Raw genomic sequence first — 123,672 nt, forward strand, 5'->3', positions numbered from 1 at the left:
GGCCCACTGCAGCATCAGGAGAAAGGGACACAAATACCTGTAACTGGGAGGGAAGTTCTCTGTCAGATGGATTTTTTCCCATCTGAGCCTCCAGGGAAGCCACAGAGTGACCCTTGAACATGCCTTTGCATCTGGCTGACCCTCCTCCAGTGTTTGGGGTTCCCAGCCACATCTCATGGCCACACAGACCAACTGGGTTTAACACATTCCTTTCTATGGAATGTAGTAAATTGTTTTTCTTCATAAAGTCTATGTGGGCAGCTAGCAGCTGAAACCAGATATATCAAAATGTCCATCTCCCCATCATGGCTGAAAGCCACCTATTCTTGCAAAGGGTTCTGGTTTCAGACCACCTGCCCTCCCAGTTCATGCTGAGTGTGCCCATCTCCCCATGTAGGAAGAGAGAGGCTGTGGGGTCACGCCCCTTGTCTCACGGGTGCCTCAGGCAGGCAGGGTCACTGCAGGCTGGGTGGGGGGTGGCAAGTGAGGGGGTGGAAGGGACTGGGCGCCTGTCAGCACTGTCACTGAGAGTTGTTTGCCATCGATGGCTCCCTGCTCCCACCACTGGCAGAAAGCTCAGTCTTGTCACTTCAGCAAGAGTCAGGCCGTGACCTCTGCCAGCAGTCCAGTGTGCCATGGGCGTGGCCCTGTCGGTGCTCCCCGCCCCGCTGCCTAGAGACATGTGGAAGTCGGGGTGCCTGTGGAGTTGGGGCCACAGGCTCCCCTGCTGGAAGGTTCCCAGGGAGGGAAAGCATCAGCACGGCTCTGCTCAGATTCCCGCTGACTCGCGCCCGCTGCCTCCCCAGTGCGCAGGCGGGGGGAGGCACACCTTCCACCCTGGCTTTCAGGTCTCCTCCGGTCCCCCTGCCACCACCTTCAGGAACGGATGCTGCCCTGTGAGCCAGGCTGGGGTTCCCCTGGTTCCTGTGAGGCAGAGAGAGGGCCTGAGCCCTGTGACCTGGGCCCAGCTTCCTACCCCTGCCTACCAGGCCACCGAGGGAACTTAGGATTCATGCTTCTGGGGTACATGGGTTAAGGAAAGTGTCTGATCCTAAAGGCCTGAGTGATGCTTAATGGTGAAACCTCCCACTCTGGCCCCACCTGAGAAACGGAGAAGGGGCCCCATGAATTTGGAATCCGTTAGCCACAGACCTTCGCTTAAATACACCAAGCACCAAAGACGTAAACCTGGATGCTTCTGGTAGACTTTCTTTTTTTCTCTCACCACCTGTAAAAAGAGCATCTCCTTCAAAACACACATTCCAGGAAGCTAATAGAAAAGGCTGAGGATTAAACATTCTGGGCAAACCATAGCAATGCGGCCTCAGTGACTGGCAGCCTGCCCTCATGGAGACCGGGCTCGTCACTGGCTGTCATCTGAGTGAATGGCTGAGGCGCTTGATGAATAACACGTGTTTTCCATTAAAATCCATTTCTAAGGTTTATTTCACTTTATTTGTTTTGAAGTCAGAGAAAACCCCAACTCGTACGGAGAATGAGCTGGGAGGTTCAGACATTCGACACAGGCACAGGTCACACTCACTCAGCTTGCGCTCCATGACGGTCCTGCCCACAGGCTGTAGACGGGCCTGCACTCGAGAAACTGCAGGACGTATGTGGGCAGCTCTTGTCGCCGCCACGGACCCCACTGCTGGACACGGTGCGGGATGCCATGAGGGGACATCCTGAAGGGAATCACGAGGGGACCCAAAGAGGAGTCACTATGAAGGGATAATCATGAGAGGATGCCACAAGGAGACACCATGAGGGAAACATCATGAGGGGATGTCATGAGAGGACACCATGAGGGCAGCCGTGAAGGGAACATCATGAGGAGCCGCCATGGGGGAAACCGTTGGGTACACTATGAGGGGAACAGGATCAGGGACGCCACGAGGGGATAATAAGGAGGAGACCCTGCGAGGAAGAAACATCATCCGGGGAAGCCAGGAAGGAACAACCTGAGGAGATGCCATGAGGAGAATTTCAAGGGGAACAGCCATGTGGGGAACTTGAGGGGAACTGTGAGAGGATTCTCTGAGGGGATATCAGGGGAGTGTGCCATGAGGGGACATTGACAGGTACACAAACTGCCCCACGGAGGCATAGCCACGCCTCCTACTTTATGCCCCTGTTCCTGCTGTGCGTTGCACTTTTATTTAAAGACCCACGACTAGACAAAACCAGCATGTAAACACAAGACTGAATCACACCCATACATCTTTGGGTAGTGAAAGGATTATGGAATCTGAGGGCTTCCAGGAACCCTTGGCCTGCCCCACTGGCCTGTGGCAGGCCCCTCAAGTTCCTGGGGATCCCAAAGACATGGAGAAGCAGCCCTGGGGCGGCAGCATCTGCTCCCAGGCCTGGGACTCTGCTGCTGACTTAGTGTTTGCCAATGGCATCCCCTGCTGGTGACTTCAGGCTGCATGGACTGGTGTGTCCCCACCCCAAACCCCAGCCTCCAGAAAGGAGCCCCAGCCCAATGCCGGCCTGGCTCTCATCAGAACCAAAACTAAGAGCCTGTCCTTGGAAACGCTGAGAACTCCCGACTCTGATCTGTCTGGCCTATGTTTTCTGATCTGTGGAATCAGGATGCTGCGTCCTCAGCGTCCATTGTTCTCTCCCGGCAGAGCCCTGTCTGGTGGGTTGGGAACATGTGGAAGCCATCCCCAGGCCAGCTCTGCTGCATCAGCAGCCCCACAGACCTGCTGTGAGTGTGCAGGTGTGTCACATCTGTGAGTGCAGGTGTGCAGTGTCTAGGTGTGCATGCATGTGCCCCTGGTGTCAGGTGTGTTTCCAGGGCCCTTGGAGCAGATACCATGGTTCCTGGATCCCTCGTGCCTCGGCCAGGTCTAGTGACTGCAAGTCAATAGAACACCTGATTAATAACCACAGGACCTTGAGATGTAGAGGGCTGGACCCCAAAGGCAGGAACCACACACTTAGAGGACTGAGAACCCGATGTTGGCCAAGGCCACTTTTGGGAAGGATTTTCTGCTTATCTGTGTTTTCCTAGGCTTCCAAAATGAACATGAAATCTGTGGAAATAAGAAAACACACCACGGTAACATTCTCACCCAGTCTGTAGCCTATGTCCACAGTCTGGGTGAAGCAGAGACACGGAGAAGCATCAAGAAGGGCAAAGGGGCGACCCATCCAGCCTTCCCCTGCAGATGGAAACCCCAGGCTATGCAGAAGCCTGTGAGTGGGATGCGGGTGTGTGGGTGCTATGTCTCTGTGCTGGGTTCGACAGCAAAGGGGCGGGGGGAGGTGTTAGGAAAATTACAACGGAGGAAGGCTTGTTCCGGTTTCAGAGGCCGGAGAACAGGCCTCTGACTGACTTCTGATCTTGCCTGGACTATGTGCCTGCTTGCAAACACACAAATTGTTACAGCAAGTCAAGGGGCACTTTGGATAAGAAAGGGAACGGGGCTTGGATTTTCTTGAGCCCCTGGAGTTCTGGCCAACTCCCTGGGGTCTGGAAAATCTCCTGACTCACAAGGTGAAACAAACAACAATGTAAAAGGTGAAGGAAAACCAGAGCTGCATTGTTGCACACCCATGGATGATGGTGTCAGCTGCACCCTGGGATTCCAAGCAGGAGCCTCCAAAACTGCAATTTGAAGTCTCACCTGCGTGATGCGGACCTTTTCCCAACTGGGACTCCATATGCTGTTACCAAGGGACCTTCCAGCTCTGTTTACGTCTGGATGTGGGTCGGCCCCATGTGGTGATGTATGTGCTGTTACTTTTCTCTATTGTTTCTATTTCTCTTTTTTTAAGGACTGTATATTGAAATTAAGCCAAATACTCTTCTAGTAAATACTGAAATTGTTTATTGTGTGACAAGTGGTTTCTTTTGTTGATGAATCTTCGATCCAAAAACAAAAATTTCAGCAAAATGGTGAGGTGGGGTGGCTCCGAGGTCACCCAAACAGATGTGATGCGGCACCATCCTTGAGGACTGTTTTACCTCTTTCCGTGACAACTGAGATTCTCTGCAATCTCAACAGACTGAGCTGGCAGCATAGGTGCCCACGAACACTCCCTGCGATGCCGGGAAAAGTGATACTGCGACAGGGGATGGTTTCCAAACTGGGTCCTGGAGCTCATCTTTGTACTAAGACTCCAGGAACAGTCATGCTTGTCAGGGGTTCATCCCGTGCCAGGCCGCATAGGACATGTGTGTGCTTACCACAGGGCATCCAACCCCGAGACACAGCGAGGCCAGTGCCAAGAAACTTCAAAACAGCCGAGTTCATGCCAGACTGGTGGGGCTCAGGGCCCCCACAGCTGGGTGTGGCCTCTCAGTGGACTCCAACCTGGGTCAGGCCCCCTGAGAACTGGAGAAACAGAAGGTGTCGTGTCAGAGTCCAAGGCCCCGAATCCTCAGCCAAAGGTCACTCTCATGTGGAGAAACCTCTGCAGCCTGTTCAGGGTCTGGTGTTGACTGGTTCACACCCTGGGCATCTTGCCCTGAAAAAGACACTCTCTGCCCTAGCTTTCCAGTCACCACCAGAAACATCCACGACTGAGCGTCATTTCTGTTTGGCCCAGTCTCTTCATTCTTTCTGGAGCTGTTAGTAATTGCCCTCTGCTCGTCCTGCTCTTGCCCAGTATCATGTTGGACACATTCTGATCTGGGGCTGGGGTGCGGTGGGGCGCTCATGGGGTATCATATCTTTTTGCCTTTGCATACTGTTCATGGGGTTCTCATGGCAAGAATACTGGGAGGAGTTTCCATTTCCTCCTCCAGTGGATCAATTTTGTCAGAACCCTTCACTATGTCCTGTCTCTCTTGGGTGGCCCCATGTGGCATGACTCACAGCTTCACTGAGTTACACAAGCCCCTTAACCACAACAGGGCTGGGATCTATGAAGGGGTTAAGAAGGTGTATGTGCCATAATCATGATGCTGGAGATTCTTAAAGGTGCTTTCTCAAACCCCTCAGCAGAGGTAGTGGCTGGTGTGCGCTCTTTTGGTGGACTTTGCTTCTTGGGATTTGGTGGCAATTCCTTTTCATTCTTTCCTGAATCTGCAGAAAGAGAAATTGTAGGAGCAAGTCCTTGGAACACTCCAGCTTCTAGAAGCACAGTCTTCAGTACCCCGGCTCGTCTTTGCCACAGTAGAAAGGAGGTCACCATAGCAGTGACTCAGGAGTGGGCTGGGTAATCGGCCTGGTAGATGGAGGTCACACCCTAAAACACAATCTCTTCCCATCCAAGCCTTTCGAACAGACTGAGTAATGGGGCAGAGTGACACGCTTCCCTGTGGAGGGATGGGGCCTGCCTGGAGAGGAGGAAATGTGCCTTTTGCCAGCCACCCCCACCCACGGCCCTTGGTTAAAGCTGCACATTCTGCTCCTTTTTGGAAAGCAAGACTGTGGATGTTGGACTCTCAGGACATTTGGGCTAAAATGTACTCACATACTCAGACCCAGACGATGCAGGAATTCTCTGTCAATTTAAATGCCATTCTCTCAGGAATCGAAGTTTAAAATTCATTTATATAAATAACTTAGGGAAATAGGATTTGTGGGTCGTCGAAGATGTTCCCCTTTTGCAACAGTTTTATAATTAGGAAAAGCGCTAAGAAGAAGCTATTAAACCATGTACGTGGTTTCCAATCTAAGCTGCAGGCAAACGAGACAAGGAAGCTCATTGCCCAGGTGTTAGGAAACCAATACCGAGAGGGCCAGGAATGCGGTGCAGGAGGTAATAGAATCACTCACTAATTAAAGCCATTGCTGCCCCCTGCCCTCCAGGCTTGGCTTCCAAGCCACTGCTGGAGGAAACAGGAGAGACAGGGTGGAAATGGCAAAAGGGGCCAGGCTAGTTGCTGACCTGATTCTGGTCACTTGTGTTTGAAGGAGGAGGAGGAACTTGCTGCTTTTGCAATAGATTGCCAAGCTCCACATTTCTTCCCTGTGATCTTGACTTTCCAATGTATCCTGATCCCAATGTATAGTGGATCACGATGGATTTTTTTAGACCCTCATCCTAAGGCCTCCCATTCTCTGGAAACCCTTCCACACCTGTGCCGTTGGCGCCCTCTGCAGGGTGGCTCAGTGACTTACAGGTTCATCATGCCCTCGCCCTGGGGGACAGATGTGCTTTCCATGCTTCCCTATGGAAACTGGTCAAAGGAATGTCTCAAAATAAAACTTGTCAGGGAAAGTGCATCAGATGTTGGGTGGGTGAGTTGGAGCAGGAGAGAGAGACGAAGAAAGGTTGTGGGGGTGATAGCCAAGGCAGGACGTTGGCAGCAGCCAGCCCGAGGAATCGCAGGAGACCTTATGGAGGAGCCTCAGCCTTGATGACACCTTTTCCCTGGCCAGCAGGTGGGGGCCCATTCCTCCAGCTCTGGTTTCCTTTTTGTGTGTCCTGAGGCTCTAGTGTCTTCCATCCCTCCAACCACTGGGACTCAGAACTGAAATAGAAACCCAAATCTCACTTTTCCACAATGAGGACAGGTTAACCTGAAGCTCCTCAAAGGAAACACAAATCAGAAAGTCAGAAGGCTTTAACTCTAATGAAAGAGAAACGTTGAGTCCTCTGGGCGTCTCTGGCCTTGATTCCCGAGTGCTGTGCTGTGATCTGCCTTGACTGTGTGTCCTGCAGGGTGATAGAGAGAGCTCTGGCCACTGATCAGCCCTTGAAGCCGGGGGCCCCTCTCCCTCTGGGCTCCAGCCACAGGGGAAGGTTTTGCCTCTCGGAGGGCCGGCCACAGTGCCTGCCTGTGGAACAGGGTTGGATCCATCTGAAACAAGTCTGTGGCCACCAGGTTTGTGAGGTGTGGGCCAGCATGCGGCATGGCTCCTGGACACCTCCCCCCGTGCGGTCCAGGAGCAGCAGCAGCTGGTGAGCAGCACACAGCATCGCCGCTGTCCAGACCTGAAGAACAAAGCCACATGTGACCAGGTGCTCCAGGGATGCACAGGCAGGAGACAGGGTCGATCACACCAGCACTGTCCTCAGATCTGATGTGGTCTCCTGTGTTTATGAGCGGTGGACTGCCCTCTCCTCTTCAGCAGTGCTTAATTCTAAAATTAAATTCTACAATACTCCTGACAATTTTAACCCCAAACCTGTCTTGGAGCTTTATTCTTTGTCTGACTCCAGCAGCAGAGATCGCTCCCAGCCCCGTGGCTCCATGGCATACACCATGTGAGCCTACATGAGCCCGTGTCTGTGAGAGCGCCCGGCTGTGGGTCAAGTCGAGCCCGAGGGCAGTGGCCACCGTCATGGGCCAGGTGGGCTAACGGAAGTGCACGGTGAGCCCAGCAGGACACCTCCTGTGACATGAGGGGCTGCGGTCACACTGAGCTCCAAGGTCAAGTCGCTCTGCAGAGTCTCAATGCTGTCTAAGTAAAGATTGAACATAAGACAAAAAAGAAAAAGATACACGCAAGTTGTGGCGAAGTCTGTTTTGAGAAAAAGGTGTAGATCTGGGTTGGAAGAGACACGGGGCAAAAGTGACCCAGGGCGCTCCCTATCTTCCGTGACCTGCCCTGCAACACTGACAGTGACACACCCAGCCGGGGCATGCCCACGTGCGATGCTGACGACGACAGTGTCACCAGCTGGGGGGGCCTCTGGCTGCCTGGACCCCTGAATGACCGTGTGGCACCGGCCCCCTGCACAGGCTCCCAGGGTAGGGCTGCTGCTGCTAAGTCACTTCAGTTGTGTCCGACTCTGTGTAACCCCATAGACAGCAGCCCTCCAGGCTCCCCCGTCCCTGGGATTCTCCAGGCAGGAACACAGGATAGGGCTGGCGGCCCCTGTTTCCACAGATCCCCCACTGCAGACCGTCACCAGGAGGCCACTCTTCCAACAGAGGGCACGGGCAGCCACGGGGAGACCAGGTCAGGTGCATATGTGCGCAGGGGATCACCCACACATGACTCTCCCTCACCGTGAGCAGACCCTCAGACCAGGCCCCCCAGGCGTGCTGACTCAGACCTGCCAACAAGGGGCCAAGTTCAGAATCGTATTCCACCCCTCCTCCACCCAACAGCAGCTTCCTCCAAGGCCTGTCCAGTTAGAGCCAGACATGACACAACGGACTGGTTCCTTATTGGGAAAGGAGTACGTCAAGGCTGCATATTGTCATCCTGCTTATTTAACTTATATGCAGAGTACATTGTGCAAAATGCTGGGCTGGTTGAAGCACAAGCCAGAATCAAGATTGCTAGGATTAACATCCATAATCTCAGCTATGCAGATGACACCACCGTTATGGCACAAAGCGAACGGGAACTAAAGAGCCTCTTGATGAAAGTGAAAGAAGAGAGTGAAAAAGCTGGCTTAAAACATGACATCAAAAGACTAAGATCATGGCATCCGGAACCATCAGTCCAGTTCAGTTCAGTTGCTCAGTCGTGTCTGGCTCTTTGCGACCCCATGGACGGCAGCATTCCAGGACTTCCTGTCATTCACCAACTCCCAGAGTTAACTCAAACTCATGTCATTTGAGTCGGTAATGCCATCCAACCATCTCATCCTCTGTCATCGCCTTCTCCTCCTGCCTTCAATTTTTCCCAGGTTGAGGGTCTTTCAAATGAGTCAGCTCTTTGCATCAGGTGGCCAAAGTATTGGACTTTCAGCTTCCACATCAGTCCTCCCAATGAATATTCAGGACTGATTTCCTTTAGGATGGTCTGGTTGGATCTCCTTACAGTCCAAGGGACTTTCAAGAGTCTTCTCCAACACCACAGTTCAAAAGCATCAATTCTTCTGCACTCAGCTTTCTTTATGATCCAACCCTCCCATCTATACATGACTACTGGAAAAACCATAACCTTGACTTTGTTGGCAAAGTAGTGTCTCTGCTTTTTCATATGCTGTCTAGCTTAGTCATAACTTTTCTTCCAAGGAGTAAACATCTTTTAATTTCCAGGCTGCAGTCACTGGTCCCATCACTCATGGCAAATCGATGGGGAAACAATGGAAACGGTGACAGACTTTATTTCTTGGGCTTTACAATCACTGTAGATGGTGACTGCAGCTGTGAAATTAAAAGACATTTGCTCCTTGAAAGAAAAGCTATGACCAACCTAGACAGCATATGAAAAAGCAGAGACATTACTTTGCCAACAAAGGTCCATCTAGTCAAAGCTATAGTTTTTCTAGCAGTCATGTATGGATGTGAGAATCGGATCATAAAGAAAGCTGAGCACCAAAGAATTCATGCTTTTGAAGTGTGATGATGAGAAGACTCTTGAGAGTCCCTTGAACTGCAAGGACATCCAACCAGTCCATCCTAAAGGAAATCAGTCCTGAATATTCATTGGAATAACTGATTCTGAGGTTGAAGCTCCAACACTTTAGCCCCTTGATGCTAAGAGTTAGTTCTTTTCTGGGAAAGATTGAAGTCAGGAGGAGAAAGAGACAACAGAGGATGAGATGGTTGGATGGCATCACCGACTCCATGGAAATGAGTTTGAGCAAGCTCTGGGATTTGGTGATGGACAGGGAAGCCTGGCACACTGCAGTCCGTGGGGTCACAAAGAGTCAGACACGACTGAGTGACTGATCTGATCCTGAGAAGGCCTGCCTGGGTGGTAGGGGCCTCCCCCAGTGAACCTGGTCCCCATCTGGGCTCACAGCCTGAACACCCAGCACCTGCATCCTCGAGCAGGTGCCCACATTTCCAGCTTCTTCTGATTTTAGGCGTGAGGACACAGACAGCCTGTCAGACGAGAACTGTTTCCCAGAACAGTGGGCACAGTTCAGGGCAGCATGGTGAGCCTGGGGGAGGCAGGAAGAGGCTGTCCGGCTGACTCAGCTCTTCTGTGCAGATGCTGCTGAGGCTCGGCTCTACAAGGAAACATGGACCAGTTGTAAACAGTGAGGGAGGAACTCACCAGCACCCCACCCTGACAGGTCTCCTCACCTGCCTCCCAGTCCTCTCAGCTTTCTGGCAGGATAGCCCTCACGGGCACACGGAGGCAGGAGGCTGGGCTGCTCCGCGGGCTGGCCATTCTGTCAAGGCCCTTGTCTAGTCCCTAGTCTGGCTTCTGAGACAGGATGACCTCCCGCTCCCGACAAGTGCCTTCCCCACCCACCTCCCCTCCCCCTCAGATCAGATCATATCAGATCAGTCGCTCAGTCGTGTCCGACTCTTTGCGACCCCATGAATTGCAGCATGGCCTCCCTGTCCATCACCAACTCCCAGAGTTCACTCAGACTCACGTCCATCAAGTCAGTGATGCCATCTAGCCATCTCATCCTCTGTCTTCCCCTTCTCCTCTTGCCCCCAATCCCTCCCAGCATCAGAGTCTTTTCCAATGAGTCAACTCTTCCCATGAGATGGCCAAAGTACTGGAGTTTCAGCTTTAGCATCCTTCCTTCCAAAGAAATCCCAGGGCTGATCTCCTTCAGAATGGACTAGTTGGATCTCCTTGCAGTCCAAGGGACTCTCAAGAGTCTTCTCCAAGACCACAGTTCAAAAGCATCAATTCTTCGGCTCTCAGCCTTCTTCACAGTCCAACTCTCACATCCATACATGACCACAGGAAATACAGAATGAAGCAGGGCAAAGACTAATAGAGTTTTGCCAAGAAAATGCACTGGTCATAACAAACACCCTCTTCCAACAACACAAGAGAAGACTCTATACATGGACATCACCAGATGGTCAACACCAAAATCAGATTGATTATATTCTTTGCAGCCAAAGATGGAGAAGTTCTATACAGTCAGCAAAAACAAGACCAGGAGCTGACTGTGGCTCAGACCATGAACTCCTTATTGCCAAATTCAGACTTAAATTGAAGAAAGTAGGGAAAACCACTAGGCCATTCAGGTATGACTTAAATCAAATCCCTTATGATTATACAGTGGAAGTGAGAAATAGATTTAAGGGACTAGATCTGATAGATGGAGTGCCTGATGAACTATGGAATGAGGTTCATGACATTGTACAGGAGACAGGGATCAAGACCATTCCCTCCCCCTAGCAGAGTGCAAGCCAGAGACCTGCAGGAGTGATGAGTATTCCAGGCCCAAGGCCACGTCATTGGTTCCAGGTCCACGTGTTCCTCTGTGTGTGTGTGAGTCGCTCAGTCATGTCCAACTCTTAGTGACCCCATGAAATATCGCCCACCAGGCTTCTCTGCCTACGGAGTCCTCCAGGCAAGAATACTGGAGTGGGTTGCCATTCCCTCTTCCAGGGGTTCTTCCCGACCCAAGGATGGAAACTGGGTCTCCTACATTGCAGGCAGATTCTTTACCATCTGAGCCACCAGGGAATCCCATCTGCTCCTTTAGTAGCAAACAATCCCCACATTTTTTTAGCTTCTGAATGCTTTTTTGAACCCTTTATCAGCTGAGCCAGTGAAAATCAAACAGCAAAATGGCAGGAGGGTGGCCGATACTCCATGCGCGAAAATGATGGAGTGAAGGAGTGTGGGGCCTCCATTCACATGCCACCAGTCAAGTCCCGAGATTTTGTGCCAAATGGCAACAAACTGGGATTTATGACTAGTGTGCATATTTTATAAGGCAGGTGGGACTCAGTGCTCTCCGAAAACCATACTCACCTCCTTAATTTAGCAGTCTGCCTCTAAAAGCTTCCCAGGTGACTCAGAGATAAAGAATCTGTCTACCCAGCAGGAGAGGCAAGTTTGGTCCCTGGGTGGAGAAGACCCCTGGAGAAGGGAATGGCAACATACTCCAGGATTCTGCCTGGGAAATCTCAGGGACGGAGGAGCCTGATGGTCTACCGTCCATGACATCGTAAAACAGTTGGACTCAACTCAGCAAATAAAACAGCAGCAGCCACCGCCAAAGTGGGGAGGGGCTGGGGAGCCGGCTCTGTAAACACTTGTTCCTCTGTCGCAGGGACACCCAGGGCTGTTGAGCAACATTTACGGAGAACCCACTGTGTTAGGAATGGCTGGCCTTCACACCATGGAAGAGCAGGGACCTCGTCAGAACAAAACACCCTTGTTTACTCACCCCTCGAAGAAGGGAACTGAACGCTCTCTCCCTCCCTCACCCCCACCCCAGGGGGCCCAGCCTCAGTGTGGACAGTCTCCTGGTGTTCCCATGAAGCCTGAGTAGCTGGCTGGGCTCTGTTCTCAGCCTGTGGACTCCCCCTCAGGCTGACTCTGGCACATTCCGGAAGGTGGGGACCTGAACCTTCAGGTGTGTGCTGACCAGCTGACGCCCAGGCTTCTGGACCTCTCCCCAGGGCACCTGCCCTCAGCCTCCTGCTCACAGCCCTCCTTGGGGTCCCTTGTGGGAAAACACCCTGTTTTAAACTTTGACCCTCAGTCACTCTCAGACCTGGTGGCCTCTGGCCTGTATTCTAGCCCTGGGCCTGGAAGCCTCTACCAGGAGAGGAGGTCAGAGTTCAGATGAGGATGCAGAGGAAGAAAGCACTGCCCCAGGGTTGGGGTGAGGAGGGGGAGGACAGGAGGGGCATCTGTGCTCCTGGAGTGTCCTGGTGCTGGGGGCCAATCTTCTCAGGCCAGGAGGATGGGAAGACCCTTGAACCTTCTGACCCCTACTCAAGGCTGAGTGAGCCTCTGAACAGGGTGGCGTTGGAGGAGTGTTCTGGGGGGATGCAGTTGACTAAAAGAAAACCACACAGTGAGAGAGCTATGATGGAGTGAGAGAATCCATCCCAAGACACAGGGGAGGCCAGTTCGTGGGGCTTCTGGCCAGGAGTACATGTGGGCTTTCCTGGTGCTCTAGTGGTAAAGAACCCGCCTACCAATGCAGGAACCGTAAGAGATCTGGGTTCGATCTCTGGGTTAGGAAGATGCCCTGGAGGAGGGCATGGCAACCCACCCCAGTATTCTTGCCTGGAGAATCCCATGGACAGAGGAGCCTGGCGGGGTACAGGTCATAGGGTCACAGAGTCGGACACGACTGAAATGACTTGGCACATACAGATGGTCAAGGATACATCTGGGTGAAGGTGACTCTACTGCTTGCCACAGAGAACAGATATATCACAAGTTAAGGGTGAGGGTGCTTTTCTTTTGTGGGAAACGCAAGCAGGTGGGGTCAGTGAAATTCTTCCTGAGTCACGCACCTAATCATCTGACAGGCTGCTTGTCCAGATACACAGAGTCCGTTAACGTCTCTAATTCCTGTCTGAGCACAGAAGTACACGGTGAGTCCTCGGCTGCAGCAGATCAACCTTTGCAGAACAGGGCAGTGAGCAAGACACTCTGTGCTCCTCTTTTGTGTGCAGGGTCAAGCCCAGCAGGCTGCAGCCCTCAGCTGAGTCACTCAGGGATGGCCCCTCAGCCTTGGTGACCATCCAGGAGCCCCTGGGAGCTCCCTCTCTTCTCCAGATGGTCTTAAGATAACCTTCCACCCAGGAAAGGCAGCATGGTGGTGCCAGGGTTCCACAGCCCCTCTCTTGCAAAAGGCCAGGGATGGGTCAGAAGGGGGAGATGATGGCCTTCAAAGGACCCAGGGTTTTGCACTTAGAGCCCGTGGGCATTTCAGCCTGGTCCCAGCCCTTCCACCCACCACCTCGGGGCCTTGGGGAAGCCCGAGATAGCCAAGGAGGGGTCATTCTACTGTCCCTTCTCCTCCCATCAACTCTGCTCTCTCTAACCCAATAAAAATTGCTGTTTATTCTTAAAGAACACGGTATTCTCTGATTACTTGAGCACAGGACTTTTGTAGAAATTCTGCAGGAAAAAAAGTTGAAGAAACTGTAAAAACCTTTAGTTCCCAGACTCAGACTTACTTCCTGATGACATTCTATGTTCGTCTAGCTTTTCTGGAAGTATTTGTTTCTATGGATTCAAAAGGAAGGGGCTTCCCAGGTGGCACTAGAACCTGCTGCCAATTCAGGAGCTATAAGCATATGCAGGCTCGATCCCCAGATCGGGAAGATCTCCTGGAGGATCGCATGGCAACCCACTTCAGAATTCATGCCTGGGAAATCCAAAGGACAGAGGAGCCTGGCAGGCTACACGCCAGTGGATCCCAAAGAGTCAGACACCATTGAAACGAGTTAGCATGCAGGCAGGTACGCATTCAAAGGGAAATTGGGACGATGCTGTCTGCACAGTTGGGGGTTTGGGCTGCCTGGTTCTGCTGATGCCCCAACTACTGTCAGGCATGCCCAGCCTCACCACAGCCCCTCAGTCCACACCAGACATGTCCACACACAGGAGCTGTGTATGGAACCTGTAACTGATGCAGCTGCAGTCACAGGAGCACCCCAACCAGATCCTCTGCTTCCTCGCAGACCCTCAGGTGGTCCCAGGAGTACTGGCTCCTCCAGGCTCAGTGGCACTTCCAGGACCAGGGCCCCTCTCTGCCACACGACAGACCCCAGGGGCCCTCCCCCTCGACGACCATTTCAAGCAGCCCCTGAAGAAGGTCTTTCCCAGCTCCTGCCTCCCCCAGGAACAGCTGAGAAGTCCCCGTCTGTCCCAAGCGCTCTTTCTGAGGTGTCTCTTGGAAACTCCCGTGGAGGAAAGGTGTCTCTGAGGATCAGAAGGAGCCGCATCGTGGGCCCTGGCCTGCCCTCTCTTTGGTCTGGGGTTAGAGTCTTCCCAGAGAAGGGTCTGGATTCTCGGGTAATTCTGGGAATGGAGGCAGAAAATTGAAAGGAGAGAGCAGACTCTGTGTGTGAAGGTTCCTCTACCACCTTCTCTGGGGGTCACATGGGGTGACTGGGCCAAGAGAGACCCAGAAGCTGGGGCATGTGGGCCACTCTCAGGCTCAGTGGGATGAAGGGAAGCCTCTTTGAAGGGCTCTAACTTTTATGTATGTTTTTGTAACTGCATGTCCCTCTCGGGCCTGCTGGTCCAGGGACTTCCCAGGATTGGGGCATTAGCCTTACCCTTCCGGGCACTGATTCCCACTCAGTCCTCCACAAATGTTTGTTGAATAAACAAGAGTTGATTTGGGAAAGAATTCACATTGTTAGAACAGAGTACTGTAAACAAATCAATAAATAACAACACAAAATGAACCAACCAACACAAAAATGGACTTATCCTACGCCCAAAATTCCCTTGCTAGGGAAGCCTCTCACCTTACAGGTGAGGATTCTGTGGGGAGCAGGTTTGAACACCCCAAGTCATCTGGCACCCTGGCAGTTTTCAAGGATGCTCCCCCAGGGCCCAGAGTAGCCAGTCCAGTCCTCCAGGAAGGTCTGAGTCAGCTCAGGGACTCATGTCCGGTGTCCCCAGCTCCTGTGCCTGCAGCCCCACCGGTGACCTTCCTGCCACAACCCTGGGTGATGCCAGGGAGCTCGTCACGCTTGCACAGGACTTGCCTTTCAAGGTAAACACCCGACTGGGCCCCACCGGGGGAAGGACACCCACTCTGCGCTCAGAGGCACTAGAACAAGAGGGAACTTGCTCTTTGGGGACCAGGGGGAAGCGCAGGCTGGTAAGCCTGTTTGGAGGCAGGGGGACAGCAGCAGGATGGGTGCTTAACTGAGGAAAGCGGGCAGGCGGTGCCTCAGTCAGGGACAGATGTGAGAGTTGGACCATAAAAAGCTGAGTGCTGAAGAATTGATGCTTTTGAATGGTGGTGCTGGAGAAGACTCTTGAGAGTCCCTTGGACAGCAAGGAGATCAAACCAGCCAATCCTAAAGGAAATCAACCCTGAATATTCACTGGAAGGACTAATGCTGAGCTGAAGCTCTATTATATCGGCCACTTGATGAGAAGAGGTGACTCACTGGAAAAGACCCTGATGCTGGGAAAGATTGAAGTCAAAAGGAGGAGGCAGCAGAGGATGGGGTGGTTGGACAGCATCACTGACTCAATGGACACAAATCTGAGCAAACTCTGGGAGACAATGAAGGACAGGGGAGCCTGGCATGCTGCTGCCCATGGGGTCACAGTCAGGCACAACTTAGCAACCCAACAACAACAGCTTTTGTAAATGCTGGGCAATGAACAGGTTGTCAGGATAAGGGGGAAACAGTGCTCTAATGTTTAAATCACCTAGTGAGCCCTTCCCCTTCCAGGCAGAGCTGCCTCCCCCTGGCTACTGTGGCCACTGAATCTCCATTCCTGTTGCCCCATCAGCAAGGTGACCTAAGGTACACTGACAGGGCTCGTCCCCAGAGGGGAGAGGAGAGCGTCCAGTCGGCGGTGGCCTGCGTGCCAGGGTCTGGGCAGCCCGGAAGCATCAGGGACCCTGGAGGGAGCTGTGGGGACCACGTGGCTCAGCCAGACTGGCGGAGCCCACCTCCTCCCTGACTCTGAGGGGCCACTGCAGGAGTTAGACCCTCAGGACCGAGTTACTCAATGCACGTCGGGGTTGGGTACCCAGACCAACCTCCCGTTCCCTGAAGCAGCAACAAGCACCCCAGTTATAAGCACTTCCATAAGTAAAATGTTATACTATGTTGAAGAAAATAAAAGAACGTTCAGATAAAGGGAAAGGCATATCTGGGTGTTGGTTGAGGAAGGATGAATACTGAAAATGTGATTCTTTCAAAAAATGAAGTGTAAAGACAAATAATTCCCAAGAGCACTGAAGGCTGGGGCAGCTGGGGACAAAATAACCCAATGTTGGAGGAATGCAGCCATTTCAGAAAGCAAACATCATGCTTCCGGGTGACTCCATCAGAAAGAAAAATACTAACGGGTCAAGAATTTTAGTCTTACATTTTAAAACTTAGAAATGTCTAAAACAAGAAAGTTCCCTGGTCTCTAGTGATAAGGATTTGACACTTTCACTGCCGTGGCCTGGGTCCAATCGCTACTTGAGGAATTGAGATCCCACAAGCCACATGGCACGGCCAGCTTGGCTGAAAACATTCTGGACCTGAGACTGAAAAGACTGTGACGTGAATGCTGACATCTGGACTGCAGGAGCCCTAGGGAGATCACTGAAAAGGAAGAGGAAGGATGTGCATTTCTTGGAGTTTAGAAAAAGAAGAAAAGGAAATGCAAGATTTTGGTTGGAAGGGGGATATAGGCACTAGGGTGAGGAAGTAAGTAAAACACTCCCCTCCCCTAACCAAGGGCTTCCCAGGTGGCTCAGTGGTAGAGAAGCTGGCTGACAAAGCAGGAGATGCAGGAGGCACGGGCTCAATGCCTGGATCAGGAAGATCCTCTGGCCGAGGACATGGCAACGCCCTCCAGTATTCTTGCCTGGAGAATCCCATGGACAGAAGAGCCTGGTGGGCTGCAGTCCATGGGGTCACAAAACACCAGACACGACTCAGCAACTGAGCCCAGCACAGCACTCCTCACCAGAGACAAGAGGAAAATTTTAAATCTTCCCCACAAGGATGATGTACGTAGGAATGAGCACAAGCGGATTCTTCCTCAGCTGCTCTGGAAATAAGGCGACACTGGACCAGGGCTTTCGAAATATTGAGGAAACGAGAAGCCAGGATTCTGGGGCTGTGAACCCAGCCTCAAAGCTCACAAACACAAAGCCCTGTTTAAACACACTCTTAGGCCCATGAGCCCTTGGAGGGTCTGCACTCCGAGACCTGCCCTTCAGTGGGGGTGCCGAGTGTCTGAGATGCCAGCAGACATGTGTTCATGAACATGGCCACATGCCTCGGGGAAGCTGCTCAACCAGAATGAGAGAATACAAGTCTACACATGTCAGCATAGGATGGGTGAGGGCTGGTCCACGAGGATCCCACCCACACCAGCACTGTCTCTGCCCACCTGCCGAGGATTTGCCCAGCCTGGGTCCACAGCCTATGGGACCTCTCCCCTAGTGGCCACAGATACCTCTTTGCCCCTTACTCTACTCTACACCCTGCCAGCAGGTCACTTTAGGTTCTAGTGGAAGGGGACAGTCCACATGGCACTCAGTTGGCACTGCGGACCTCTGGGCTTCCTCACCCCACCTCCAAACCACCAATAACCATGGGGTCTCCCTTCTCCATACACCTTCAAGGCTTCTGCTCCCCCATGGAAGGACCTTCAGACGCACTGCCCCCACCCCACTCCTGCCTTCCAGGGGGCTTTATTGGAAGTGCAGGTCTGATGAGGGGCGTCCTACACTGAACAGAAACAAACTCTTTCTCCTGCCCCTAACCCCTGCCACAGCATCCCTGCTGGGTCTCTCTTTCCAAGCCTCTCTTCTCCGGGGAATGGGAACAGAGCCAGGCCCAGGCCTGCATGTGCCCCTTTGTCTCTGGTCACCCTTGACTCATGACTCGCTCCCCTTGGTGTGAGCTCCCAGGACACATGCTGCCCGCAGCTGAGGCTGCACACCTGGCCCTCTGCCACAAGGAAGATGGAGCTGGGAGGGTGTACGCAGGCAGGCTAGGCAACGGGATGACGACAGCAGCCTTCCTCCTGGTCTGCAGGAAATTTGGGTGCTGCTGGCGAGAGCCTGGAAGCTAGTGAGGCTGGACATGGACCAAGGACTCCGGGTTCAACTCAACAACAGCCGCTTGCCTCCAGCAATTTGAAAAAAACGGAGCCTGGAGTCAAACAAAGAACAAAGAGTTGAAACACCTCTGTCCTTCCCCGCCCTTGTGACTCTCACACATTGCCCTTATTCCCCACTTTCAGAGTCTCAAAGAGAGACTTCTATCTTAGTGATTTTTATAAGCACCAAAACCATTTGTACAAGAGAAACATACATACCCCTGCAAGGACACTCCCGGGTTCCAGCACTTCTCTGAGGTCAGCACCTATTGGACTCTACCCTCTGGGAATGAGGGCACTCAGGTATGCCCCAGGGACACCTGTTTTGACCACAGAGTGTCTCTATACCCAGCCTGCTAGGACTCTCCGTGGGGAGGGAGCCGGGAAGAGGGGCTCCTTCTGCTCAAGGCCTAATGAAGGACAATTTATAGTTTAAACTCTTTACCACTTGCTCCTACTCACTCTCGCTCCTTATCCCTGCCTGTGTCCCCAGCATGACTTCTATCTAGGTGGACCCAACTTGCATTTCTGAAAGCTGGAATCAGGCTCTGAGGATTCTCAATGGGCAGAGCTCGGCCCAGTGTCTGTGTGGGGGTGATGCATACTGCAGGGGACTGGCAGGTCCCCAGATCCACGCAACGGGGTGAACACACATGGCTCCCCAAAGGAGATCTGTTCAGACGGAGCTTGAAAGGGGAGAACTCAGGAACTTGGTCTCCTGGAAAACTGCCACCTACCGTTTTCTTTACAATGATCATCTAATGCCCTGAGCCTAATAAAAATATAATAAGGAATGCACTGTCAAGAAACTCATCTTTTCCCCTGAACTCAGGGCTGTTCCTGAAATTCAAGTTCAGTTCAGTTCAGTTCACTCACTCAGTCGTGTCTGACTCTTTGGGACCCCATGAACCGCAGTTCGCCAGGCCTCTGTGTCCATCTCCAAGTCCCGGAGTCCACCCAAACCCATGTTCACTGTGTCGGTGATGACATCCAAGCATCTCATCCTCTGTCGTCCCCTTTTCCTCCTGCCTTCAATCTATCCCAGTATCAGGGTCTTTTCAAATGAGTCAGCTCTCTACATCAGGTGGCCAAAGTATTGGAGTTTCAGCTTCAACATCAGTCCCTCCAATGAACACCCAGGACTGATTTCCTTTAGGATGGACTGGTTGGATTTGCTTGACGTCCAAGGGACTTTCAAGAGTCTACTCCAACACCACAGTTCAAAAGTATCAATTCTTCTGCACTCAGCTTTCTTTATAGTCCAACTCTCACATCCATACATGACTACTGGAAAAACCATAGCGTTGACTAGTCAGACCTTTCTTGACAAAGTAATGTCTCTGCTTTTATGCGAAACTCGAGTGACTTCCCATAACTTGAGGTTTCTTTCCTGAATACAGGACCTGGGTATCAGACCTGAGGTGCATGGATTCTGAATCCTTCCCGCCTCCTCCTTTCCTGGCTCCGCCCTGGAATCATCATTAGGGTTTAATACAGGAGCTCGGACCTGTACACAGACAGCCTGCAGCTTCAGGCGTGGAGGAGCCGGTTACCCGGTCCAGGTGAGAGCTGGAGGGGTGGTGGCTGGGGCTCCTGGTGTAGGATCGCACTCAAATAGGGGCTGGGTTGATGGAGATGGGGCGCTGAGCTCTCAGGCCCTGCGCTCTGCATCTCCACTGAAGGAGGGAAAAAGACGAAGGCTTCCTGACCTGGTGGGGAACTGCATCTCTGAGGGGCAGCTCCAGGCTTAATTCTGCCCTTGTCAGGAGGGGCAGAGAGTTGGCTTCTTGAGCTCCCAGACGTCCACCCATCTGCACAAAACCTACGTCCCGGACCACACCTGGGAACACCGGGACACCTGCTGTCCCTGACCACATCTGGCGTGAAACATTTTCACGTCCAGGCCAACGCTGCCACTCTCATACTTGTGCACACACACTCACTTTCATGCACATACACACTTGTGTGCACTGACAAGGGGCACACACGCACACTCAGCCCATTCTCTCACAAACACTCATTAAAACAGAGGAAACCTGGAGAGGGGCACTCCACTGACTCGTTCTACGCTCTCCTTTCATTTTGGTTAGGCTGCAGCAGCAATCTAAATTCAATTCACCTCCCACTACTGGTGAGTGATCTGCCATTTGAAAGCCAGTTTCCCCTCCCAGTGCCTGGGGAGCCAGAGCCCCTGGGAGGCCCTCATCCCCGGGACTAAATAGTGAAGGTGGTGGGGAGGTACAGGCCCCCACCTGCCCGCGGAGGGTGCAACCAGCTGGTGCTTCTCAGACGAAGTGCCTTGTGAAAGAGAGTGAGAAGTAGCCCAGCTGATGGGCTGGCAGGTACTGATGGCCCGAGGGAGCCGCAACAGTTTACAGAGTCAGCCCTCAGGCCTGCAGGAACTTATTACTGCCCAGTAGGGATCCCTCCAGAGAAGGCAATGACAACCCAGTCCAGTAATCTTGCCTGGAAAATCCCATGGATGGAGGAGGCTGGTGGGCTGCAGTCTATGGGGTCGCACAGAGTCGTACACGACTGAAGTGACTTAGCAGCAGGGGCAGCAGCAGCACCAGGGACACTCCCTTCTGGCCATAGCAGCAGGGACAGGACACAGCAAAGCCTCCCTGGACTGGGGCATCCCTTCCCTCTGAGCCAGGGTTGGGGCTCCGTTTCAGTGTCTCCTGAAGGTGGTTGGTCGCCTCCCTGCACACTGTTGGTCAAAGGCCTGCCTGGACAGCAGGGTGCTCACCCTCCCATGTAAATATCCAGGTACATACACGTTACCACTGAGCCTTTACGTGGGAAACCTGGTCCAGCTTCTCCTAGGTGCTGCAGGAATGGAGATCCCTGCTGACCGAGAACCCCTGTGCCCCTGGTCAGCTGATAAGCCTCAAAGCCACATACCTGCTGCTTCAGTTTCCCCAAGGTCCTGTGGCAGGACAAAGTGCTGGCAATGGTATGCACTTTCCAAGGTGTTCCACTGATTCCCAAATGTGATCATGTCCCCATTGACAGCACAAATCCCAGCTGTGTGCCCCAGCTTAATACATGGAGATACCAGCAGCTGTGACAGTGATATGAGAGAATGATGAATTGTTGCCTCACTTTTCCCAACTCCAGAAACCTCAGGGCCCCTCCAGGTCTTGCCCCATCATGCAGTCTTCCTGTACCACTCCCGACCCTCTGCCTTCTCATCCCTCTCTTCCCCTGTTCTGCCCTGGCCTCTCTCTCTCCCATTTTCCTGTCCTTTGCAGCATGAGAGAAAAGAGGAGGGACTCAGGCAGAGGAGTGGAAATGCCAAACTTAAAAACCCATCTGAATTTCAGATAACGAATCACTTTGAAATGTAAATATGTGGCAAATACTGCACAAAATACGCCTAAATTTAAAAATAAGACAGCAGTGGAACCCCAGACTGATAAGGCCGGCCAAGGTGCCTGAGGACAAGGGGAGCTCCTCCCATCCCCAGTCCAGCTCCTCCAGCCCAGACCAGCTCCCACCATGCCCATTCCAGCTCATCCATGCTCAGACCAGCCCTTCTGCACTCAATAAGGTGGAAAAGTCTGTGTCTCCGATGTACAGATTTGGTTTAGTTGAGACTGGTCTATGGTTTCAAGGATCTACCCCAACCTGGAGTTCTTCCCAGCTCCTAGGCTGTATCATCTGACAATGAGGAGCCAGGCCCAAGGTGGTTGGAGTTTGGGGGCAGAGACTGGTGGGAAGGGACCCTGGCATCCCTGTCCAGATTCTAGAACCCTCCAGAGCCCTTCCTGGTGAGAACCTCAGTGAGCTCATGAAGTTGGACTGAGAGGTTCGTGTCGTGTGTGTGAGGGCAGAGCCCCGCCATGGCCTGGGGAAGGATAAGGGAAGACTGGAGGTTTGGGGGCAGCGGGAAGAGTGGCAGGGAGTCCCCACCAGTGCCCGTCTGGGAGCCCACACTTTCAGCAACCTTGGATAACATGACAAAAGATGGCCAGGGGTCACCTGTGCACAGGCCATACTCCCTCAGGAGGACTCCAAGTGGTGGTAGAAAGTCTGTGAGTCTCAGCACTGCTGCAGGGAAATATCCTTCCTTATCTCTTCCAGCTTCTGGCGGCTCTGGCATCCCTTGGCTTGTGGCTACATCCCTTCAGTCTGTGCCTCTGTCAGCTCCGGGCCTCTCCCTTATCTGTTTCTGAAAATTTTCTCTCTTCTTACAAGAAAGCCTGACACATTACATTGGGGCCCACACTTCTCTAATACAACTTCCTCTTTATTTATGGCTGCAAAGGCTCTATTTCCAAGTAAGGTCACCTTCACAGATTCTGGGTGGACATGTGTTTTGGGGCCACCTTTCACCCTTCCCTGATGGATCAGTGGTAAAGAAAGTGCCTGCCAACAACGGAGAGGTGAGTTTGATCCCTGAGTCGGGAAGATCCCCTAGAGAAGGAAATGGCAACCCACTCCAATATTCTTGCAAGGGAAATCCCATGGACAGCAGAGCCTGGTGGGCTCCAGTACATGGGGTGGCAAAGAGTCAGATACGGCTTAGTGACTAAAGATTAGCATTCAGCCTAGTACATACAGTACAGAGGGTGAGAAGAGAGAGACAGTAGTGGGCTGTCTAACCTGATTCCACGTATGTAAAATCACATACATGTGTGTGCACAGAACACGTGTCTCTCAGGTGACGTCTTTCTTCCTCAACTACAAATGTTGTACTTATGTGAGAAAAGAAGGCTGTCCTTCTGACCGTAAATTAGGAATAGAAGCAAGTTTAGAAAATCAAGGGAAGCCAGAGACAGCAGCACTGTCACAGGGGTCTGGGGGCTGAGACTGTCCTTCGTCATGTCATTCTCCTTGTTTGACCCAGAGTCTCCTGGAGTCAGGACTGGGGCTGGTCACCAATGGCCCTCAGCTCCTGGAAGCGATTACATCCACACTTTCCTTTGCTCCTGGCCCTTCTGCCCAGTACCCAGCAAAGTGGAAAAGGAAAATCAGACACTGAATTCAAAACCAAAGGGTACCAAGTCCATGGCATTCTGGAAAAGGCAAAACTCTGGACACAGTAAAAAGATCGATGGTTGTCAGGAGTTGGGAGGAAGGATGGATGAATGGATGGAACACAGAGGATTTTCCAGCAGTGAAGCTACTTTTTGTTGTTGTTGAGTCGCTAAGTCACATCCCATTCTTTGTAACTCCATGGATTGTAACCTGCCAGGCTCCTCTGTCCTCCACTATCTCCTGAGTTTGCTCAAATTCATGTCCATTGAGTTGGTGATACTATCTAACCATCTCATCCTCTGTGTAGTACCTAATGGTAGCTACCTGTCATTATGAAAAGTGAAAGTGTTAGTCACTCAGTCGTGTCTGAGTCTGTCCATGGAATTTGCCAGGAAAGGCTACTGGAGTTAGTTGCCATTTCCTACTCCAGAGGATCTCCCTGACCCAGGATTGAACCCTCATCTCTTGTGTCTCCTGCATCGGCAGGCAGATTCTTTACCACTGTGCCGTCTGGGAAGCGCAAATATCAGTTTTACTGGATGCCAAAGCCTGAGATGAGCATTTGTTTCAGAGGAAGTGAAAGTTCAGCTTTTTGGACTGTAACTCACGAGTTTCACAACACTCTTGTTGTTGATACAAGCAAATCTGGAGAGTGGACCAAATGTCCCCAAATGCCAATCCTCAGAATGCAAGAGCCGAAAAGGGGCAAGGAGCATCCAAGGTGGTCTTAGGCTGGTGTCAGGTTCAAGTGGCCACACGAGATTCTGTGTGTCACGACCGTCTCTACAGGACACATGGCTCAGGGAGTTTTTCATGTTTTATATAAAATTCAAGATAACCCCAGCAATATAAATGGACTTTTCTCCCAGGGACTTGTTTCCTGTCTCATCTGTCTTTCTCATCCGTCTGACAGTGGTCCCACTGCAGACATTATAAAGGTGTCGAGAAGGGTAATGACACAGTTGGGTCAGGGGAGGAGCTTGGGGACCCTCACCCACCCTGGCCAGGCTGCAGCCCCTCTCACTGGCTTCCCAAGGAGCCTAAGGGAACTCTGACTCATCAGCTTTCCTTCTTCCAGGGAGTGTCCCAGAAACCAGTAAGGAGGACGAGGGACCCCTTAAAACTCATCCACGTCCTGCTGGCCATGCTGACGTCGGCATCCACTCTCCTCGCTCCCAGGATGTTCTGCGTCTTCTTGTTGTTGGCGGCCTTCAGGAGTGCTCAGAGTGGAAGTAAGTGGCATGGTCCCAACTCTGCCTTCGAGGGAAGGGGGTGGGGGGAGGGGGCGGGGAATGCAGCAGGGGCAAGATGGGTGTGGGAGGAGAGACCTAGATCAGGCCAGGAGGGGCCCAGGCTCCAGGTAGTGCCAGTGACCCCAGGAAGGGCAGCCACTGGATGTCCTGAGGTCCAGCCATGACCCACACGTGTGACTTTCCCCCCACAGCCTGGGACAACCCCAAGTGCACCAGGGGTGTGGTTTCTGTGCCAAGGGGCAAGCCAGCCATGATGAGCTGCGGCATCTCCAATGCCTTCTCCCACGTCAACGTCTCCGTGAAAGTGAACCACACAGCACCCTGGAAGCTCATCTGCAGTGTAAAGCCGCCAGGAGACTTCTGCCAGGATGGATGGGATCTCTGGATTTGGGAGGGCCAGGCGTACCTAGTAACTGATAAAGCCCGGGACACCCAGGCAGGGCAGTACAAGTGGACTCTGCAGGGACGCCAGATAAATACCGAAATCACCACACTGACCGTCGTAGGTGAGCAGGGCGGGGTGGGGGGTATTGACCCCAAGAGCTTCTCTTTTTGGCGGGCAAGAGTGCGGAGCAACTAGGGAGGAGTGACTCCTGCCCACCTGAGGTGCGCAGAGCCACGGCGATGAGGCCTGAAGAGGACTTCCACCCTGCCCCACGCACGCCGCGGCTGTGCCCTCTCTGAGCTTCTCAGGGCAGCCCCGGCACGTGTGCCTGCTTACTGTCCCCGTGTGCTCAGGGAGCTGGCACCTTCCCGCCCTAAACACCGCCTATCCCCCCACCTCCACCCCTTGCTGTGCTGCAAACTCCCCAAGTCACCGTCGCTCCGTCCCCGCCCTCGCCTGTTCATACGCAGTCAGAGTCACCCTGAGCACTGGGGACAGGAAGCAGGGCTCCAGCTTTGCCCCAGACAAGGAACAGTGGGAGGGTTGAGAGGCACCCCTCAGCCTAGCCGGGCCCTGGGCGGGGAACTCAGTGGGGCCTTTTTGAGCTGCTGTATCAAGGGCTCATCTGATACCTGGGGCGGACGGGCTGTGTCAGGGCAGGCCCTGGGAAGCCCCCCGCCAACCTGCCCTGTGTCTCTTTGGCAGACTCGCATTGCCTGCCTCTCACACCTTCCTCAGGTAGGTGTTCCTATCTTCATCCTGGGCTACAGGAGGGGAGCCCCCAGAAAGCCCCCTTGGGTCTTCCGTCCACAGACACCCTCACCCTCTGTGCCTGGAGCCCTGCCCATCCCATGCACCCGTGCCCCTGTCATTCTCCCACCCATGGGCTTCCCAACCACAGGTGATGTCCCCCTCGAGGGTGCCCCCAAGGTGGTGGGGGCTCCTGCACAGGTGAACAAAGGAGGGAGGGCCTGATCGCCCATTTTTCCCAGGTTGGCAGGTGAACATACCCCATTCGGATCTTAATCTTGAATACACTGAGCCAGATCCCGTTAATCTACCCGATCCTTGCCCTGGGTGTCCTCCTCAGCCTGCTGATCTGCACACTGGCGTGGTGCCAAAGGTGTGGCTCCCTGAACTTCAAGCTCCAGAAGGTATTGGCCGCTGAGCCTAGTCTGTGGGCTGGGGAGAGGCGGGGTCATCTCGGACATGGCATAGACACTCTGCCCCATGGTCTCATACCCACCGAGACCAGTGAGAGAGTGGGGGGAATTTGAGGTCCCAGAGAGCCAGAACACCTGCCCCAGAGGACCCCAGGCAGCAAATGCAGTCCTAGTCCCAGAACGCAGATGGCCCACCGCAGATAGGCCACAGAGTCCACACCACCCCTAGGACCCCCTAGGGGATGGCATGGGGGCTTCCTGCTCCTTCCAGGAGACCTAAGATGTGTAGGTGGGGGATGTTCCCAAAGGACGCACTTGTAGGCAAAGGTGTCTTGCGTGGCTCTCATCCCCCCCATCCTCCCCACTTCCCCAAGTAAGGAGGCTCTGAGCCTGGGGTGGGGAGCTGAGTGCACCGTGCCCACTGGACTCTGCAGAGGGGACGTGCAGGGAAGAGCAGGCTGAAGACTAGGAAGCTTGGCCACTTCCTGGCGTCTTCCTGATGGACATGCCAGGGAGGGCTCCTTAGCAGGTTCTGGGGCCCAAAGTGCAAAAATCTAACGTTCCATAACACTTGACCTAACAGGACCCTCCCCTCCTCCACCCCACCCAGGCCTGGGCTCCTCCCCAGGGCAGGAGTGCCATGCTGTGGTCACCTGGGAGATGCCCCAGTCTGGGGTCCTCAGCTGATCGTGGACACCCTCTTGTCTTTAGAACATGAATAAGAACCAGTTTGAGGAACCTTCAGAGAAGCACTTGAGGAACCAAAATGAGGAAATCAGTGGCCTGAGATGATGCATGAAGCCTCCTCCACCACCGCCACAGGGTAGAGCAGCCCCTCTGGATGGGAGGCTGGACAGGTGGCTGCTGGTGGAATCTCTGTCCAACCTCCCTGGTCTCCCCCAGCCCTGGGGCTCCCCTCTCTGCCACCTGCCCCATGTGCTGCCCCTTCCTGTTCCCAAACCGCATCCCAAACCATATATGCCAGATGTCTTTACAAGCAAAGCTGTGCAACCCCACTGAGTGTATTCTTTGTCGTTTTTTTGGAGGTGGGCTGGGACGTCTTTTTCTCTTCCTTTCCTCTTTTGTTCCCTTATGATTTGATGACTTTCGTGATGCACTTGAATTGCTTTCTCTTTTGTGTGTGTATACCTATGATAATAGACTTTCGGTTTGTGGTGACCGTGAGATTTCGATACAGCAGTCAACATATACGTGCATGAGTGTTTTCAGTTGCTGATCTCTTCTTTTCAGTGCATTCCGAATGTCCTGCGTGCGTCCTCTCCTCCTCTGCTGATTCCTGGTTTTGACTTCCTGTTTGTGTGCGTGGATGGTGTCCTACTTCTACTGCGTGTTTGCCTTTACTGGTGAGCCCTCTTATTTCATCCTTTTCCTGTTTCTTGTTGTGGCCTTTTCTTTTCAGCGTAGAGAAGTTCCTTTAAAGATGGAGCTGGTTGGTGGTTCATTGAATATGTTCCTAAAAGGTACATATAATGTGATAAGAAGAAGGTTTTTCTAGAAGTGCTACCTTCTGTGCTTTTCAAAACGTCCACATTGCTAATCCTCAAGATGACTACACTAAACCTAGTAGCGAATCATCGAATGAGCTGAGAAATATATCCTTAAGTGAAGAAAATTAAAATCTGAAAGAAGCTGCTGTGAGTCTTACAAGCGGAAAAGCCCAACGAGGGCTTCCCTGGTGGTCCAGTGGTTAAGAATTCGCCTTGCAATGCAGGGGACGCGGGTTCGATCCCTGGTGAGGGAATTAGGATCCCAAGTGCGGTGTGGCAGCTAAGCCTACATGCCACAACTACAGAGCCCATGAGACCGAACACAGCCAAATAAATATATATTAAAAAAAAAAAAAGTAGTCCAAGTACATGCAGAAGGCCAGATATCTGGGAGTCCTCACTGACCACGAAGAATCTCAGGTTGGATCAATGCACGGTGCCTGGCGACTGTCCTCACAGGAGGGTAACGATCCCAGAACAGCTTCGCTGGCACCCAGAGTCCAGGTCTAGAACTGACTGCATTTGCATCTCCCAGGTTAAAGAAAGGTTCGTGCCAGAAATGCTGGGTTTGTTCCACCCCCTGGGCCAGGCCCCTCAGACACAGTGGGCACGGCACGTGGGACCGCCAGGATTTGGGGGCCGTGGAAATCTGTTCCGTTTTGCCTAAAACACACCAAAGGTGTTGATGCTTTGGAAGTCATTCAAAGGTCATTTTAATATTGCTATTACAGTGGGATGGGCTCACTTTAGGTCATTCAGCCCCTGCACACCCAAGGCAGGAAACCTAGAAAGAAATACTGTGTCTAGGTCTTTGACTAATTTTAATTTTCGACTTGTTGCTTATCTGTACGTTCAAGGATTTCTCTAAAGGAAGTTTAGCTCTGAGTCCTTGCACTTCCCTAGAGACCCTTCCCCCCAGACCCCCCTTGCACATCCTCAGCCACACTGGCCCTCTTTGAGGCCCTCAGAAACCCCAGGCATTCTCTGGCCCTGGGGACCATGCGTGTGCTGATGCCTCTGCTTGGAACCCTGTTCCCAGATATGCCACCTGACCCTCTCTCACCTCCTGTCCTTTACTCCTGTGGCCCCTGAGGTTCGGCACCCCTCTCCCAACAGGTGCTGTGTGTCCTGCCGCAGGTCTGCTCATCCTTCCCTGGAGTCGTCTCCAGTCCCCGGGCCTCTCGTTCATCTCACCCTCTGCCCTTGGCACTGGCGCTGGCACACGCGGGCGCCCAGGGAGTGCTGGTGATGAACAAAGGCAGGATGAGGTTAGAATGGGGTGAGTTTGACAAGCCTGATGTTTTATTGGTTCCTGCCAACAGTTTTGTTAGGATCCTCTGGGCCTTTGGCAAGATCTGCCCCTGAAATAGATACACCCTCACTCAAGAAGTGTCTGTAGGTAGGTGGACAGCCCCTGCCAGGGGCAGTCACCCAGCAAACCTAATCTGCCCCCACCCCAAACCCCACCCAGGACCCTGAACTATCAGCAGAGGAGCGTCCAGTCAGAGGAGGGGGTCTCTAGGGAGGAAATCTCTTAGGGCTGTCTGGCCACACTTGGTCCACGCGTGAACCACACGCACACACCCGGCACACACACATGTGGCTTTGGGCCAACACTGGAAGCTTGGCCCTCTAGCCCAAGGCTGCCAGGACAGAGAAACGTCTTCCTCTTCCTGGTTGCCCAGATCTGTCTCCTCTTCAAGCACCGCTGAGCCCTTGGGGTCAGGGTCCAGACATGGGTGTCCCTCTGCCCTGAGGGCTGCTCACCAGGGCCCTGGTGCACCAACATACTGGATGGTAGCCCAGCTGAGCAGTTCCAGCCCTTGCACCCACAGGAAAGAGAACTGTGAGCCACTCGGGCAGCCACAACCTGGTCACATGCCCCTGGCTTTTCCCCCAATGAAAGGGTGACTGACTTGATACTCCAAGTTTCTGGACATAAATCAGGTCCCAGCAGAAAGTGAACCAGAAGACCGGGGCATCTGGAAGCTGACCCCCATCCCCACCTGGGGACCCCCTTGTCTTTCTCCTGGTCCTGCCCCTGCCCATTCTTGCCCTCCTTTCTCCTCTCCCTGGTGTGCAAGTGGGGCAGAGGGGCAGGATCACGGGGCTACCAGTGTTATCCTAACTAGACACTCCTGTGAGAAAGTCAGCCCTGAGCTTCTGAGCGGGGCAGGGGCAGCTTGTGAGTTATCCTGGATGATCTGGAGGGGTCTCTGACGGGGACTCGACCTGAAGGCCATGTGGCTGGCCCCCAGCTCCTCCCCAGACTCGCCCTAGAGTGTGGCAGGAAGGCTCGCTCCAACCTGGAGCTCATGCACACTAAGAGGGGCTCTCTAAGGAAATTAACACAAAATCACCAGTACAAGTCCTGGGACAGAAGCAAATGCTTATTTGGAATGAGAAAAGAAATCACACATTTTATAAAGCATCCAAAATATCCAGGAAGTAACAATATTTTAAAATTAACTGACACCGCAGACCATTCTTTTTTTTTTTTTTGGCTGCATAATTTCACTGTCTCCTCTTTGGTGGCCTCTTCGACGACCACAAAAGAGCACAGAGAAATGTCATTCTTATGAAAGCACAAGTCTGGCCGGAACAAGACGTTTATGATGGAGCAGGATGGGCTTGGCCTGCTGGGGTGTGAAACAAGTGCCTTGGCGCCCTACAAACACAGGAATTTCAGGAAATTCTAGTTTTCAAAGTCTCACACAGAAAGAAAGATGGGCAGCAGAGGGTGGGGGTGGGGGTGGAGTTGGTGCAGTTATAATTGTGTCTGACTGCATTGTGGAGAGCACTCCCGAAAGTGAAATGTGTGTTGACCAGCATGGGCGAGTACCACGGCCTCTGCCAACAATCTCACATCTTATACACCTCAGCTGACGCTGCCAGGCACCGAAGGACACGGGTCCCTTTCGTCCACCTCTTGAACCACACATCTCACAGCTTCCTGTCATGAAGCCAGAGAGCCCACCCAGAGCAGGGGGCGTGTAGGGAAGAAGTCTGTACCTGGAGTCCAGAATGGATTGCAAATGTAGTGTTTTAAAACAACAGCAATTAATTTTTTCACAATTCTGGAGGCCAGAAGTTCAAAACCAGCGTAGGGTCAGTGCTTCCTGGAGGCTCCGAGGGAGAACCTGCCCCAGGCTTCTTCCAGCTCCTGGTGGTGCCGGCGATGCGTGCTTCCTGGGCTTGTGGCCACGTCTCCACACTCTCTGCCCCGTCACCGCATGGCCTTCTCCCAGTATCCAAAATCGTCTCTCCTTGTAAGCACATCAGTCGTATCGGGATTAAGGCCAGACAGGATGGTTTTGTCTTGACTACATCTGCAAAGACCCTGACTCCAAATAAGGTTCCGTTCACAGGTCCGGGTGGATGAATTTGGGGGAGTACCATTCACCCTTGGCCTTTCCCGGTCCCTTAGCAGTAAAGAACCCTCCTGCAACGCAGGAGCCGTAGGAGACGTGAGTTCGATCCCTGGGTCAAGAAAATCCCCTGAAGGAGAGCATGGCAATCCACTCCAGTATTCTTGCCTGGAGAATCCCATGGACAGAGGAACCTGGTGGGCTACGGTCCATGGGGTCACAAAGAGTCAGACACAACTGAAGTGACTAAGCACATACGTTTTCAACCTCAGCTCACCATTCCTCTCCCAGATAGATAGCAAAACCTTCATTGATCTTAGAGACACTGGCACACCCATCAATAGACCTATCAAATCAACTAAATGTATTGTCAGATCAATTTGCTCTTAACCGTCTCAGAGATGCTCTGGGCCAGACTGAGGCCTCCTGACACGCAAGCAGACTGGAGAGAGACAGGGGTCCGGATCACTGAGGTTACACATCTTCACCAAGTTTTACATCATATGCGATGCCCCAGGCCTTGGGAGCCTCTGAGGCCTGATTGTCAGAACCACATAGTAAAACCGCCTCGGCCCACTGGATAGGATGTTTCCAGGAGATGGTGTCCACCCTGTGTTCCAGCTCAAACCCCCTACACACAACTTCTAGATTCCGAGAGTGGATGGTTATTCCTATACAGCAGGTGTGATGGGGCCCAGTTCCTTGCAGGGCAGCACAGATCCCAGGTCAAAGACCCACCTCAGCCCCACACCCTGAAGCTTCTCTGAGAGTCTGCTGCGGGTCTCTCAACCATCAGAGCTGAGACCACCCCAGGCCTCTACCCCACAGTGGATCTTTCCAGCCCTGCCTCATACCACATTGCTGTGGGGTCAGCTCTGGGCTCTACAAGGAGGGCATGCCCAGTTCAGGGTCAGTGGGTGCTCAGCCTGAAGAACACATCAGGCAGTGCCCTACAGATGCCTGACTGATGTAACCACATTAAGATCGAAAGACCCATGGACACCCCAGACTCAGTCCTGCTTAAGAGGAGATTTACCATCCTCTTTTATCCACCCTGGGCCAAGAGGAAGACAGAGGAGGGGACTCAGCCTCCAGGCCACAGTCCTCCAAACAAGGAGGGGATGCCAGCCCCAGTGGGCCCAGAACGCCTGGGGAGAACCTGGCTGCTGTGGGAGCCTCGGCCCTGGGACAGCTGCCACGCTTCCAGCCCCTCAACCCAGGGTCCCACAACTACAGACTGAGGCCCATGTGGTCACCATTGTCCTGGCCTCCCTACAACACCACAGGCTGGGAAGCACTGACCTCTCCACAACAGCCCCGGTAGCCATTAACAATGAATGAGGCCTTGGGCCTGGAGAGGAACAATGGTGAGTGGCCCAGAGACTGAGACATGGGGCCCACTGCAGCATCAGGAGAAAGGGACACAAATACCTATAAGTGGGAGGGAAGTTCTCTGTCAGATGGATTTTTTCCCATCTGAGACTCCAGGGAAGCCATAGAGTGACCCTCAAACATGCCTTTGCATCTGGCTGACCCTCCTCCAGTGTCTGGGTTTCCCAGCCACATCCCATGGCCACACAGACCAACTGGGTTTAACCCATTCATTTCCCTGGAATGTAGCAATTTTTTTTCTTTCATAAAGTCTATGTGGGCAGCTATCAGCTGAAACCAGATATAGCAAAATGTCCATCTTCCCATCACGGCTGAAAGCCACATATTCTTGCAAAGGGTTCTGGATTCAGACCACCTGCCCTCACAGTTCATGCTGAGCGTGTCCTCATGTAGGAAGAGAGTGGCTGTGGGGTCAGGCCCCTTGTCTCACGGGTGCCTCAGGCAGGCAGGGTCACTGCAGGCTGGGTGGGGGGTGGCAAGTGAGGGGGCAGAAGGGACTGGGCGCCTGTCAGCACTGTCACTGAGAGTTGTTTGCCATCGATGGCTCCCTGCTCCCACCACTGGCAGAAAGCTCAGTCTTGTCACTTCCAGCAAGAGTCAGGCCGTGACCTCTGCCAGCAGCCCAGTGTGCCATGGGCGTGGCCCTGTCGGTGCTCCCCGCCCTGCTGCCTAGAGACATGTGGAAGTCGGGGTGCCTGTGGAGTTGGGGCCACAGGCTCCCCTGCTGGAAGGTTCCCAGGGAGGGAAGGCAGCAGCACGGCTCTGCTCAGATTCCCGCTGACTCGCGCCCGCTGCCTCCCCAGTGCGCAGGTTGGGGAGGCACACCTTCCACCCTGGCTTTCAGGTCTCTGCAGGTCCCCCTGCCACCACCTGCAGGAACGGATGCTGCCCTGTGAGCCAGACTGGGGTTCCCCTGGTTCCCATGAGGCACAGAGAGGGCCTGAGCCCTGTGACCTGGGCCCAGCTCCCCACCCCTGCCTACCAGGCCACCGAGGGAACTTAGGATTCATGCTTCTGGGGTGAATGGATTAAGGAAATCTCTGATCCTAAAGGCCTGAGGGATGCTGATCTGGATGAAACCTCCAACTCTGGCCCCACCTGAGAAACAGAGGTGGCCCCGTGGATATGGAATCCATTAGCCATAGACCAATTCGCTTAAATACACCAAACACCAAAGACGTAAACCTGGGTGCTTCTGGTAGACTTTCTTTTTTTCTCTCACCACCTGTAAAAAGAGCATCTCCTTCAAAACACACATTCCAGGAAGCTAATAGAAAAGGCTGAGGATTAAACATTCTGGGCAAACCATAGCAATGCGGCCTCAGTGACTGGCGGCCTGCCCTCACGGAGACCGGGCTCGTCACTGGCTGTCATCTGAGTGAATGGCTGAGGCGCTTGATGAATAACACGTGTTTTCAGTTTAAAACCATTTCTAAGGTTTATTTCAGTTTGTTTGTTTTGAAGTCAGAGAAAACCCCAACTCATACGGAGAATGACCTGGGAGGTTCAGACATTCGACACAGGCACAGGTCACACTCACTCAGCTTGCACTCCATGACGGTCCTCCCCACAGGCTGTAGACGGGCCTGCACTCGAGAAACCACAGGACGTGTGGGCAGCTCTCGTCGCCGCCACGGACCCCGCTGCTGGACATGGTGCGGGATGCCATGAGGGGACATCCTGAAGGGAATCACGAGGGGCCCAAATAAGAGACACTACGAAGGGATAATCATGAGAGGATGCCACGAGGAGACACCATGAGGGAAACATCATGAGGGGATGCCATGAGAGGACACCATGAGGGCAGCCGTGAAGGGAACATCACGAGGAGCCGCCATGGGGGAAACTGTTGGGTACACTATGAGGGGAACAGGATCAGGGACGCCACGAGGGGATAGTAAGGAGGAGACCCCGCGAGGAAAGAAACATCATCCGGGGAAGCCAGGAGGGAACAACCTGAGGAGATGCCATGAGGAGAATATTAAGGGGAACAGCCATGTGGGGAACTTGAGGGGAACTGTGAGAGGATTCTCTGAGGGGATATCAGGGGAGTGTGCCATGAGGGGACATTGACAGGTACACAAACGACCCCACGGAGGCATAGCCACGCCTCCTACTTTATGCCCCTGTTCCTGCTGTGCGTTGCACTTTTGTTTAAAGACCCACGACTAGACAAAACCAGCACGTAAACACAAGACTGAATCACACCCATAAATCTTTGGGTGGTGGGAGGATTATGGAAACTGAGGGCTTCCAGGAACCCTTGACCTGCCTCACTGGCCTGTGGCAGGCCCCTCAAGTTCCTGGGGATCCCAATGACATGGAGGAGCAGCCCTGGGGCTGCAACATCCGCTCCCAGGCCTGGGACTCTGGTACTGACTTACTGTTTGCCAATGGCATCCCCTGGTGGTGACTTCAGGCTGCATGGACTGGTGTGTCCCCACCCCAAACTGCAGCCTCCAGAAAGGAGCCCCAGCCCAATGCCAGCCTGGCTCTCATCAAAACCGAAACTAAGCGCCTGTCCTTGGAAACACTGAGAACTCCCGACTCTTATCTGTGTGGCTTCTGTTTTCTGATCTGTGGAATCAGGATGCTGCGTCCTCAGCGTCCATTGTTCTCTCCCGGCAGAGCCCTGTCTGGTGGGTTGGGAACATGTGGAAGCCATCCCCAGGCCAGCTCTGCTGCATCAGCAGCCCCACAGACCTGCTGTGAGTGTGCAGGTGTGTCACGTCTGTGAGTGCAGGTGTGCAGTGTCTAAGTGTGCATGCATGTGCCCCTGGTGTTAGGTGTGTTCCCAGGGCCCTTGGAGCAGGTACCATGGTTCCTGGATCCCTCGTGCCTCGGCCAGGTCTAGTGACTGCAAGTCAATAGAACACCTGATTAATAACCACAGGACCTTGAGATGCAGAGGGCTGGACCCCAAAGGCAGGAACCACAAACTTAGAGGACTGAGAACCAGATGTTGGCTAAGGCCACTTTTGGGAAGGATTTTCTGCTTATCTGTGATTTCCAAGGCTTCTAAAATAAACATGAACTTCTGTGGAAATAAGAAAACACATAACTGTAACATTCTCAGCCAGTCTGTAGCCTATGTCCACAGTCTGGGTGAAGCAGAGACACGGAGAAGCATCAAGAAGGGCAGAGGGGCGACCCATCCAGCCTTCCCCTGCAGATGGAAACCCCAGGCCATGCAGAAGCCTGTGAGTGGGGTGCGGGTGTGTGGGTGCTATGTCACTGTTCTGGTTCGACAGCAAAGGGGCGGGGGCGGTGTTAGGGAAATGACAACGGAGGAAGGCTTGTTCAGGTTTCAGAGGCTGGAGAGAAGGCCTCTGACTGACTTCTGATCTTGCCTGGGCTATGTGCCTGCTGGCAAACACACAAATTGTTACCAGTAAGTAAGGGGCACTTTGGATAAGAAAGGGCATGGGGCTTGGATTTTCTTGAGCCCCTGGAGTTCTGGCCAACTCCCTGGGGTCTGGAAAATCTCCTGACTCACAAGGTGAAACAAACAACAATGTAAAAGGTGAAGGAAAACCAGAGCTGCATTGTTGCACACCCACAGATGATGGTGTCAGCTGCACCCTGGGATTCCAAGTGGGAGCCTCCAAAACCGCAACTTGAAGTCTCCCCTGCGTGATGCGGACCTTTTCCCAACTGGGACTCCATATGGCTGTTACCGAGGGACCTTCCAGCTCTGTTTACGTCTGGATGTTGGTCGGCCCCATGTGGTGATGTATGTGCTGTTACTTTTCTCTATTGTTTCTATTTCTCTTCTTTTAAGGGCAGTATATTGAAATTAAGCCAAATATTCTTCTAGTAAATATTGAAAATGTTTATTGTGTGAAAAGTGGTTTCTTTTGTTAATGAATTCTTCGAACCAAAAACAAAAGTAAATCAGCAAAATGGTGAGGGGCGGGGATGGCTCCAAGGTCACCCAGCCAGATGTGATGCGGCACCATCCTTGAGGACTGTTTTACCTCTCTGTGACAATTGAGATTCTCTGCAATCTCAACAGACTGTCCTGGCAGAATTGGTGCCCATGAACACTCCCTATGATGCCGAAAAAGGGATACTGCGGCAGGAGATGGTTTCCAAATTGGGTCCTGGAGCTCATCTTTGTACTAAGACTCCAGGAACAGTCATGCTTGTCAGGGGTTCATCCCGTGCCAGGCCGCATAGGACATGTGTGTGCTTACCACAGGGCATCCAACCCCGAGACAGTGTGAGGCCAGTGCTGAGAAACTTCAAAACAGCCGAGTTCATGCCAGACTGGTGGGGCTCAGGGCCCCCACAGCTGCGTGTGGCCTCTCAGTGGACTCCAGCCTGGGTCAGGCCCCCTGAGAACTGGAGAAACAGAAGGTGCCGTGTCAGAGTCCAAGGCCCTGAATCCTCAGCCAAAGGTCACTCTCATGTGGAGAAACCTCTGCAGCCTGTTCAGGGTCTGGTGTTGACTGGTTCACACCCTGGGCATCTTGCCCTGAAAATGACACTCTCTGCTCTAGCTTTCCAGTCGCCACCAGAAACATCCACGACTGAGCATCGTTTCTGCTTTGGCTCAGTCTCTTCATTCTTTCTGGAGCTGTTAGTAATTGCCCTCTGCTGGTCCTGCTCTTGCCCAGTATCATATTGGACACCTTCTGATCTGGGGGCGGGGTGGGGTGGGGCGCTCATCGGGTATCATACTTTTTGCCTTTGCATACTGTTCATGGGGTTCTCATGGTAAGAATACTGGGAGGAGTTTCCATTTCCTCCTCCAGTAGACCAATTTTGTCAGAACCCTTCACTATATCCCGTCTCTCTTGGGTGGCCCCATGTGGCATGACTCACAGCTTCACTGAGTTACACAAGCCCCTTCACCACGACAGGGCTGGGATCTATGAAGGGGCTAAGAATGTGTATGTGCCATAATCACAATGCTGGAGATTCTTAAAGGTGGTTTCTCAAACCCCTCAGCAGAGGCAGTGGCTGGTGTGCGCTCTTTTGGTGGACTATGCTTCTTGGGATTAGGTGGCAACTCCTTTTCATTCTTTCCTGATTCTGCAGAAACAGAAATTGTAGGAGCAAGTCCTCGGAACACTCCAGCTTCTAGAAACACAGTCTTCAGTACCCCGGCTTGTTTTTGCCTCCGTAGAAAGGAGGTCACCATAGCAGTGACTCGGGAGTGGGCTGGGTAATTGGCCTGGTGGGTGGAGGTCACACCCTAAAACACAACTTCTTTACACCCAAGCTTTTCGAACAGATCGAGTAATGGGGCAGAGTGACACGCTTCCCTGTGGAGCGATGGGGCCTGCCTGGGGAGGAGGAAACGTGCCTTGTGCCAGCCACCCCATGCACGGCCCTTGGTTAAAGCTGCAAATTCTGCTTCTTTTTGAAAAGCCAGACTGTGGATGTTGGACTCTCAGGACATTTGGGCTAAAATGTACTCACATACTCAGACCCAGACGACGCAGGAATTCTCTGTCAATTTAAATGCCATTTCTCAAGAATCGAAGTTTAAAAGTCATTTATATCAATGGCTTAGGGAAATAGGATTTGTGGGTTGTAGAAGATGTTTCCCCTTTTGCAACAGTCTTATAATTAGGAAGGAGAAGGCAATGGCACCCCTCTCCAGTACTCTTGCCTGGAAAATCCATGGACAGAGGAGCCTGGTAGGCTACAGTCCATGGGGTCGATAAGAGTCGGACACGACTGAGCGACTTCACTTTCACTTTTCTCTTTCATGCATTGGAGAAGGAAATGGCAACCCACTCCATTATTCTTGCCTGGAGAATCCCAGAGATGGCGGAGCCTGGTGGGCTGCCGCCTATGGGGTCACACAGAGTCGGACACAACTGAAGTGACTTAGCATAAAATTAGGAAAAACGCTAAGAAAGAAGCTATTAAACCATGTACGTGGTCTCCAATCTAAGCTACAGGCAAATGAGACAAGGAAGCTCATTGCTCAGGTGTTAGGAAACCAACACCGAGAGGGCCAGGAATGCGGTGCAGGAGGTAATAGAATCACTCACTAATTAAAGCCATTGCTGCCCCCCACCCCCCAGGCTTGGCTTCCAAGCCACTGCTGGAGGAAACAGGAGAGACAGGGTGGAAATGGCAAAAAGGGGCCAGGCTAGTTGCTGCCCTGATTCTGGTCACTTGTGTTTGAAGGAGGAGGAGGAACTTGCTGCTTTCGCAATATGTTGCCAAGCTCCACATTTCTTCCCTGTGATCTTGACACTCCAATGTATCCTGATCCCAATGTATCACGGTGGATCACTGTGGATTTTTTTAGACACTCATCCTAAGGCCTCCCTGTCTCTGGAAACCCTTCCACACCTGTGCCATAGGCGCCCTCTGCAGGGTGACTTACAGGTTCATCATGCCCTCGCCCCGCAGGGGACAGGTGTGCTTTCCAGGCTCCCCTAAGGAAACTGGTCAAAGGAGTGTCCCAAAATAAAACCTGGCAGGGAAAGTGCATCAGATGTCCGGTGGGTGAGCTGTAGAAGGAGAGAGAGACGAAGAAAGTTTGTGAGTTGATGGCCAGGGCAGGACGGTGGCAGCAGCCAGCCCGAGGAATCACAGGAGACCTCACAGAGGGGCCTCAGCCCTGATGACCCCTTTGCCCTGGCCAACAGGTGGGGGCCCATTCCTCCAGCTCTGGTTTCCTTTTGTGTGTCCTGAGGCTCCAGTATCTTCCATCCCTCCAACCACTGGGACTCAGAACTGAAATAGAAACCCAAATCTCACTTTTCCACCATGAGGACAGGTTAACCTGAAGCCCCTCAAAGGAAACACGAATCAGAAAGTCAGAATGCTTTAGCTCTAATGAAAGAAAAATGTGAGTCCTCTGGGCGTCTCTGGCCTTGATACCCCAGTGCTGTGCTGTGATCTGCCCTGACTGTGTGTCCTGCAGGGTGATAGAGAGAGCTCTGGCCACTGATCAGCCCTTGAAGCTGGGGGCCCCTCTCCTCTGGGTTCCAGCCACAGGGGAAGGTTTTGCCCCTGGGAGGGCTGGCCCTAGACCTACCTGTGGAGTGGGGTTGGATCCATCTGAAACAAACCCGTGGCCACCAGGTTTGTGAGGAGTGGGCCAGCATGGGGCATGGCTCCTGGACACCTCCCCCCGTGCGGTCCAGGAGCAGCAGCAGCTGGTGAGCAGCACACAGCATCGCCGCTGTCCAGACCTGAAGAACAAAGCCACATGTGACCAGGTGCTCCAGGGATGCACAGGCAGGGGACAGGTTGATCACAGCAGGCACGGTCCTGAGATCTGATGTGGTCTCCTGTGTGTTTATGAGTGGTGGACTGCCCTCTCTTCTGCAGCAGTGCTTAATTCTAAAATAAATTCTAAAGTTCTCCTGACAATTTTAACTCTAAACCTGTCTTGGAGCTTTATTCATTGTCTGACTCCAGGATAGCAGGGATTGCTCCCAGCCCTGTGGCTCCGTGGCATACACCATGTGAGCCTACGTGAGCCCGTGTTTGTGAGAGCACCCGGCCGTGGGTCAAGTCGAGCCGAGGGCAGTGGCCACCGTCATGGGGCAGGTGGGCTAACGGAAGTGCACGGTGAGCCCAGCAGGACAGCACCGGGTGCTTTGGGGCAACCTCCAGCCACACTGAGCTCCAAGGTCTAGTCACTCTGCAGAGCCTCAAAGCTATCTAAGTAAAGACTAAACAAAAGACAAAAAAGAAAAAGATACATGCAAGTTGTGTTGAAGTCTGTTTTGAGAAAAAGGTGTAGATCTGGGTTGGAAGGAGACACGGGCAAAATGACCCAGGGCGCTCCCTATCTTCCGTGAACTGCCCTGTAACATGACAGCGACACGTGCAGCCAGGGCAGGCCCTGTGAGGTATAGTTCAGGCCAAGGCAGAAAAAGGAAAGACGACCTCAACAGACGTTCAGTTCAGGTCAGTTCAGTCACTCAGTCATGTCCCACTCTTTGCGACCCCATGAATCGCAGCACGCCAGGCCTCCCTGTCCATCATCAACTCCTCGAGTTCACTCAGACTCACATCCATCGAGTCAGTGATGCTATCCAGCCATCTCATCCTCTGTCGTCCCCTTCTCCTCCTGCCCCCAATCCCTCCCAGCATCAGAGTCTTTTCCCATGAGTCAACTCTTCTCATGTGGTGGCCGAAGTACTGGAGTTTCAGCTTTAGCATCATTCCTTCCAAAGAAATCTCAGGGCTGATCTCCTTCAAAATGGACTGGTTGGATCTCCTTGCAGTCCAAGAGACTCTCAAGAGTCTTCTCCAATACCATAGTTCAAAAGCATCAATTCTTCGGCTCTCAGCCTTCTTCACAGTCCAACTCTCACATCCATACATGACCACAGGAAAAACCATAGCCTTGACTAGATGGACTTTGTTGGCAAAGTAATGTCTCTGCTTTTGAATATGCTATTTAGGTTGGTCATAACTTTCCTTCCAAGGCATAAGCGTCTTTTAATTTCATGGCTGCAGTCACCATCTGCAGTGACTTTTGAGCCCAGAAAAATAAAGTCTGACACTGTTTCCACTGTTTCCACATCTATTTCCCATGAAGTGATGGGACCGGATGCCATGATCTTCGTTTTCTAAATGTTGAGCTTTAAGCCAACTTTTTCACTCTCCACTTTCACTTTCATCAAGAGGCTCTTAAATTCCTCTTCACTTTCTGCCATAAGGGTGGTGTCATCTGCATATCTGAGGTTATTGATATTTCTCCCGGCAATCTTGTTTCCAGCTTGTGCTTCTTCCAGTCCAGTGTTTCTCATGATGTACTCTACATATAAGTTAAATAAGCAGGGTGACAATATACAGCCTTGACGTACTCCTTGTCCTATTTGGAACCAGTCTGTTGTTCCATGTCCAGTTCTAACTGCTGTTTCCTGACCTGCATACAGATTTCTCAAGAGGCAAGTCAGGTGGTCTGGTATTCCCATCTCTTTCAGAATTTTCCACAGCCTATTGTGATCCACACAGTCAAAGGCTTTGGCATAGTCAATAAAGCAGAAATAGATGTTTTTCTGGAACTCTCTTGCTTTTTCCATGATCCAGCAGATGTTGGCAATTTGATCTCTGGTTCCTCTGCCTTTTCTAAAACCAGCTTGAATATCAGGAAGTTCACAGTTCACATATTGCTAAAGCCAGGCTTGGAGAATTTTGAGCATTCCTGATGAGTGCAATTGTGCAGTAGTTTGAGCATTCTTTGGCATTGCCTTTCTTTGGTATTGGAATGAAAACTGACCTTTTCCCGTCCTGTGGCCACTGCTGAGTTTTCCAAATTTGCTGGCATATTGCGTGCAGCACTTTCACAGCATCAGATTACCTTTATTCAGGCAAGGAGGGGCGAAGTTGGCCTAACAACCAGGTTGAGCTTGGAGAGGGATCAGGGAGGCTCCATATTTATAGGGAGGTTTGTGGAGGTGATAAGGGAAAGTTAATCAGGCAGGATGTTTTGGGTAGTTTTTAGTTGAGATGGCATTGTAGTTGGGCAGGGGGTGATAAGTCTTCTGGGCAGGTGTAGGAGGTGGAAGGTTTCTGGACAGGGGGTGGTAAGTCCCAGATAGATGCAACCAGCCTGGAGCATCAGGGAGGGACCTAAAGTTCTGTTTTGTTTTCTCTGAAGTTAGATGATTCAGCAAGGGCCTTTGAGACTCTTGTTTTCTTTTCTTGGCCCAAAAGACTCCTTCATTCCAGACCTGAAATCATTGTTAAAAAATGGGAAAAAGGGTGCCGTATCTCTCTGGCTACTTCTTGCTGGATAGGAGGCAATGATTTGGGGTCTGGAATGGAGGATCGTCCTAGGGCCCAGGGTCTCCTTTTTCTGAGCTTGGGGTGAGGCTCTCGAGAAGAAAAATGGTGTTGACCTGATCTCGAGAGATGGCCTGAATCCGTTCTTGGAGAAACCTTTGAAAGAGATTGAAGAAACAGGGTCCAAATAAGAGGAATAGAATGATAAGTACCAGTGGTCCCAGGAGGGAGCAACCAAGGGAACTGCTTTCGGGGACTGTAAAGGTTTTGTAACTCTTTTCTGCGGCGTTCAATTCTGTCTCTAAGTTCTTTGACTCTGCCCTGGACTACGCCCGTTTCATTAACAAAATAGCACCACACTTCTCCTAGGAAAAGGCAGGTCCCTCCCTTTTCTGTGGTGAGAAGGTCCAGGGCTCGCCTATTTTGAAGGGCCACAGAAGCTAATGAGTTAATTGGTCTTTGGATTGAAAGGAAGGAACCCACTCCCTGCTCCATGTCTTCATTAAGTTCTTGGGACAGCTTGTAGTAGAATTGGGCAGAGGTCGAGCTGCCTCCAATCCTGGTGCCTAGGGCTGCTGCTCTGCCAGTCCCAGTCAGGAGGGGGCTATGACGGCTCGTCTTTTCCTGTGGGAAAGTTCCCCTTATGGGGAAACTCTTGTTATCCCTCTTCTTCTTTGAGGAATGTTAGGCCCGGGGTCAGGAAGACCAAGATGCAAGGTCCAGGGGGTCCAACGGGAGACACGAGTATGTGCAGGTCCCGCAGAGAGTGAGGACTCCCGGATGGTGCAATCGTGTGTGCTGTTCCAGAGAACCCAAGTGGAACAGAAGGAGGGAGCGGAGTTTGTAAGACCAGTGTAGTTGGGACTAGAGTAGTTGATACAGGTTAGGTTTGAAGAGGCTGAGAGAAGGACATTGTCAGAGACTGGCCCAATGAGTTGTGTAGTTTTTTGTTGGGAAGGGGCGGTGTAGTTGCCCTGTAAAGGCCAGGTTGAAGGTAAAGGAATTGTTATGACGGTGAGGGAGACAGTGACATGCATATCTAAGACTGGGGTGTGTGTTGTGTGTACTGGAAGAATTGGAAGGAAGAGTTGAGAAGGCGGGTAACGTGTTGGTTGCCAGAGGGAGGTTTAGGACAGGCCGTAATTGGGAAAGGAGGTCTAGGCGTTTATAAGGCTCAGGAGTCGCCTGTACCTGGGAAATTATGTTCTTGATGACTTGTTCTTGTTTCTTTTCCCGATTTTGATCTAGTATCCCGCCCCCGACTGAGTATCCCCAGTGAGTAATGGGATAGAAACATATGTTTCTTCCATTTGGCTTATGGCAGGTACTCACGAAATTCCCTCTCTGTTGTACTTGAATAGTGAGTAGGGATTTGGACTTCCTGCCCCTGAGGTTCATGGTGCATGGTTTTGGAGCTGTATTATAACATGAGGAATGTACATAGGAATAAATGTCAGAGCAGGGGCAGGGAGTAGCCAGAAGGCTGGGGAGTGCAGCAAGGATGAGGAGCAGAGGAATCATGGGCTGTTAGTTAGACAGTGCAGAGGAAATAGCACCCTAGGAGTAGAACACAGCTAGCAACGTAGGTGATACCCATGGAAAGACGAAGGGTAGGTGGCCAGTACTGAGGGAGACAGTTACTAGGCCTACAGCAAGGATTAAGCTTAAGAGTGCTGTTATAGTTAGAGAGACAGGGAGAGGCCAGTGAGGGCGAGGGGGAAAAGGCCCCAAGTTGGTGGTGGTTTGAGTCTGAGGAGGAACACTGTTTATTAGGATGTAGAATGATGTAGAGAATGAGAGTAAAGAAATCAATTTCGTCTGGAGTCAGGTTGCAGAAGTTTCCCTGGAGCCACAGTTGAGACACCAGTGTAGTCAGGTCTTTGGAGGAGGTTCCTGTTGGGGCGCTGGTCCAGAGGTCTTGTTGGGTCAGGAACAGTTGCAGGCTGAGAGTCCAGGTCATTCAGTGCCTTCTTGGATGGTGGACAGAGGTTGTGGCTGGGTGAATTTTAAGGAGGTGGGTCCTGTGAGGGAGACCCAATAGGTGTCATTTAAGGAGGGCAGTGCAGGATCGGAGGTGACCCACTTTAGGCGAGACGGGTGTACCCAGGAGGTGACCTCGAGTTTATCTGCAGTTGGGGTGAGGAGGATGATTTTGAATGGTCCCTGCCACTTTGGGGTTAGGTCACCCTGGGGATTATCAGACAGACAGACCGTGTCCCCAGTTTGTAAAGGGGGCAGGAGGGCTTGGGGATCAGGGGCAGGCAAGAAGTGGTTGACGTATTTCCAGAGGCCATTGCGGAGTTCTGCCAGCAGAGGGGAGTGTAAGAAGCTTGGTATGGGAGGGGGTTCACGGCTGCGTCCAGGAGGGAGCACGGGCCTTCCACACATCACCTCAAAGGGGCTCAGCCCCAGGGGCTTTTTCGACAAAGCCCGTATTCAGAGGAAAACAATTGGCACAAGTTTAGTCCAATCCAGATGTACTTCGAGGGTTAGTTTGGTAAGGGTTTCTTTGATTTTTCTATTCATCCTTTCTACCTTTCCTGAGGACTGGGGACTGTATGGAATGTGAAATTTCCAGGGTATCTGTAAGAATTGGACAAGTTGTTGGGTGACCTCGGATGTAAATTCCGGGCCGTTATCAGACTGTAGGGATGAAGGCAGGCCAAACCTGGGGACAATTTTTGTGAGGGGGATTTGGGCCCCGGTGTGGGCTCTTGTGTTTGTGGTGGGAAATGCTTCTACCCACCCCGAAAAGGTGTCCACAAGGACCAGGAGGTATCTGACTCTCCGGACCGGGGGCATATGAGTACAGTCTATCTGCCAATCCTGTGTTGGGAGGCTGCCTCGCATCTGATGGGTTGGAAAGGATGTCAGTTTAAGGTTGGAATTGGGGTTAGTACGTTGACATGTTTGACAGGAGCAGGTAAGGTTATCTAAATATTGTTGGTCAGCATTGGATATGGGGAAGTGGTTACGGAGGAACTGTCGGAGTGTCTTGGATGAGGGAGGAAAAAGTGAGTGTAGATAAGAGAGGATTTCTGTGGTGGAGGGAGGGTCGGGTGGAGTCAGAGCTAGGATGACAGGGGACTGGAGGGAAGGATGGGACAGGGCTGTCTCCTTTCCTTCTGGTCTGCAGCATTGTTGTAGCTGATACGACACTTCCCTTTTGATGCCCCTACAGTGGAGGATGGCGGCTTTGTTTGGTAAGAGTGCTGCCTCTAGGAGTTTGTGGATCAGGTCTGAATTAATAATGGGGGGTCCCTTTTGGGTTAGGAAACCTCTTTCCCTCCATATTAGGATGTTTGAGTGAAGTACGTTATAGGCATATTTGGAGTCTGTGTGAATGTTAACCCTTAGATTTTTAGCCAGAGTTAAAGCTCTGGTGGCTTCCCAGTTAAAGGCTTTCCTGGTGGCTCAGAGGATAAAGCGTCTGCCTGCAAAGCAGGAGACCCAGGTTTGATCCCTGGGTTGGGAAGATCCCCTAGAGAAGGAAATGGCAACCCACTCCAGTATTCTTGCTTGGAGAATGCCATGGACAGAGGAGCCTGGCAGGCTACAGTCCACGGGGTCGCAAAGAGTCGGACAGGACTGAGCGACTTCACACACACACTCAAAGCTCTGGTGAGAGCTATCAGTTCTGCCTGTTGGGAGGTGGTGTGAGGTGGCAGAGGTGAAGCTTCAGTTGTCTGGGTTCCGTGATTGTGACAAAGGTCCCCTGGATGATGGCGTATTCTGCTGCAAAGGGTGGGATTTTTGAGAGCTGCCATCAACGAACCAGTGTGGGGTGTCTGGGTCTAGGATGGGCTGATCTGTTAAATGTTGGAAGGGGTTTTGGGTAAGATCTACTGTTAGGCTGCAGCTATGTAGGAGGGAGTCTGTTGTAGAGCACGTGGGTAATAAGCTGGCGGGGTTAAGGGGAGAGCAGGGGGAGAATGAGAGCTGAAGGTCGAGGAGAAAAGTATGTAGGACCTGTACCCTGGAAGGGGGAAGGGAGAGGAAAGCCCGATGTGATAGTAAGTCTCCGAAGGTGTGTGGAGAACAGACTGTTAAAGGGGCATGGCTAGAGGGTTTATTTGCTTCGGGTACGAGGGCTGCGATAGCAGCTATGGCCTGTATACAGGGAGGCCAGCCCTTGGTCACCATGTCAGCTGTTTTGATAGATAGGCTATGGGAGCCCAGGTGTCTCCAGCCCGCTGACACAGAAGTCCCAGGGCCTGTCCTTGGTTGGAGTATACAAAGAGAAAGAATGGTCTGGTGTGATCTGGCAGGTGGAGAGTTGGCACTCGGAGGAGGCTCTGGGTGAGCTGGCAAAGAGGATTGGCCAGTGAGGAGGGGTTAAAAAGGGGCTCATCCGGACATCCTTTAGTTGCCTCACAGAGAGGCTTTGCAAGGAGGGAGAAGTTAGGGATCCAGATACGGAAAAAGTTGAGGAGGCCGAGGGTAGACAGAAGTTCCCTTTTTGTTTTTGGAAGTGGACAGTTAATCAAGGCCTGGATTCTATCTGGGGGAATCGTTCTTTGTTGATGGGATATGGAGAGCCCCAGGTAGGTGACATTTGTCTGGGCTATTTGGGCCTTAGATTGGGATACCCGAAAACCCCAGGATCCCAGGGCCCCAAGGAGTTTGGCAGTATGTTGGAGGCAGAGTTTTCGGGTTGGGCTACAAAGGAGGAGGTCATCTACGTATTGCAGGAGATGACTCAGGGCTAGGTCGAGTGTCTGTAGGTCCTTTTGTAAAGCCTGTCCAAAAAAGTGGGGACTGTCTCTGAACCCCTGGGGGAGAACTGTCCATGTTAGTTGTTGGGAAATGTGAGTCTCAGGGTCTTGCCAGGTGAAGGTGAAAAGGGGTTGGGAGAGGGGGTGGAGCAGGATGGTGAAAAAGGCTTCTTTGAGATCTAATATCGTGAAGTGGGTTGCAGTCAGGGGTATGGCGGACAGAAGGGTATAAGGGTTAGGGACTACTGGGAATGTCAATGTGATGGCCTCAATGACTTTCACAGATCCTGGTTCAGGATCCTGGACCTGATCCTGGTCCCTTCCTTACTGCCAGAATAGGGGTGTTGTGTGGTGAATGGGTAGGAATTAGGATAGAGGCTTGAAGAAGACGGTCTACAATAGGCTTAAGTCCCTTGTGGGCCTCCAGGGTGAGAGAGTACTGTTGTTGGGTGATTATAGTCAAGGGGTCTTTTAGGGTAATGTGGACTGGGGGATGATGTTTGGCTATGGATAGATGAACAGTGTCCCAGACTTGGGGGTCTGAGGTGGGTAGATCCAAGGGAAGGTCAGGGTGAGGGATAGGGACCGTCCAGGTGCCATCTGCATGCAGAATATAGAGACTGTATCGAGAGGGGTATGGTCATAAAGACTCCCAATTTGGATAACAAACCTCCCCCTAGGCGTGCCATCGGGCACTGAGGCATTATGAGGAATGAGTGTATAAGGGTCGATTTTCCAAATTGACAGAGTAATAGAGGGCTGATTTTTGGCCTTAGGGGAACTCCAGAGACCCCCTTGACTGTGAGTTCTGAGTCTTGAGTTGGGCCAGAATAGGAAGTTAAGAGAGAGAAAGTAGCTCCAGTGTCTACTATAAAAGAGGTCTTTTTTCCAGCCAGTACCCCATCTACCCTAAGTTCCGAGCTCATGTTTGAGACACGGGCCGGGGGGCTGGAACCTGGGCCCCATCATTGGAACAACTCTCGTAGGGTTGGGCTGGGGTTCTGGGGAGAAGTGGGGATTTCCCCAGAGTCGCCAGGGCGTCCCTGGGGACAGTCCATCTTCCAGTGTCCCCACTGGCCACAGGTTGGGCATGCTTTTGGGGGGGCCGCGGGTGTGGGCATGCCTTTGCCCAGTGTCCTGAACTCGTTGCATCGGAAGCAGGGTCCGGGGATGGGAGGTCTTAAATCCCGTTCTGGGATGACGTGGGCCAGGTTGATCTCTTCCCTTAATTGCTGCCGCCAAAAGGGCATATTTAGCTTTTCTCTCACGTTCCTTTTCTCTCTTAGCCTCCTCCTCTCTATTAACACCTTGAAGCCTACTTCTAGAAAGTCTCTTTGGGGGGTCTCAGGGCCCTTTTCTAGTTGTCGAAGCTTGCGTCTGATGTCAGGGGCGGACTGGCCGATGAATTGAATGTGAAGGTAGAGTAAGCCAGCAGGGGTGGTGATATCTAGGTTGGTATACTTCTGGACTGCCTCTGTGAGGCGGGCCGAGAATAAGGCTGGATTTTCGTCTTCCCCTTGGGTGATTTCCCTGACTTTATCATAATTGACATGGATATGAGTATTTTCCTGCATCCCTTCTAGAATGCAGGTAATCATATGATTCTCCTGATACCTGGGTCACCAGGCTGGTAAGTCCAGTGGGGATCTAACGGAGGCACCGCCTCATCAGCACCTGGGCTCTCCCGATCTTGGTTATGTAAATGATCAGCATGGACTTTTGCAGCTTGCCAGATATGGTCTTTTTCATCAGGGGTGAGAGTGGCATTTAGGATATAATAGACGTCACTCCATGTGAGGTTATAGGCCTGTGAGAGTCTCAGGAATTCTTTGCTGGATCTGGTAGGATTTTCAGAAAATGATCCTAACTTTTCTTCTATCTGGCTCATATCTGACCATGAAAATGGTACGTGGACTCGGGTGGGGCCCTCTGGTCCTGCCACCTCTCTCAGGGGATCGTGTTGGGTACATGACCGTGTGGCAGTGGGGGAAGGAAGTGGGGAGGGGGAGTCGGGGAGATGGAGTAGTGGGGTTGAGGGGGAGTCAGAGAGGTTTCTGGGCCAGTAGGAGAGTTGGATGAAGGGGAAGGAGAGGGTTGGCGGGTGGCGGGTAGAGAGGGTCTCTCCGTAGGTCGAACTCCTGGGGCGGGCGCGGAAGGTCTCAGTCTGCGGTTAATTGAGGAAGAGCCCATTTGCTTGGGAGGCAAGGTGCATACAAGGATCTCGTGGGTGGAGCGGGTCTTGCATAGGGAGGGCCTGCTCCAAAGGGCCCAAAAGCCTTGGGCATATGGGACCTCCCACCACTTGCCATTCTGTTTAAGGAAGTTGATGAGATTTTGAAGAAAGTTGAAGTCAAATGTGCCGACTACAGGCCAGTGGTCTTCATTGTCTAATTGGTATTGAGGCCACATCTGTGTACAGAGTTGTTTTAAATGGTTAGCTTTGAGTTCAGTGAGTGACAGTGGTTTGAGATTTTTGAGAACGCAGGTCAGAGGGGAATGTTTTGGGACGGATTGGCCAGACCCCATAATTGAAAGGCAAGCAGAGGCTCCTATTGAGAGCTCGAGTCCTCACCCATAGTTGCAATAGGAGTTATGAGAAGAGAGCTCTGTGTTGAGGTGGAGCATCCCCCACCGTCACCTACAGAGTGCCCCTGGGCTGGGGGTCCCCGGGACCTAGAGAGGACTGAGTTCTAGGGCACCTCCTGAACCGTCCGGATCTTACCTTAATCTAGGGGCCGGCTTGAGTGGAGTGTTGCATGTAGAGCAGTCGAATGGCAGGAGTTCCCTATTCTGGAGGTCGTCAGAAAGAGAGAGAGAGGGAAAGGGGGTAGAGTCGAGGCCTGGGGGTACGCAAAGCACCAATAAAGCCTTAGCCCAAGGCTTGCACCACTCACGAAGGCACTAGTGTCCCGGAGGGGAATTTGAGCCCTGGCAGAAAAGTGAGCTCGGAGGATGTTCGTGCTCCCAGATTCCTGGAAAAGGGAAAACATGGGAATGAGGGAGAGTGAGAGGGAGTGAGACGAGTGCCTCGCCCCTTCCAGGTTTCGGCACCAAGAACGTAAGGTATAGTTCAGGCCGAGGCAGAAAGAGGAAAGACGAGTTCAACAGAAGTAGGTTACCTTCATTCAGGCAAGGAGGGGCGACAGTCTGCCTAACGACCAGGCTGAGAGCCAGAGGGATCAGGGAGGCTCCATATTTATAGGGAGGTTTGTGGAAGCGATAAGGGAAACGTTAATCAGGCGGGTTGTTTTGGGTATTCTTTAGTTGAGATGGCATTTGTAGTTGGGCAGGGGGTGATAAGTCTTCTGGGCAGGTGTAGGGGGTGGAAGGTCTCTGGACAGGGGGTGATAAGTCCCAGATAGATGCAACCGGCCTGGAGCATCAGGGCGGGACCTAAAGTTCTGTTTGTTTTCTCTGAAGTTAGATGATTCAGCAAGGGCCTTTGAGACTGTTGTTTTCTTTTCTAGGCCCAAAAGACTCCTTCAGGCCCAAGTGTGATTCTGATGACAACAGTGTCACCAGCTGGAGGGGCCTCTGGCTGCCTGGACCCCTGAATGACCATGTGGCACAGGCCCCCTGCACAGGCTCCCAGGGTAGGGTGGCTGCTGCTGCTGCTGCTAAGTCGCTTCAGTTGTGTCCGACTCTGTGCGACCCCATAGACAGCAGCCCTCCAGGCTCCCCGGTCCCTGGGATTCTCCAGGCAGGACCACAGGGTAGGGCTGGAGGCCCCTGTTTCCACGGATCCCCCACCGCAGACCATCACCAGGAGGCCCCTCTTCCAACAGAGGGCACAGGCAGCTGAGAGGAGACCTGGTCAGGTGTATATGTGCCTGGGGGATCACCCACATATGAGTCTCCCTCACCCTGAGCAGACCCTCAGACCAGGGCCCCCAGGCATGCTGACTCAGACCTGCCAACTTGGGGCCCAGTTCAGAATGGTATTCCGCCTCCCCCTGACCACCCCCGAGAGCAGCTGCCTAGGAGGCCTGTCCAGTTAGAGCCAGACATGAAACAATGGACTGGTTCCAAATTGGGAAAGGAGTACGTCAAGGCTATATATTGTCACCCTGCTTATTTAACTTATAAGTAGAGTACATAGAGCAAAATGCTGGGCTGGTTGAAGCACAAGCCGAAATCAAGATTGCCGGGAGAAATATCAATAATCTCAGATATGCAGATGATATCACCTTTATGGCAGAAAGCGAACAGGAACTAAAGAGCTTCTTGATGAAACTGAAAAAGAGAATGAAAAAGCTGGCTAAAAACACGACATACAAAAAACTAAGATCTTGCCTGCCTCCCAGACATCTCAGCTTTTCGGCAGGATAGCCCTCACGGGGACAAGGAGGCAGGAGGCTGGGCTGCTCCCTGGGCTGGTCATTCTGTCAAGGCCCCTGCCTAGTCCCTAGTCTGGCTCCTGAGACAGGATGACCTCCCGCTCCCGACAAATGCCTTCCCCACCCACCTCCCCTCCCCCCAGCAGAGTGCAAGCCAGAGACGTGCATGAGTGATGAGTATTCCAGCCCCAAGGCCACATCATTGGTTCCAGGTCCACGTGTTCCTCTGTGTGTGTGAGTCGCTCAGTCATGTACAACTCTTAGTGACCCCATGGACTGTAGCCTGCCAGGCTTTACTGCCCACGGAGTTCTCCAGGCAAGAATACTGGTGTGGGTTGCCATTCCCTCTTCCAGGGGTTCTTCCCGACCCAGGGATGGAAACTGAGTCTCCTACATTGCAGGCAGATTCTTTACCGTCTGAGCCACCAGGGAATCCCATCTGCTCCTTTAGTAGCAAACAATCTCCACATTCTTTTAGCCTCTGAATGCTTTTTTGAACCCTTTATCAGCTGAGCCAGTGAAAATCCAACAGCAAAATGGAAACTGGGTGGCTGATGCTCCATGCGCGAAAACGATGGAGTGAAGGAGTGTGGGGCCTCCATTCACATGCCACCAGTCAAGTCCCGAGATTTAGTGCCAAATGGCAACAAACCGGGTTTTGTGACTAGTGTGCATATTTTATGAAGCAGGTGGGACTCAGTGCTCTTCGAAAACCATACTCATCTCCTTAATTTAGTAGTCTGCCTCCAAAAGCTTCCCAGGTGACTCAGAGATAAAGAATCTGTCTACCCAGCAGGAGAGGCAAGTTTGATCCCTGGGTGGAGAAGACCCCTGGAGAAGGGAATGGCAACATACTCCAGGATTCTGCCTGGGAAATCTCAGGGACGGAGGAGCCTGATGGTCTACCGTCCATGACATCGTAAAACAGTTGGACTCAACTCAGCAAATAAAACAGCAGCAGCCACCTCCAAAGTGGGGAGGGGCTGGGGACCCGGCTCTGTAAACAGGTGATCCTCAACCCCAGGGACACCCATGGCTGTTGAGCAACATTCACGGAGAACCAACTGTGCTCAGAATGGCTGACCTTCACACCATGGGAGAGCAGGGACCTCGTCAGAACAAAACACCCTTGTTTACTGACTCCTCGAAGAAGCGAACTGCATGCTCTCTCCCTCCCTCACCCCCACCCCAGGGGGCCCAGCCTCAGTGTGGACAGTCCCCTGGGGTTCCCATGAAGCCTGAACAGCCGGCTGGGCTCTGTTCTCAGCCTGTGGACCTCCCCCTCAGGCTGACTCTGGCACATTCCGGAAGGTGGGGACCTGAACCTTCAGGTGTGTGCTGACCAGCTGACGCCCAGGCTTCTGGACCTGTCCCCTGGGCACCTGCCCTCAGCTTCCTGCTCACAGCCTTCCTCGGGGCCCCTTGTGGGAAAACACCCTGTTTTAAACTTTGACCCTCAGTCACTCTCAGACCTGGTGGCCTCTGGCCTGTATATTCTAGCCCTGGGCCTGGAAGCCTCTACCAGGAGAGGAGGTCAGAGTTCAAATGAGGATGCAGAGGAAGTAAGCACTGCCCCAGGGTTGGGGTGAGGAGGGGGAGAACAGGAGGGGCATCTGTGCTCTTGGAGTGTCCTGGCACTGAGGACCAATCTTCTCAGGCCAGGAGGGCGGGAAGACCCTTGAACCTTCTGACACCTACTCAAGGCTGAGTGAGCCTCTGAACAGGGTGGCTTTGGGGGAGTGTTTTGGGTGGATGCAGTTGACTAAAAGAAAACCACACAGTGAGAGAGCTATGATGGAGTGAGAGAATCCATCCCAAGAGATGGGGGAGGCCAGTTCGTGGGGCTTCTGGCCAGGAGTACAGGTGAGCTTTCCTGGTGCTCTAGTGGTAAAGAACCCGCCTACCAATGCAGGAACCGTACGAGACCTGGGTTCGATCTCTGGGTTAGGAAGATCCCCTGAGGAGGGCATGGCAACCCACCCCAGTATTCTTGCCTGGAGAATCCAATAGCTATAGGCCATAGGGTCGCAGAGTTGGACACGACTGAAATGACTTGGCACGTACAGATGGTCAAGGATACTTCTGGGTGAAGGTGACTCTACTGCTTGCCACAGAGAACAGATATATCACAGGATAAGGGTGAGGGTGCTTTTCTTTTTGTGGAAAACGCAAGCAGCTGGGGTCAGTGAAATTCTTCCTGAGTCACACATCTAATCATCTGAGGGGCTGCTTGTCCAGATACACAGAGTCCGTTAACGTCTCTAATTCCTGTCTGAGCACAGAAGTACACTGTGAGTCCACGGCTGCAGCAGATCAACCTTTGCAGAACAGGACAGTGAGCAAGACACTCTGTGCTCCTCTTTTGTGTGCAGGGTCAAGCCCAGCAGGCTGTAGCCCTTAGCTGAGTCACTCAGGGATGGCCCCTCAGACTTGGTGACCATCTAGGAGCCCCTGGGAACTCCCCCTCTTCTCCAGATGGTCTTGGGGTGACCTACCACCCAGGAAAGGCAGCATGGTGGTACCAGGGTCCCACAGCCCTCCCCTGGGAAAGGCCAGGGATGGGTCAGAAGGGGGAGATGATGGCCTTCAAAGGACCCAGGGTTTTGCACTTAGAGCCTGTGGGCATTTCAGCCTGGCCCCAGCCCTTCCACCCAGCACCCCGGGGCCTTGGGGAAGCCCGAGATAGCCAAGGAGGGATCATTCTACTGTCCCTTCTCCTCCCATCAACTCTGCTCTCTCTAACCCCCCCAAAATTGCTGTTTATTCTTAAAGAACACAGTATTCTCTGATTACTTGAGCACAGGACTGTTGTAGAAATTCTGGAGGAAAAAAAGTTGAAGAAACTGTAAAAACCTTTAGTTCCCAGACTCAGACTTACTTCCTGATGATATTTTATGTTCGTCTAGCTCTTCTGGAAGTGTATGTTTCTATGGATTCAAAGGAAGGGGCTTCCCAGGTGGCAGCAGTGGTAAAGAACCTGCCTGCCAATTCAGGAGCTATAAGCACATGCAGGCTCGATCCCCAGATCGGGACGATCTCCTGGAGGATCGCATCGCAGCTCACTTCAGAATTCTTGCCTGGGAAATCCCATGGACAGAGGAGCCTGGCGGGCTGCACGTCAGTGGGTCCCAAAGAGTCAGACGCCATTGAGTTAGCATGCAGGCAGGTGTGCATTCAAAGGGAAATTGGGACGATGCTGTCTGCACAGTTGAGGGTTTAGGCTGCCTGATTCTGCTGATGCCCCAACAGTACTGTCAGGCGTGCCCAGCCTCACCACAGCCCCTCAGTCCACACCAGACACGTCCACACACAGGAGCTGTGTAATGAACCTGTAACTGATGCAGCTGCGGTCACAGGAGCGCCCCAACCAGATCCTCTGCTTCCCCGCAGACCCTCAGGTGGTCCCAGGAGCACTGGCTCCTCCAGGCTCAGTGGCACTTCCAGGAGCAGGGCCCCTCTCTGCCACACGACAGACCCCAGGGACCCTCCCCCTTGATGACCATTTCAAGCAGCCCCTGAAGAAGGTCTTTCCCAGCTCCTGCCTCCCCCAGGAACAGCTGAGGAGTCTCCCTCTGTTCGCAGTGCTCTTTCTGAGATGCCTCTCAGAAACTCCTGTGGAGGGAGAGTGTCTCCGGGGATCAGAAGGAGCATCATCTCGGGCCCTGGCCTGCCCTCTCTTTGGTCTGGGGTTAGAGTCTTCCCAGAAGAGCATCCTGATTCTCGGGTAATTCTGGGAATGGAGGCAGAAAGTTGAAAGGAGAGAGCACTCTGTTTGTGAAGGTTCCTCCACCACCTTCTCTGGTGGTCACGCAGGGTGACTGGAGCAAGACAGAGCTAGAAGCCGGGGCATGTGGGCCACTCTGAGGCTCAGTGGGATGAAGGGAAGCCTTTTTGAAGGGCTCTAACTTTTATGTATGTTTTTGTTACTGCATGTCCCTCCCGGGCCTGCTGGTCCAGGGACTTCCGGGGCAAAGTATTGGAGTTTCAGCTTCAACATCAGTCCCTCCAATGAACACCCAGGAATGATCTTTAGGATGGACCGGTTGGATCTCCTTGACGTCCAAGGGACTTTCAAGAGTCTTCTCCAACACCACAGTTCAAAAGTACCAATTCTTCTGCACTCAGCTTGCTTTATAGTCCAACTCTCACATCCATACATGACTACTGGGAAAACCATAGCGTTGACTAGTCAGACCTTTCTTGGCAAAGTAATGTCTCTGCTTTTATGGGAAACTCGAGTGACTTCCCATAACTTGAGGTTTCCTTCCTGAATACAGGACCTGGGTATGAGACCTGAAGTGCATGGATTCTGAATCCTTCCCGCCTCCTCCTTTCCTGGCTCCGCCCTGGAATCATCATTTGGGTTGAATGCAGCAGCTCAGATCTGCACACAGACAGGCTGCAGCTACACGCGTGGAGGAGCCGGTTACCAGGTTGCAGGTGAGAGATGGAGGGGTGGTGGCTGGGGCTCCTGGTGTAGGATCGCACTCAAATAGGGGCTGGGTTGATGGAGATGGGGCGCTGTGCTCTCAGGCCCTGCGCTCTGCATCTCCACTGAAGGAGGGATAAAGACAAAGGCTTCCTGACCTGGTGGGCAACTGTGTCTCTGAGGGGCCGCTCCAGGCTTGACTCTGCCCTTGTCTGGAGGGGCAGAGAGTTGGCATCTCGAGCTCCCGGACGTCCACACATACGCACAAAACCTGCGTCCTGGACCACACCTGGGAACACCGGGACACCTGCTGTCCCGACCACATCTGGCGTGAAACACTTTCAGGTCCAGGCCAACACTGCGACTCTCATACTTGTGCACACACACTCACTTTCATGCACATATGCACTTGTGTGCACTGACAAGGGGCACACATGCACACTCAGCCCATTCACTCACAAACACTCATTAAAACAGAGGAAACCTGGAGAGGGGCACTCCACTGACTCGTTCTATGCTCTCCTTTCATTTTGGTTAGGCTGCAGCAGCAGTCTCTAAATTCAATTCACCTCCCACTACTGGTGAGTGATCTGCCATTTGAAAGCCAGTTTCCACTCCCAGTGCCTGGGGAGCCAGAGCCCCTGGGAGGCCCTCATCCCCGGGACTAAATAGTGAAGGTGGTGGGGAGGTACAGGCCCCCACCCGCCCGCGGAGGGTGCAACCAGCAGGTGCAAGGACAGGGAGGATTTTCAGAGGAAGTGCCTTGTGAAAGAGAGTGAGAAGTAGCCCAGCTGATGGGCTGGCAGGTACTGATGGCCCATGAGAGCAGCAATGGTTTACAGACTCAGCCCCCAGGCCTGGAGGAACTTATTACTGCCCGGTAGGGATCCCTCCAGAGAAGGCAATGACAACCCAGCCCAGTAATCTTGCCTGGAAAATCCCATGGACAGAGGAGGCTGGTGGGCTGCAGTTCATGGGGCCTCACAGAGTCGGAGATGACTGAGCGACTTCACTTTCACTTTTCACTTTCATGCATTGGAGAAAGTAATGGCAACCCACTCCAGTGTTCTTGCCTGGAAAATCCCAGGGATGGGGGAGCTTGGTGGGCTGCAGTCTTTGGGGTCACACAGAGTCGGACACGACTAAAGGGACTTAGCAGCAGCAGCACCAGGGACCCTTCCTTCTAGCCATAGCAGCAGGGACGGGACACAGCAAAGGCTCCCCAGACTGGGGCATCCCTTCTCTCTGAGCCAGGGTTGGGGCTCCGTTTCAGCTGTCTTCTGAAGGTGGTTGGTCACCTCCCTCCACACTGTTGGTGAAAGGCCTACCTGGACAGCAGGGAGCTCACCCTTCCATGTAAATATCCAGGTACATACACGTTACCACTGAGCCTTTGTGTGGAAAACCTGGTCCAGCTTCTCCTAGGTGCTGCAGGAATGGAGATCCCTGCTGACCGAGAACCCCTGTGCCCCTGGTCAGCTGATAAGCCTTGAGCCACATACCTGCTGCCTCAGTTTCCCCAAGGTCCTGTGGCAGGACAAAGTGCTGGCAACGGCATGCACCTTCCAAGGTGTTCCACTGACTCCCAAATGTGATCATGTCCCCAGTGACAGCACAAACCCCAGCTGTGTGCCCCAGCTTAATACATGGAGATACCAGCAGCTGTGACAGTGATCTCAGAGAATGATGAATTGTTGCCTCACTTTCCCAACTCCAGAATCCTCAGGGCCCCTCCAGGTCTTGCCCCATGCATGCAGTCTTCCTGTACCACCCCTGACCCTCTGCCTTCTCATCCCTCTCTTCCCCTGTTCTGCCCTGGCCTCTCTCTCTCCCTTTTTCCTGTCCTTTGCAGCATCAGAGACAAGAGGAGGGACTCAGGCAGAGGAGTGGAAATGCCAAACGTAAAAACCCATATGAATTTCAGATAACGAATCACTCTGAAATGTAAATATGTGGCAAATATTGCACAAAATATACCTATATTTAAAAATAAGACAGCAGTGGAACCCCAGACTGATAAGGCCGGCCAAGGTGCCTGAGGACAAGGGGAGCTCCTCCCATCCCCAGTCTAGCTCCTCCAGCCCAGACCAGCTCCCACCATCCCCATTCCAGTTTGTCCATCCTCAGACCAGCCCCTCCATCCCAGTCCAACTCCTCGACCCTCAGACCAGAAGCTCCTTCCCAGTCCAGCTCATCCATCCCCAGTCCAGCTCTTTGCAGACAGCCCTTCCGCACTCTATAAGGTGGAAAAGTCTGTGTCTCCGATGTACAGATTTGGTTTAGTTGAGACTGGTCTATGGTTTCAAGGATCTACCCCAACCTGGAGTTCTTCCCAGCTCCTAGGCTGTATCATCTGACAATGAGGAGCCAGGCCCGAGGTGGTTGGAGTTTAGGGGCAGAGACTGGTGGGAAGGGACCCTGGCCTCCTTGTCCAGATTCTGGAACCCTCCAGAGCCCTTCCTGGTGAGAATCTCAGGGAGCTCATGAAGTTGGACTGAGAGGTTCGTGTGTGAGGGCAGAGCCCCGCCATGGCCAGGGGAAGGCTCAGGGAAGACTGGAGGTTTGGGGGCAGCAGAAAGAGCAGCAGGGAGTCCCCACGGGTGCCCATCTGGGAGCCCGCACTTTCAGCAGCCTTGGATAACATGAGAGAAGATGGCCAGCAGTCACCTGTGCACAGGCCATACTCCCTCAGAAGGAGTCAAAGTGGTGGTAGAAAGTCTGTGAGTGTTAGCACAGCTGCAAGGAAATATCCTTCCTTGTTTCTTCCAGCTTCTGGCGGCTCTGGTGTCCCTTGGCTTGTGGCCACATCCCTCCAGTCTGTGCCTCTGTCAGCTCCAGGCCTCTCCCTTGTCTGTTTCTGACAAATTTCTCTCTTTTTACAAGAAAGCCAGACACGTTGCTTTGGGGGCCACACTGCTCTACTACAACTTCCTCTTTATTTATGGCTGCACAGTTTCTATTTCCAAGTAAGATCACCTTCACAGATTCTGGATAGACATGTGTTTTGGGGCCACCTTTCACCCTTCCCTGATGGATCAGTGGTAAAGAAAGTGCCTGCCAACGAGGAGAGGTGAGTTTGATCCCTGAGTCGGGAAGATCCCCTAGAGAAGGAAATGGCAACCCACTCCAATAGTCTTGCAAGGGAAATCCCATGGACAGCAGAGCCTGGTGGGCTCCAGTACATGGGGTGGCAAAGAGTCAGACATGGCTTAGTGACTAAAGAGCAGCATTCACCCTTGTACATACAGTACAGAGGGCAAGAAGAGAGAGACAGTAGTGGGCTGTCTAACCTGATTCCACGTATGTAAAATCACATACATGTGTGTGCACAGAACACGTGTCTCTCAGGTGACGTCTTTCTTCCTCAACTACAAATGTTGTACTTATGTGAGAAAAGAAGGCTGTCCTTCTGATGGTAAATTAGGAATAGAAGCAAGTTTAGAAAATCAAGGGAAGCCAGAGACAGCAGCACCGGTCACAGGGGTCTGGGGGCTGAGACTGTCCCTCGCCATGTCATTCTCCTTGTTTGACCCAGAGTCTCCTGGAGTCAGGACGAGGGCTGGTCACCAAAAGGCCTCAGCTCCTGGAAGCGATTACATCCACACTTTCCTTTGCTCCTGGCCCTTCTACCCAGTACCCAGCAAAGTGGAAAAGGAAAATCAGACACTGAATTCAAAACCAAAGGGTACCAAGTCCATGGTATTCTGGAAAAGGCAAAACTCTGGACACAGTAAAAAGATCGATGGTTGTCAGGAGTTGGGAGGAAGGATGGATGAATGGATGGAACACAGAGGATTTTCCAGCAGTGAAGCTACTTTTTGTTGTTGTTGAGTCGCTAAGTCACATCCCATTCTTTGTAACTCCATGGATTGTAACCTGCCAGGCTCCTCTGTCCTCCACTATCTCCTGAGTTTGCTCAAATTCATGTCCATGGAGTTGATGATACTATCTAACCATCTCATCCTCTGTGTAGTACCTAATGGTAGCTACCTGTCATTATGAAAAGTGAAAGTGTTAGTCACTCAGTGGTGTCTGAGTCTGTCCATGGAATTTGCCAGGAAAGGCTACTGGAGTTGGTGTCATTTCCTACTCCAGAGGATCTCCATGACCCAGGACTGAACCCTCATCTCTTGTGTCTCCTGCATTGGCAGACAGATTCTTTACCACTGTGCCACCTGCGAAGCCCAAATGTCAGTTTTACTGGATGCCAAATCCCGAGATGAGCATTTGTTTCAGAGGAAGTGAAAGTTCAGCTTTCCGGACTGTAACTCACGAGTTCCACAGGAAGACTCTTGTTGTTGATAAAAGCAAATCTGGAGAGTGGACCAAATGTCCCCAAATGCCAATCCTCAGAATGCAAGAGCTGAAGAGGGGCTGGGAGCATCCAAGGTGGTCCTAGGCTGGTGTCAGGTTCAAGCGGCCACACGAGATTCTGTGTGTCACGACCGTCTCTCAGGACACATGCTCAGGGAGTTTGCATGTTTTATATAAAATTCAAGATAACCCCAGCAATATAAAGGGACTTGTGTCCCAGGGACTTGTTTCCTGTCTCATCTGTGTTTCTCATCTGTCTGACAGTGGTCCCACTGCAGACATTATAAAGGTGTCCAGAAGGGTCATGACACAGTTGGGTCAGGGAGGAGCTTGGGGACCCTCACCCACCCTGGACAGGGTGCAGCCCCTCTCACTGGCTTCCCAAGGAGCCTAAGGGAACTCTGACTCATCAGCTTTCCGTCCTTCAGGGAGTGTTCCAGAAACCACTAAGGAGAGCGAGGGACCCCTTAAAACTCATCCACGTCCTGCTGGCCATGCTGACGTCAGCATCCACTCTCCTCACTCCCAGGATGTTCTGGGTCCTCTTGTTGGCGGCCTTCAGGAGCGCTCAGAGTGGAAGTAAGTCCCATGGTCCCAAATCTGCCTGCAGGGGAAGGAAGGGAGGGGGAAAGGGGGCGGGGAATGCAGCAAGGGCAAGATGGGTGTGGGAGGAGAGACCTAGATCAGGCCAGGAGGGGCCCAGGCTCCAGGTAGTGCCAGTGACCCCAGGAAGGGCAGTCACTGGATGTCCTGAGGTCCAGGCATGACCCACAGGTGTGACTTTCCCCCCACAGCCTGGGACAACCCCAACTGCACCAAGAGTGAGGTTTCTGTGTTGAGGGGCAAGCCAGCCATGATGAGCTGCCGCATCTCCAATGCCTTCTCCCAGATCAACGTCTCCCTGAAAGTGAACCCCAGGGCACCCTGGAAGCTCATCTGCAGTGTAAAGCCCCCAGGAGACTTCTGCCAGGATGGATGGGGTCTCTGGGTTTGGCAGAGCGAGGCGTACCTGATAACTGATAAAGCCCAGGACACCCAGTCAGGGCTGTACAAGTGGACTCTGCAGGGACGCCAGATAAATACCAAAATCACCACACTGACCGTCGTAGGTGAGCAGGGCAGGGGGGCGGGGTATTGACCCCAAGAGCTTCTCTTTTTGGTGGGCAAGAGTGCAGAGCAGCTAGGGAGGAGTGACTCCTGCCCACCTGAGGTGCCCAGAGCCTCGGAGATGAGGCCTGAAGAGGACTTCCACCCTGCCCCACCCACGCCATGGCTGTGCCCTCTCTGAGCTTCTCAGGGCAGCCTGGCACATGTGCCTGCTCACTGTCCCCCTGTGCTCAGGGAGCTGGCACCTCCCTCCCTAAACACCGCCTATCCCCCCACCTCCACCCCTTGCTGTGCTGCAAACTCCCCAAGTCACTGTCGCTCCCTCTCCCTCTTCGACTGTTCATAGGCAGTCAGAGTCACTCTGAGCGCTGGGGACAGGAAGCAGGGATCCAGCTTTGCCCCGGACAAGGAACAGTGGGAGGGGCTGAGAGGCACCCCTCAGCCTAGCCGGGCCCTGTGCGGGGAACCCAGTGAGGCCTTCATGAACTCCTGTATCCAGGGCTCATCTGACACCTGGGGTGGAGGGGCTGTGTCAGGGCAGGCCCTGGGCAGGCCCCCACCAACCTGCCCTGTGTCTCTTTAGCAGACCCGCATTACCTGCCTCTCACACCTCCCACAGGTAGGTGTTCCTATCTTCATCCTGGGCTACAGGAAGGGAGTCCCCAGAAAGCCCCCTCGGGTCTTCCCTCCGCAGACACCCTCACCCTCTGTGCCTGGAGCCCTGCCCATCCCATGCAGCCATCCCCCTGCCATTCTCCCACCCATGGGCTTCCCAACCACAGGTGATGTCCCCCTCGAGGGTGCCCCCAAGGTGGTGGGGGCTCCTGCACAGGTGAACAAAGGAGGGAGGGCCTGCCCACCCATTTATCGCAGGTCAGCAGAGGAGCACACCCCGTTCCGATCATAATCCTGAACACACTGAGCGAGATGCTGGTAATCTTCCCCATCCTTGCCTCGTCGTCCTCCTCAGCCTGCTGATCTCCACACTGGCCTAGCGCCGAAGGTGTGGCTCCCTGAACTTCAAGCTCCAGAAGGTATTGGCCGCTGAGCCTGGTCTGTGGGCTGGGGAGGGTAGGGTCATCCCAGACCCGGCATAGACACTCTACCCCATGGTCTCATACCCACCGAGACTAGTGAGAGAGTGGGGAGCGTTTGAGGTCCCAGAGAGCCAGAACCCCTGCCCCAGAGGACCCCAGGCAGCAAATGCAGTCCTAGTCCCAGAACACAGATGCCCCACGGCAGACAGGCCACGGAGTCCACACCACCCCTAGGACCCCCTAGGGGATGGCATGGGGGCTTCCTGCTTCTTCCAGGAGACCTAGATGTGTGGGTGGGGGATGTTCCCACAGGACGCACTTGTAGGCAAAGGTGTCTTGTGTGGTTCTCACCCTCCCATCCTCCCCACTTCCCCAAGTAAGGAGGCTCTGAGCCTGGGGTGGGGAGCTGAGTGCACCGTGCACACTGGACTCTGCAGAGGGGACGTGCGGGGAAGAGCAGCTGAGGACTAGGAAGCTTGGCCACTTCCTGGCGTCTTCCTGATGGACATGCCAGGGAGGGCTCCTTAGCAGGTTCTTGGGCTCAAAGTGCAAAAATCTCACGTTCCATAGCACTTGACCTAATGGGACCCTCCCCTCCTCCACCCCACCCAGGCCTGGGCTCCTCCCCAGGGCAGGAGTGCCACGCTTCGGTCACCTGGGAGATGCCCCAGTCTGGGGTCCTCAGCTGATCATGGACACTCTCTTGTCTTTAGAACATGAATAAGAACCAGTTTGAGGGACGTTCCAGGAAGCACCTGTGGAACCAAAATGAGGATATCAGTGGCCTGAGATGATGCATGAAGCCTCCTCCACCACCGCCACAGGGTAGAGCAGCCCCTCTGGATGGGAGGCTGGACAGGTGGCTGCTGGTGGAATCTCTGTCCAACCTCCCTGGTCTTCCCCAGCCCTGGGGCTCCCCGCTCTGCCACCTGCCCCACGTGCTGCCCCTTCCTGTTCCCAAACCGCATCCCAAACCATATATGCCAGATGTCTTTACAAGCAAAGCTGTGCAACCCCACTGAGTGTATTCTTTGTTGTTTTTTTGGAGGTGGGCTGGGACGTCTTTTTCTCTTCCTTTCCTCTTTTGTTCCCTTATGATTTGATGACTTTCGTGATGCACTTGAACTGCTTTCTCTTTTGTGTGTGTATACCTATGATAATAGACTTTTGGTTTGTGGTGACCATGAGATTTCGATACAGCAGTCTACATATACGTGCATGAGTGTTTTCAGTTGCTGATCTCTTCTTTCCAGTGCATTCCGAATGTCTTGCATGCGTCCTCTCCTCCTCTCGTGATTACTGGTTTTGACCTCTTGTTTGTGTGCGTGGATGGTGTCCTACTTCTACTGCATGTTTGCATTTACTGGTGAGCCCTCTTATTTCATCCTTTTCCTGTTTCTCGTTGTGGCCTTTTCTTTTCAGCATAGAGAAGTTCCTTTAAAGATAGAGCTGGTTGGTGGTTCACAGAATATGTTCCTCAGATCAGATCACATCAGATCACTCGCTCAGTCGTGTCCGACTCTTTGCGACCCCATGAATCGCAGCACGCCAGGCCTCCCTGTCCATCACCAACTCCCGGAGTTCACTCGGGCTCACGTCCATCGAGTCAGTGATGCCATCCAGCCATCTCATCCTCTGTCGTCCCCTTCTCCTCTTGCCCCCAATCCCTCCCAGCATCAGAGTCTTTTCCAATGAGTCAACTCTTCGCATGAGGTGGCCAAAGTACTGGAGTTTCAGCTTTAGCATCATTCCTTCCAAAGAACACCCAGGGCTGATCTCCTTCAGAATGGACTGGTTGGATCTCCTTGCAGTCCAAGGGACTCTCAAGAGTCTTCTCCAACACCACAGTTCAAAAGCATCAATTCTTTGGTGCTCAGCCTTCTTCACAGTCCAACTCTCACATCCATACATGACCACAGGGAAAACCATAGCCTTGACTAGACAAACCTTTGATGGCAAAGTAGTGTCTCTGCTTTTGAATATGCTATCTAGGTGGGTCATAACTTTCCTAAAAGGTACATATAATGGGAAAAAAGAGGGTTTTTCTAGAAGTGCTACCTTCTGTGCTTTGCAAAACGTCCACATTGCTAATCCTCAAGATGACTACACTAAACCTAGTAGTGAATCATCAAATGAGCTGAGAAATATATCCTTAAGTGAAGAAAATAAAAATCTGAAGAAGCTGCTGTGAGTCTCATAAGCTAAAAAGTCCAACGAGGGCTTCCCTGGTGGTCCAGTGGTTAAGAATCTGTCTTGCAATGCAGGGGATGCGGGTTTGATCCCTGGTGAGGGAATTAAGATCCCAAGTGCTGTGTGGCAGCTAAGTCTACATGCCACAACTAGAGAGCCCATGAGACCCGACACAGCCAAATAAATATATATTAAAAAAAAAAAAAAGGAGTCCAAATACATGCAGAAGGCCAGATATCTGGGAGTCCTCACTCACCTTGAAGAATCTCAGGTTGGATCAATGCACGGTGCCTGGCGACTGTCCTCACAGGAGGGTAACGATCCCAGAACAGCTTCGCTGGCACCCAGAGTCCAGGTCTAGAACTGACCGTATTTGCATCTCCCAGGTTAAAGAAAGGTTCGTGCCAGAAATGCTGGGTTTGTTCCACCCCCTGGGCCAGGCCCCTCAGACACAGTGGGCACGGCACGCAGGACCGCCATGCTTTGGGGGCCGTGGAAATTGGTTCCATTTTGCCTAAAACAAACCAAAGGTGTTGATGCTTTGAAAGTCATTCAAAGGTCATTTTAATATTGCTATTACGGTGGGACGGGCTCACATTAAGTCATTCAGCCCCTGCACACCCAAGGCAGGAAACCTAGAAAGAAATACTGTGTCTGGGTCTTTGACTAATTTTAATTTTCGACTTGTTGCTTATCTGTATGTTCAAGGATTTCTCTAAAGGAAGTTTAGCTCTGAGTCCTTGCAGTGCCCTAAAGACCCTTCCCCCCAGGCCCTCCTTGCTCCTCCTCAGCCACACTGGCCCTCTTTCAGGCCCTCAGAAACCCCAGGCATTCTCTGGCCCTGGGGACCATGCGTGTGCTGATGCCTCTGCTTGGAACCCTGTTCCCAGATATGCCACCTGTCCCTCTCTCACCTCCTGTCCTTTACTCCTGTGGCCCCTGAGGTTCGGCACCCCTCTTCCAACAGGTGCTGTGTGTCCTGCCGCAGGTCTGCTCGTCCTTCCCTGGAGTCATTTCCGTTCCCCGGGGCTCTCGTTCATCTCACCCTCTGCCGTTGGCACTGGCGCTGGCACACGCGGGCGCCCAGGGAGTGCTGGTGATGAACAAAGGCAGGACGAGGTTGGAATGGGGTGTGTTTGACAAGTCAGACGCTTTTATTGGTTCCTGCCAACAATTTTGCTAGGATCCTCTGGGCCTTTGGCAAGATTCTGCCCTTGAAATAGATACACCCTCATGCAAGAAGTGTCTGTAGGTAGGTGGACAGCCCAGGGGCGGTCACCCAGCAAACCTAATCCACCCCAACCCAAAACCCCACCCAGGACCCTGAACCATCAGCACAGGAGTGTCCAGTCAGAGGAGGGGGTCTCCAGGGAAGAAATCTCTTGGGGCTGTCTGGCCGCACTTGGTCCACGCGTGAACCACACGCACACACCCGGCACACATGCATGTGGCTTTGGGCCAACACTGGAAGCTTGGCCCTCTAGCCCAAGGCTGCCAGGACAGAGAAACGTCTTCCTCTTTCTGGTTGCCCAGATCTGTCTCCTCTTCAAGCACCTCTGAGCCCTCGGGGTCAGGGTCCAGGCTTAAGAGGAGATTTACCATCCTCTTTTATCCACCCTGGGCCAAGAGGAAGACAGAGGAGGGGACTCAGCCTCCAGGCCACAGTCCTCCAAACAAGGAGGGGATGCCAGCCCCAGTGGGCCCAGAACGCCTGGGGAGAAGCTGGCTGCTGTGGGAGCCTCGGCCCTGGGACAGCTGCCACGCTTCCAGCCCCTCAACCCAGGGTCCCACAACTACAGACTGAGGCCCATGTGGTCACCATTGTCCTGGCCTCCCTACAACACCCCAGGCTGGGAAGGACTGACCTCTCCACAACAGCCCCGGTAGCCATTAACAATGAATGAGGCCTTGGGCCTGGAGAGGAACAATGGTGAGTGGCCCAGAGACTGAGACATGGGGCCCACTGCAGCATCAGGAGAAAGGGACACAAATACCTATAAGTGGGAGGGAAGTTCTCTGTCAGATGGATTTTTTCCCATCTGAGCCTCCAGGGAAGCCACAGAGTGACCCTTGAACATGCCTTTGCATCTGGCTGACCCTCCTCCAGTGTTTGGGGTTCCCAGCCACATCCCATGGCCACACAGACCAACTGGGTTTAACCCATTCATTTCCGTGGAATGTAGCAATTTGTTTTTCTTTCATAAAGTCTATGTTGGCAGCTAGCGGCTGAAACCAGATATATCAAAATGTCCACCTACCCTTCACGGCTGAAAGCCACCTATTCTTGCAAAGAGTTCTGGTTTCGGACCACCTGCCCTCGCAGTTCATGCTGAGCGTGCCCATCTCCCCATGTAGGAAGAGAGTGGCTGTGGGGTCAGGCCCCTTGTCTCACGGGTGCCTCAGGCAGGCAGGGTCACTGCAGGCTGGGTGGGGGGTGGCAAGTGAGGGGGCTGAAGGGACTGGGCGCCTGTCAGCACTGTCACTGAGAGTTGTTTGCCATCGATGGCTCCCTGCTCCCACCACTGGCAGAAAGCTCAGTCTTGTCACTTCCAGCAAGAGTCAGGCCGTGACCTCTGCCAGCAGTCCAGTGTGCCCCTGGGCGTGGCCCTGTTGGTGCTCCCCGCCCTGCTGCCTAGAGACATGTGGAAGTCAGGGTGCCTCTGGAGTTGGGGCCACAGGCTCCCCTGCTGGAAGGTTCCCAGAGAGGGAAGGCAGCAGCACGCCTCTGCTCAGAATCCCACTGAATCGCGCCCGCTGCCTCCCCAGTGCGCAGGCGGAGGGAGGCACACCTTCCACCCTGGCTTTCAGGTGGCCGCGCGTCCCCCTGCCACCACCTACAGGAACGGATGCTGCCCTGTGAGCCAGGCTGGGGTTCCCCTGGTTCCCATGAGGCACAGAGAGGGCCTGAGCCCTGTGACCTGGGCCCAGCTCCCCGCCCCTGCCTACCAGGCCACCGACGGGGACTTAGGGTTCATGCTTCTGGGCTGCATGGGTTAAGGAATGTCTCTGATCCTAAAGACCTGAGGGATGCTGATCTGGATGACACCTCCCACTCTGGCCCCACCTGAGAAACGGAGAGGGGGCCCCGCGGATATGGAATCCATTAGCCATAGACCTTCGCTTAAATACACCAAGCACCAAAGATGTAAACCTGGGGTGCTTCTGGTAGACTTTCTTTTTTTCTCTCACCACCACAGAAATCCTCTCTTATCTACACTCACTTTTTCATCCCTCATCCAAGACACTCCAACAGTTCCTCTGTAACCACTTCCCCATATCCAATGCTGACCAACAATATTTAGATAACCTTACCTGCTCCTGTCAAACATGTCAATGTACTAACCCCAATTCCAACCTTAAACCGACATCCTTTCCAACCCATCAAATGCGAGGCAGCCTCCCAACACAGGACTGGCAGATAGACTGTACTCATATGCCCCCGGTCCAGAGTCAGATACCTCCTGGTCCTTGTGGACACCTTTTCGGGCTGGGTAGAAGCATTTTCCACCACAAACACAAGAGCCCACACCGGGACCCAAATCCTCCTCACAAAAATTATCCCAGGTGTGGCCTGCCTTCATCCCTACAGTCTGATAATGGCCCGAAATTTACGTCCGAGGTCACCCAACAACTTGTCCAATTCTTACAGATACCCTGGAAATTTCACATTCCATACAGTCCCCAGTCCTCAGGAAAGGTAGAAAGGATGAATAGAAAAATCAAAGAAATCCTTACCAAACTAACCCTCGAAGTACATCTGGATTGGACTAAACTTGTGCCAATTGTTTTCCTCTGAATACGGGCTTTGTCCAGAAAGCCCCTGGGGCTGAGCCCCTTTGAGGAGATGTGTGGAAGGCCCATGCTCCCTTCTGGACGCCACCCTGAACCTCCTCCCATACCAAGCTTCTTACACGCCCCTCTGCTGGCGGAACTCCGCAATGGCCTCTGGAAATACGTCAACCACAACTTTCCTGCCCCTGACCCCCAAGCCTCCCTGCCTCCTTTACAAATTGGGGACACGGTCTATCTGTCTGATAATCCCCAGGGTGACCTAACCCCAAAGTGGCAGGGACCATTCAAAATCATCCTCCACACCTCAACTACAGATAAACTCGAGAAGGTCACCTCCTGGGTACACCCGTCTCGCCTAAAACGGGTCTACTCCAATCCTGCGCTGCCCTCCTTAAATGACACCTATCGGGTCTCCCTCACAGGACCCACCTCCTTAAAATTCATCCAGCGACAACCTCTGTCCACCATCGAAGAAGACACTGAATGACCTGGACTCTTAGCCTGCAACTGTTCCTGACCCAACTACTTCAAGACCTCTGGACCAGCGCCCCGACAGGAACCTCCTCCAAAGACCTGACTACACTGGTATCTCAACTGTGGCTCCAGGGATCCTCCTACAACCTGACTCCAGACGAAATTGATTTCTTTACTCTCATTCTCTACATCATTCTACATCCTAAAAAACACTGTTACTCCTTAGACTCAAACCACCACCAACTTGGGGCCTTTTCCCCCTCGCCCTCACTGGCCTCTCCCTGTCTCTCTAACTATAACAGCACTCTTAAGCTTAATCCTTGCTGTAGGCCTAGTAACTGTCTCCCTCAGGACTGGCCACCTACCCTTCGTCTTTCTGTGGGTATCGCCTACGTTGCTAGCTGTGTTCTACTCCTAGGGTGCTATTTCCTCTGCACTGCCTAACTAACAGCCCATGACTCCTCTGCTCCTCATCCTTGCTGCACTCCCCAGCCTTCTGGCTACTCCCTGCCCCTGCTCTGACATTTATTCCTATGTACATTCCTCATGTTATAATACAGCTCCAAAACCATGCACCATGAACCTCAGGGGCGGGAAGTCCAAATTCCTACTCACTGTTCAAGTACAACAGAGAGGGAATTTCGTGAGTACCTGCCATAAGCCAAATGGAAGAAACATATGTTTCTATCCCATTACCCACTGGGGGTACTCAGACGGGGGCGGGGTACTAGATCAAAATCGGGAAAAGAAACAAGAACAAGTCATCAAGAACATAATTTCCCAGGTACAGGCGACCCCTGAGCCTTATAAACGCCTAGACCTCCTTTCCCAGTTACGGCCTGTCCTAAAACGTCCCTCTGGCAACCAGCACCTTACCCGCCTTCTCAACTCTTCCTTCCAATTCTTCCAGTACACACAACACACACCCCAGTCTTAGATATGCATGTCACTGTCTCCCTCACCGTCATAACAATTCCTTTACCTTCAACCTGGCCTTTACAGGGCAACTACACCTCCCCTTCCCAACAAAAAGCTACACAACTCATTGGGCCAGTCTCTGACAATGTCCTTCTCTCAGCCTCTTCAAACCTAACCTGTATCAACTAGTCTAGTCCCAACTACACTGGTCTTACAAACTCCGCTCCCTCCTTCTGTTCCACTTGGGTTCTCTGGACCAGCACACACAATTGCACCATCCGGGAGTCCTCTCTCTCTGCGGGACCTGCACATATTCGTGTCTCCCGTTGGACCCCCTGGACCTTGCATCTTGGTCTTCCTGACCCCGGGCCTAACATTCCTCAAAGAAGAAGAGGGAGAACAAGAGTTTCCCCATAAGGGGAACTTTCCCACAGGAAAAGACGAGCCGTCATAGCCCCCTCCTGATTGGGACTGGCAGAGCAGCAGCCCTAGGCACCAGGATTGGAGGCAGCACGACCTCTGCCCAATTCTACTACAAGCTGTCCCAAGAACTTAATGAAGACATGGAGCAGGGACTGGAGTCCTTCCTTTCAATCCAAAGACCAATTAACTCATTAGCTTCTGTGGCTCTTCAAAATAGGCGAGCCCTGGACCTTCTCACCACAGAAAAGGGAGGGACCTGCCTTTTCCTAGGAGAAGAGTGGTGCTATTTTGTTAATGAAACGGGCGTAGTCCAGGGCAGAGTCAAAGAACTTAGACAGAATTGAACGCCGCAGAAAAGAGTTACAAAACCTTTACAGTCCCCGAAAGCAGTTCCCTTGGTTGCTCCCTCCTGGGACCACTGGTACTTATCATTCTATTCCTCTTATTTGGACCCTGTTTCTTCAATCTCTTTCAAAGGTTTCTCCAAGAATGCATTCGGGCCATCTCTCGAGATCAAGTCAACACCATTTTTCTTCTCGAGAGCCTCACCCCAAGCTCAGAAAAAGGAGACCCTGGGCCCTAGGACGATCCTCCATTCCAGACCCAACTCGTTGCCCCAATCCAGCAAGAAGTAGCCAGAGAGATATGGCACCCTTTTTCCCATTTTTTTACAATGATTTCAGGTCTGGAATGAAGGAGTCTTTTGGGCCAAGAAAAGAAAACAAGAGTCTCAAAGGCCCTTGCTGAATCATCTAACTTCAGGGAAAACAAAACAGAACTTTAGGTCCCGCCCTGATGCTCCAGGCTGGTTGCATCTATCTGGGACTTATCACCCCCTGTCCAGAAACCTTCCACCCCCTACACCTGCCCAGAAGACTTATCACCCCCTGCCCAACTACAATGCCATCTCAACTAAAAACTATCCAAAACATCCCGCCTGATTACCATTTCCCTTATCACCTCCACAAACCTCCCTATAAATACGGAGCCTCCCTGATCCCTCTCCAAGCTCAGCCTGGTCATTAGGCCGACTGTCGCCCCTCCTTGCCTGAATAAAAGTAACCTGATGCTGTGAAAGCGCTGCACTCAATATGCCAGCAAGTTTGGAAAACTCAGCAGTGGCCACAGGACTGGAAAAGGTCAGTTTTCATTCCAGTCCCAAAGAAAGGCAATGCCAAAGAATGCTCAAACTACTGCACAATTGCACTCATCTCACATGCTAGTAAAATAATGCTCAAAATTCTCCAAACCAGGCTTCAGCAATATGTGAACCATGAACCTCCTAATGTTCAAGCTGGTTTTAGAAAAGGCAGAGGAACCAGAGATCAAATTCCAACATCTGCTGGATCATGGAAAAAGCAAGAGAGTTCCAGAAAAACATCTATTTCTGCTTTATTGACTATGCCAAAGCCTTTGACTGTGTGGATTACAACAGACTGTGGAAAATTCTGAAAGAGATGGGAATACCAGACCACCTGACTTGCCTCTTGAGAAATCTGTATGCAGGTCAGGAAGCAGCAGTTAGAACTGGACATGGAACAACAGACTGGTTCCAAATAGGACAAGGAGTACGTCAAGGCTGTATATTGTCACCCTGCTTATTTAACTGATATGCAGAGTACATCATGAGAAACACTGGACTGGAAGAAACACAAGCTGGAATCAAGATTGCCGGGAGAAATATCAATAACCTCAGATATGCAGATGACACCACCCTTATGGCAGAAACTGAAGAGGAATTTAAGAGCCTCTTGATGAAAGTGAAAGTGGAGAGTGAAAAAGTTGGCTTAAAGCTCAACATTTAGAAAACGAAGATCATGGCATCCGGTCCCATCACTTCATGGGAAATAGATGGGGAAACAGTGGAAACAGTGTCAGACTTTATTTTTTGGGCTCCAAAATCACTGCAGATGGTGACTGCAGCCATGAAATTAAAAGACGCTTACTCCTTGGAAGGAAAGTTATGACCAACCTAGATAGCATATTCAAAAGCAGAGACATTACTTTGCCAACAAAGGTCCATCTAGTCAAGGCTATGGTTTTTCCTGTGGTCGTGTATGGATGTGCGAGTTGGACTGTGAAGAAGGCTGAGCGCCGAAGAATTGATGCTTTTGAACTGTGGTGTTGGAGAAGACTCTTGAGAGTCCCTTGGACTGCAAGGAGATCCAACCAGTCCATTCTGAAGGAGATCAGCCATGGGATTTCTTTGGAAGGAATGATGCTAAAGCTGAAACTCTAGTACTTTGGCCACCTCACGCGAAGAGTTGACTCATTGGAAAAGACTCTGATGCTGGGAGGGATTGGGGGCAGGAGGAGAAAGGGATGACAGAGGATGAGATGGCTGGATGGCATCACTGACTCAATGGACCTGAGTCTCAGTGAATTCCGGGAGTTGGTGATGGACAGGGAGGCCTGGCGTGCTGCGATTCATGGGGTCGCAAACAGTCGGACACGACTGAGCAACTGAACTGACCTGAATTGAACGTCTGTTGAGGTCGTCTTTCCTTTTTCTGCCTTGGCCTGAACTATACCTTACAGGGCCTGCCCTGGCTGCACGTGTCGCTGTCATGTTGCAGGGCAGTTCACGGAGGATAGGGAGCGCCTGGATCACTTTTGCCCCGTGTCTCTTCCAACCCAGATCTACACCTTTTTCTCAAAACAGACTTCAACACAACTTGCATGTATCTTTTTCTTTTTTGTCTTTTGTTTAGACTTTACTTAGATAGCTTTGAGGCTCTGCAGAGTGACTAGACCTTGGAGCTCAGTGTGGCTGGAGGCTGCCCCAAAGCACCCGGTGCTGTCCTGCTGGGCTCACCGTGCACTTCCGTTAGCCCACCTGGCCCATGACGGTGGCCACTGCCCTCGGGCTCGACTTGACCCACAGCCAGGCGCTCTCACAAACACGGGCTCACGTAGGCTCACATGGTGCATGCCATGGAGCCACGGGGCTGGGAGCAATCCCTGCTATCCTGGAGTCAGACAATGAATAAAGCTCCATGACAGGTTTAGAGTTAAAATTGTCAGGAGAACTTTAGAATTTAACTTTAGAATTAAGCACTGCTGCAGAAGAGAGGGCAGTCCGCCACTCATAAACACACAGGAGACCACATCAGATCTCAGGACTGTGCCTGCTGTGATTGACCCTGTCTCCTGCCTGTGCATCCCTGGAGCACCTGGTCACATGTGGCTTTGTTCTTCAGGTCTGGACAGCGGCGATGCTGTGTGCTGCTCACCAGCTGCTGCTGCTCCTGGACCACACGGGGGGAGGTGTCCAGGAGCCATGCCCCATGCTGGCCCACTCCTCACAAACCTGGTGGCCACAGATTTGTTTCAGGTGGGTCCAACCCCACTCCACAAGCAGGCACGGTGGCCAGCCCTCCCAGAGGCAAAACCTTCCCCTGTGGCTGGAGCCCAGAGGGAGAAGGGCCCCTAGCTTCAACGGCTGATCAGTGGCCAGAGCTCTCTCTATCACCCTGCAGGACACACAGTCAGGGCAGACCACAGCACAGCACAGCACTGGGCGAGTCAAGGCCAGAGACGCCCAGAGGACTCACGTTTTTCTTTCATTAGAGCTAAAGCCTTCTGACTTTCTGATTCATGTTTCCTTTGAGGGGCTTCAGGTTAACCTGTCCTCATGGTGGAAAAGTGAGATTTGGGTTTCTATTTCAGTTCTAAGTCCCAGTGGTTGGAGGGGTGGAAGATACTGGAGCCTCAGCACACACAAAAGGAAACCAGAGCTGGAGGAACGGGCCCCCACCTGCTGGCCAGGGAAAAGGGGTCGTCTGGGCTGAGGTCTCTCCGTGAGGTCTCCTGCGATTCCTCGGGCTGGCTGCTGCCACCGTCCTGCCCTGGCCATCAACTCACAACCTTTCTTCATCTCTCTCTTCTCCTCCTACTCACCCACCCGACATCTGATGCACTTTCCCTGCCAGGTTTTATTTGGAGACATTCCTTTGACCAGTTTCCTTAGGGGAGCCTGGAAAGCACACCTGTCCCCTGCGGGGCGAGGGCATGATGAACCTGTAAGTCACTGAGCTAGCCTGCAGAGGGCGCCAACGGCACAGGTGTGGAAGGGTTTCCAGAGACAGGGAGGCCTTATCATGAGGGTCTAAAAAAATCCACCGTGATCCACCAGGATATATTGGGATCACGACACATTGGAGTGTCAAGATCACAGGGAAGAAATGTGGAGCTTGGCAACCTATTGCGAAAGCAGCAAGTTCCTCCTCCTCCTTCAAACACAAGTGACCAGAATCAGGGTAGCAGCTTGCCTGGCCCCTTTTTGCCATTTCTATTCTGTCTCCTGTTTCCTCCAGCAGTGGCTTGGAAGCCAAGCCTGGGTGTCGGGTGGCAGCAATGGCTTTAATTAGTGAGTGATTCTATTACCTCCTGTACCGCATTCCTGGTCCTCTCCCTTTGGGTTTCCTAGCATCTGGGCAATGTGCTTCCTTGTCTCATTTGCCCGCAGCTTAGATTGGAGACCACGTACATGGTTTAAAAGCTTCTTTCTTAGCGCTTTTCCTAATTATGAGACTGTTGCTAAAGGGGAACATCTTCGATGACCCACAAATCCTATTTCCCCAAGCCATTGTTTTAAATGACTTTTAAACTTTGATTCCTGAGAGAATGGCATTTAAATTGACAGAGAATTCCTGTGTCGTCTGGCTCTGAGTATGTGAGTACATTTTAGCCCAAAAGTCCAGAGAGTCCAACATCCACAGTCTTACTTTCCAAAAAGAGGCAGAATTTGCAGCTTTAACCAAGGGCTGTACGTGGGGTGGCTGGCACAAGGCACTTTTCCTCCCACCCAGGCAGGCCCCATCCCTCCACAGGGAAGCGTGTAACTCTGCCCCATTACTCAGCCTGTTCGAAAGGTTTGGATGGGAAGAGATTGTGTTTTAGGGTGTGACCTCCACCCACCAGGCCGATTACCCAGCTCACTCCTGAGTCACCACTATGGTGCCCTCCTTTCTACTGTGGCAAAGACGAGCCGGGGTACTGAAGACTGTGCTTCTAGAAGCTGGAGTGTTCCGAGGATTTGCTCCTACAATTTCTCTTTCTGCAGAATCAGGAAAGAATGAAAAGGAATTGCCACCAAATCCCAAGAAGCAAAATCCACCAAAAGAGCGCACACCAGCCACTGCCTCTGCTGAGCGGTTTGAGAAAGCACCTTTAAGAATCTCCAGCATCATGATTATGGCACATACACCTTCTTAGCCCCTTCATAGATCCCAGCCCTGTCGTGGTGAAGGGGCTTGTGTAACTCAGTGAAGCTGTGAGTCATGCCACATGGGGCCACACAAGAGACAGGACATAGTGAAGGGTTCTGACAAAATTGATCCATGGAGGAGGAAATGGAAACTCCTCCCAGTATTCTTGCCATGAGGACCCCATGAACAGTATGCAAAGGCAAAAGATATGATACCAGATGAGCACCCCACCCCACCCCGCCCCCAGATCAGAAGGTGTCCAATATAATACTGGGCAAAAGCAGGACGAGCAGAGGGCAATTACTAACAGCTCCAGAAAGAATGAAGCGACTGGGCCAAAGTGGAAACGACACTCAGTCGTGGATCTATCTGGTGGCGACCGAAAAGCTAGGGCAGAGACTGTCATTTTCAGGGCAAGATGCCCAGGGTGTGAACCAGTCAACGCCAGACCCTGAACAGGCTGCAGAGGTTTCTCCACATGAGAGTGACCTTTGGCTGAGGATTCAGGGCCTTGGACTCTGACACGGCACCTTCTGTTTCTCCAGTTCTCAGGGGGCCTGACCCAGGCTGGAGTCCACTGAGAGGCCACACCTAGCTGTGGGGGCCCTGAGCCCCACCAGTCTGGCATGAACTCGGCTGTTTGAAGTTTCTTGGCACTGGCCTCCCACTGTCTCGGGGTTGGATGCCCTGTGGTAAGCACACACATGTCCTGTGCGGCCTGGCACAGGATGAACCCCAGACAAGCATGACTGTTCTTGGAGTCTTAGTACAAAGATGAGCCCCAGGACCCAGTTTGGAAATCACCCCCTGCCGCAGTATCACTTTTCCCAGCATTGCAGGGAGTGTTCGTGGGCACCTATGCTGCCAGCTCGGTCTGTTGAGATTGCAGAGAATCTCAATTGTCACAGAAAGAGGTAAAACAGTCCTCAAGGATGGTGTCACATCACATCTGTCTGGGTGACCTCGGAGCCACCCCCCCTCCTCAACATTTTGCTGGAAGTTTTACTTTTCTTTTTGGTTCGAAGGATTCATTAACAAAAGAAACCACTTTTCACACAATAAACAATTTCAACATTTACTAGAAGAATATTTGGCTTAATTTCAATATACAGCCCTTAAAAGAAGAGAAATAGAAACAATAGAGAAAAGTAACAGCACATACATCACCACATGGGGCCGACCAACATGCAGACTTAAACAGAGCTGGAAGGTCCCTCGGTAATAGCCATATGGAGTCCCAATTGGGAAAAGGTCCGCATCTCGCAGGTGAGACTTCAAGTTGCGGTTTTGGAGGCTCCCGCTTGGAATCCCAGGGTGCAGCTGATACCATCATCCGTGGGTGTGCAACAATGCAGCTCTGGTTTTCCTTCACCTTTTACATTGTTGTTTGTTTCACCTTGTGAGTCAGGAGATTTCCCAGACCCCAGGGAGTTGGCCAGAACTCCAGGGGCTCAAGAAAATCCAAGCCCCATGCCCTTTCTTATCCAAAGTGCCCCTTGACTTGCTGGTAACAATTTGTGTGTTTGCAAGCAGGCACATAGTCCAGGCAAGATCAGAAGTCAGTCAGAGGCCTTCTCTCCAGCCTCTGAAACCTGAACAAGCCTTCCTCCGTTGTCATTTCCCTAACACCGCCCCCCGCCCCTTTGCTGTCGAACCCAGCACAGAGACATAGCACCCACACACCCCCACCCCACACAGGCTTGTGCATGGCCTGGGGTTTCCATCTGCAGGGGAAGGCTGGATGGGTCGCCCCTCTGCCCTTCTTGATGCTTCTCCGTGTCTCTGCTTCACCCAGACTGTGGACATAGGCTACAGACTGGCTGAGAATGTTAAAGTTGTGTGTTTTCTTATTTCCACAGAAGTTCATGTTCATTTTAGAAGCCTTGGAAATCACAGATAAGCAGAAAATCCTTCCCAAAAGTGGCCTTAGCCAACATCTGGTTCTCAGTCCTCTAAGTTTGTGGTTCCTGCCTTTGGGGTCCAGCCCTCTGCATCTCAAGGTCCTGTGGTTATTAATCAGGTCTTCTATTGACTTGCAGTCACTAGACCTGGCCGAGGCACGAGGGATCCAGGAACCATGGTACCTGCTCCAAGGGCCTGGGAACACACCTAACACCAGGGGCACATGCATGCACACTTAGACACAGCACACCTGCACTCACAGACGTGACACACCTGCACACTCACAGCACCTCTGTGGGCTGCTGATGCAGCAGAGCTGGCCTGGAGATGGCTTCCTCATGTTCCCAACCCACCAGACAGGGCTCTGCCGGGAGAGAACAATGGACGCTGAGGATGCAGCATCCTGATTCCACAGATCAGAAAACAGAGGCCAGACAGATCAGAGTCGGGAGTTCTCAGCGTTTCCAAGGACAGGCGCTTAGTTTTGGTTCTGATGAGAGCCAGGCCAGCATTGGGCTGGGGCTCCTTTCTGGAGGCTGCAGTTTGGGGTGGGGACACACCAGTCCATGCAGCCTGAAATCACCACCAGGGGATGCCATTGGCAAACAGTAAGTCAGCACCAAAGTCCCAGGCCTGGGAGCAGATGCTGCCGCCCCAGGGCTGCTCCTCCGTGTCGTTGGGATCCCCAGGAACTTGAGGGCCCTGCCACAGGCCAGTGGGGCAGGCCAAGGGTTCCTGGAATCCCTCAGTTTCCATAATCCTCCCACCACCCAAAGATGTATGGGTGTGATTCAGTCTTGTGTTTACGTGCTGGTTTTGTCTAGTCGTGGGTCTTTAAACAAAAGTACAACGCACAGCAGGAACAGGGGCATAAAGTAGGAGGCGTGGCTATGCCTCCGTGGGGCCGTTTGTGTACCTGTCAATGTCCCCTCATGGCACACTCCCCTGATATCCCCTCAGAGAATCCTCTCACAGTTCCCCTCAAGCTCCCCACATGGCTGTTCCCCTTGATACTCTCCTCATGGCATCTCCTCAGGTTGTTCCCTCCTGGCTTCCCCGGATGATGTTTCTTTCCTCGCGGGGTCTCCTCCTTACTATCCCCTCGTGGCGTCCCTGATCCTGTTCCCCTCATAGTGTACCCAACGGTTCCCCCATGGCGGCTCCTCATGATGTTCCCTTTACGGCTGCCCTCATGGTGTCCTCTTATGGCATCCCCTCATGATGTTTCCCTCATGGTGTCTCCTTGTGGCATCCTCTCATGATTATCCCTTCATAGTGTCTCCTCTTTGGGTCCCCTTGTGATTCCCTTCAGGATGTCCCCTCATGGCATCCCGCACCGTGTCCAGCAACAGGGTCCATGGCGGTGACGAGAGCTGCCCACATACGTCCTGTGGTTTCTCGAGTGCAGGCCCGTCTACAGCCTGTGGGCAGGACCGTCATGGAGTGCAAGCTGAGTGAGTGTGACCTGTGCCTGTTTCGAATGTCTGAACCTCCCAGCTCATTCCGTACAAGTTTGGGTTTTCTCTGACTTCAAAACAAATAAACTGAAATAAACCTTAGAAATGGTTTTTAACTGAAAACACGTGTTATTCATCAAGCGCCTCAGCCATTCACTCAGATGACAGCCAGTGACAAGCCCGGTCTCCATGAGGGCAGGCCGCCAGTCACTGAGGTCGCATTGCTATGGTTTGCCCAAAATGTTTAATCCTCAGCCTTTTCTATTAGCTTCCTGGAATGTATATTTTGAAGGAGATGCTCTTTTTACAGGTGGTGAGAGAAAAAAAGAAAGTCTACCAGAAGCATTCAGGTTTACGTCTTTGGTGCTTGGTGTATTTAAGCGAAGGTCTGTGGCTAATGGATTCCATATCCACGGGGCCCCCTCTCTGTTTCTCAGGTGGGGCTAGAGTGGGAGGTTTCACCATTAAGCATCACTCAGGCCTTTGGGATCAGAGACTTTCCTTAATCCATGCACCCCAGAAGCATGATTGCTAAGTCCCCTCGGTGGCCTGGTAGGCAGGGGCTGGGAGCTGGGCCCAGGTCACAGGGCTCAGGCCCTCTCTCTGCCTCATGGGAACCAGGGGAACCCCAGCCTGGCTCACAGGGCAGCATCCGCTCCTGCAGGTGGTGGCAGGGGGACACGCAGACACCTGAAAGCCAGGGTGGAAGGTGTGCCTCCCCCCGCCTGTGCACTGAGGAGGCAGCGGGTGCGAGTCAGCGGGAATCTGAGCAGAGCCGTGCTGCTGCCTTCCCTCCCTGGGAACCTTCCAGCAGGGGAGCCTGTGGCCCCAACTCCAGAGGCACCCCGACTTCCACATGTCTCTAGGCAGCAGGGCAGGGAGCACCAACAGGGCCACGCCCATGGCACACTGGGCTGCTGGCAGAGGTCACGGCCTGACTCTTGCTGGAAGTGACAAGACTGAGCTTTCTGCCAGTGGTGGAAGCAGGGAGCCATCGATGGCAAACAACTCTCAGTGACAGTGCTGACAGGCGCCCAGTCCCTTCTGCCCCCTCACTTGCCACCCCCCACCCAGCCTGCAGTGACCCTGCCTGCCTGAGGCACCCGTGAGACAAGGGGCCTGACCCCACAGCCACTCTCTTCCTACATGGGGAGATGGGCACGCTCAGCATGAACTGGGAGGGCAGGTGGTCTGAAACCAGAACCCTTTGCAAGAATAGGTGGCGTTCAGCCATGATGGGGAGATGGACATTTTGCTATATCTGGTTTCAGCTGCTAGCTGCCCACATAGACTTTATAAAAGAAAAAAAAATTGCTACATTCCAAGGAAATGAATGGGTTAAACCCAGTTGGTCTGTGTGGCCATGGGATGTGGCTGGGAACCCCAAACACTGGAGGAGGGTCAGCCAGATGCAAAGGCATGTTCGAGGGTCACTCTGTGGCTTCCCTGGAGGCTCAGATGGGAAAAAATCCATCTGACAGAGAACTTCCCTCCCACTTATAGGTATTTGTGTCCCTTTCTCCTGATGCTGCAGTGGGCCCCATGTCTCAGTCTCTGGGCCACTCACCACTGTTCCTCTCCAGGCCCAAGGCCTCATTCATTGTTAATGGCCACCGGGGCTGTTGTGGAGAGGTCAGTCCTTCCCAGCCTGGGGTGTTGTAGGGAGGCCAGGACACTGGTGACCACGTGGGCCTCAGTCTGTAGTTGTGGGACCCTGGGTTGAGGGGCTGAAAGCGTGGCAGCTCTCCCAGGGCGGAGGCTCCCACAGCAGCCAGCTTCTCCCCAGGCGTTCTGGGCCCACTGGGGCTGGCATCCCCTCCTTGTTTGGAGGACTGGGGCCTGGAGGCTGAGTCGCCTCCTCTGTCTTCCTCTTGGCCCACGGCGAATAAAAGAGGATGGTAAATCTCCTCTTAAGCAGGACTGAGTCTGGGGTGTCCATGGGTCTTTGGATCTTAACGTGGTTACATCAGTCAGGCATCTGTAGGGCACTGCCCGGCGTGTTCTTCAGGCTGAGCACCCACTGACCCTGAATTGGGTGTGTCCGCCTTGTAGAGCCCAGAGCTGACCCCACAGCAATGTGGTATGAGGCAGGGCTGGAAAGTTCCACTGTGGGGTAGAGGCTTGGGGTAGTCTCAGCTCTGATGGTCGAGAGACCCACAGCAGACTCTCGGGGAAGCTTCAGGATGTGGGGCTGAGGTGGGTCTTTGACCTGGGATCTGTGCTGCCCTGCAAGGATCTGGGCCCATCGCACCTGCTGTATAGGAATAACCATCCACTCTCGAAATCTAGAAGTTGTGTGTAGGGGGTTTGAGCTGGAACACAGGGTGGACACCATCTCCTGGAAACATCCTATCCAGTGGGCCGAGGAGGTTTTACTATGTGGTTCTGACAATCAGGTCTCAGACGCTCCCAAGGCCTGGGGCATCGCGTATGATGTAAAACTTGGTGAAGATGTGTAACCGCAGTGATCCTGACCCCTGTCTCTCTCCAGTCTGCTTGCGTGTCAGGCGGCCTCAGTCTGGCCCAGAGCATCTCTGAGGCCTGGCTCAGAGGAAATTGACCTGACGATACATTTAGTTGATTTGATAGGTCTATTGATGGGTGTGCCAGTGTCTCTAAGATCGATGAAGGTTTTGCTGTCTAACTGGGAGAGGAATGGTGAGCTGAGGTTGAAAACGTATGTGCTTAGTCACTTCAGTCGTGTCTGACTCTTTGTGACCCCATGGACCGTAGCCCACCAGGTTCCTCTGTCCATGGGATTCTCCAGGCAAGAATACTGGAGTGGATTGCCATGCTCTCCTCCAGGGGATTTTCCTGACCCAGGGATCGAACTCACGTCTCCTACGGCTCCTGCGTTGCAGGAGGGTTCTTTACCTCTGAGGCACCAGGGAAGCCCAAGGGTGAACGGTACTCCTCCAAATTCATATCCACCTGGAATGTGAATGGAACCTTATTTGGAGTCAGGGTCTTTGCAGATGTAGTCAAGACGAAACCATCCTGTCAGGCCTTAATCCTGTTACGACTGATGTCCTTATAAGGAGAAACGATTTTGGATACTGGGAGAAGGCCATGCGGTGACGGGGCAGAGAGTGTGGAGACGTGGTCACAAGCCCAGGAAGCACGCATCGCCGGCACCACCAGGAGCTGGAAGAAGCCTGGGACAGGTTCTCCCTCGGAGCCTCCAGGAAGCACCAACCCTACGCTGGTTTTGAACTTCTGGCCTCCAGAATTGTGAAAAAATTAATTGCTGTTGTTTTAGACCACTACATTTGCAATCCATTCTGGCCTCCAGATACAGATTTCTTCCCTACCCGCCCCCTGCTCTGGGCGGGCTCTCTGGCTTCATGACAGGAAGCTGTGAGATGTGTGGTTCAAGGGATGGACGAAAGGGACCCGTGTCCTTCGGTGCCTGGCAGCGTCAGCTGAGGTGTATAAGATGTGAGATTGTTGGCAGAGGCCGTGGTACTCGCCCATGCTGGTCAACACACATTTCCCTTCCGGGACTGCTCTCCACGATGCAGTCAGACACAATTATAGCTGCACCAACTCCACCCTCACTCCCACCCCCTGCTGCCCATCTTTCTTTCCGTGTGAGACGTTGAAAACTAGAATTTTCTGAAATTCCTGTGTTTGTAGGGAGTCAAAGCACTTGTTTCACACCCCAGCAGGCCAAGCCCATCCTGGTCCATCATAAATGTTTTGTTCCAGCCAGGCTTGTGCTTTCATAAGAATGACATTTCTCTGTGCTCTTTTGTGGTCGTCTGAAGAGGCCACCAAAGAGGAGACAGTGAAATTATGCAGTCAAAAAAAAAAAGAGAATGATCCATGGTGTCAGTTAATTTTAAAATATTGTTACTTCCTGGATATTTTGGATGCTTTATAAAATGTGTGATTTCTTTTCTCATTCCAAATAAGCATTTGCTTCTGTCCCAGGACTTGTACTGGTGATTTTGTGTTAATTTCCTTAGAGAGCCCCTCTTGGTGTGCATGAGCTCCAGGTTGGAGCGAGACTTCCTGCCACACTCTAGGGCAAGCCTGGGGAGGAGCTGGGGGCCAGCCACATGGCCTTCAGGTCGAGTCCCCGTCAGAGACCCCTCCAGATCATCCAGGATAACTCACAAGCTGCCCCTGCCCCCCTCAGAAGCTCAGGGCTGACTTTCTCACAGGAGTGTCTAGTTAGGATAACACTGGTAGCCCCGTGATCCTGCCCCTCTGTCCCACTTGGACACCAGGGAGAGGAGAAAGGAGGGCAAGAATGGGCAGGGGCAGGACCAGGAGAAAGACAAGGGGGTCCCCAGGTGGGGATGGGGGTCCGCTTCCAGATGCCCGGGTCTTCTGGTTCACTTTCTGCTGGGACCTGATTTATGTCCAGAAACTTGGAGTATCAAGTCAGTCACCACTGCCCCCTGGGGGCTGGGTGTGGTCGTAGGGAAAGGCCCGGGGCATGTGCCCAGGTTGTGGCTGCCCGAGTGGCTCACGATTCTCTTTCCTGTGGGTGCAAGGGCTGGAGACCGCTCAGCTGGGCTACCAACCAGTATGTTGGTGCACCAGGGTACTGGTGAGCAGCCCTCAGGGCAGAGGGACACCCATGCCTGGACCCTGACCCCGAGGGCTCAGAGGTGCTTGAAGAGGAGACAGACTCTGGGCAACCAGGAACAGGAAGACGTTTCTGTCCTGGCAGCCTTGGGGTAGAGGGCCAAGCTTCCAGTGTTGGCCCAAAGCCACATGTGCGTGTGCCGGGTGTGTGTGTGTGGTTCACGCGTGGACCAAGTGTGGCCAGACAGCCCTAAGAGATTTCCTCCCTAGAGACCCCCTCCTAACAGGGCGTTCCTGTGCTGATGGTTCGGGCTCCTGGGTGGGGTTTGGGGTGGGGGCGGATTAGGTTTGCTAGGTGACCGCCCCTGGCAGGGGCTGTCCACCTACTTACAGACACTTCTTGCGTGAGGGGGTATCTAGTTCAGGGGCAGTATCTTGCCAAAGGCCCAGAGGATCTTAGCAAAATTGTTGGCAGGAACCAATAAAAGCATCAGGCTTGTCAAACACACCCCATTCCGACCTCGTCCTGCCTTTGTTCATCACCAGCACTCCCTGGGCGCCCGCGCGTGCCAGCGCCAGTGTGAAGGGCAGAGGGTGAGATGAACAAGAGGCCTGTGGTCTGGAGACAACTCCAGGAAAAGACGAGCAGACCTGCGGCAGGACGCACAGCACCTGTTGGGAGAGGAGTCCAAATACACGCAGAAGGCAGTATCTGGGAGTCCTCACTCACCATGAAGAATCTCAGATTGGATCAATGCACGGTACCTGGCGACTGTGTTCTCACAGGAGCGTAATGATCCCAGAACCTCAGGGGCCACAGGAGTAAAGGACTGAGGAGGTGAGAGAGGGTCAGGTGGCATATCTGGGAACAGGGTTCCAAGCAGAGGCATCAGCACACACATGGTCCCCAGGGCCAGAGAATGCCTGGGGTTTCTGAGAGCCTGAAAGAGGGCCAGTGTGGCTGAGGACGAGCAAGGGAGTCTGGGGGGAAGGGTCTCTAGGGCACTGCAAGGATTCAGAGCTAAACTTCCTTTAGAGAAATCCTTAAACGTACAGATAAGCAACAAGTTGAAAATTAAAATTAGTCAAAGACCCAGACACATTATTTCTTTCTAGGTTTCCTGCCTTGGGTGTGCAGGGGCTGAATGACTTAATGTGAGCCCGTCCCACCGTAATAGCAATATTTGAATGACTTTCAAAGCATCAACACCTTTGGACTGTTTTAGGCCAAATGGAACAGATTTCCACGGCCCCCAAAGCATGGCGGTCCCACGTGCCATGCCCACTGTGTCTGAGGGGCCTGGCCCAGGGGGCGGAACAAATCCAGCACTTCTGGCATGAACCTTTCTTTAACCTGGAAGATGCAAATTCGGTCAGTTCTAGACCTGGAGTCTGGGTGCCAGCGAAGCTGTTCTGGGATTGTTACGCTCCTATGAGAACACATTCGCCAGGCACCGTGCACTGATCCAATCTAAGATTCTTCATGGTGAGTGAGGACTCCCAGATATTGCCTTCTACATGTATTTGGAATCCTTTTTTTTTTTAAATATATGTTTATTTGGCTGTGTCGGGTCTCATGGGTCTCTAGTTGTGGCATGCAGACTTAGCTGCCACACAGCACTTGGGATCTTAATTCCCTCACCAAGGATCGAACCCGCGTCCCCTGCATTGCAAGGCAAATTCTTAACCACTCGACCACCAGGGAAGTCCTCATTGGGACTTTTTAGCTTGTGAGACAAACAGCAGCTTCTTTCAGATTTTTATTTTCTTCACTTAAGGATATATTTCTCAGCTCATTCGATGATTTGCTACTAGGTTTAGTGTAGTCATCTTGAGGATTAGCAATGTGGATGTTTTGCAAAGCACGGAATGTAGCACTTCTAGAAAAACCTTCTTTTTATCACATTATATGTACCTTTTAGGAACATATTCAATGAACCACCAAGCAGCTCCATCTTTAAAGGAACTTCTCTATGCAGAAAAGAAAAGGCTACAACGAGAGACAGGAAAAGGATGAAATAAGAGGGCTCATCAGTAAAGGCAAACATGCAGTAGAAGTAGGACACCATCCACACACACAAACAGGAGGTCAAAACCAGGAATCATGAGAGGAGGAGAGGACGCACGCAGGACATTCGAAATGCACTGGAAAGAAGAGATCAGCAACTTAAGACACTCATGCACGTATATGTAGACTGCTGTATCGAAATCTCATGGTCACCACAAACCGAAAGTCTATTATCATAGATGTACACACACAAAAGAGAAAGCAATTCAAGTGCATCACTGAAGTCATCAAATCATAAGGGAACAAAAGAGGAAAGGAAGAAAAAAAGATGTCCCAGCCCACCTCCAAAAAAACAACAAAGAATACACTCAGGGAGTTGCACAGCTTTGCTTGTAGACACATCTGGCATATATGGTTTGGGATGCGGTTTGGGAACAGGAAGGGGCAGCACGTGGGGCAGGTGGCAGAGTGGGGAGCCCCAGGGCTGGGGAAGACCAGGGAGGTTGGACAGAGATTCCAGCAGCAGCCACCTGTCTGGCCTCCCATCCAGAGGGGCTGCTCTACCCTGTGGGGGTGGTGGAGGATGCCCCATGCATCATCTCAGGCCACTGATATCCTCATTTTGGTTCCACAGGTGCTTCCTGGAAGGTCCCTCAAACTGGTTCTTATTCATGTTCTAAAGACAAGAGAGTGTCCATGATCAGCTGAGGACCCCAGACTGGGGCATCTCCAAGGTGACCGAAGCGTAGCACTCCTGCCCTGGGGAGGAGCCCAGGCCTGGGTGGGGTGGAGGAGGGGAGGGTCCTGTTAGGTCAAGTGCTATGGAACGTGAGATTTTTGTACTTTGGGCCCCAGAACCTGCTAAGGAGCCCTCCCTGGCATGTCTATCAGGAAGACGCCAGGAAGTGGCCAAGCTTCCTAGTCCTCAGCTGCTCTTCCCCACATGTCCCCTCTGCAGAGTCCAGTGTGCACGGTGCACTCAGCTCCCCACCCCAGGCTCAGAGCCTTCTTACTTGGGGAAGTGGGGAGGATGGGGGGGATGAGAGCCTCACACAGACAGCTTTGCCTACAAGTGCGTCCTGTGGGAACATCCCCCACCCACACATCTAGGTCTCCTGGAAGAAGCAGGAAGCCCCCATGCCATCCCCTAGAGGGTCCTAGGGGTGGTGTGGACTCCGTGGCCTGTCTGCCGTGGGGCATCTGCGTTCTGGGACTAGGACTGCATTTGCTGGCTGGGGTCCTCTGGGGCAGCAGTTCTGGCTCTCTGGGACCTCAAACACTCCCCACTCTCTCACTAGTCTCGGTGGGTATGAGACCATGGGGTAGAGTGTCTATGCCGGGTCTGGGATGACCCTAACCCTCCCCCACCCACAGACCAGGCTCAGCGGCCAATACCTTCTGGAGCTTGAAGTTCAGGGAGCCACACCTTCAGCACTAGACCAGTGTGCAGATCAGCAGGCTGAGGAGGACGACGAGGCAAGGATGGGGAAGATTACCAGCATCTCGCTCAGTGTGTTGAGGATTATGATTGGAACGGGGTGTGCTCCTCTGCCGACCTACGGTAAATAGGAGGGACCGGGCCCTCCCTCCTTTGTTCACCTGTGCAGGAGCCCCCACCACCTTGGGGGCACCCTCGAGGGGGACATCGCCTGTGGTTGGGAAGCCCATGGGTGGGAGAATGGCAGGGGGATGGGTGCATGGGATGGGCAGGGCTCCAGGCACAGAGGGTGAGGGTGTCTGCGGAGGGAAGACCCGAGGGGGCTTTCTGGGGGTTCCCTCCTGTAGCCCAGGATGAAGATAGGAACACCTACCTGTGGGAGGTATGACAGGCAGGTAATGCGACCCTGCAAAGAGACACAGGGCAGGTTGGCGGGGGCCTGCTCAGGGCCTGCCCTAACACAGCCCGTCTGCCCCAGGTATCAGATGAGCCCTGGATACAGGAGTTCATGAAGGCCTCACTGGGTTCCCCGCACAGGGCCCGGCTAGGCTGAGGGGTGCCTCTCAGCCCCTCCCACTGTTCCTGGTCCGGGGCAAAGCTGGAGCCCTGCTTCCTGTCCCCAGCGCTCAGGGTGACTCTGACTGCGTATGAACAGGCAAAGCAGTAGAGGGAGGGACGGTTGACTTGGGGAGTTTGCAGCAAAGCAATGGGTGGGGGTAGGGGGATAGGCGGTGTTTAGGGAGGGAGGCGCCAGGTCCCTGAGCACACGGGGACAGTGAGCAGGCACATGTGCCGGGGCTGCCCTGAGAAGCTCAGAGAGGGCACAGCCGCGGCGTGCGTGGGGCAGGGTGGAAGTCCTCTTCAGGCCTCATCTCCGTGGCTCTGGGCACCTCAGGTGGGCAGGAGTCACACCTCCCTAGTTGCTCCGCACTCCTGCCCACCAAAAGAGAAGCTCTTGGGGTCAATAACCCCCACCCCGCCCTGCTCACCTACAACGGTCAGTGTGGTGATTTCGGTATTTATCTGGCGTCCCTGCAGAGTCCACTTGTACAGCCCTGACTGGGTGTCCTGGGCTTTATCAGTTACTAGGTATGCCTGGTCCTTCCAAATCCAGAGCTCCCATCCATCCTCGCAGAAGTCTCCTGGGGGCTTTACATTGCAGATGAGCTTCCAGGGTGCCGTGGGGTTCACTTTCAGGGAGATGTTGATGTGGGAGAAGGCATTGGAGATGCGGCAGCTCATTGTGGCTGGCTTGCCCCTCGACACAGAAACCACACCCTTGGTGCAGTTGGGGTTGTCCCAGGCTGTGCGGGGAAAGTCACACATGTGGGTCATGGCTGGACCTCAGGACATCCAGTGACTGCCCTTCCTGGGGTCACTGGCACTACCTGGAGCCTGGGCCCCTCCTGGCCTGATCTAGGTCTCTCCTCCCACACCCATCTTGCCCCTGATGCATTCCCCGCCCCCTCTCCCCCTCCCCTTCTTCCCATGCAGGCAGATTTGGGACCATGCCACTTACTTCCACTCTGAGCACTCCTGAAGGCCGCCAACAACAAGAGGACCCAGAACATCCTGGGAGTGAGGAGAGTGGATGCTGACATCAGCATGGCCAGCAGGACGTGGATGAGTTTTAAGGGGTCCCTTGTCCTCCTTACTGGTTTTTGGGACACTCCCTGGAGGAAGGAAAGCTGATGAGTCAGAGTTCCCTTAGGCTCCTTGGGAAGCCAGTGAGAGGGGCTGCACCCTGTCCAGGGTGGGTGAGGGTCCCCAAGCTCCTCCCTGACCCAACTGTGTCATGACCCTTCTGGACACCTTTATAATGTCTGCAGTGGGACCACTGTCAGACAGATGAGAAACACAGATGAGAAAGACAGATGAGACAGGAAACAGGTCCCTGGGAGAAAAGTCCATTTATATTGCTGGGGTTATCTTGAATTTTATATAAAACATGCAAACTCCCTGAGCATGTGTCCTGAGAGACGGTCCTGACACACAGAATCTCGTGTGGCCGCTTGAACCTGACACCAGCCTAGGACCACCTTGGATGCTCCCAGCCCGTCTTCCACTCTTGCATTCTGAGGATTGGCATTTGGGGACACTTGGCCCACTCTCCAGATTTGCTTTTATCAACAACAAGAGTCTTCCTGTGCTACCCGTGAGTTACAGTCCGGAAAGCTGAACTTTCACTTCCTCTGAAACAAATGCTCATCTCGGGCTTTGGCATCCAGTAAAACTGACATTTGCGCTTCCCAGACGGCACACTGGTAAAGAATCTGCCTGCCGATGCAGGAGACACAAAAGATGAGGGTTCAATCCCTGGGTCATGGAGATCCTCTGGAGTAGGAAATGGCAACCAACTCCAGTAGCCTTTCCTGGCAAATTCCATGGACAGACTCAGACACCACTGAGTGACTAACACTTTCACTTTTCATAATGACAGGTAGCTACCATTAGGTACTACACAGAGGATGAGATGGTTAGATAGTATCACCAACTCAATGGACATGAATTTGAGCAAACTCAGGAGATAGTGGAGGACAGAGGAGCCTGGCAGGTTACAATCCATGGAGTTACAAAGAATGGGATGTGACTTAGCAACTGAACAACAACAAAAAGTAGCTTCACTGCCCGAAAATCCTCTGTGTTCCATCCATTTATTCATCCTTCCCCCCAGCTCCTGACAACCATCGATCTTTTTACTGTATCCAGAGTTTTGCCTTTTCCAGAATGCCATGGACTTGGTACCCTTTGGTTTTGAATTCAGTGTCTGATTTTCCTTTTCCACTTTGCTGCGTACTGGGCAGAAGGGCCAGGAGCAAAGGAAAGTGTGGATGTAATTGCTTCCAGGAGCTGAGGGCCATTGGTGACCTGCCCCAGTCCTGACTCCAGGAGATTCTGGGTCAAACAAGGAGAATGACATGGCGAGGGACAGTCTCAGCCCCCAGACCCCTGTGACTGGTGCTGCTGTCTCTGGCTTCTCTTGATTTTCTAAACTTGCTTCTATTCCTAATTTACCGTCAGAAGGACAGTCTTCTTTTCTCACATAAGAACAACATTTGTAGTTGAGGAAGAAAGACGTCACCTGAGAGACACGTGTTCTGTGCACATACATGTATGTGATTTTACATACGTGGAATCAGGTTAGACAGCCCACTACTGTCTCTCTCTTCTTGCCCTCTGTACTGTATGTACAAGGGTGAATGCTGCTCTTTAGTCGCTAAGCCGTGTCTGACTCTTTGCAACCCCGTGTACTGCAGCCCACCAGGCTCTGCTCTCCATGGGAATTCCCTTGCAAGAATATTGGAGTGGGTTGCCATTTCCTTCTCTAGGGGATCTTCCCGACTCAGGGATCAAACTCACCTCTCCTGCATTGGCAGGCACTTTCTTTACCAGATCCACCAGGGAAGGGTGAAAGGTGGCCCAAAACACATGTCCACCCACGATCTGTGAAGGTGACCTTACTTGGAAATAGAGCCTTTGCAGCCATAAATAAAGAGGAAGTTGTATTAGAGAAGTGTGGGCCCCAGTGTAATGTGTCAGGCTTTCTTGTAAAAAGAGAGAAATTTGTCAGAAACAGACAAGGGAGAGGCCTGGAGCTGACAGAGGCACAGACTGGAGGGATGTGGCCACAAGCCAAGGGATGTCAGAGCCGCCAGAAGCTGGAAGAGACAAGGAAGGATATTTCCTTGCAGCTGTGCTGACACTCACAGACTTTCTACCACCACTTGGAGTCCTCCTGAGGGAATATGGCGTGTGCACAGGTGACCCCTGGCCATCTTCCGTCGTGTTGTCCAAGATTGCTGAAGTACGGGCTCCCAGATGGGCACCCGTGGGGACTCCCTGCTGCTCTTTCCGCTGCCCTCAAACCTCCAGTCTTCCCCAAGCCTTCCCCAGGCCATGGCGGGGGTCTGCCCTCACACACACGAACCTCTCAGTCCAACTGCATGAGCTCCCTGAGGTTCTCACCGGGAAGGGCTCCGGATGGTTCCAGAATCTGGACAGGGAGGCCAGGGTCCCTTCCCACCAGTCTCTGCCCCCAAATTCCAACCATCTTGGGCCTGGCTCCTCATTGTCAGATGATACAGCCTAGGAGCTGGGAAGAACTCCAGGTTGGGGTAGACCCTTGAAACCATAGAGCAGTCTCAACTAAACCAAATCTGTACATCGGAGACACAGACTTTTCCACCTTATAGAGTGCAGAAGCGGTGTCTGCAAAGAGCTGGACTGGGGATGGATGAGCTGGACTGGGAAGGAGTGTCCTGTCTGAGGATGGGAGCTGGACTGGGATGGAGGGGCTGGTCTGAGCATGGATGAGCTGGAATGGGGATGGGGGGAGCTGGTCTGGGCTGGAGGAGCTAGACTGGGGATGGGAGGAGCTCCCCTGTCATCAGGCACCTTGGCAAGACTTATCAGTCTGGGGTTCCACTGCTGTCTTATTTTTAAATATAGGTATATTTTATGCAATATTTGCCACATATTTACATTTCAAAGTGATTCGTTATCTGAAATTCAGATGGGTTTTTAAGTCTGGCATTTCCACTCCTCTGCCTGAGTCCCTCCTCTTGTCTCTGATGCTGCAAAGGACAGGAAAAAGGGAGAGAGAGAGGCCAGGGCACAACAGGGGAAGAGCGGGGTGAGAAGGCAGAGGGTGGGGGGTGCTACAGGAAGACTGCATGATGGGGCAAGACCTGGAGGGGCCCTGAGGATTCTGGAGTTGGGAAAAGTGAGGCAACAGTTCATCATTCTCTCAGATCACTGTCATAGCTGCTGGTATCTCCATGTGTTAAGCTGGGGCACACAGCTGGGATTTGTGCTATCACTGGGGACATGCTCACATTTGGGAGTCAGTGGAACACCTTGGAAAATGCATGCCATTGCCAGCACTTTGTCCTGCCACAGGACCTTGGGGAAACTGAGGCAGCAAGTATGTGGCTCGAGGCTATTCAGGTGACCAGGGGCACAGGGGTTCTCGGTCGGCAGGGATCTCCATTCCTGCAGCACCTAGGAGAAGCTGGACCAGGTTTCCCACGTAAAGGCTCAGTGGTAACGTGTATGTACCTGGATATTTACATGGGAGGGTGAGCACCCTGCTGTCCAGGCAGGCCTTTGACCAACAGTGTGGAGGGAGGCGACCAACCACCTTCAGGAGTCACTGAATCGGAGCCCCAGCCCTGACTCAGAGGGAAGGGATGCCTCAGTCCAGGGAGCTTTTGCTGTGTCCTGTCCCTGCTGGGATGGCCAGAAGGGAGGGTCCCTGGTGCTGCTGCTGCTGCTATGTCGCTTTAGTCTTGTCCACACTGTGTGACCCCATAGACGGCAGCCCACCAGGCTCCCCCTTCCCTGGTATTTTCCAGGCAAGATTAGTGGAGTGGGTTGTCATTGCCTACTCTGGATGGATCCCTACTGCGCAGTAATAAGTTCCTGCAAGCCTGGGGGCTGAGTCTGTAAACCATTGCGGCTCTCTCGGGCCATCAGTACCTGCCAGCCCATCAGCTGGGCTACTTCTCACTCTCTTTCACAAGGCACTTCCTCTGAGAATCCTCCCCTCCTTGCACCTGCTGGTTGCACCCTCAGCGGGCGGGTGGGGGCCTGTACCTCCCCACCACCTTCACTATTTAGTCCCAGGGGATGAGGGCCTCCCAGGGGCTCTGGCTCCCCAGGCACTGGGAGGGGAAACTGGCTTTCAAATGGCAGATCACTCACCAGTAGTGGGAGGTGAATTGAATTTAGAGACTGCTGCTGCAGCCTAACCAAAATGAAAGGAGAGCATAGAACGAGTCAGTGGAGTGCCCCTCTCCAGGTTTCCTCTGTTTTAATGAGTGTTTGTGAGTGAATGGGCTGAGTGTGCTTGTGTGCCCCTTGTGAGTGCACACAAGTGCGTATGTGCATGAAAGTGAGTGTGTGTGCACAAGTATAAGAGCCGCAGTGTTGGCCTGGACCTGAAAGTGTTTCACGCCAGATGTGGTCCGGGACAGCAGGTGTCCTGGCGTTCCCAGGTGTGGTCTGGGACGCAGGTTTTGTGCGGATGGGTGGACATGCAGGAGCTCAAGACACCAACTCTCTGCCCGTCCCAACAACGGCAGAGTCAAGCTTGGAGCTGCCCCTCAGAGACGCAGTTCCCCACCAGGTCAGGAAGCCTTTGTCTTTTTCCCTCCTTCAGCGGAGAGGCAGAGCGCAGAGCCTGGGAGCTCAGCGCTCCATCTCCATCAACCCAGCCCCTATTTGAGTGCGATCCTACACCAGGAGCCCCGGCCACCATCCCTCCAGCTCTCACCTGCGACCCGGTAACCGGTAACCGGCTCCTCCACGCCTGCAGCTGCAGCCTGTCTGTGCACAGGTCTGAGCGGCTACATTCAACCCAAATGATGATTCCAGGGCGGAGCCAGGAAAGGAGGAGGCGGGAAGGATTCAAAATCCATGCACCTCAGGTCTGATAGCCAGGTCCAGTATTCAGGAAGGAAACCTCAAGTTATGGGAAGTCACTCGAGTTTCCCATAAAAGCAGAGACATTACTTTGACAAGAAAGGTCTGACTAGTCAACGCTATGGTTTTTCTAGTAGTCATGTATAGATGGGAGAGTTGGACTATAAAGAAGGCTGAGTGGAGAAGAATTGATACTTTTAACTGTGGTGCTGACAAGACTCTTGAAAGTCCCTTGGATGTAAAGGAGATCCAACCAGTCCATCCTAAAGGAGATCAGTCCTGGGTGTTCATTGGAGGGACTGATGTTGAAGCTGAAACTCCAATACTTTGGCCACCTGATGTGGAGAGCTGACTCATTTGAAAAGACCCTGATACTGGGAAAGATTGAAGGCAGGTGGAGAAGGGGACGACAGAGGATGAGATGCTTGGATGGCATCACCAACACAGTGAACATGGGATTGGGTGGACTCCGGGACTTGGTTATGGACAGGGAGGCCTGGCAAATGCGGTTCATGGGGTCGCAAAGAGTCAGACACAACTGAGCGACTGAACTGAACTGAACTGAACTTGAATTTCAGGAACTGCCCTGAGTTCAGGGGAAAAGATGAGTTTCTTGACAGTGAATTCCTTATTATATTTTTATTAGGTGTAGGGCATTAGATGATCATTGTAAAGAAACTGGTAGGTGGCAGTTTTCCAGGAGAGCCAGTTCTTGAGTTCTCCCCTTTCAAGCTCTGTCTGAATAGATCCTCCTTTGGGGAGCCGGGTGTGTTCACCCCCCTGTGTGGATCTGGGGACCTGCCTGTCCCCTGCTGTGTGTATCACCCCCACACAGACACTGGGCTGAGCTCTGCCCATTGAGAATCCTCAGAGCCTGATTCCAGCTTTCAGAAATGCAAGTTGGGTCCACCTAGATAGAAATCATGCTGGGGACACAGGCAGGGATAAGGAGCGAGAGTGAGTAGGAGCAAGTGGTAAAGAGTTTAAAGTATAAATTGTCCTTCATTAGCCCTTGAGCAGAAGGAGCCCCTCTTCCCAGCTCCCTCCCCATGGAGGGTCCTAGCAGGCTGGGTATAGAGACACTCTGTGGCCAAAACAGGTGTCCCTGGGGCATACCTGAGTGCCCTCATTCCCAGAAGGTAGAGTCCAATAGGTGCTGACCTCAGAGAAGTGCTGGAACCCGGGAGTGTCCTTGCAGGGGTGTGTATGTTTCTCTTGTACAAATGGTTTTGGTGCTTATAAAAATCACTAAGATAGAAGTCTCTCTTTGAGACTCTGAAAGTGGGGAATAAGGGCAATGTGTGAGAGTCACAAGGGCGGGGAAGGACAGAGGTGTTTCAACTCTTTGTTCTTTGTTCGACTCCAGGCTCCATTTTTTTCAAATTGCTGGAGGCAAGCAGCTGCTGTTGAGTTGAACCCGGAGTCCTTGGTCCACGTCCAGCCTCGCTAGCTTCCAGGCTCTCGCCAGCAGCGCCCAGATTTCCTGCAGACCCAGAGGAAGGCTGCTGTCGTCATCCCGCTGCCTAGCCTGCCTTCGTACACCCTCCCAGCTCCATCTTCCTTGTGGCAGAGGGGCAGGTGTGCAGCCTCAGCTGCGGGCAGCATGTGTCCTGGGAGCTCACACCTGGGGCAGCGGAGTCATGAGCCAAGGGTGACCAGAGACAAAGGGGCACGTGCAGGGCTGGGCCTGGCTGTGTTCCAGCACCCCCGAGGAGAGAGCCTGGGAGAGAGAGACCCAGCAGGGATGCTGTGGCAGGGGTTGGGGGCAGGAGAAAGAGTTTGTCTCTGTTCAGTGTAGGATGTCCCTCATCAGACCTGCACTTCCAATAAAGCCCCCTGGAAGGCAGGAGTGGGGTGGGGACAGTGAGTCTGAAGGTCCTTCCATGAGGGAGCAGAAGCCTCGAAGGTGTATGGAGAAGGGAGACCCCATGGTTATTGATGGTTTGGAGGTGGGGTGAGGAAGCCCAGAGGTCCGCAGTGCCAACTGAGTGCCATGTGGACTGTCCCCTTCCACTAGAACCTAAAGTGACCTGCTGGCAGGGTGTAGAGCAGAGTAAGGGGCAAAGAGGTATCTGTGGCCACTAGGGGAGAGGTCCCATAGGCTGTGGACCCAGGCTGGGCAAATCCTCGGCAGGTGGGCAGAGACAGTGCTGGTGTGGGTGGGATCCTCGTGGACCAGCCCTCACCCATCCTATGCTGACATGTGTAGACTTGTATTCTCTCTTTCTGGTTGAGCAGCTTCCCCGAGGCATGTGGCCATGTTCATGAACACATGTCTGCTGGCATCTCAGACACTCGGCACCCCCACTGAAGGGCAGGTCTCGGAGTGCAGACCCTCCAAGGGCTCATGGGCCTAAAGGTGTGTTTAAACAGGGCTTTGTGTTTGTGAGCTTTGAGGCTGCGTTCACAGCCCCAGAATCCTGGCTTCTCGTTTCCTCAATATTTCGAAAGCCCTGGTCCAGTGTCGCCTTATTTCCAGAGCAGCTGAGGAAGAATCCGCTTGTGCTCATTCCTACGTACATCATCCTTGTGGGGAAGATTTAAACTTTTCCTCTTGTCTCTGGTGAGGAGTGCTGTGCTGGGCTCAGTTGCTGAGTCGTGTCTGGTGTTTTGTGACCCCGTGGACTGCAGCCCACCAGGCTCTTCTATCCATGGGATTCTCCAGGCAGGAATACTGGAGAGGGTTGCCATTTCCTCGGCCAGCAGATCGTCCTGATCCAGGCATTGAGCCCATGCCTCCTGCATCTCCTGCTTTGTCAGGCAGATTCTCTACCACTGAGCCACCTGGGAAGCCCTTGGTTAGGAGAGGGGAGTGTTTACTTACTTCCTCACCCTAGTGCCTATATCCCCCTTCCAACCAAAATCTTGCATTTTCTTTTCTTCTTTTTCTAAACTCCAAGAAATGCACATCCTTCCTCTTCTTTTTCAGTGATCTCCCTAGGGCTCCTGCAGTCCAGATGTCAGCATTCACGTCACAGTCTTTTCAGTCTCAGGTCCAGAATGTTTTCAGCCAAGCTGGCCGTGCCACGTGGCTTGTTGGATCTCAATTCCTCAACTAGGGATTGGACCCAGGGCACGGCAGGGAAAGTGTCAAATCCTTTTCACTAGAGACCAGGGAACTTTCTTGTATTAGACATATTTATGTTTTAAAATGTAAGACTAAAATTCTTGACCTGTTAGTATTTCTCTTTGTGATGGAGTCACCCGGAAGCATGATGTTTGCTTTCTGAAATGGCTGCATTCCTCCAACATCGGGTTATTTTGTCCCCAGCTGCCCCAGCCTTCAGTGCTCTTGGGAATTATTTGTCTTTACACTTCATTTTTTGAAAGAATCACATTATCAGTATTCATCCTTCCGCAACCAATTCCCAGATATGCCTTTCCCTTTATCTGAACGTTCTTTTATTTTCTTCAAAATAGTATAACACTATACTTATGGAAGTGCTTATAACTGGGGTGCTTGTTGCTGCTTCAGGGATCATGAGGTAGGTCTGGCTCTGGCCCCGCCCCCGCCATGCATTGAGTAACTTGGTCCTGAGGGTCTAACTCCTGCAGTGGCCCCTCAGAGTCAGGGAGGAGGTGGGCTCCGCCAGTCTGGCTGAGCCACGTGGTCCCCACAGCTCCTTCCAGGGTCCCTGATGCCTCCGAGCTGCCCAGACCCTGGCGCGCAGGCCACCGCCGACTGGACGGTCTCCTCTCCCCTCTGGGGACAAGCCCTGTCAGTGTACTTGAGGTCACCTTGCTGATGGGGCAACAGGAACGGAGACTCAGTGGCCACAGTAGCCAGGGGGAGGCAGCTCTTCCTGGAAGGGGAAGGGCTCACTAGGTGATTTAAACATTAGAGCACTGTTTCCCCCTCATCCTGACAACCTGTTCATTGCCTAGCATTTACAAAAGCTGTTGTTGTTGGGTTGCTAAGTTGTGTCTGACTCTGTGACCCCCATGGGCAGCAGCATGCCAGACTCCCCATCCTTCACCATCTCCCAGAGCTCGCTCAGATTTGTGTCCATTGAGTCAGTGATGCTGTCCAAACACCGCATCCTCTGCTGCCTCCTCCTTTGACTTCAATCTTTCCCAGCATCAGGGTCTTTTCCAGTGAGTCAGCTCTTCGCATCAGGTGGCCGATGTATTAGAGCTTCAGCTCAGCATTAGTTCTTCCAGTGAATATTCAGGGTTGATTTCCTTTAGGATTGGCTGGTTTGATCTCCTTGCTGTCCAAGGGACTCTCAAGAGTCTTCTCCAGCACCACCATTCAAAAGCATCAATTCTTCAGCACTCAGCTTTTTATGGTCCAACTCTCACATCTGTCCATGACTACTGAAAAAACCATAGCTTTGACTATATGGAACTTTGTCAGCAAGTGATGTCTCTGCTTTTGAACATGCTGTGTAGGTTGGGCATAGCTTTCCTTCCTTCTGAAAGAAGCAAGTGTCTTTTAATTTCATGGCTGCAGTCACCATCACAGTGAATTTGGAGCCCAAGAACAGAAAATCTGTCATTGCTTCCATTTTTTCCCTTTCTTTGCCATGAAGTGATGGGATCAGATGCTATGGTCTTAGTTTATGAAAATTGAGTTTTAAGCCAGCTTTTTCACTCTCCTCCTTCACCCTCATCAGGAGGGTCTTTGGTTCCTCTTCACTTTCTGCCATTTAGAGTGGTATCATCTGCATCTATGAGGTTGTTGGTATTTCTTCCAACAGTCTTGACTCCAGCTTGTGCTTCATCCAGCCCGGCAATTAGCATGATGTACTCTGCATAGAAGTGAAATAAGAGGTAAACAGAAAGCAAGTCTCCGGGGATAGTATCCCGAGAGGGAATCCTCTGGTGTGCTCACAAGCAGTGCGTTTATGTACAGGAGGCACAGTGCCATGAGGGGTTTGGTGGCCCCATCCCTCGGTGGCCCTGACTGAGGCACCGCCTGCCCACTTTCCTCAGTTAAACACCCATCCTGCTGCTGTCCCCCTGCCTCCAAACAGGCTTACCAGCCTGAGCTTCCCCCTGGTCCCCAAAGAGCACAGTCCCCCTTATTCTAATGCCTCTAAGCGCAGAGTGGGTGTCCTGCCCCCTGTGGGGCCCAGTCAGGTGTTTACCTCGGAAGGCAAGTCCTGTGCAAATGTGACGAGCTCCCTGGCATCACCCAGGGTTGTGGCAGGAAAGTCACCGGTGGGGCTGCAGGCATAGGAGCTGGGGATACCAGATGTGAGTCCCTGAGCCAACTCAGACCTTCCTGGGGGACTGGCCTGGCTACTCTGGGCCCTGGGGGAACACCCTCAGAAACTGCCAGGGTGCCAGATGACTTGGGGTGTTCAAACCTGCTCCCCACAGAATCCTCACCTGTAAGGTGAGAGGCATCCCTGGCACGGGAACTTGGGGGGCAGGATAAGTCCATTTTTGTGTTGATTTGTTGATTTTGTGTTGTTATTTATTGATTTGTTTAAAGTACTCTGTTCTAACATTGTGAATTCTTTGCCAAATCAACTCTTGTTTATTTAACAAACATTTGTGGAGGGCTGAGTGGGAATCAGTGCCAGGAAGGGTGAGGCTTATGCCCCAATCCTGGGAAGTCCCTGGACCAGCAGGCCCGGGAGGGACATGCAGTTACAAAAACATACATAAAAGTTAGAGCCCTTCAAAGAGGCTTCCCTTCATCCCACTGAGCCTGAGAGTGGCCCACATGCCCCAGCTTCCGGCTCTCTCTTGGCCCAGTCACCCCATGTGACCCCCAGAGAAGGTGGTGGAGGAACCTTCACACACAGAGTCTGCTCTCTCCTTTCAACTTTCTGCCTCCATATCCAGAATTACCCGAGAATCAGGATGCTTCTCTGAGAAGACTCGAAACCCAGACCAAAGAGAGGTCAGGCCAGGGCCCAAGATGTGGCTCCTTCTGATCCCGGGACATGCCCTCCCTCCAAGGGAGTTTCCGAGAGGCATCTCAGAAAGAGCACTGCAGACAGAGGGAGACTCCTCAGCTGTTCCTGGGGGAGGCAGGAGCTGGGAAAGACCTTCTTCAGGGGCTGCTTAAAATGGTCGTTGAGGGGGAGGGTCCCTGGGGTCTGTCGTGTGGCAGAGAGGGGCCCTGCTCCTGGAAGTGCCGCTGAGCCTGGAGGAGCCAGTGCTCCTGGGACCACCTGAGGGTCTGTGGGGAAGCGGAGGATCTGGTTGGGGCGCTCCTGTGACCGCAGCTGCATCAGTTACAGGTTCCATACACAGCTCCTGTGTGTGGACGTGTCTTGTGTGGACTGAGGGGCTGTGGTGAAGCCTGGGCACATCTGACAGTACTGTCGGGGCATCAGCAGAACCAGGCAGCCCAAACCCCCAACTGTGCAGACAGCATCGTCCCGTTTTCCCTTTGAATGCGCACCTGCCTGCATGCTAAGTCGTTTCAATGGCGTCTGACTCTTTGGGACCCACTGGCATGCAGCCTGCCAGGCTCCTCTGTCCATGGGATTTCCCAGGCAAGAATTCTGAAGTGGGTTTCCATGAGATCCTCCAGGAGATCTTCCCGATCCGGGAAGCCTGCATGTGCTTATAGCTCCTGAATTGGCAGGCAGGTTCTAGTGCCACCTGGGAAGCCCCTTCCTTTTGAATCCATGGAAACATATACTTCCAGAAAAGCTAGACCAACATAGAATGTCATCAGGAAGTAAGTCTGAGTCCGGGAACTACAGGTTTTTATAGCTTCTTCAGCTTTTTTCCCTCCAGAATTTCTACAACAGTCCTGTGCTCAAGTAATCAGAGAAAACTGTGTTCTTTAAGAATAAACAGCAATTTTTATTAGGTTAGAGCATGGTTGACGGGAGGAGAAGGGACAGTAGAATGATCCCTCCTTGGCTATCTCAGGCTTCCCCAAGGCCCCGGGGCAGTGGGTGGAAGGGCTGGGGCCAGGCTGAAATGCCCACGGGCTCTAAGTGCAAAACCCTGGGTCCTTTGAAGGCCATCATCTCCCCCTTCGACCCATCCCTGGCCTTTCCCAGGGGAGGGCTGTGGGACCCTGGCACCACCATGCTGCCTTTCCTGGGTGGAAGGTCACTCCAAGACCATCTGGAGAAGAGGAGGGGCTCCTGGATGGTCACCAAGGCCTAGGGGCCATGCCTGAGTGACTCAGCTGAGGGCTGCAGCCTGCTGGGCTTGACCCTGCACACAAAAGAGGAGCACAGAGTGTCTTGCTCACTGCCCTGTTCTGCAAAGGTTGATCCGCTGCAGCCGCGGACTCACAGTGCACTTCTGTGCTCAGACAGGAATTAGAGACGTTAACGGACTCTGTGTATCCGGACAAGCAGCCTGTCAGATGATTAGATGCGTGACTCAGGAAGAATTTCACTGACCCCACCTGCTTGCGTTTTCCCACAAAAGAAAAGCACCCTCACCCTTAACTTGTGATATATCTGTTCTCTGTGGCAAGCAGTAGAGTCACCTTCGCCCAGATGTATCCTTGACCATCTGTATGTGCCAAGTCATTTCAGTCGTGTCCGACTCTGTGACCCTATGGCCTGTACCCCGCCAGGCTCCTCTGTCCATGGGATTCTCCAGGCAAGAATACTGGGGTGGGTTGCCATGCCCTCCTCAGGGGATCTTGCTAACCCAGAGATCAAACCCAGGTCTCTTACGGTTCCTACACTGGTAGGCGGGTTCTTTACCACTAGAGCACCAGGAAAGCCCACCTGTACTCCTGGCCAGAAGCCCCACGAACTGGCCTCCCCCATCTCTTGGGATGGATTCTCTCACTCCATCATAGCTCTCTCACTGTGTGATTTTCTTTTAGTCAACTGCATCCCCCCAAAACACTCCCCCAAAGCCACCCTGTTCAGAGGCTCACTCAGCCTTGAGTAGGGGTCAGAAGGTTCAAGGGTCTTCCCACCCTCCTGGCCTGAGAAGATTGGCCCTCAGCGCCAGGACACTCCAGGAACACAGATGCCCCTCCCGTCCTCCCACTCTTCACCCCAACCCTGGGGCAGTGCTTACTTCCTCTACATCCTCATTTGAACTCTGACCTCCTCTCCTGGTAGAGGCTTCCAGGCCCAGGGCTAGAATATACAGGCCAGAGGCCACCAGGTCTGAGAGTGACTGAGGGTCAAAGTTTAAAATTGGGTGTTTTCCCACAAGGGGCCCCAAGGAGGGCTGTGAGCAGGAGGCTGAGGGCAGGTGCCCTGGGGACAGGTCCAGAATCCTGGGCGTCAGCTGGTCAGCACACACCTGAGGGTTCAGGTCCCCACCTTCTGGAATGTGCCAGAGTCAGCCTGAGGGGGAGGTCCACAGGCTGAGAGCAGAGCCCAGCCGGCTGCTCAGGCTTCATGGGAACCCCAGGGGACTGTCCACACTGAGGCTGGGCCCCCTGGGGTGGGGGTGAGGGAGGGAGAGAGCGTGCAGTTCGCTTCTTCGAGGGGTCAGTAAACAAGGGTGTTTTGTTCTTACGAGGTCCCTGCTCTCCCATGGTGTGAAGGCCAGCCATTCTGAGCACAGTGGGTTCTCCGTGAATGTTGATCAACAGCTATGGGTGTCCCTGGGGTGGAGGATCACGTGTTTACAGAGCCGGGTCCCCAGCCCCTCCCCACTTTGGAGGTGGCTGCTGCTCTTTTATTTGCTGAGTTGGGTCCAACTCTTTTAAGACGCCATGGACGGTAGACCATCAGGCTCCTCCGTCCCTGAGATTTCCCAGGCAAGAATCCTGGAGTGTGTTGCCATTCCCTTCTCCAGGGGTCTTCCCCACCCAGGGACCAAACTTGCCTCTCTTGCTGGGTAGACAGATTCTTTATCTCTGAGTCACCTGGGAAGCTTTTGGAGGCAAACTGCTAAATTAAGGAGGGGAGTAAGGTTTTTGGAGAGCACTGAGTCCCACCTGCTTCATAAAATATGCACACTAGTCACAAAACCCGGTTTGTTGCCATTTGGCACAAAATCTCAGGACTTGACTGGTGGCATGTTATTGGAGGACCCACACTCCTTCACTCTGCCGGGGTCCAGCCCCAGCAGGATCCAGGGGTACCCTCAGGATGATGGCCTAGGCAATAAGGATAGCAAAGTGGAGAGCAGGGCTTGATCTTTCTTGATAAACACAGAAAGCCAATAAAGTTCCTGTGTTCCAAGGAGTCATCCTGAAAGAACAACAGAGAGAAAAGGAGGGAAAAGGAAAAAAAAGAACGACACAGGGAGACCAAGCTTCCGTGAGCGAGGCCCATAACTTTATTTTCAAAAGGAACTTTTATACCTTGACTTGTACATAGAAGGAAATGAAAGATGCAAAGTCATACAGAGTCAGCCCAAACATTACATCTGTTTTGTCTTTATCAAAACCAGGATTTTTTCTGCACACCTTTCCCATAAACAATGTTGTGTACAATATCTTCTGGCCTTGGAGGCACGTGGACATTTTATGACCCTTTTTTGATAAAGGCTGCTCAGCCAGAAAACTTATTTTCCCTTGAAGTGTTTTTTCTTTATATTTCTCCCAGCCTCAGAAAATACTAAACAGAGTTACATTCTCACGGAGCAAAGGTGCAGTGGGTCACAACAAAGAAAGAACCAATTAGCTCAAAGGTCTGATGTGGGTAATTCCAAGGCTGCTGCTTGTTTTTCTTACATTCCAACTACGTTAACCAATCACTCCCAGGTGCACAGTGGGTAAGGGATATGGGCACTCGGCAGCAAGCACTGGCCCAATAATGAGGCCCTTTACCAGTACTATCTATTCTAATAATTGTTCACCCCTTAAAGGACTCTATGCTCATTAGGACTTTTAGAATGTTTTGGCTTCCCGTGCCTTTCAAGGTTGGGGAGTTGTGAACAATCATGTGTGTTAATTGCAAGAGTATGGATAAACCTGTCAGGCAAGCTAGAATGCCAACAGAGGGGTTAAAATAGAAATATTCCTTTTGTGTCCAAGAGACTTCTTAACTAAAGCCCTAAATTGACTTTTTGCAGAGAAAGGTGATCGGGGATAACCTCCTGTTAATGTCAGAAGAGTTGGTGAAAGGCACAAAATAGTAAGGCAGACAGATTCTGGTTTTGGGGTAGATGCTCCAGCAGGTTCAGGGGGTCCCTTGAGGCCCGATCCGCCTTTGCCTGTCAGGTCTCTTCCGCATGACCTTTGTCATGGGTGGGATCTCCCGTGGAGGCTCCCGGCATCACTCCATCGTTGTTGCGCATGGAGTATCAGCCACCCAGTTGTCATTTCCTTGTTGGATTTTCACTGGCTCAGCTGATAAAGGGTTCAAAAAAGCATTCAGAGACTAAAAGAATGTGGGGATTGTTTGCTACTAAAGGAGCAGATGGGATTCCCTGGTGGCTCAGATGGTAAAGACTCTGCCTGCAATGTAGGAGACTCAGTTTCCCTCCCTGGGTCGGGAAGAACCCCTGGAAGAGGGAATGGCAACCCACTCCGGTATTCTTGCCTGGAGAAGTCTGTGGGCAGAGAAGCCTGGCAGGCGACAGTCCATGGGGTCACTAAGAGTTGGACATGACTGAGCCACTCACACACACACAGAGGAACATGTGGACCCGCAACCAATGAAGTGGTCTTGGGCCTGAAATAGTCATCCCTCCTGCACGTCTCTGGCTTGCACTCTGCTAGGGAGAGGGGAGGTGGGTGGGGAAGGCACTTGTCGGGAGCGGGAGGTCATCCTGTCTCAGAAGCCAGACTAGGGACTAGGCAGGGGCCTTGACAGAATGGCCAGCCCTCGGAGCAGCCCAGCCTCCTGCCTCCTTGTCCCTGTGAGGGCTATCCTGCGAAAAGCTGAGACGTCTGGGAGGCAGGCAAGATCTTAGTTTTTTGTATGTCTTGTTTTTAGCCAGCTTTTTCATTCTCTTTTTCAGTTTCATCAAAAGGCTCTTTAGTTCCCGTTCGCTTTCTGCCATAAGGGTGATGTCATCTGCATATCTGAGATTATTGATATTTCTCCCCGGAAATCTTGATTTTGGCTTGTGCTTCAACCAGCCCAGCATTTTGCTCTATGTACTCTGCGTATAAGTTAAATAAGCAGGGTGACAATATACAGCCTTGACGTACTCCTTTCCCAATTTGGAACCAGTCTGTTGTTTCATGTCTGGCTCTAACTGGACAGGCCTTCTAGGCAGCTGCTATCGGGGGTGGTCGGGGGAGGCGGAATACCATTCTCAACTGGGCCCCAAGTTGGCAGGTCTGAGTCAGCATGCCTGGGGGCCCTGGTCTGAGGGTCTGCTCAGGGTGAGGGAGACTCATATGCTGGTGATCCCCCATGCACATATACACCTGACCAGGTCTCCTCTCAGCTGCCCGTGCCCTCTGCTGGAAGAGGGGCCTCCTGGTGATGGTCTGCGGTGGGGGATCCGTGGAAACAGGGGCCTCCAGCCCTACCCTGTGTTCCTGCCTGGAGAATCCCAGGGACCGGGGAGCCTGGAGGGCTGCCGTCTATGGGGTCGCACAGAGTCGGACACAACTGAAGCGACTTAGCAGCAGCAGCAGCAGCAGCAGACTTACCCTGGCAGCCTGTGCAGGGGGCCTGTGCCACACGGTCATTCAGGGGTCCAGGCAGCCAGAGGCCCCTCCAACTGGTGACACTGTCATCGTCAGAATCACACTTGGGCCTGAAGGAGTCTTTTGGGCCTAGAAAAGAAAACAACAGTCTCAAAGGCCCTTGCTGAATCATCTAACTTCAGAGAAAACAGGCAGAACTTTAGGTCCCGCCCTGATGCTCCAGGCCGGTTGCATCTATCTGGGACTTATCACCCCCTGTCCAGAAACCTTCCACCCCCTACACCTGCCCAGAAGACTTATCACCCCCTGCCCAACTACAAATGCCATCTCAACTAAAGAATACCCAAAACAACCCGCCTGATTAACGTTTCCCTTATCGCTTCCACAAACCTCCCTATAAATATGGAGCCTCCCTGGTCCCTCTGGCTCTCAGCCTGGTGCTTAGGCCGACTGTCGCCCCTCCTTGCCTGAATGAAGGTAACCTACTTCTGTTGAGCTCGTCTTTCCTCTCTCTGCCTCGGCCTGAACTATACCTTACGTTCTTGGTGCCGAAACCTGGAAGGGGCGAGGCACTCGTCTCACTCCCTCTCACTCTCCCTCACTCTCATGTTTTCCCTTTTCCAAGAATCTGGGAGCGTGAACATCCTCCGAGCTCACTTTTCTGCCAGGGCTCAAGTTCCCCTCCGGGACACTAGTGCCTTCGTGAGGGGTTCAAGCCTTGGCCTAAGGCTTTATTGGTGCTTTGCGTACCCCCAGGCCTCGGCTCTACCCCCTTTCCCTCTCTCTCTCTTTCTGACGACCTCCAGAATAGAGAACTCCTGCCATTCGACTGCTCTACATGCAACACTCCACTCAAGCCAGCCCCTAGATTAAGGTAAGATCCGGACGGTGTTCAGTAGGCGCCCTAGAACTCAGTCCTCTCCAGGTCCCGGGGACCCCCAGCCCAGGGGCACTCTGTAGACGACAGTGGGGGACGCTCCACCTCGACACAGAGCTCTCTTCTCATAACTCCTATTGCGACTACCGGTGAGAATCAAGCTCTCAATAGGAGCCTCTGCTTGCCTTTCAATTATGGGGTCTGGCCAATCCGTCCCAAAAGATTCCCCTCTGACCTGTGTTCTCAAAAATCTCAAACCACTGTCACTCACTAAACTCAAAGCTAACCATTTAAAACAACTCTGTACACAGACTTGGCCTCAATACCAATTAGACAATCAAGACCGCTGGCCTGAAGTCAGCACATTTGACTTGAACATTCTTCAAAATCTCATCAACTTCCTTAAACAGAATGGCAAGTGGTCGGAGGTCCCATATGCCCAAGCCTTTTGGGCCCTTTGGAGCAGGCCCTCCCTATGCAAGGTCTGCTCCACCCACGAAGTCCTTCTGTGCACCTTGTCTCCCAAGCAAACGGGCTCTTCCTCAACTAACCTCAGACCGTGACCTTCCGAGCCCCTTCTCTACCCACCACCCGCCAACTCTCCTTCCCCTATATCCAACGCTCCTACTGGCCCAGAAACCTCTCCTGACTCCCCCTCAACCCCACTACCCCATCTCCCCGACCCCCCTCCCCCCTTGCATCCCCCCCCTGCCACACAGTCATGTACCCAACACGATCCCCTGAGAGAGGTGGCAGGACCAGAGGGCCCCACCCGAGTCCACGTGCCATTTTCATTGTCAGATATGAGCCAGATAGAAGAAAAGTTAGGATCGTTTTCTGAAAATCCTACCAGATCCAGCAAAGAATTCCTGAGACTCTCCCAGGCCTATAACCTCACATGGAGTGACGTCTATTATATCCTAAATGCCACTCTCACCCCTGATGAAAAAGACCATATCTGGCAAGCAGCAAAAGCCCATGCTGATCATTTACAAAACCAAGATGGGGAGAGCCCAGGTGCTGATGAGGCGGTGCCTCCGTTAGATCCCCACTGGACTTACCAGCCCAGTGACCCAGGTATCAGGAGAATCATATGATTACCTGCATTCTAGAAGGGATGCAGGAAAATACTCCTATCCACGTCAATTATGATAAAGTCAGGAAAATCACCGAAGGGGCAGACGAAAATCCAGCCTTATTCTCGGCCCACCTCACAGAGGCAGTCCAGAAGTATACCAACCTAGATATCACCACCCCTGCTGGCTTACTCTACCTTCACACTCAATTCATCAGCCAGTCCGCCCCTGACATCAGACGCAAGCTTCGACAACTAGAAAAGGGCCCTGAGACCCCCCAAAGAGACCTTCTAGAAGTAGGCTTCAAGGTGTTCAATAATAGAGAGGAGGAGGCTAAGAGAGAAAAAGAACGTGAGAGAAAAGCTAAATATGCTTTTTGGCAGCGGCAGTTAAGGGAAGAGATCAGCCTGGCCCAAGTCATCCCAGAACGGGATTTAAGACCCCCCATCCCCGGACCCTGCTTCCAATGCAACGAGTTCAGGACACTGGGCAAAGGCATGCCCACACCCACGGCCCGCCAAAAGCATGCCCAAACTGTGGCCAGTGGGGACACTGGAAGATGGAGTGTCCGCAGGGACGCCCTGGCGACTCTGGGGAAATCCCCACTTTTCCCCAGAACCCCAGCCCAACCCTACAAGAATTGTTCCAATGATGGGGCCCAGGTTCCAACCCCCCGGCCTGTGACCCAAACATGAGCTCGGAACTTAGGGTGGATGGGGTAGTGGCTGGAAAAAAAGACCTCTTTTATAGTAGACACAGGAGCCACTTTCTCTCTCTTAACTTCCTACTCTGGCCCAACTCAAGACTCAGAACTCACAATCAAGGGGGTCTCTGGAATTCCCCTAAGGCCAAAAATCAGCCCTCCATTACTCTGTCAATTTGGAAAATTGACCCTTATACACTCATTCCTCATAATGCCTCAGTGCCCGATGGCACGCCTAGGGAGAGGTTTGTTATCCAAATTGGGGGTCTTTATGACCATACCCTTCTCGATACAGTCTCTATATTCTGCATGCAGATGGCACCTGGACGGTCCCTATCCCTCACCCTGACCTTCCTTTGGATCTACCCACCTCAGAACCCCAAGTCTGGGACACTGTTCATCTATCCATAGCCAAACATCATCCCCCAGTCCACATTACCCTAAAAGACCCCTTGACTATAATCACCCAACAACAGTACTCTCTCACCCCGGAGGCCCACAAGGGACTTAAGCCTATTGTAGACCGTCTTCTTCAAGCCTCTATCCTAATTCCTACCCATTCACCACACAACACCCCTATTCTGGCAGTAAGGAAGGGACCAGGATCTGCGAAAGTCATTGAGGCCATCACATCGACATTCCCAGTAGTCACTAACCCTTATACCCTTGTCTACCATACCCCCGACTGCACCCACTTCACAGTATTAGATCTCAAAGAGCCTTTTTCACCATCCTGCTCCACCCCCTCTCCCAACCCCTTTTCACCTTCACCTGGCAAGATCCAGAGACTCACGTTTCCCAACAACTAACATGGACAGTTCTCCCCCAGGGGTTCAGAGACAGTCCCCACTTTTTTGGACAGGTTTACAAAAGGACCTACAGACACTCGACCTAGCCCCTAGTCATCTCCTCCAATACGTAGATGACCTCCTCCTTTGTAGCCCAACCCGAAAACTCTGCCTCCAACATACTGCCAAACTCCTTGGGGCCCTGGGATCCTGGGGTTATCGGGTATCCCAATCTAAGGCCCAAAATAGCCCAGACAAATGTCACCTACCGGGGGCTCTCCATATCCCATCAACAAAGAACGATTCCCCCAGATAGAATCCAGGCCTTGATTAACTGTCCACTTCCAAAACCAAAAAGGGAGCTCCTGTCTATCCTCGGCCTCCTCAACTTTTTCCACATCTGGATCCCTAACTTCCCCCTCATTGCAAAGCCGTTCTATAAGGCAACTAAGGGATGTCTGGATGAGCCCCTCTTTAACCCCTCCTTGCTGGCCAATCCTCTTCGCCAGCTCACCAGAGCCTCCTCCGAGTGCCAACTCTCCACCTGCCAGATCATACCAGACTATTCTTTCTCTTTGCACACTCCAACCAAGGACAGGCCCTGGGACTTCTGTGTCAGCGGGCCAGAGACACCTGGGCTCCCATAGCCTATCTGTCAAAACAGCTTGACATGGTGACCAAGGGCTGGCCTCCCTGTATACAGACCATGGCTGCTATCGCAGCCCTCGTACCCAAAGCAAATAAACCCTCTAGGCATGCCCCTTTAGCAGTCTGTTCTCCACACACCTTCGGAGACTTACTATCACATCCGGCTTTCCTCTCCCTTCCCCCTTCCAGGGTACAGGTCCTACATACTTTTCTCCTCGACCCTCAGCTCTCATTCTCCCCCTGCTCTCCCCTTAACCCCGCCAGCTTATTACCCACGTGCTCTACAACAGACTCCCTCCTACATAGCTGCAGCCTAACAGTAGATCTCACCCAAAACCCCTTCCAACATTTAACAGATCAGCCCATCCTAGACCCAGACACCCCACACTGGTTCGTTGATGGCAGCTCTCAAAACTCCCCACCCTTTGCAGCAGAATACGCCATCATCCAGGGGACCTTTGTCACAATCACGGAACCCAGACAACTGAAGCTTCACCTCTGCCACCTCACACCACCTCCCAACAGGCAGAACTGATAGCTCTCACCAGAGCTTTGAGTGTGTGTGTGAAGTCGCTCAGTCCTGTCCAACACTTTGCAACCCCGTGGACTGTAGCCCACCAGGCTCCTCTGTCCATGGGATTCTCCAAGCAGGAATACTGGGGTGGGTTGCCATTTCCTTCTCCAGGGGATCTTCCCAACCCAGGGATTGAACCCTGGTCTCCTGCATTGCAGGCAGACACTTTATTCTCTGAGCCAACAGGGAAGCCTTTAACTGGGAAGCCACCAGAGCTTTAACTCTGGCTAAAAATCTAAGGGTTAACATCCACACAGACTCCAAATATGCCTATAGCATACTTCACTCAAACATCCTAATATGGAGGGAAAGAGGTTTCCTAACCCAAAAGGGACCCCCCATTATTAATTCAGACCTGATCCACAAACTTCTAGAGGCAGCACTCTTACCAAACAAAGCCGCCATCCTCCACTGTAGGGGCATCAAAAGGGAAGTGTCGTATCAGCTACAACAATGCTGCAGACCAGAAGGAAAGGAGACAGCCCTGTCCCATCCTTCCCTCCAGTCCCCTGTCATCCTAGCTCTGACTCCACCCGACCCTCCCTCCACCACAGAAATCCTCTCTTATCTACACTCACTTTTTCCTCCCTCATCCAAGACACTCCGACAGTTCCTCCGTAACCACTTCCCCATATCCAATGCTGACCAACAATATTTAGATAACCTTACCTGCTCCTGTCAAACATGTCAACGTACTAACCCCAATTCCAACCTTAAACCGACATCCTTTCCAACCCATCAAATGCGAGGCAGCCTCCCAACACAGGATTGGCAGATAGACTGTACTCATATGCCCCCGGTCCAGAGTCAGATACCTCCTGGTCCTTGTGGACACCTTTTCAGGGTGGGTAGAAGCATTCCCCACCAGAAACACAAGAGCCCACACCGGGGCCCAAATCCCCCTCACAAAAATTATCCCCAGGTGTGGCCTGTCTTCATCCCTACAGTCTGATAATGGCCCAGAATTTATGTCCAAGGTCACCCAACAACTTGTCCAATTCTTACAGATACCCTGGAAATTTCACATTCCATACAGTCCCCAGTCCTCAGGAAAGGTAGAAAGGATGAATAGAAAAATCAAAGAAATCCTTACCAAACTAACCCTCGAAGTACATCTGGATTGGACTAAACTTGTGCCAAGTGTTCTCCTCTGAATATGGGCTTTGTCCAGAAAGCCCCTGGGGCTGAGCCCCTTTGAGGTGATGTGTGGAGGCCCGTGCTCCCTCCTGGACGCAGCCCTGAACCTCCTCCCATACCAAGCTTCTTACACTCCCCTCTGCTGGCGGAACTCCGCAATGGCCTCTGGAAATACTTCAACCACAATTTGCCTGCCCCTGACCCCCAAGCCTCCCTGCCTCCTTTACAAACTGGGGACATGGTCTGTCTGTCTGATAATCCCCAGGGTGACCTAACCCCAAAGTGTCAGGGACCATTCAAAATCATCCTCCACACCTCAACTACAGATAAACTCGAGAAGGTCACCTCCTGGGTACACCCGTCTTGCCTAAAACGGGTCACCTCCGATCCTGCGCTGCCCTCCTTAAATGACACCTATCGGGTCTCCCTCACAGGACCCACCTCCTTAAAATTCACCCAGCGACAACCTCTGTCCACCATCCAAGAAGGCACTGAATGACCTGGACTCTCCTCAACCTACAGCTGTTCCTGACCCAAATACTACAAGACCTCTGGACCAGCGCCCCGACAGGAACCTCCTCCAAAGACCTGACTACACTGGTGTCTCAACTGTGGCTCCAGGGAACCTTCTGCAACCTGACTCCAGACGAAACTGATTTCTTTACTCTCATTCTCTACATCATTCTACATCCTAATGAACACTGTTCCTCGTCAGATTCAAACCACCACCAACTTGGGGCCTTTCCCCCTCTCCCTGACTGGCCTCTCCCTGTCTCTCTAACTATAACAGCACTCTTAAGCTTAATCCTTGCTATAGGCCAGGTAACTGTCTCCCTCAGGACTGGCCACCCAGCCTTCGTCTTTCCGTGGGTATCGCCTACGTTGCTAGCTGTGTTCTACTCCAAGGGTGCTATTTCCTCTGCACTGCCTAACTAACAGCCCATGACTCCTCTGTTCCTCATCCTTGCTGCACTACCCAGCCTTCTGGCTACTCCCTGCCCCTGCTCTGACATTTATTCCTATGTACATTCCTCATGTTATAATACAGCTCCAAAACCATGCACCATGAACCTCAGGGGCGGGAAGTCCAAATCCCTACTCACTGTTCGAGTACAACAGAGAGGGAGTTTCGTGAGTACTTGCCATAAGCCAAATAGAAGAAACGTATGTTTCTATCCCATTACTCACTGGGGGTATTTTAGATGGGGGCGGGGTATTAGATCAAAATCGGGAAAAGAAACAAGAACAAGTCATCAAGAACATAATTTCCAGGTTACAGGCGACCCCTGAGCCTTATAAATGCCCAGACCTCCTTTCCCAATTACGGCCTGTCCTAAACCTCCCTCTGGCAACCAACACGTTACCCGCCTTCTCAACTCTTCCTTCCAATTCTTCCAGTACACACAACACACACCCCAGTCTTAGATATGCATGTCACTGTCTCCCTCACCGTCATAACAATTCCTTTACCTTCAACCTGGCTTTCACAGGGCAACTATACCTCCCCTTCCCAAAAAAAACTACACAACTCATTGGGCCAGTCTCTGACAATGTCCTTCTCTCAGCCTCTTCAAACCTAACCTGTATCAACTAGTCTAGTCCCAACTACACTGGTCTTACAAACTCCACTCCCTCCTTCTGTTCCACTTGGGTTCTCTGCTAAGTCTGCTATGTCACTTCAGTTGTGTCCGATTCTGTGCAACCCCATAGACCGCAGCCCACCAGCTTCCCCCGTCCCTGGGATTCTCCAGGCAAGAACACTGGAGTGGGTCTCCATTTCCTTCTCCAATGAATGTAAGTGAAAAGTGAAAGTTACTCGCTCAGTCGTGTCCGACTCTTAGCGACCCCATGGACTGCAGCCTACTAGGCTCCTCCATCCATGGGATTTTCCAGGCAAGAGTATGGAGTGGGGTGCCATTGTCTTCTCTGGACCGGCACACACAATTGCACCATCCGGGAGTCCTCTCTCTCTGCGGGACCTGCACATGCTCGTGTCTCCCGTTGGACCCCCTGGACCTTGCATCTTGGTCTTCCTGACCCCGGGCCTAACATTCCTCAAAGAAGAAGAGGGAGAACAAGAGTCTCCCCACAAGGGGAACTTTACCCAGGAAAAGACGAGCCGTCATAGCCCCGCTCCTGACTGGGACTGGCAGAGCAGCAGCTCTAGGCACCGGATTGGAGGCAGCTCGACCTCTGCCCAATTCTACTACAAGCTGTCCCAAGAACTTAATGAAGACATGGAGCAGGGAGTGGAGTCCTTCCTTTCAATCCAAAGACCAATTAACTCATTAGCTTCTGTGGCCCTCCAAAATAGGCGAGCCCTGGACCTTCTCACCACAGAAAAGGGAGGGACCTGCCTTTTCCTAGGAGAAGTGTGGTGCTATTTTGTTAATGAAACGGGCGTAGTCCAGGGCAGAGTCAAAGAACTTAGACAGAATTGAACGCCGCAGAAAAGAGTTACAAAACCTTTACAGTCCCCGAAAGCAGTTCCCTTGGTTGCTCCCTCCTGGGACCACTGGTACTTATCATTCTATTCCTCTTATTTGGACCCTGTTTCTTCGATCTCTTTCAAAGGTTTCTCCAAGAACGGATTCAGGCCATCTCTTGAGATCAGTCAACACCATTTTTCTTCTCGAGAGCCTCACCCCAAGCTCAGAAAAAGGAGACCCTGGGCCCTAGGACGATCCTCCATTCCAGACCCAAAATCATTGCCTCATATCCAGCAAGAAGTAGCAGAGAGATACGGCACCCTTTTTCCCATTTTTTTAAATGATTTTGGGTCTGGAACGAAGGAGTCTTTTGGGCCTAGAAAAGAAAACAAGAGTCTCAAAGGCCCTTGCTGAATCATCTAACTTCAGAGAAAACAAAACAGAACTTTAGGTCCCGCCCTGATGCTCCAGGCTGGCTGCATCTATCTGGGACTTATCACCCCCTGTCCAGAAACCTTCCACCCCCTACACCTGCCCAGAAGACTTATCACCCCCTGTCCAGAAACCTTTCACCCCCTACATCTGCCCGGAAGACTTATCATCCCCTGCCCAACTACAATGCCATCTCAACTAAAAACTACCCAAAACATCCCGCCTGATTACCGTTTCCCTTATCACCTCCACAAACCTCCCTATAAATACGGAGCCTCCCTGATCCCTCTCCAAGCTCAGCCTGGTCGTTAGGCCGACTGTCGCCCCTCCTTGCCTGAATAAAAGTAACCTGATGCTGTGAAAGTGCTGCACTCAATATGCCAGCAAATTTGGAAAACTCAGCAGTGGCCACGGGACTGGAAAAGGTCAGTTTGCATTCCAATCCCAAAGAAAGGCAATGCCAAAGAATGCTCAAACTACCGCACAATTGCACTCATCTCACAGGCTAGTAAAGTAACACTCAAAATTCTCCAAGCCGGGCTTCAGCAATATGTGAACCGTGAACTTCCTGATGTTCAAGCTGGTTTTAGAAAAGGCAGAGGAACCAGAGATCAAATGCCAACAGCCGCTGGATCATGGAAAAAGCAAGAGAGTTCCAGAAAAACATCTATTTCTGCTTTATTGACTATGCCAAAGCCTTTGACTGTGTGGATTACAATAGACTGTGGAAAATTCTGAAAGAGATGGGAATACCAGACCACCTGACTTGCCTCTTGAGAAATCTGTATGCAGGTCAGGAAGCAGCAGTTAGAACTGGACATGGAACAACAGACTGGTTCCAAATAGGACAAGGAGTACATCAAGGTGTATATTGTCACCCTGCTTATTTAACTGATATGCAGAGTACATCATGAGAAACGCTGGACTGGAAGAAACACAAGCTGGAATCAAGATTGCTGGGAGAAATATCAATAACCTCAGATATGCAGATGACACCACCCTTGTGGCAGAAAGTGAAGAGGAACTAAAAAGCCTCTTGATGAAAGTGGAAGTGGAGAGTGAAAAAGTTGGCTTAAAGCTCAACATTCAGGAAACGAAGATCATGGCATCCGGTCCCATCACTTCATGGGAAATAGATGGGGAAACAGTGGAAACAGTGTCAGACTTTATTTTTGGGGCTCAAAAATCACTGCAGATGGTGACTGCAGCCATGAAATTAAAAGACGCTTACTCCTTGGAAGGAAATTTATGACCAACCTAGATAGCATATTCAAAAGCAGAGACATTACTTTGCCAACAAAGTCCATCTAGTCAAGGCTATGGTTTTTCCTGTGGTCATGTATGGATGTGAGAGTTGGACTGTGAAGAAGGCTGAGCGCCGAAGAATTGATGCTTTTGAACTGTGGTGTTGGAGAAGACTCTTGACAGTCTCTTGGACTGCAAGGAGATCCAACCAGTCCATTCTAAAGGAGATCAGTCCTGGGTGTTCTTTGGAAGAACCGATGCTAAAGCTGAAACTCTAGTACTTTGGCCGCCTCATGGGAAGAGTTGACTCATTGGAAAAGACTCTGATGCTGGGAGGGATTGGGGGCAGGAGGAGAAGGGGAGACAGAGGATGAGATGGTTGGATGGCATCACTGACTCGATGGACGTGAGTCTGAGTAAACTCCGGGACTTGGTGATGGACAGGGAGGCCTGGTGTGCTGCGATTCATGGGGTCACAAAGAGTTGGACACGACTGAGTGACTGAACTGACCTGAACTGAATGTCTGTTGAGGTCGTCTTTCCTTTTTCTGCCTTGGCCTGAACTATACCTCACAGGGCCTGCCCTGGCTGCAAGTGTCACTGTCATGTTGCAGGGCAGTTCACGGAGGATAGGGAGCGCCTGGGTCACTTTTGCCCCGTGTCTCTTCCAACCCAGATCTACACCTTTTTCTCAAAACAGACTTCAACACAACTTGCATGAATCTTTTTCTTTTTTGTCTTTTGTTTAGTCTTTACTTAGACAGCTTTGAGGCTCTGCAGAGTGACTAGACCTTGGAGCTCAGTGTGGCTGGAGGTTGCCCCAAAGCACCCGGTGCTGTCCTGCTGGGCTCACCGTGCACTTCCGTTAGCCCACCTGCCCCATGACGGTGGCCACTGCCCTCGGGCTCGACTTGACCCACAGCCGGGTGCTCTCACAAACACGGGCTCACGTATGCTCACATGGTGTACGCCATGGAGCCACAGGGCTGGGAGCGATCCCTGCTATCCTGGAGTCAGACAATGAATAAAGCTCCAAGACAGGTTTAGAGTTAAAATTGTCAGAGGACTTCAGAATTTAATTTTAGAATTAAGCACTGCTGCAGAAGAGAGGGCAGTCCACCGCTCATAAACACACAGGAGACCACATCAGATCTCAGGACCGTGCCTGCTGTGATCAACCCTGTCTCCTGCCTGTGCATCCCTGGAGCACCTGGTCACATGTGGCTTTGTTCTTCAGGTCTGGACAGCGGCGATGCTGTGTGCTGCTCACCAGCTGCTGCTGCTCCTGGACCACACGGGGGGAGGTGTCCAGGAGCCATGCCCCATGCTGGCCCACACCTCACAAACCTGGTGGCCACAGATTTGTTTCAGGTGGGTCCAACCCCACTCCACAGGTAGGTCTAGGGCCATCCCTCCCAGAGGCAAAACCTTCCCCTGTGGCTGGAACCCAGAGGGAGAGGGGCCCCCAGCTTCAAGGGCTGATCACTGGCCAGAGCTCTATCACCCTGCAGGACACACAGTCAGGGCAGATCACAGCACAGCACTCGGGAATCAAGGCCAGAGACGCCCAGAGGACTCACGTTTTTCTTTCATTAGAGCTAAAGCCTTCTGACTTTCTGATTCGTGTTTGAGGGGCTTCAGGTTAACCTGTCCTCATGGTGGAAAAGTGAGATTTGGGTTTCTATTTCAGTTCTGAGTCCCAGTGGTTGGAGGGATGGAAGATACTGGAGCCTCAGGACACACAAAAGGAAACCAGAGCTGGAGGAATGGGCCCCCACCTGTTGGCCAGGGAAAAGGGGTCGTCAGGGCTGAGGCCCCTCTGTGAGGTCTCCTGTGATTCCTCGGGCTGGCTGCTGCCACCGTCCTGCCCTGGCCATCAACTCACAACCTTTCTTCATCTCGCTCTCCTCCTAGAACTCATCCATCCGACATCTGATGCACTTTCCCTGTCAGGTTTTATTTTGGGACACTCCTTTGACCAGTTTCCTTAGGGGAGCCTGGAAAGCACACCTTTACCCCCAGGGCGAGGGCATGATGAACCTGTAAGTTGCTGAGCCACCCTGCAGAAGGCACAAATGGCACAGGTGTGGAAGGGTTTCCAGAGACAGGGAGGCCTTAGGATGCATGTCTAAAAAAATCCACCGTGATCCACCAGGATATATTGGGATCACGATACATTGGAGTGTCAAGATCACAGTGAAGAAATGTGGAGCTTGGCAACCTATTGCGAAAGCAGCAAGTTCCTCCTCCTCCTTCAAACACAAGTGACCAGAATCAGGGCAGCAGCTAGCCTGGACCCTTTTTGCCATTTCCACCCTGTCTCTCCTGTTTCCTCCAGCCGTGGCTTGGAAGCCAAGCCTGGTGGGAGGGGGGGCAGCAATGGCTTTAATTAGTGAGTGATTCTATTACCTCCTGCACCGCATTCCTGGTCCTCTCGGTATTGGTTTCCTAACACCTGGGCAATGAGCTTCCTTGTCTCATTTGCCTGTAGCTTAGATTGGAGACCATGTACATGGTTTAATAGCTTCTTTCTTAGCAATTTTCCTAACTATATGCTAAGTTGCTTCAGTCGTGTCCGGCTCTGTGTGACCCCATAGACGGCAGCCCACCAGGCTCCGCCGTCCCTGGGATTCTCCAGGCAAGAATACTGGAGTGGGTTGCCATTTCCTTCTCCAATGCATGAAAGAGAAAAGTGAAAGTGAAGTCGCTCAGTCGTGCCGACTTAGCAACCCCGTGGACTGCAGCCTACCAGGCTCCTCTGTCCATGGATTTTCCAGGCAAGAGTACTGGAGTGGGGTGCCATTGCCTTCTCCTTCCTAATTATAAGACTGTTGCAAAAGGGGAAACATCTTCTACGACCCACAAATCCAATTTCCCTAAGCCATTGATATAAATGACTTTTAAACTTCGATTCCTGAGAGAATGGCATTTAAATTGACAGAGAATTCCTGCGTCGTCTGGGTCTGAGTATGTGAGTACGTTTTAGCCCAAAAGTCCAGAGAGTCCAACATCCACAGTCTTGCTTTCCAAAAAGAGGCAGAATCTTCAGCTTTAACCAACGGCCGTGCGTGGGTTGGCTGGCACAAGTCATGTTTCCTCCTCCCCAGGCAGGCCCCATCCCTCCACAGGGAAGCGTGTCACTCTGCCCCATTACTCGATCTGTTCGAAAACTTGGGTGTAAAGAGATTGTGTTTTAGAGTGTGACCTCCACCCACCAGGCCAATTACCCAGCCCACTCCCAAGTCATCCCTATGGTGGCCTCCTTTCTACTGTGGCAAAGACGAGCCGGGGTACTGAAGACTGTGCTTCTAGAAGCTGGAGTGTTCCGAGGACTTGCTCCTACAATTTCTCTTTCTGCAGAATCAGGAAAGAATGAAAAGGAATTGCCACCAAATCCCAAGAAGCATAGTCCACCAAAAGAGCGCACACCAGCCACTGCCTCTGCTGAGGGGTTTGAGAAAGCACCTTTAAGAATCTCCAGCATCGTGATTATGGCACATACACCTTCTCAGCCCCTTCATGGATCCCAGCCCTGTCGTGGTGAAGGGGCTTGTGTAACTCAGTGAAGCTGTGAGTCATGCCACATGGGGCCACCCAAGAGAGACAGGACATAGTGAAGGGTTCTGACAAAATTGGTCTACTGGAGGAGGAAATGGAAACTCCTCCCAGTATTCTTACCATGAGAACCCCATGAACAGTATGCAAAGGCAAAAAGTATGATACCCGATGAGCGCCCCACCCCACCCCGCCCCCAGATCAGAAGGTGTCCAATATGATACTGGGCAAGAGCAGGACCAGCAGAGGGCAATTACTAACAGCTCCAGAAAGAATGAAGAGACTGAGCCAAAGCAGAAACGATGCTCAGTCGTGGATGTTTCTGGTGGCGACTGGAAAGCTAGAGCAGAGAGTGTCATTTTCAGGGCAAGATGCCCAGGGTGTGAACCAGTCAACACCAGACCCTGAACAGGCTGCAGAGGTTTCTCCACATGAGAGTGACATTTGGCTGAGGATTCAGGGCCTTGGACTCTGACACGGCACCTTCTGTTTCTCCAGTTCTCAGGGGGCCTGACCCAGGCTGGAGTCCACTGAGAGGCCACACCCAGCTGTGGGGGCCCTGAGCCCCACCAGTCTGGCATGAACTCGGCTGTTTTGAAGTTTCTCAGCACTGGCCTCGCAGTGTCTCGGAGTTGGATGCCCTGTGGTAAGCACACACATGTCCTATGCGGCCTGGCAAGGGATGAACCCCAGACAAGCATGACTGTTCCTGGAGTCTTAGTACAAAGATGAGCTCCAGGACCCAATTTGGAAACCATCCCCCGCCGCAGTATCACTTTTCCCGGCATTGCAGGAAACGTTCATGGGCACCAATTCTGCCAGGACAGTCAGTTGAGATTGCAGAGAATCTCAGTTGTCACAGAAAGAGGTAAAACAGTCCTCAAGGATGGTGCCGCATCACATCTGGCTGGGTGACCTCGGAGCCATCCCCGCCCCTCACCATTTTGCTGATTTACTTTTGTTTTTGGTTTGAAGGATTCATTAACAAAAGAAACCACTTTTCACACAATAAACATTTTCAATATTTACTAGAAGATTATTTGGCTTAATTTCAATATACAGCCCTTAAAAGAAGAGAAATAGAAACAATAGAGAAAAGTAACAGCACATACATCACCACATGGGGCCGACCAACATCCAGACGTAAACAGAGCTGGAAGGTCCCTTGGTAACAGCATATGGAGTCCCAGTTGGGAAAAGGTCCGCATCACCCAGGTAAGACTTCAAATTGCAGTTTTGGAGGCTCCTGCTTGGAATCCCAGGATGCAGCTGATACCATCATCCGTGGGTGTGCAACAATGCAGCTCTGGTTTTCCTTCACCTTTTACATTGTTGTTTGTTTCACCTTGTGAGTCAGGAGATTTTCCAGACCCCAGGGAGTTGGCCAGAACTCCAGGGGCTCAAGAAAATCCAAGCCCCGTTCCCTTTCTTATCCAAAGTGCCACTTGACTTGCTGGTAACAATTTGTGTGTTTGCAAGTATGCACATAGTCCAGGCAAGATCAGAAGTCAGTCAGAGACCTCTCCAGCTTCTGAAACCTGAACAAGACTTCCTTCTTCTTAATTTCCCTAACACCGCCCCCCGCCCCTTTGCTGTCCAACCAGCACAGTGACACAGCATCCACACACTCGCACCCCACTCACAGGCTTGTGCATGGCCTGGGGTTTCCATCTGCAGGGGAAGGCTGGATGGGTCGCCCCTTTGCCCTTCTTGATGCTTCTCCGTGTCTCTGCTTCACCCAGACTGTGGACATAGGCTACAGACTGGCTGAGAATGTTACAGTTGTGTGTTTTCTTATTTCCACAGAACTTCATGTTCATTTTAGAAGCCTTAAAAAACACAGATAAGCAGAAAATCCTTCCCAAAAGTGGCCTTGGCCAACATCTGGTTCTCAGTCCTCTAAGTGTGTGGTTCTTGCCTTTGGGGTCCAGCCCTCTGCATCTCAAGGTCCTGTGGTTATTAATCAGGTCTTCTATTGACTTGCAGTCACTAGACCTGGCCGAGGCACGAGGGATCCAGGAACCATGGTACCTGCTCCAAGGGCCCTGGGAACACACCTAACACCAGGGGCACATGCATGCACACTTAGACACTGCACACCCGCACTCACAGACATGACACACCTGCACACTCACAGCAGGTCTGTGGGGCTGCTGATGCAGCAGAGCTGGCCTGGGGATGGCTTCCACATGTTCGCAACCCACCAGACAGGGCTCTGCTGGGAGAGAACAATGGACGCTGAGGATGCAGCATCCTGATTCCACAGATCAGAAAACAGAGGCCAGACAGATCAGAGTCGGGAGTTCTCAGCGTTTCCAAGGACAGGCTCTTAGTTTTGGTTCTGATGAGAGCCAGGCCGGCATTGGGCTGGGGCTCCTTTCTGGAGGCTGCGGTTTGGGGTGGGGACACACCAGTCCATGCAGCCTCTAGTCACCAGCAGGGGATGCCATTGGCAAACAGTAAGTCAGTACCAGAGTCTCAGGGCTGGAGTGGATGCTGCCACCCCAGGACTGCTCCTCCGTGTTGTTGGAATCCCCAGGAACTTGAGGGGCCTGCCACAGGCCAGTGGGGCAAGCCGAGGGTTCCTGGAATCCCTCAGCTTCCATAATCCTCCCACCACCCAAAGATTTATGGGTGTGATTCAGTCTTGTGTTTACGTGCTGGTTTTGTCTAGTCGTGGGTCTTTAAACAAAAGTGCAACGCACAGCAGGAACAGGGGCATAAAGTAGGAGGCGTGGCTATGCCTCCGTGGGACAGTTTGTGTACCTGTCAATGTCCCCTCATGGCACACTCCCCTGATATCCCCTCAGAGAATCCTCTCACGGTTCCCCTCAAGTCGCCACATGGCTGTTCCCCTTGATACTCTCCTCATGGCTTCTCCTCAGGTTGTTCCCTCCTGGCTTCCCCAGATGATGTTTCTTTCCTCGCGGGGTCTCCTCCTTACTATCCCCCCGTGGCGTCCCTGATCCTGTTCCCCTCATGGTGTACCCAACGGTTTCCCCCATGGTGGCTCCTCATGATGTTCCCTTCACGGCTGCCCTCATGGTGTCCTCTCATGGCATCCCCTCATGACGTTTCCCTCATGGTGTCTCCTTGTGGCATCCTCTCATGATTATCCCTTCATAGTGTCTCCTCTTTGGGTCCCCTCGTGATTCCCTTCAGGATGTCCCCTCATGGCATCCCGCACCGTGTCCACAGCGGGGTCCGTGGCGGCGACGAGAGCTGCCCACATACGTCCTGCGGTTTCTCCAGTGCAGGCCCGTCTACAGCCTGTGGGCAGGACCGTCACGGAGCGCAAGATGAGTGACTGTGACCTGTGCCTGTGTCGAACGTCTGAACCTCCCTGGGTTTTCTCTGACTTCAAAACAAATAAACTGAAATAAACCTTAGAAATGGATTTTAACTGAAAACACGTGTTATTCATCAAGCTCCTCAGCCATTCACTCAGATGACAGCCAGTGACGAGCCCGGTCTCCATGAGGGCAGGCCGCCAGTCACTGAGGCCGCATTGCTATGGTTTGCCCAGAATGTTTAATCCTCAGCCTTTTCTATTAGCTTCCTGGAATGTGTGTTTTGAAGGAGATGCTCTTTTTACAGGTGGTGAGAGAAAAAAAGAAAGTCTACCAGAAGCACCCCAGGTTTACGTCTTTGGTGTTTGGTGTATTTAAGAGAAGGTCTGTGGCTAATGGATTCCATATCCGCGGGGCCACCTCTCTGTTTCTCAGGTGGGGCCAGAGTTGGAGGTTTCATCCAGATCAGCATCCCTCAGGCCTTTAGGATCAGAGATTTCCTTAATCCATTCACCCCAGAAGCATGAATCCTAAGTTCCCTCGGTGGCCTAGTAGGCAGGGGTGGGGAGCTGGGCCCAGGTCACAGGGCTCAGGCCCTCTCTGTGCCTCACGGGAACCAGGGGAACCCCAGCCTGGCTCACAGGGCAGCATCCGCTCCTGCAGGTGGTGGCAGGGGGACCCACGGAGACCTGAAAGCCAGGGTGGAAGGTGTACCTCCCCCCACCTGCGCACTGGGGAGGCAGCGGGCGCGAGTCAGCGGGAATCTGAGCAGAGGAGTGCTGCTGCCTTCCCTCCCTGGGAACCTTCCAGCAGGGGAGCCTGTGGCCCCAACTCCAGAGGCACCCCGACTTCCACATGTCTCTAGGCAGCAGGGCGGGGAGCACTGACAGGGCCACGCCCAGGGACACACTGGGCTGCTGGCAGAGGTCACGGCCTGACTCTTGCTGAAGTGACAAGACTGAGCTTTCTGCCAGTGGTGGAAGCAGGGAGCCATCGAGGGCAAACAACTCTCAGTGACAGTGCTGACAGGCGCCCAGCCCCTTCTGCCCCCTCACTTGCCACCCCCCACCCAGCCTGCAGTGACCCTGCCTGCCTGAGGCACCCGTGAGACAAGGGGCGTGACCCCACAGCCTCTCTCTTCCTACATGGGGAGATGGGCAGGCTCAGCATGAACTGGGAGGGCAGGTGGTCTGAAACCAGAACGCTTTGCAAGAATAGGTGGCTTTCACCCATGATGGGGAGATGGACATTTTGATATATCTGGTTTCAGCTGCCAGCTGCCCACATAGACTTTACGAAGGAGAAAAAAAAAATCGCTACGTTCCAGGGAAATAAATGGGTTAAACCCAGTTGGTCTGTGTGGCCATGGGATGTGGCTGGGAACCCCAAACACTGGAGGAGGGTCAGCCAGATGCAAAGGCATGTTCAAGGGTCACTCTGTGGCTTCCCTGGAGGCTCAGATGGGAAAAAATCCATCTGACAGAGAACTTCCCTCCCACTTATAGGTATTTGTGTCCCTTTCTCCTGATGCTGCAGTGGGCCCCATGTCTCAGTCTCTCGGCCACTCACCATTGTTCCTCTCCAGGCCCAAGGCCTCATTCATTGTTAATGGCTACCGGGGCTGTTGTGGAGAGGTCAGTCCTTCCCAGCCTGGGGTGTTGTAGGAAGGCCAGGACAATGGTGACCACGTGGGCCTCAGTCTGTAGTTGTGGGACCCTGGGTTGAGGGGCTGGAAGCGTGGCAGCTCTCCCAGGGCCGAGGCTCCCACAGCAGCCAGCTTCTCCCCAGGCGTTCTGGGCCCACTGGTGCTGGCATCCCCTCCTTGTTTGGAGGACTGTGGCCTGGAGGCTGAGTCCCCTCCTCTGTCTTCCTCTTGGCCCAGGGTGAATAAAAGAGGATGGTAAATCTCCTCTTAAGCAGGACTGAGTCTGGGGTGTCCATGGGTCTTTGGATCTTAACGTGGTTACATCAGTCAGGCATCTGTAGGGCACAGTCGGGTGTGTTCTTCAGGCTGAGCACCCACTGACCATAAGTTGGGCATGCCCTCCTTGTAGAGCCCAGAGCTGACCCCACAACAATGTGGTGAGGCAGGGCTGGAAAGTTCCACTGTGGGGTAGAGGCTTGGAGTGGTCTCAGCTCTGATGGTCGAGAGACCCTCGGGGAAGCTTCAGGGTGTGGGGCTGAGGTGGGTCTTTGACCTGGGATCTGTGCTGCCCTGCAAGGATCTGGGCCCCATCACTCCTGCTGTATAGGAATAACCATCCACTCTCGGAATCTAGAAGTTGTGTGTAGGGGGTTTGAGCTGGAACACAGGGTGGACACCATCTCCTGGATACATCCTATCCAGTGGGCCGAGGTGGTTTTACTATGTGGTTCTGACAACCAGGCCTTAGAGGCTCCCAAGGCCTGGAGCATCGCATATGATGTAAAACTTGGTGAAGATGTATAACCGCAGTGATCTGGACCCCTGTCTCTCTCCAGTCTGCTTGTGTGTCAGGCGGCCTCAGTCTGGCCCAGAGCATCTCTGAGGCCTGGCTCAGAGGAAATTGACCTGACGAAACATTTAGTTGATTTGATAGGTCTATTGATGGGTGTGCCAGTGTCTCTAAGATCAATGAAGGTCTTGCTATCTATCTGGGAGAGGAATGG

At 52.5% G+C, this 123,672-nt stretch overlaps 2 protein-coding genes, 2 long non-coding RNA genes and 1 pseudogene across 9 annotated transcripts; 3 read left to right on the plus strand and 2 right to left on the minus strand.

The window, feature by feature from the left end:
- Positions 1-24,005: 24,005 nt before the first annotated feature.
- Positions 24,006-27,144, plus strand: LOC147351289 (uncharacterized). The gene is made up of 6 exons (XM_086356764.1): positions 24,006-24,277; positions 24,406-24,559; positions 24,772-25,086; positions 25,671-25,703; positions 25,958-26,119; positions 26,840-27,144. The coding sequence occupies exons 1-6, from the start codon at positions 24,122-24,124 to the stop codon at positions 26,848-26,850; spliced, it is 831 nt and encodes a 276-aa protein (XP_086212890.1). The 5' UTR covers positions 24,006-24,121; the 3' UTR covers positions 26,851-27,144.
- An 8,301-nt stretch (positions 27,145-35,445) lies between these two features.
- On the plus strand, positions 35,446-63,067 carry LOC147351290 (secreted and transmembrane protein 1A-like). Of its 4 annotated transcripts, none has more exons than XM_086356766.1 (8): positions 35,446-35,596; positions 35,959-36,129; positions 55,440-55,602; positions 60,334-60,484; positions 60,700-61,014; positions 61,596-61,631; positions 61,886-62,046; positions 62,763-63,067. In XM_086356766.1, exons 3-7 carry the CDS (start codon positions 55,531-55,533, stop codon positions 62,005-62,007), a joined length of 696 nt encoding a protein of 231 aa, XP_086212892.1. In that variant the 5' UTR covers positions 35,446-35,596; positions 35,959-36,129; positions 55,440-55,530; the 3' UTR covers positions 62,008-62,046; positions 62,763-63,067. The 4 variants fall into 4 exon arrangements, with proteins under 4 accessions (XP_086212892.1, XP_086212894.1, XP_086212893.1 ...); XM_086356768.1 differs by having other exon boundaries at positions 61,599-61,631; XM_086356767.1 differs by lacking the exons at positions 35,446-35,596; positions 35,959-36,129 and adding an exon at positions 49,726-50,418.
- Positions 43,843-49,679, minus strand: LOC147351291 (uncharacterized). The gene is made up of 2 exons (XR_015147375.1): positions 49,548-49,679; positions 43,843-44,131 (listed from the first exon to the last, which is right to left on the minus strand). It is a non-coding gene; the product is annotated as an uncharacterized LOC147351291 (long non-coding RNA).
- Positions 63,068-68,459: 5,392 nt separating the features above from the next.
- LOC147351292 (syncytin-1-like) lies at positions 68,460-72,520 on the plus strand (annotated as a pseudogene). Its single transcript, XR_015147376.1, has one exon. The product of XR_015147376.1 is annotated as a syncytin-1-like (transcript).
- Positions 72,521-93,444: 20,924 nt separating this feature from the next.
- On the minus strand, positions 93,445-119,564 carry LOC147351293 (uncharacterized). 2 transcript variants are annotated; one of them, XR_015147378.1, is made up of 3 exons: positions 118,846-119,531; positions 104,273-104,398; positions 93,445-97,571 (listed from the first exon to the last, which is right to left on the minus strand). It is a non-coding gene; the product is annotated as an uncharacterized LOC147351293 (long non-coding RNA). The 2 variants fall into 2 exon arrangements; XR_015147377.1 differs by lacking the exon at positions 93,445-97,571 and adding an exon at positions 101,978-103,015 and having other exon boundaries at positions 118,846-119,564.
- Between the last annotated feature and the right edge of the window lie 4,108 nt (positions 119,565-123,672).

This window comes from Bos grunniens, chromosome 19 (genome assembly GCF_055505025.1).
Source record: "Bos grunniens cultivar Pamir isolate PY7600 chromosome 19, Bosgru_T2T1.0, whole genome shotgun sequence".
In the NCBI taxonomy this organism is placed as follows: domain Eukaryota; kingdom Metazoa; phylum Chordata; class Mammalia; order Artiodactyla; family Bovidae; genus Bos; species Bos grunniens.

What these genes read in the sequence shown, in the direction of transcription:
- LOC147351289 (XM_086356764.1), top strand. Translation starts at nt 24,122, where the DNA reads ATGGCTCAGGGAGTTTTTCATGTTTTATATAAAATTCAAGATAACCCC. An exon ending in CAGGAGTGCTCAGAGTGGAA is followed by an intron (nt 24,560 to 24,771) that starts GTAAGTGGCATG and finishes TTCCCCCCACAG; the next exon opens with CCTGGGACAACCCCAAGTGC. An exon ending in GCCTCTCACACCTTCCTCAG is followed by an intron (nt 25,704 to 25,957) that starts GTAGGTGTTCCT and finishes CATTTTTCCCAG; the next exon opens with GTTGGCAGGTGAACATACCC.
- LOC147351290 (XM_086356766.1), top strand. Translation starts at nt 55,531, where the DNA reads ATGCAGCAGCTCAGATCTGCACACAGACAGGCTGCAGCTACACGCGTG. An exon ending in CAGGAGCGCTCAGAGTGGAA is followed by an intron (nt 60,485 to 60,699) that starts GTAAGTCCCATG and finishes TTCCCCCCACAG; the next exon opens with CCTGGGACAACCCCAACTGC. An exon ending in GCCTCTCACACCTCCCACAG is followed by an intron (nt 61,632 to 61,885) that starts GTAGGTGTTCCT and finishes CATTTATCGCAG; the next exon opens with GTCAGCAGAGGAGCACACCC.